At 35.5% G+C, this 103,340-nt stretch overlaps 10 protein-coding genes and 5 long non-coding RNA genes across 21 annotated transcripts; 9 read left to right on the forward strand and 6 right to left on the reverse strand.

Moving 5' to 3' along the window:
- Positions 1-16,939: 16,939 nt before the first annotated feature.
- On the reverse strand, positions 16,940-20,581 carry LOC130992206 (pectin acetylesterase 7-like). 3 transcript variants are annotated; one of them, XM_057916754.1, is made up of 13 exons: positions 20,251-20,581; positions 19,630-19,754; positions 19,363-19,445; positions 19,114-19,243; positions 18,812-18,891; positions 18,609-18,695; positions 18,380-18,504; positions 18,175-18,235; positions 17,983-18,036; positions 17,819-17,896; positions 17,612-17,693; positions 17,379-17,518; positions 16,940-17,112 (listed from the first exon to the last, which is right to left on the reverse strand). In XM_057916754.1, exons 2-13 carry the CDS (start codon positions 19,751-19,753, stop codon positions 17,005-17,007), a joined length of 1,152 nt encoding a protein of 383 aa, XP_057772737.1. In that variant the 5' UTR covers position 19,754; positions 20,251-20,581; the 3' UTR covers positions 16,940-17,004. The 3 variants fall into 3 exon arrangements, with proteins under 3 accessions (XP_057772737.1, XP_057772739.1, XP_057772738.1); XM_057916756.1 differs by lacking the exon at positions 19,363-19,445 and having other exon boundaries at positions 19,630-19,689; positions 20,251-20,486; XM_057916755.1 differs by lacking the exon at positions 19,363-19,445 and having other exon boundaries at positions 20,251-20,486.
- Positions 20,582-27,469: 6,888 nt separating this feature from the next.
- LOC130992207 (pectin acetylesterase 8-like) lies at positions 27,470-49,465 on the forward strand. Of its 4 annotated transcripts, none has more exons than XM_057916759.1 (14): positions 27,475-27,733; positions 27,938-28,071; positions 28,158-28,240; positions 28,367-28,496; positions 28,573-28,646; positions 28,777-28,863; positions 28,995-29,119; positions 29,207-29,267; positions 29,430-29,483; positions 29,568-29,645; positions 43,653-43,737; positions 43,843-43,979; positions 44,091-44,279; positions 49,368-49,465. In XM_057916759.1, exons 2-14 carry the CDS (start codon positions 27,939-27,941, stop codon positions 49,392-49,394), a joined length of 1,263 nt encoding a protein of 420 aa, XP_057772742.1. In that variant the 5' UTR covers positions 27,475-27,733; position 27,938; the 3' UTR covers positions 49,395-49,465. The 4 variants fall into 4 exon arrangements, with proteins under 4 accessions (XP_057772744.1, XP_057772742.1, XP_057772741.1 ...); XM_057916758.1 differs by having other exon boundaries at positions 27,477-27,702; XM_057916761.1 differs by lacking the exons at positions 43,653-43,737; positions 43,843-43,979; positions 44,091-44,279; positions 49,368-49,465 and adding exons at positions 29,817-29,901; positions 30,011-30,147; positions 30,308-30,601 and having other exon boundaries at positions 27,470-27,702.
- A 2,357-nt stretch (positions 49,466-51,822) lies between these two features.
- Positions 51,823-55,023, reverse strand: LOC130992208 (putative late blight resistance protein homolog R1B-17). The gene is made up of 2 exons (XM_057916762.1): positions 52,623-55,023; positions 51,823-52,512 (listed from the first exon to the last, which is right to left on the reverse strand). Exon 1 carries the CDS (start codon positions 54,646-54,648, stop codon positions 52,825-52,827), a length of 1,824 nt encoding a protein of 607 aa, XP_057772745.1. The 5' UTR covers positions 54,649-55,023; the 3' UTR covers positions 51,823-52,512; positions 52,623-52,824.
- A 421-nt stretch (positions 55,024-55,444) lies between these two features.
- LOC130992209 (V-type proton ATPase subunit c''2) lies at positions 55,445-57,662 on the reverse strand. The gene is made up of 4 exons (XM_057916764.1): positions 57,310-57,662; positions 57,112-57,189; positions 55,935-56,105; positions 55,445-55,820 (listed from the first exon to the last, which is right to left on the reverse strand). The coding sequence occupies exons 1-4, from the start codon at positions 57,420-57,422 to the stop codon at positions 55,655-55,657; spliced, it is 528 nt and encodes a 175-aa protein (XP_057772747.1). The 5' UTR covers positions 57,423-57,662; the 3' UTR covers positions 55,445-55,654.
- A 677-nt stretch (positions 57,663-58,339) lies between these two features.
- On the reverse strand, positions 58,340-61,360 carry LOC130992210 (uncharacterized). Its single transcript, XR_009091254.1, has 3 exons — positions 61,126-61,360; positions 59,200-59,278; positions 58,340-58,620 (listed from the first exon to the last, which is right to left on the reverse strand). It is a non-coding gene; the product is annotated as an uncharacterized LOC130992210 (long non-coding RNA).
- On the forward strand, positions 59,941-61,048 carry LOC130992211 (uncharacterized). Its single transcript, XR_009091255.1, has 2 exons — positions 59,941-60,414; positions 60,526-61,048. It is a non-coding gene; the product is annotated as an uncharacterized LOC130992211 (long non-coding RNA).
- A 6,661-nt stretch (positions 61,361-68,021) lies between the features above and the next one.
- LOC130992212 (uncharacterized) lies at positions 68,022-71,042 on the reverse strand. Its single transcript, XR_009091256.1, has 3 exons — positions 70,808-71,042; positions 68,882-68,960; positions 68,022-68,302 (listed from the first exon to the last, which is right to left on the reverse strand). It is a non-coding gene; the product is annotated as an uncharacterized LOC130992212 (long non-coding RNA).
- LOC130992214 (uncharacterized) lies at positions 69,623-70,730 on the forward strand. Its single transcript, XR_009091257.1, has 2 exons — positions 69,623-70,096; positions 70,208-70,730. It is a non-coding gene; the product is annotated as an uncharacterized LOC130992214 (long non-coding RNA).
- A 6,375-nt stretch (positions 71,043-77,417) lies between the features above and the next one.
- On the forward strand, positions 77,418-81,199 carry LOC130992215 (plastidic ATP/ADP-transporter-like). The gene is made up of 5 exons (XM_057916765.1): positions 77,418-78,866; positions 79,486-79,740; positions 79,999-80,142; positions 80,227-80,574; positions 80,712-81,199. The coding sequence occupies exons 1-5, from the start codon at positions 78,096-78,098 to the stop codon at positions 81,006-81,008; spliced, it is 1,815 nt and encodes a 604-aa protein (XP_057772748.1). The 5' UTR covers positions 77,418-78,095; the 3' UTR covers positions 81,009-81,199.
- A 1,341-nt stretch (positions 81,200-82,540) lies between these two features.
- LOC130992216 (root phototropism protein 3-like) lies at positions 82,541-84,708 on the forward strand. The gene is made up of 2 exons (XM_057916766.1): positions 82,541-83,491; positions 84,081-84,708. The coding sequence occupies exons 1-2, from the start codon at positions 82,832-82,834 to the stop codon at positions 84,594-84,596; spliced, it is 1,176 nt and encodes a 391-aa protein (XP_057772749.1). The 5' UTR covers positions 82,541-82,831; the 3' UTR covers positions 84,597-84,708.
- A 3,033-nt stretch (positions 84,709-87,741) lies between these two features.
- On the forward strand, positions 87,742-89,966 carry LOC130992217 (uncharacterized). Of its 2 annotated transcripts, XR_009091259.1 has the most exons (6): positions 87,742-87,987; positions 88,061-88,154; positions 88,246-88,289; positions 88,902-88,970; positions 89,441-89,515; positions 89,607-89,966. It is a non-coding gene; the product is annotated as an uncharacterized LOC130992217 (long non-coding RNA). The 2 variants fall into 2 exon arrangements; XR_009091258.1 differs by lacking the exon at positions 88,246-88,289 and having other exon boundaries at positions 87,748-87,987; positions 89,607-89,965.
- A 1,128-nt stretch (positions 89,967-91,094) lies between these two features.
- LOC130992218 (uncharacterized) lies at positions 91,095-91,774 on the forward strand. The gene is made up of 2 exons (XM_057916768.1): positions 91,095-91,316; positions 91,382-91,774. The coding sequence occupies exons 1-2, from the start codon at positions 91,179-91,181 to the stop codon at positions 91,652-91,654; spliced, it is 411 nt and encodes a 136-aa protein (XP_057772751.1). The 5' UTR covers positions 91,095-91,178; the 3' UTR covers positions 91,655-91,774.
- Positions 91,775-92,183: 409 nt separating this feature from the next.
- LOC130992221 (replication protein A 70 kDa DNA-binding subunit B-like) lies at positions 92,184-93,662 on the forward strand. The gene is made up of 5 exons (XM_057916771.1): positions 92,184-92,285; positions 92,358-92,478; positions 92,567-92,724; positions 92,819-92,939; positions 93,039-93,662. Exons 1-5 carry the CDS (start codon positions 92,230-92,232, stop codon positions 93,468-93,470), a joined length of 888 nt encoding a protein of 295 aa, XP_057772754.1. The 5' UTR covers positions 92,184-92,229; the 3' UTR covers positions 93,471-93,662.
- Positions 93,660-95,601, forward strand: LOC130992219 (molybdate transporter 2). Its single transcript, XM_057916769.1, has 2 exons — positions 93,660-94,212; positions 94,470-95,601. Exons 1-2 carry the CDS (start codon positions 93,763-93,765, stop codon positions 95,406-95,408), a joined length of 1,389 nt encoding a protein of 462 aa, XP_057772752.1. The 5' UTR covers positions 93,660-93,762; the 3' UTR covers positions 95,409-95,601.
- Positions 95,602-97,269: 1,668 nt separating this feature from the next.
- LOC130992220 (probable 2-oxoglutarate-dependent dioxygenase AOP1) lies at positions 97,270-99,360 on the reverse strand. Its single transcript, XM_057916770.1, has 3 exons — positions 98,888-99,360; positions 97,903-98,227; positions 97,270-97,693 (listed from the first exon to the last, which is right to left on the reverse strand). The coding sequence occupies exons 1-3, from the start codon at positions 99,262-99,264 to the stop codon at positions 97,454-97,456; spliced, it is 942 nt and encodes a 313-aa protein (XP_057772753.1). The 5' UTR covers positions 99,265-99,360; the 3' UTR covers positions 97,270-97,453.
- Positions 99,361-103,340: the final 3,980 nt, after the last annotated feature.

Below are 103,340 nucleotides of genomic sequence, written 5' to 3' on the forward strand. Positions count from 1 at the left end.
AAATAAACCATACCGATGTTCTCCATAATATTCCTGTAATGTTGAAGCTCTGACGTGAAGTTTTAATTTCTTAACAGAAGTGTTTACGGCTGATTTAGGTTTTCAGTCGTGACACACGTTTAGAGAGAAAAGATACACTTAAATGTGATCCCAATAATTAAGGAAGAGATATTTAATAAAATAATACAATTACTTATTTACCCTATAATTCATATAACCGAAAATTTGATGCATAAAGTGTGAAGAAAATCCAGCCGTTTATTAATTTAGATCTAATGGCATAGATTAGTTCCTATTCTATAGCCTAAACTTAGTTTTTATTTTAGCCTCTCCCTATATATATATATATATATATATATATATATATATATATATATATAGAGAGAGAGAGAGAGAGAGAGAGAGAGAGAGAAATGTTCAATAGAGAATGTTATATATTGAAATGGAGAATGAATCTGGAATAAGCGAACAAGTCACTAATTTTAATAAACAAATCAATATTTTATATAAACAGTTATTTTTATCTCGGTTCGAATTTTGAAGAACACAATTTTTTATTATATTAAATAGATAGATTTGTTTATAAATTTTATTAATTTATTCAAAAAAATTATTAATTTATTCTCTATTTTATCCATATATATATAGCATTTTGTATAGAACCATGCCATATATTTCGATTACTCGCCAGTCGCCACAAACATGCATGTGTATAAAAATAAAAAATTAAGGTTTGTAAAGAATACAACTACTGTATTTTAAAGACGTCATACTTCGACTATTTCTTTCAACTGATAAAAAAATTAAGAAATATCTCGTTGTTCACATCTTTTTCAACATTTGTAATTTTATTAGTGGAGCATCGCCATGAAGTAAGTACTAGTACAAATCTATAACCTCGAGATTTTAAAACAAAATATATATAATGCCGTCTACAATAATAGGGAAACAATGCGCATTACCCCAATTTAAATATAAAATCAAGCAACATTCTTTGGACAAAGATGAACTAAAGTTTGAAGCATGCCCAATTGCACTTCTCTAGGAATAATTAAATTCCAACTTGCTAGAACCTAACAACTTTGAAAATACTATTTTTGGCATTGCATTAAAAATTCAGATCTTCTGGCTGATTTCACAAGTTTAGCACTTCGTTAATTTTGTTAGTTCAACATTATATTCTTATTTGTTTTTTTTTTCAAAAACTATATTTGCAAAATTAATGACGAACTCTAAATTTATTTGCAATAAAATAGGATTTATAATTTTGATATATGGATAAGTTATTAGATAAATTTTAGATATTAGATATTCACATTTACCATAAAATGGTAAAATAAATAATTAATCCTTGCACTAAAAATTTAGATCTTCTGGCTGATTTCTCAAGTTTAGCACTTCGTTAATTTTGTTAGTTTAACATTATATTCTTATTTGTTTTTAAAAAAACACTATATTTGCAAAATTAATAACGAACTCTAAATTTATTTGCAATTTTACAGGATTTATAATTTTTATATATATTGATAAATTATTAGATAAATATTAGATATTAGATATTCACATTTACCAAAAAATGGTACAAAAATAATTAGTATACCAAATTGGTATAGCTCAAGTGGCAAAATTGAGACACCCAAAGACTCTCATTTGTGAGAGGTCTTGGGTTCAATCCCACCTATAAAGTTGAGGCACCACAAAACTCTTCTTTGCAATAGGTCTCAGATTAAATACTGTTTGTGCGCAGTGTATTATATTTCTCACTTTTATGTGGTGTAGATGTCTCGTCTGCGTGCAGTGTAGTGGCTTGTTTGATGATATAATTAAATACCATCATAGGGTCTTGTATGCTTGCGGTGTAGTGGCTTATTTAATGATATAATTAAATACGATCATAGAGGTCTTGTCTGTTTGCGGTGTCCATCATAATGCAGTAATTGAACTTATCTAAATATCTATATCGATATATAATACTCCTCTCGTCTCATTTCTTTTGGGCACAGTTATTAAGGATAGTATAATTAGTATAGTAAAAGTGTGTAAAAGTGTGAGACCATATTGTTTATAGTGTAAAATCATTATTAAATATAGAAATAAGACAAGATCAATGAGACAATTCAAAAAAGAAAACATGATAAGATCAATGGGACAGAGAGAATGATCCATCATAATGCAGTAATTGAACTTATCTAAATATCTATATCGATATATAATACTCCTTCCGTCTCATTTCTTTTGGGCACAGTTATTAAGGATAGTATAATTAGTATAGTAAAAGTGTGTAAAAGTGTGAGACCATATTGTTTATAGTGTAAAATCATTATTAAATATAGAAATAAGACAAGATCAATGGGACAATTCAAAAAAGAAAACATGATAAGATCAATGGGACAGAGAGAATATAAAAGAGGAGTTTTTTTTACCTATAATTTTTTTTATCTATTCTCTCATTTTTTTCTCTCCTCGTACGCAGAGCTGAATTTACCATTCTACCCTCCATTGTACTCCCTCCGTCCCATTATTGAAGACCTACTTTCCTTATTGGGGTGTCCCAATAATAAAGACTCATTTCCAAATAAGGAAAGAATTAGCCTTTAAAATACACCAATTAATTTAACCTTAATTACACTATAAATAAGAAACAATAAAAAAACCTTTTATGATTCCTACTCTCTCGGCCTCTCCGCCTCTCTCACTCTCTGAAACCCTAGGATTCCTCCTTCCTCATCCTCCATCCGCGCCGCCCTCCTTCAAAAACCCGCGATTCCGCCGTCCTCACTCTGTATCCGCACCGCCCTCCTCCGAAACCCTAATCGGCCTCCGTCCTCAGCCTCCATCCGCGCCGCCCTCCTTCAAAACCCCAATCGGCCTCTCCGCCTCTCTCTGGAACCCTAGATCCGCGTTTATGGCCGATAATAGCAGTTGGTTGGCATATTTGAACTCTGAATTCGTCCCCGATTCGGAGGACGAAGAATTCTTTGCTAATATACCTCCGTTGCCGTCACCGCCGTCTGGTTTTTTCTATGATGGGAGCGGCGGAGTCCAGGGTTCTGAGGAGTCCGCCGGTGGTGCTTTGATGGAGGATTCGAGGGTTCCAAGGAGTCCGATCCGGCGGCCCATCTATCGCCGCCCCTCTACCGCGATGAAGCCGCAAGATTCGGATCTAGACGCTCTCCTATGCATGGAGAGTTGGGATGACGTCGTGCGCGAGCGGGAAGAGGTCGTCAGCGGCGACTGGTGGCTCCGGTGCTCCCCCTTGTTGCGAAGGATGGTCTATACCATGTTTCCGGAATTGAAAGGGTGAGATCTTTCTTTGTTGTTGCGATATTTGTGATCGTATATGCGTTGTTGGTATGAGGGGTGTGACCCTCTGTGTTGTTTCCATGAGTGCGATTGTGGTAGATGGACTGAATGCTGAGATGATGAAGTTGCTGCTCATTTTTTCCCCCTAAAATGCTAAGAATCTATGATTAAAACTATGAAAAAATGAGATTGTGGGCTGTGTCCCCATTTGGTTAATTGATGGTTGCTTCCCTGGTTTCCTCTTGTGACTAATTGTTTGTGATTGCATATGGTGTGTGCCCTAGTTCAAGATTTGTGCGTAATTGTATTGTGTATGTGGGCAGTGTCCCTCTTGTTTGAGTGTTATTGCTGGTATGAGGGCTGTGTCCCTCTTGTTTGTCCTGCCAACTGATCTGCACAAAAAACTGAAAACAACATCTTTAGAAGCATTCATATGCATTAAACTGAAAACATCTTTATAAGCATTCCTTGCACTATAGCTTTACAAAAACTATGCATTCCTATAGCTTTACAAAAACTATGCATTCCTATAGCTTTACAAAAACTATGCATTCACACAAGCTTTACAAAAACTATGCTCCTACTCTTGCATATGTAGCTAAGTGGAGGCAGTCTCAATCATGCTCAATTGATTGAAGGCTGCCTCCATTGCTCCATATGCATCATCATGTAATCCCAATTGCTCCTTCAGTTGGTCTATGCCTTCAACAACTCCTTTTTCAAGTAATCCCAAGTGCGATGTGGATCAGTTTCCTTTGGAGTTAAGTAAAATTTGTGGTTTGCTTTGGTGATGTAGAACCACTTCTCATCAATGTGCACTACATTGTGCATATTCTTGAACTTTAGGACATTGCATATCCTATCATATTCAATTTGTTCAAGAGAGAACCGTAGCCTCAATAACTTGTTGGGAGCCATCAAATCGGGTCGGATAACACTTGAATGAGCTCTGATCAGCCCCTTTGAGATCCATCTGCCCACTGTACTCTTCGAGCAATTAATACCTGTTGCTAGTCTTCGAATGGTTCCCATTTTATGCAATTCTAGACTAGATATGAGTTCTAAATCTATTTGCACTATTTTTCTTCTACATTTGTTGATTTTTTTGCAGCAGTGATAGTCCCATGGTGGAGCTTCCCATCTGTTGAATTTTGAAGAAGAAAGAAGGCCATGGCTTGCCTTTCCTCACTTGTTAAATCCTTCCTTCTACCCATCTTTTGTTTTTTTTTTTTTTGGTATTTGGAGCTTCTAAGATCAGCCTGTTTTTGTGAGAAAAACTGATCTGGAAGAACCGCACCTTTATAATATTGTAATCCCAAATTTTGGTGGGAAATGAAACTAATGAATGAAAATGAAGGTTGGCGCCCATTTTTGGAGTTAACACTTTTATGTTTCTTTTACACTGCTCAGCCGCTTATTTTAATTCCAGTTTAATTGCTCAATGAACTGTAGGTTTAATAAAAAAACAACAAAAATAAATAATCTGGATAAAAAAAAATTAATTAAATTAAATGAATTAAAATGTTCGAATTTGTTGGAAATTAAATTCAAAATTGAAGTAAAGCATTAAATAGAAAGAATCCAAAATTAATCACCTACACTAATAGTGGTGGGCCACAACACTTTAACAACTAATCTACCTCTCCTTAATCTCCGTGCCCAAAAGACCTATGTCTTAAATAATGGGACGGAGGGAGTAATAAGCTATAAATAGTAGGAGAATTTGCCTTGTAACACACATTCGTTCCTATGCAAATACAAATCAATATCAGTTTTACCGGAAAAGTTTCATATGCAAAATTTTTGTCCCCCAAATAACTTCCTATATTTTCTTTTTGGGAAGTCCCCCAAATAACTTCCTAGCCATTTTGGGACATTACTACATCACTAACAATAATTTATTTATTCTTTCTTTTGAATCTTTCATCATTATCATTACTAATTATAACATTTTTTACCACTTTCAATACTAATTATAACATTTTTTCTTCACTACCAACACACTTAACAACTTTTTCATTAAAACTTGTGTCTTCCCCTACTAGAAAGTTATTTGGGAAACGGAGGGAGTACTAGATAGCCGTTAGAACAGTAATACTGTCAGAAGGAAGAAAAATTTGGCGTCTCTTAACGAATAATCGAAAATCAGTTCCAATCAGTAGCAGCTAAAGAGAGACCGGCGTTCCATTCTCAGGTTGACATATCTTCTTTTATCTGTGTTGGTCAGAATTCCCTGTACCAAATACAATTTGAATTTTTAAAAGCCCAAATTATTGTATTAAATTATGACTATTAATTTTGCTACATTCATGGTTTAATGTTATTTTCTCAAAATGATATTTACTTAAATTATTTGCTTTATCAATTATAAATTTAATTATTATTATTATACATATTTAATTACTATACAATACTCATTAAATTTAATATTGTACTAATTAAGTTTATAATATTGTTATTATACAGTATTTTAAATCTAATACTAATATTTAAATTAATATAATTTTTTTGTTGTCAATTAATTTAATTCATAAATAATGACACTTTTACATAATTTAAAATTTTAAAAATAAATAAATATATTGTGGCACAAGACTCGAGAGATCGTACTAGTTAATAATTATTAATCAAACTTTGGGAAAAAAAACTATATACCCTAATTAAAAATTAATCTAAGAAATAAACCAAGTAGACTTTTGTAATATCCAAGTAGCTTTTAACACGAAGCTTAGAAGCCCCGCCGGCGCCGCGCCTTCTGCATCAAGCCTCGCCGCCGCCCAGGCCTAAGCCTCTGCCTCGCCGCAGCCCAGGCCTAAGCCTCTGCCTCGACATCGGCGCATCACCCACCAGCGACAGGGCCCCTCCACGCCCAGGTCCTCCCAGCCGAACTGACCCGCGACGCCATCGCCCAGGATCGGCTGTTCCTCGCCGTCGCCCAAGCGCCAAGCCTTGACTCGCCGTCGCCCAGGCCCGCCGCCGCCGTTCCCCTCACTAAACCCGTCGCCCAGGCGCCGATCTGCCCTCGGAACCGCGCTGCTATCCAAGCCCAGGCGCGATTCGCGGCGCTGTCCGGTGGAGTCATTAGCTGCGCAAGCCACCTCGCCAGATCCGCCCACAGATCCGCCACCCAGAAGTAGTCTGCCTTCGACTCCAGATCGGCGACACCTTGCTCCGGCGAAATCTGCGGTAGCTATCTTCGACTCCAGACCAGCGAGACTATTCACTCCGGCGAGACCACGCCTCCAGGCCACAACGCAGCCCTCAAGTCCGGCGAGAACGCATCCAGCTTGGCCTTCCGACTCTTTTTGAAAGATCAGCGTCCAGATTCGCAAGTCATCCCTTTCTATTCAAAAGCTAAGTTCTACTTTATCTCGGGTGATGTGCAGTTTGATATGGATGCGAACTGAATTTAGTACTTGAGACAGTGAATTTAGTACTTGAGACAGCAAATTACCTTGAAGGTTTTCAAGCAGATGGGTTGTTGTTGGGGTTGAATGTATTGTAGGATAACTGTAATGAATTGAATGTGCCATGGTGAAACGAATGGACAAGACTTGAACTGAAATTAGCAAAGTTTAAGGACAGAGCTTATCTTACAGTTGTTTGGTTAGATTGTTGTATTGTTCGTTGTAGATGATTACTTCATAAAACAGGTGATTTTCTACAATGGAGCCTAGAGAGACCGAGAGAGAGTGGAGAGTGGTGAGAAGAAGAGGGATTGGTCCAAAACATGTCGAGAGAAAACAGGCAAGAAGCTGGAATCGGAGCAGTTTGAATGGGAGGAGAGATTGGAGTTCGAATGAACGCGATGACACTACAACCTTTTTCTTTAACAACATCCCAGAGGATTGCAGCGTTGATTTTCTCAGACGTAAGTTTGAGACGGTTGCGAAGACGGTGGATGTATACTGCCCAAGGAAGAGAGATCTTTGGGGAAGACCGTTCGGCTTTGTTCGATTTGAAAGGGTGGAGAGGTCTGAGACTTTACTGGTGGACCTGAACAAACTTTGGATTGGCAGTTATAAGGTTAGAGTTTATAAGCCTAAATTCCAAAGGGATTATAAACCTAAATTCGAAAGGGTTGATGAGAAGAGACGGAATGAGCAGAATAGCGTCAAAGAAAAGAAGTTGGAACAGATACAGCCATGCAACATGAAGGTGTATAATAGGCACGCAGGTGTCTCCTTTAAGGAAGCTCTTACAGGTGCTAAAGATGATAAAGAACTTGATGATGAAACATTACAGTTCCAGACGACGGAAGAAGACTTGGTTTGGCTTAATGGGGCTTTTACAGGTTACATTAAATCTGAGTTTCTCTGGGAGGAAGTTCGAGAGGAAATAAATAGTGAATGCGCAGGTTGTTTTAAGCTGAACTCCCTCGGTGGCAACATGGTCCTAATCCAAAGCAGCAACGAGCAGACGACCGAGGAAAATCTCAATAAGCTCAACGAATGGAGAGACTTCTGGTTACAGTGGTGGAGGCCTTGGAAATCTGTTGATATCAACTATCAAAGAGTTGTCTGGACTAAATGGACCGGAGTCCCGCTACATGTTTGGAATTCCCGTTTCTTCAGTACGGCAAGCGCGAGGTTCGGGTTGCTTCTGAAAATTGAAGAAAAAACAAGAACGAAAGAGAGGCTGGACGTGGCTTTTATACAGATGTCTACTGGGTTTAACTCCATCGGAAACATACTGAAATGTAAAATCGACGGTGCTTCGTTCCAAATCCGGGTGGAAGAAATGCCCTATAATTTCGTTTCCCCGGAGGAGGAGGTGTGGTCTTTGGACGAAGATGCTGACTCAGAATGTTCTTTACAAGATATCTCACAGTCTCCGGCGAAGGCTTTCATCGTCGAGTCGGAAACAGAGGACGGTGAAGGAAACGATTCGGTTACTCAAAAAAACGTCGTCTCGGAACTCGAGAGGAAGGTTGTGGAAACTAATGGCCCGTTCTCACATTACTCTGACACAGATAAAGGAAGCCAAGTCCAGCGGGTTTCCTCCGAAGGGACTGATAAATCGCCTTCAAATGAGCCAGAGACTAGAGGTAGAGAGATCAATGAAGGGAGTAGAAACGAGAAAGAGAAGGAATTTCAAAATGAACTTGAGGGGGAGGAGTGCGATCCCTCGAGGGTACCAGATTCTCTCACTGCGGGGGTTGTTTCTAAGAAAGGAACGGCGAATAGACGAGGAGGAGTTTCGAGGAAGAAAACTCAGAAATCAAAAGTAACCGAAAATCAGCATCAAGTTTGGGGCAATTTCATTGCTGATATTGAATCAGAGGGTGAGATGGGCAAGAATGGAAGTGGCTCGCAATCTACTGAGGCGGATTGGGAGAATTCGGAGAGAGATGAAGATACAAGAACATGGCTCTTTGCCAAGAAGTTGGGTTTGTCGAGCAATCACCAAGACGCGGTCATGATCGAGCAATTGAAGGAGCAAAGAGCAAAGGCAGGACATCCGAAGGTCGTGGGTGATATTGAAACAGGTTTTTAATGAATATTTTATCTTACAACATTAGAGGCTTGGGGAGTTTCATTAAACAGAGTGATATCGGAGAATTGGTTAGGAAAAATGCTTTAGATTTTTGTTTTATTCAGGAAACCAAAATGGAAATTTTCTGTTCCTCAATGTGTGATAAGTGGTGGGGGAGGAGTAATTTTGATTGGGCTGTGAGGGAGTCAGAAGGCAGATCGGGTGGAATACTATCGGTCTGGAGCAAGGATAAGTTTGTGGCAACTAGTAAATGGAACGTGACGGGGGCTGTTATTGTTAATGGGATTTGGCTACAAGGAGGCTTGCATTGTTGTTTTGTTAATGTGTATGCGCCCATGGGAACCACCGAAAAGGAATCTTTGTGGGATACATTACAGCTCATTGCTCTTCAAAACAAAGACTCTTGCCTGTGTTTTCTTGGCGACTTCAACGCAGTGCGTGATCCGGGAGAAAGGGTGGGGAAAGGTGCTGTCTTTAATCAAGCAGATGCAAGGTCTTTTGACGCTTTTATTCGGCAAAGTAATCTGCTGGAAATCAGAACACAGGGGAGAAAGTTTACGTGGTATCAACCTGGTGGAGGATGTAAGAGCAAACTAGACAGATTTATGGTCAATGAGAAATGGATGCAGGAATGGCCGGACACAGTCGGAAGGGGGCTTCAGAGATCAGTGTCGGATCATTGTCCGATCTTCCTGACTACAAAAACCAAGAACTGGGGACCCAAACCTTTTAGGTTCCTCAATTCTTGGCTCTCCCACCCAGATTTTTGCGCGTTGGTAAGGAAATCTTGGGATGAAGCTAAGATTGAAGGATGGAGCTGCTTTGTGTTCAAAGAGAAATTGAAATTGGTGAAGAGTGCGTTGAAAGAGTGGAATCTGAGGATTTATGGCAACATTGACCACGGATTGACAGATCTTAAGGATGAACTTCAGGAGCTGGACATTTTTGATGACACCTTTGGTCTTGAGGAGAGTGAGACAATCAGGAGAAATGAATTACGAGCAAAGATTTTCCTTAAATCCAAAGAAAAATGTAGTCTTCTCCAACAAAAGGCGAAAGTCAAATGGGTCAAGGAGGGCGATCTGAATACTAGTTTTTATCACAAAGCAATTGTTGGGAGAAGAAAGAAGAATGAAATTGCAGGGCTTGATGTTGGGGGCTGCTGGATCGAGGATCCAAAGACCATTAAGGAGAAAGTCAAAACGTTCTTCGAGAATCACTTCAAGAAGACGCCGCGCGTCCTTCCTATGATACCGGGAGATTTCACTGCTCGGAGAGTTTCTGCAGCGAATAATGCGGAGCTGATCAAAACTTTTTCAGAATCAGAAATTAAAGAGGCCATTTGGAGCTGTGACGGTGACAAGAGCCCGGGACCGGATGGCTTTAACCTCAAGTTCTGGAAAGCGTCATGGGAGATTATCAAGAAAGATTTTTTAAAGGTAATGACTGAATTTCACTCCAATGGCAAAATCCCTCGGGGATGTAACTCTTCATACATCGTTCTCATTCCTAAAAAAGAAGGAGCTTGCTCACTTGAGGAGTTTAGGCCTATTTCACTTATTTGTAGCCTCTATAAAGTCATTGCGAAGGTTTTGGCGAATAGGATGAAACAGGTCATGGATTCAGTTATTTCGGATAATCAGAGTGCCTTCATTGGCGGCCGTTACATCCTTGATGGGGTCGTGGTTCTAAATGAAGCAATCGCGGAGGCTACTAAGAAGAGAAAAGGGAGGATTATCTTCAAGGTGGATTTCGCGAAAGCATATGACTCCGTCGAGTGGGATTTCTTGGATTTAATGCTTGAAAGAATGGATTTTGAACCATTATGGAGGAAATGGATCCGAGGTTGTATCTCTTCGGCGACGACGAATATTTTGGTGAATGGATCTCCATCTGGTGAGGTGTGTTTAGAAAGAGGATTACGGCAGGGAGATCCGCTTTCCCCATTTCTCTTTCTTATTGCAGCGGAGGGGCTCCACTCTTTGATCACGAGAGCTGTTGAGAAGGAGCTGATTAAGCCGGTAAAGGTAGGAAATGATTGCATTTCAATTCCGCACCTCCAATACGCTGATGACACGGTCTTCTTGATGGAGGATGATGAAAGAAATGCAGTGGCAGTTAAAAGGATTCTCAGAGTGTTCCAGCTACTGTCAGGGCTTGCTGTGAATTTCAAAAAATGTTGTCTCTTTGGAGTTGGGGTCGAGGAGGATAAGATAGAGAGGATGGCGGCTGTTTTGGGTTGTGATGTAGGCTCCTTACCTTTCAATTACCTCGGTATTAAAGTGGGTAGCAAGGGCAAAAAGGTTGCTGATTGGAAATACTTGGTTGAGAAGGTGAGAAAGAAAATCGATTCGTGGAAAAATGGGAAGTTCTCTCTCGCGGGCCGAGTTACCTTGGTGAAGGCTGTGCTTCAATCTATACCGATTTACCAGCTCTCTTTTACCTGTTTACCAAAATCAATTGTGAGTTCCCTAAATGCTTTACTTGGTAATTTTCTGTGGGGAGGGGGTTCTAGTAAAAGTGCGATTGCTTGGGTGAAATGGAAGGTGCTTTGTGCTTCAAAAGATGAAGGAGGCTTGGGGCTTAAAAATATTGAGTGGTTTAATCAGGCACTTGTCGTTAAATGGTTGTGGCGGTACCTTACTGGAAGGGACATGCTTTGGGCTAAAATTGTTAGGTCCATTTATGGTGAGGTTGAGTGGGGAGAGACAGGTCTGGAAAACGCGGGGAAAGGTAGATTTAGAGATGGGTGGTGGCCGAAGATCGTTTCTGCGGCGGGAGGGCCGAGCAATTTTTGGTTTGTTCAAAATTTGAAGCCAAAGGTGGGGGATGGGAAGACATTTAAATTCTGGAGTCAGTGGTGGGTTGGACAAAAGCCGTTGAAGTTTACTTTTCCTAGACTTTTTCAGTTGAGTGCTAATAAAGAAGCTGCAATCTGTGAAGTTGGGGAATGGACTGATACTGGATGGTGTTGGGATTTAAGGTGGAGAAGAGAGTTATTTGAGAGAGAGAGGGAAGGAGTTTCGGAGTTGCTTAGCCTTGTTTCTGGTACTAACCTGTGTGCAGGTAACAAGGACGGATGGACATGGAGTGGCGACATCGGGAGAGGCTTTACAACCAAGTCCGCTTATGAAGCTATTAAAGATCAAGCAAAAGAGACTACGGAGGCGGTGGAGGAAACTGATATGAGTACGAAGGTGTGGAAGATCCCTATTCCAAACAAAGTCAAGCTTACCGCATGGAGAATTTTGAAGAACAGAATTCCGACGTGTGACAATCTCTCGAGAAGAAATGTGATGTTGTGTGAAGTCGAGGTGGGATGTAATGCCTGTTTTCATCGGCAGGAATCCACGAATCACTTGTTGATCCACTGTCCAAAGACCTCAAAGGTATGGGAAGCAATCTTTCAATGGCTCGGAGTTAGCATGGTGCAGCCATATGACGTGTCCTCGCACTTTCAGTTCTTTACTAGTTTGAGTGGCCGGAAAAGAAATAAGAAGCTCTTGATGGCTCTTTGGTGTTGTACTACTTGGCTTATTTGGAAAATGCGTAATGAGAGTAGATTTGAGAACAAAATATGGGAGAGTGCAAACTTGTTTGGAGAAATCAAAGCTAGAGTGTGGAGTTGGGGTAGAATTTTTGGTTTTGTTAATGATGGAGTTGGGATTCATAGGTGGATGTCGAATGAGGAATCACCGATGATTTTGTAATCTTCTTGGTACTACTGGTGCCTTTTCGTTCTATAATATTTACTTTCCTTATCAAAAAAAAAAAAGACTTTTGTAATATCCGTTTTATTTGAAGAAAAAATGAATTTGGGAGGTAAAATCTCATAATTAACAATTTAGGTGCATAATTGAAAGGTGGCGCAGCCCGAGAATCGTGACCGTTTCAACATTGAACGTGACTACATGCATCATTGACGTTAACGGAAGACTTGCTGGTGTGGTCCACAAATCTAAGCAATTTCGCTGGTTGGGCCCCACCATCCCCATCACCAATTCCTAATATCTTGCCACGTGTGAATTTGTAATACAATCTTGCTTTCGGCAGATAAAATACTCCCCATGATAATATGATGCCATGCTGTTGCAGCTGGATTTAACGGCATCATAGTATTCCAAATTCGAATTTCATATTTTCCTGTTTTTTCTTTCCTTTTTTTACCCTTTCTTCATCGATGGTGTTAGATGCCGGTCCTCATATTTCGAGAGCCTCAGGTACAACAAAAAAAAGGACCGGTAAAAAATACTCCATCTGTCCCATGAAGCATGACACACTTTTTTCGACACGAGAATTAAGAAATTGATATTTTGTGTGTTAAGTGTGGTAGGTGAAAAAGTGAAAATATGAATAAATGGTAACGTGTCATGCTTCGTGGAACAGACCAAAAAGAAAACTGTGTCGTGCTTCGTGGGACAAAGGGAGTAAGATTTTGAAAAATTTTGTTACTTCAAGATCAAATTTCTTTAATATCTTATTTTAATGGATAATATTTTAAATTATTTAATATTTTTTAAATTGCAATCACTTAGAAACAAGAAAGCAACAAAACACGAAAAATAATAAAGTATGAGATGAAAGAACAAAACATAAGAGGCGGGCACAATACAGTTAAATTCTTTTTTTATAATCAGTTCGAGATCAATATATAATATTTTTTTTATGATTAATAATATATATATTGTAACTAGTGAATTTATTTTTAAAAATTGGGGCCCCACGACTTTGGGGCCTTAGCCTTTGCCCCACTCGTCATATAGAAGGGTCGGCCCTGGTTGTGATTGTGTTTTTTAATTTCATACTTCATGAAAGTTTGCAATCAATATTTTTAACGTGTATTGGGTGAATTCGCGCTAGTATGCAATAATTTGTAAATTATATAAAATGCATATAATCATATTTAGAAAATTAAGTGTAACAAATGCAAATTTATAAGCGTCAGTGAGATTGAATTTAAACATTTGGCTTTAAAAATATTTCATTCGTCTCATTCTTTCGGTAAAAAAATTAAAATATATATAAAAATTAATTTAAAGTAATAGAATTCACATTTTTTTATTAGGAATTAATTATTATACTTTATGAAAATGATACAAGAATAATTGGCTAAAAAAGAAAATGAGACGATGGAGTACTGATTTTACCACGAGGTGCCCGAGGAGGACAATCATGTGTTTTAGTGTGTTAATAAAAAATTGTGGTAAAATATTTTCATATTGCACTACTATTGTACGCTATTAGTAAATATATAGCTAGCTAGATGATATCATCTAGACTAGGGATGGCAACAGGCCGGATCTGGACCGGGTCTGGCCAATACCAGATTCAGATCCGTTTTCATATACTAGATCCAGATCCAGATCCGTGGATCTGAAAATTTTGGATCCAGATCCAGATCCGTCAGATCCGCGGGTCCACGGGTCCAGATCCATGGATCTACTATTTTTAAATTAAATTAAAAAAATTTCACAAAATCAACAACATCTCATTTCCATCATGAAAAATATAACACAAAATACTTTTATCTAATTACTTTTAGTTTTATTCTTTTAAATATAATTTATTTATTATTTTTAATTTAGTTAATATTATTAGTAAACTAAATATAAAATATAAAAAACATATATAAAATAAAACGGATCCACGGGTCGGATCTGGGCCGGATCCGGATCTAAAATTTCAAGATCCAGATCCAGATCCGTTTTCAAAACTGAGATCCAGATCCAGATCCAGATCCGTCGGGTCCAAAAAATTGAGATCCAGATCCGTAAAATCTGGACCGGGTCCAAGATCCACTGCCATCCCTAATCTAGACATTCGACGCATGCGTAAGATATCATGTTCCTTCCATCTCTGAAAATTATGCAAATTTCATTTTTTTTTTGGGGTAAATTTGGTTTAAAACCATAATAAATTTTCAAATTTTGGTTTTTCCCACAAATTTTCATTCTTGTTTCAAAATACATGATAAATCTCATTTTTGGAATTTCCCATAGTGTGCCCTAACATCAGAGTTGACACTGTTTACCACCTCAACGTTTCAAATTTGAACCAAAATGCCCCCACGTTTTAACGGCTGCCCCAAGCGCAGCTCTAACAGGATCAAGCACCGTTAAAACGCAGGAGACAATTAGATTGTCATGTCACATAATTTCTATATAATTACATTATATTTCCACGTCATTTAAATTTTGATTGGAATCTGTCATTGTGGGAAATTCCAAAAAAAAAAAAGATTTATTATGAATTTTGAAACAAAAATGAAAGATTGTGGGAAAAACCAAAATTTGAAAATTTATTATGATTTTATACCAAATTTACCCTTTTTTTGGGTCTTCTTTTAAAGATATGTAATTTTCATTTTTGAATTATATGTTATTATAATTTCTTTATTTTTTATCCTTATTTTTTATACTTATTCACAAAAGAGCCATCGCGATTCACCATTATCTTTTGTTAAAATAGAATAACATTATATAAAGTGGGATTCTTTTTTTCACTCACAATACACTTATCTAATATTTTTTGTAATCTGTATCAATCAAATTGTCGCTTGTTTTTCAGAGACAGATGAAATATATGCTTCTTAGCAGGCATTTTGATGATTCAAAAATACTACTAGTATACATAGTATTTAAATTTAAAAAGTAGTATTTCTTGATATCTAATTATATCACTATTGAATAATATTTTTGTAGTTTTTTTTTTTAATAATTTGTTGTAGTTAATAGTGATATATCGATTATCGTTTGTCCGTTAATTACATATTAAGTGAATTATTGAGAAAATGAAAACGTTAAAGTGATGGGCCCACAACAGATCATGTGTCAAAGCTTTATTGCTGGCGCATTCAAATCACGTTTAGCTTTGAATGTTTATTGGCGCGGCGATTATTTTAGCGACTTTTACAGCACCCCAAAATAGCGTTTTTTGCGGTGGTTGGCTGCAGATTGATTTTGATTCGACACTTAGATAAACGCAAGTTTGCATAAACAAATCCCTTTTATTCACAAACTTTCAAAATAAGTGTGCACTAAAGTTAAAATCAACAATTATTAAAGATAATGTCAACAACAAAGAATCTTATACGAAATTTTGAACGCTATCCTCTTATTAATGGTATTACCGTATTAGTAAAACATAATGTGGCATTATATCGCCGATGAGGCTCAGATTATGTGTCCGTTCGATGAAATTATGTGTCTGTTCGGCCGGACGCATGATCTAGCCACCCACCGATCATATGTACTCTTGATTGATAACTGTCAAATTGTTAACTTTTATGACTGATGATTGTCAAATCAGTCAAATGTGTAAGACTTTCATAGAAAATCAAGCAAACTCATCAAATCAAATGATATTTAAAGAATAGGCATAGAATGCTTATGTTTATAAAAGATGACATTTTTCACATATAACTTAAGGAATAGGGCATTTTAAATTTTCACTCTCTTAATTATGTAATTTTTAATTATGTTTTTAAGTTTTAATTAAGTAATTTTTAATTATGTCTTTAGGTTTTTTTTAATGTAATTTTTAGGATTTTTAACATTAATGAAGTTTAATTTTAGGTAAATTGTGTTAATTAAATGTGTGCAATTAAAATTAAATGAAAAATACAAAAATCAAAACTAAAAAAATCAGGTCAGCTATCATGTCATCCTACTGCAGCCTCCTTGACCCAATGTGGTTCTCCCTTTATCAGATCAGCTATCAGGTCACCCCCACTATGAATGCTCTAAGCGCCTCGTGTTTTAAAGTAAAAAAATACAGTATATATTAAAATGTCAATGTATATATTCTTATCGTCCATATTATATGAGCCCTTAACATGATATCAGGATATGTATTGAAATCAAATTTCTTTTATCCACAAAATATTGAATGGTGATTTCCTTTTCCCTTAGTGGGCTGCGCCGAAATCGAGTTAAACTTGATTAAATGGCTAATTAGACATATTTCAGGGCTCAATCTAACCTTATTTTCTTGTACTTTTAGTCCACTTTGTACGAAATGAATCGTGGGACAAAGGATGCCATCAGAGTTAAAAGAGAGGTTCATATTCATGTCGTGATCGACTCATCTATTTTATTCCCGCGGACCTAATTTAAATTTTAATAAAATACAACAGTATAAATAACTAGAAAATAACAAATATTTAAAACTATTATATTAACTAATTGCATTTAAACAGTTTATCAACTACTGGCAAAATTTATTTGTACAGTTTCTTGGCGAATCATTTTTAGTATCTATTTCTCGAAAAGAACTTCGATCAAAATACCAATCCGCAACCGCTTGTCTCATTGTCTGCAAATTGCATACACCAAATAAGTAAAGCTTACCTCTAAATTAAAGCATATGTTTGCAAATATTTTACAAGGAAAATTATAAATTGTTTGTCTAGAAAACTCCAAAATTTTGATTTAAAATATATAGAAAATATTTAAACACAAAGACTAAAAACCACTAAACAAAACTTTTTTCATAAACACCTATGAAGAGAAAATAACTAATATCAGTATAAAGAAACCAAATTAAGAAATTATATTAGAAAAATAAAAATAAAATCTTACTCTATTTGCAATTGCGAGACATGTCCATTCATCTGATTTGAGGACATGGTCGTGAAGATAGCAAGAATGAACAAACATTCCTCTATTCGAAGAGTTATGGACTCGTTGCTCTAATGTCTTTATGAATGTCGATCGAAAATCTGAAATTACACACACAAAAAAAATACATTTAGTTGTGAATTGATTCAAAAATTGAATTAAGATTATTAGGAAATACTACTGAAATAGTGTACCTCTCATAATTCCTAATTCAGTGGAATTGCATCTCGTTAAGTAAGTAGTGCAATTTGTGATGCCTAATACGAGTGATGTTAGCTGCGGAAAAAAATTAATTATGTAAATATATGTAATTGAAAAGTAAGTATATATATAAAAGTAACTAATTAATTTATTTATACTTCTCATTCTTGGTATATATTTACACAGAAGCTTGACGTTACCTGAAATCGATCAAAAGCTGATTCTAGCATAAAGAGTGGCGTCTGGATATCCTCAACCAAATATTCAGGGAAAAAGCACTAACAAAAAATATGGTTATATTAGCATCTCGAAATAACTGTAACAAAATTAGATAATTTATGATAATAGATGAACAATTCCTCACCAAACTCGAATTCCTCTTTGATGTGCATGCCGGAGACAAAGAATTGGCCAATTTCTGCAAGCCATTTGAAAAAGAAAAAAAAAAACTGTTTAAATTTTTGTTTTCTTTAGAAGAAATATTAAGTATAAATTATTGGCAAAGGAATTTAGAGGGTTTGAAAATGCAAAATAGAGAAGTTTAGAAGATTCATACATGTGTTTTAATCACATTAGCAAAAAAGTTTTCCCTGTTCTCGTATCCATGGTGACCCTCTCTGTCAACAATAAAATGGATCAAATAATACATTTGTTAGTGTATATAAAATTAAAACATATTTAAATATCTTCTGAAAAACATATAGTACTATTAAATATTTTTATGCAATAAAGCTTGTTTTAGATTACTTTATTGATCTTACCCATGCATGAAAAAGCCGGAATCAGAAATACACTTGACTCGAATGGCATCGGAAAACAGTTTTCGAAACTTATCACAATGTAAGATCGTTGCTAGTCCACCAGCTGAGGTCCCCGTTAGTATAGCCTGTGAACAATAAAGTATCATTATATCATAGCTAAGTCAAAGAATTATATACATATATATATTGCATTAATAAAATCGAACTAAATATTCACGAAAAATCATACATTCTGGGCATTTCTCATTCCTTTAGCAAGCATTTCGTCCATCATAACGTTAAAGATTCTTGCACCCCTAAAAGTGAGGTTTATCTTCTGAAATGGTAGCAATTAATCAAATTAAAATATTATCTAGCTAAACATAAAATAAACTAAAAAGTTTGTTAAGATTACCCTCTCTAAAGAGAAAGAATACACGGCTGAAGACTTACCGGATCAATTTGTTCAATATTCGACATAAATGAGGAACCATCACAGTAATAAATGAAAACCTTATGCCAATTGCAGAAATCTAAGGAAAAAAAAAACAAAGTCTAATCAGCATCCACTATTCAATGAAGGTGAATAATCTGATAGATCTCAAGCTAAGGTTCTTCACCCCCCCCCCCCCCCCCAAATTTTAGTTTACCTCAGAGTATTATCTTTCGCCATAAATTTCGAATTTAAAAGTTCTTGGGTAAATATTTCTACATCCGTCACTGCACACACACATGTATATGTATAAAAATGTTACCGGGATTAAATGTGCAATTTGAATCCAATATCCCTGAGAATGTGGTTTGAGAACCCATCAAATGACTACTCCCCAACCTCGAACTTGATCTGTCTCGACACTCGGATATTTGGCTACACCATCCACCACCCTAAAATATATTTAAAAAAACATGAAAAACCATTAATTTCAGTGGAATACAAATGGAAAACATAAACCAAAAACAAAGAAAATAGAGAGCATAACAAATTATTTAGCCGCAGAGTCTACCACCAAATAAACTATCCAACTATGAGATCCGTTTCCAAATCCCTCAACGTAAGAGTAAGCCGGCGCACTTCCATCTAGACAAACTATGCCAAAAACAATATACTTAATTAGTTATTATGTCAATATATAATTACAACAAATTATTATCGATTTTATAACCCTCACATCACTTTTAATATTGTCATTACGACAGCAGTACACATGAGACAAACTTGGATTATGTTGTGCTAATTTGATCTATATTTATCAAATAAAATAAAGATAAACCTGCTCCTTTAGATATGGCACTGTCGAGAAAAGTGATAGTGACGTTGGTATCGCCATGGACTTGAGCAACATTCATCACAACAAGAGCGCAAATCAGTAGACCAGCAATGTAGCATTTCCCCATTCTTTACATAAACAAATTATAGTAATAAATAAAATTAGTTTTCAACAAATTAAAGCGTCGAGTTAAAAATCAATTGCAAAATGATACACTACTATCAATTAAAAATTGAAGTTGGTTTAAGTACATATTGAAAATGTTGATTCGACTAAGGCCGGGACAGAGAATTAATTAGTGCAGAAATTATAATGCACCAATCATCATCGATATGAAACTACCATTAGTAATTAATAGGATGAAGATCTGAACTTAACACAGTAAATCAAATTGTTTAAATGATAAATCATAAGTTAATTAAGCCAATTATTCTCTCCGTCTCTCTCTGGCACATACACATCAAAGTTCCCAAAGACTAGCGAGTAATTGAAGAAATAATCTAGAAAGATTAAACACCAAATTTGGCGATAAACTAAATACTAGATTCATAATTGAAACAATGTGGGGTATGTAGAAATGCTGCTGATATGAATTCAAAAATACTACATAAAACCCAAAGGTACCTGATTCAGTGGCAGAATGGGAGCGAATTAAAATACAGAGAGATTGAAGCAACGAAGAATGGGAGATTAGAGATTACAGAGATTAGAGAGAGACAGTAGCTATGTTGCTATAACATTTCATATCATTCATGGAGTGTGAACGCTAAACTTGCTAGAATTGGGAGAATAAAGAGGAGAATGGCATTTGCGCGCAAAAACGAGCTGATATTTCTTTGTTAGTTATCTTTGGAGATTCCCCTTCAAAAAAAAAATATAGAAAAAGTGAGATAATATCTTTGGTGATTTGATTGATTTAGGTCACGCCACGTCACCGAGCGAACTGTGTTTTTTTTTTTTTTTTTTTTTTGCATTTTTATGATGAGTTGGGAGATAGGGTATTGGGATTCTTACTCTAGCCTGCCATCTTTATAAAGAGGATGATTATTGATTCGTGATCATTTTTTTTTGAGGGAACATTAGTGATCATTAAAATTAAAAACATGGAATACTACCTTTCGCATTTATAAGTAAGATATTTTGGGATGTCATTATAATAATTATAAATTAATTTAATATTAACTACTCATTTAATCTAAAATATGGAAAAAAAAATCATACTATAAATTTATTTTACCTTATAATTCATAGCTCTTAAATAAATTTGTTTTATAGTTTATTTAACTCTATTTTTGTTTTGAATATGTTTGTCTTATTCAATAATTTTTGTGGGAATAATTTGTTGACAGCAGTAGAAAATAGGCTGAAGATTAAATAGGAAGAATTAGTCTAACTGGTTGAAGGGCTTGATCATCAAGTTTACTTTGACATCAAACACTAACCATCACCCACGTTCTCAGCGATATAACCTTACTCTTCAAGCTCAAGACCTCTATAAATAGAGGAGAAAGTCACTGCATCCGGTGCCAATTCACAGAGCCATAATATAAGTATTAAGAACAGGACCATTAAGTTGTATTATTTGATTGTGTTTGTTTGTCAGTGATATATATTAACTTCACTAAATCTAGCTTGTTGCTAACATCTACAATAAAATTAGAAGGAATTTCTTTTTCTTATCGATCGAATCTACTTAATAAGAAGGATCCTTGTTAAATAGGTCATGTAATTCATTGTAAAACGAATTTTGTTAATAAATTCACAACTGCAAAGTATCAATTACAGTATAAAGTTATTTCATTGTGTGCACTTTATTTTTTCATTGCTTTACTGCTTTCCATAAGCAGTTGTTGACTTAGTTGGATTCATTGTTTAAATAATTATTCCAATTGCGAGAGCCACAACTTTCATAGTAAAATTAAATCCCTAATATTGTATATTTGATCAATATTTACCTTTAAGAATAATCTGAAATATATGTATAAACTCTAAATTGTTTCTGCATGAAAGTTTGTATAAAATAATATAGGAGAAGTTCAATGAATTGAAATGCTCTTCTGATATGTTGCTGGACTTTTGGTCACTGACTCACTGTCATCCTCATCTATAATCTGAAGCATCCTAAGTTTCATATCCAACGTCAAAGATTCAAATGCATATAAGTGAGATTCAGATAAACTTTGAAATGAAATAGTAACCATTTTCCTCTTCAGAGTGTATAAGAAGTGAGACTGTGAGATGTTGGAATGTCAACTTTGATCTTTATGTTCTCTCTTTAACCGTCTTGTGAATTATTACTATACCCTCAATAGATTCTCAAGGTTTAAATACAATCTCTCCAAATAGGGATGAAATTGATGAAAAGAAAAAGGGGCCTCGTCGGAATTGGAACCCAAGGAATCCCCAGTTGAGATATACTTTATACTCCCTCCATCTCTCAAACATCTTTCTAAACGAGGGTGACACGAATTTTAATAAAAGTTAATTGTGTATTTGATGAGTGGAGAATGAATCCCACAAAAAGTGAACATTGTAAGGATAATAATTGGTTAAATTGTTGCCACAAAAAAAACATTGTTAAATTGTATCCAAAAGTAGGTTAGGGACAGATTGAAATGGAAGGAGAGGAAGATATTTGAGGGACGGATAAAGTATTATTTTATACGAAAGTTTTTTGAAGACTTCTTCGTAAAGTTGCGTGGTTGGAACTATAATAAAATTTGAAATTTAATTTCATTATAAAAAGAATTAAAAAGAAACTTATTTTTACATATAATCAATTTTATATATTTGGTAAAACAAAAAAATAGATATAATAATTATTATATTTAATTTTTCAATTTAATTAGATTATAAAAGAGCCTTCAGCCAAGAAATTAGAAATGGTATCAGGTTATTGGAAAAATGGGTTTCCTTCTTTGGGTTTGAAAATATTCCCAGGTCCAACTATTAAAAGAAATTGGGCTATGCAACTTCAAATAAAAACAAAATCCGGACTAAGTATCCATTTATAACTTTTATTTTGTTCACTATAACTATAGACTTATATTAAAAATAATATAAACAATTATAAATTTACTATTTTATTCTATAAATATTATTTTTTTGAACGAATTTTTCCGTATAAATAATTAAACAACACAATTCATAATCATTACTACTATCATTTTCTCACCTCCCCATCAATTATCGAAAAACTCAAGTTTCTCTACTGTTTTTAAATTAGTCATATCAGTATATCCTCAACTCAAGAAAGGAATTTTGGGGATGTTGATTTATTTCATATTAGTGAAGTCCAATTTTGACAGCATGCTTCATTTTGATTTTGTTGGTAATTAATTAGGATTTGAGATGACTTCCCATGCATGTTAATTTATCTAATGATTCAATCATGCGATTCCATTCATCAAACTTTATTTAATTATGTATTTTTTGTAATACGACCGAGGAGAGAGGTAGGAGTTTTTCGAGTGTATAAAAGCATAAGTAATCTTGAATCCATTCATCAAACTTCAGTTATTTTTAATTTAATTCTTGAATCCGTTCTTCGAACTCCCACATACAACAATTTAAAAAAAAATAAAAAAATAATCAAAGATGTTATAAATAAAATTTAAAAAAAAACCAAAAACATAGTATAAAAGAATTCAAATGTTGTTGCTTATGGAATCACCTGAGCCTTTTGTTTTATTCTTTTTTTTTAATACCACGTGCTTAGGTCATATTGTTGCTTACGTGGCTTTTCAATGGTCATGTAGGAAAGATAAGCTTGTATCCGATCGTCAAGCCAGTAATATATGAGTCCATTTAAGACGTTAGGTATTCATTATTTAAAAAGCTACGAATTGAGTATTCAAGCAGTTTTGTTGAGTCATTATTCTTATATCATTTTAGATGAAGCTAAAGTTGGGTATATCAATCCTATGAAATTCGTGGATTGATTCGAATAAATCGATATGGTTAGGAATAAAAAAAAATTCACTTCAATAAAATTCCAATTCGAATAGCTTGACAATCCAATAAGATCGATCCGAAGATAATCTAAGAAGCCCCGTAAAATTGACCCTAAAATAATGTGTTCGACTAATTCTATAATTTTATTCGAGTTATTTAATTTTTCCATATTTAATACTCCCTCCATCCCATAACAAGTGTCATAGTTTCCTTTTTGAGTTGTACCATAATAAGTGCCCCAGATTTAAAATAAGAATGTGGGCTTCACCACCTTTTAACTTTTTACATTTAATCATCTTCATTTTAATTCTATTCATCTCACAAAATAAAAATAGACTTCACCATTTTTTTTTTGATACTATTTAATCATACTGGCCTAAATTTCCATGTCGGAACAAACTAGAATACTTATTATGGGACGGAGGCTGTACTGAACATCAAATGTTTAGATGTTTTTTTTTTTTTTTTTGATAATTTCAATTGATTTCAACTAAGAAACCCATACCATGCATTCATCACAAAAGTTAAAAGTTCCCAGAAATGGGGAAGAAGAAAGTAAAGGTGAGAATTCAATTTTCGGCCAAAAACGACGGATCATAATCTTTATTTTATTGGGATGAGATTGAATGATCTCACTTGTGTGAGGAAATCAATTCCACGATTGATTTCTCGAGAATTAGGAAACCGCACAGTGCATGTAGAAATGGGTGAGGAGAGAAAAAGGGAGAAAATGCCATTTCCAGCCAAATTAAAGCTCTTTTTCTTAGGAGAATTAATTGCGTTTGATGTGATTTTGTCTTCAGAAAAAGAAAAGATAGATACTGAAAATTGAACTTGCTAGAAATAGAAATGGGCATGATGGCATTGGCAGAAGTGCCGAGACTTTCTTCTTCTTTTTTTTGCAAGGAGAGAAAGCAGTAGCTTCCAATGGTGGATTTTTGAAGGGATATTTTGGGTATTTTAGAGGTGGTGATTATTGTGATCAGACAATCAGTTACTCTATCGTCTCGGCGGGAAGGGGCGGAAAGATAGATAATCAACCGTTTCTATTTTTGAGTGGACGAAACTGCCCTTCGACATTGAATTTTATATTTTCAAACAAATCATTAAATATTGTTTCGTCGGAATTGAACTCTTTGAAAAATTTAATTTTTCACGAGGAGTATTCAAATTTGAACCGATTCGCAGCTTCAGAAACCATACCGTCGTTCCAACAGAAAAAGCTTCAGGATATTCATAACTTTAAAGCAGCAGTTAAAGCTAAGCATAGAGAAAAAGCTGCATTTTCATAGCAATTTGTGACCATTTGCAAGTGACTTTGTGTTCTGTAACTTGTGTTTAAGGAGAAGAGAGATAGATAATCAACCGTTTATGTTCTTGTTATGTTTTTCTTTTGGGGTTGCTGTGTTCATGCTGAATTTGTGTTCTGATGAGATGTTTAATTAAGGAGATCAGGCAGGGATGGCATTAGGAGCTTTTCTACAAATTCTCGATGCGTTCGGGTTTGGGTCCTAAAAATCGAGCCCCTTTGGTGCGTGATTTTATTGACATTGTGTTGGTTTCTTGCGCTTTATTTCTTCTTCTTTTTGGTTGTAATTGACGAATAGTATTTTTTCTCATCCAAAGCTTTTTCCTAGTAAATTTTCTCTCTTAAAATTTTAACGAGGCTTGACCCTTATAGAAAGTTAATTTCCATTCTCTTGAAGTTTTTTTTTTTTCAATAATAAATTCGTATTTCGCAAGTGACGAGGAGCTAGAGAAAAAAAACATAATCTCGATTATGGCATTGGATATAGAACTTAGTATTGAGGTGAAATCGTGAAGGTACATAAGAATGTCATGAGTCGATTTAATATTATGAGTGGAAACCTATGTATATCATTTGAGGATGCCCTCCTTGAATAAATGAATTATTAGAAAAATAATCGGTTCACAACACAAGTGTCAATAGATATATATAAATAATTATTTTAGCTGTGATGAGATTAACGGTACAATAAAATGCTTAAATTTACAAAATATGATATTTTTTACGTATAATTTAAGAAATACTGCATTTATTCCCAAATAAATTATTATCTTTCCTTTTTGAATTATTCCCTAAATAACTTTTTTTAAATAAAGAAAAAATTCATTTTGAGATATTATTTCACCACTAATAATACCTAATTTATTTTATTTTTACATTTTCACCACCCTCAATACTAACATATTTTCACAACTTTCAATATAATTTTTTTCAATACAATCAACAACTTTGTCTTAAAATCCACGCCCCTCTCTCTTAGGAAGTTATTTGACGGACAAAGGGAGTAGATTGTTTTTTACTATTAACACATATTTTAATGTATTTAAATTAAATAAATTCATGCATGTTTAATTAATTAAATTATTGATATATTGTTTTATGTTTAAATTATCAAAACTACCAATAAATATATATTTTATAAATTGTCATTAATTCTTTAATAATATGATTTATATATATATACTCCCTCCGTCAACCAAGATTATGTCACAATTACTATATCGGGCGTCCGCCAAAATTATGTCATTTTCCTTTTATGGCAATGGTCCCACCATCCTCTTTAATATTTTATCCTTACTAACACTCTTTATTTATAAAAAAAACCACTCAAAATTCAATCTCAACCACTCATCTCATAAAGTGGTGGAACCTTTTCTCCACTACATCAAAATCATCACCAATTTTATTAAATCTCGTGCCCAAGCAAATTGCCATAATCTTGGCGGATGGAGGGAGTATAATTTATCACTGATTATAGTATAATTTATTTCATTCGATACGGTATACTAGTTCGGTATATACCGGATATACCCAAATAACCGGTATATACCAATTCAAATAATACGGTATTCTCTTGTTGACCAATTCAAAGTTCAAACTTCGCTAATGAGAAGACGTAATTGTCTAACTGTACGAAAAAACAATTTTATGGTTAATTTAAATATAATTATATATGCATATTATGACGTGAGTAAGATGTAGATAAGTAATGTGTTTTGGGAAGAAAGTAAAAGTTTCCATCAAATAAGAGAAAAACTACAAATGACACATTTAAAAATAAAAGAATAAAAAATAGTAGTAAAATAATAGCTCAAGTATATTTTTTTTTTCTGAGGAAAGCTCAAGTATATTATATGCATGATAAAATGCTTACAGTGAATATTGTCTGTAAAAGTTAAGAATTCCAAAGTCATATAAATATAGAATATATAAATAGAAGACCTAAATATTACTACTTTTTTATAATTAAATATAATTTAACTTTGTATTACCTTATTATTATTTATAAATAATTGTTTATAGTTATAATACTAGAGTTTTATAATAAAATTCAATGTGGAAGGGCAGTTGGGTCCATTCCAATCCAAATAGTTGATTATTTATCTCTCGTCCCCTTCCCGCCAAGATGATAGAGCGATTGATTACAAAATCACTACCTCTAAAATACCCAAAATATCCCTTCCAAACTCCACCACCACCATCACCACCACCGCCGCCGCCGGAAGTTACTGTGCTTCCTCCCCGTGGAAAAAAATTAAAATAAAATTATCGGCTCTGCTGCTAATGCCATCGTGCCCATTTCTAGCAAGTTCAATTTTCACTATCTCTCTTTCCCTTTTCTGAAGACAAAATCACATCAAACGCAATTAATTCTCCTAAGAAAAAGAGCTCTTGGCTGGAAATGGCATTTTCTCCCTTTTCGTCTCCTCGCCCATTTCCAGCATGCACTGTGCGGTCTGCTGATTCTCGAGAAATCGATTATGAAATTGATTTTCTCACGCAAGTGGAGATCATTTAATCTCATCCGATGAAAATAAAGATTATCCATCGTTTTTGGCCGGAAATTGAATTCTCACCTTTACTTTCTCCTTCCCCATTTCTGGGAAGTTTTAACTTTTGTGATAAATGCACGGTATGGGTTTCTTAGTTGAAATCAACTCATATTAAGCTTGCAAGTTCTGCTTCCTTCCCTCCCTATAAAGAGGGCTCATACTTAGCATTCAACCTCACCATTACTTCCAGTTTCTTTCAAGCTTCCTCACACTCTCCTCTTTTTACCCAATCCTCTGTTTTCTCTTCAAAAGTTACACAAGGTTTTCTTTCTTTCTAATCTCTGAATTCAAAGTATGTCAGTCACTTTGTTTAAATTGTTTGAAGCTATGAAGTTGTTGTTTAGTCTAGAAAAAGTTAACACAACTAAGTCGAATCCCTCTGTATTTGGCTGTTTCAAAAATTTAGTTGTGTTAACTTTTGCTGTTTGTTGTGACTGTTTCCAACACTTTGTCGAATACTAATCATATTTTTTTAATATAATTTGTGTATTTAAAGAATGGCGAAAGGCAGCATCACTATAGATGGTTGGCTGAGTTTATTGATTTGTTCACTTGTGATGAATGCTCAAGTCCATGGCGATACCCTCGCCCCTGTTACTATTCTAGACAGCGCCATCCCTAAAGGAGCAGGTTCAATATTACTTATTTGTTTACAAGTATGTATATATGTATGTGTATATTGACTACATAATTAGCTATTTCCTTTGTTGTTATAGTTTGCCTTGATGGGAGTGCACCAGCGTACTCTTACGCTGAGGGATCTGGAGACGGAGCTGATAGTTGGATCGTGTATCTGCAAGTACACTCTCTTTAACATTACTTGGAAAAAAGTTTAAATTTTCTCTATGCCATCTTCTTGTTCTTAAGCTTACATTTTTCATCTTTTATATTTGATGGATAAAAATATTTTTTCATTTTATTCTAGGGTGGTGGATGGTGTTACAACCTAACCGATTGCTATAGCAGATCACGTACATATTTAGGGAGTAGTCACTTTATTGCTTCTCAAACCAACTTCTCGGCTTTACTGGATTTAAATTGCACATCTAATCCGGGTATATACATGTCCCTTTCAACTGATGTATGATCTTCATTTTATTGGATGACAAATCTGATTTCTTATTCTTATAGATTTCTGCAATTGGCACAAGGTTTATATTACTTACTGTGATGGCTCATCATTTATGTCAGATATATTGGACTCCGTAAGTGTTTGGTCATTTGCTTGTTCTTTTTTTTTTTAGCATTATGCTTAGAGATAGAAAACTTAACCAAATTTTGTAGTATTTGATTTAGGTCGATTACGGTACTCACCTATTAATTTTTGTATTTCAGAAGACAAACCTCTCCTTTCGAGGTGCAAGGATTTTCAATGTTATGATGGAGGAAATGCTTGCTAAAGGAATGAGAAATGCCAAGCAAGTACGTATGGTTTTTGTTGAACTTTTCTGCTTTATTCACTTTATTAATTAGATGTATAGAGTCTAAATATGCAAATATAACATAGAGTTATTTTTACTTCATAGCTGAACTTATAATTTAACTGTTTACAGGCTATACTCACTGGGAGCTCAGCAGGTGGACTAGCTACTATGTTACACTGCGATAAGTTCCGGAAACTCTTCTCCAATGCTACTCGAGTGAAGTGCATTTCCGACTCTGGCTTTTTCCTTCATGGGTAAGATTCAAAAACTCAGTAAAAAAAATTACATAATTTTATATACTATAACAAAAATATAATTCATCTGATATGTTTTATTGACAGAAAGGGTCTGCGTGGAATCCAGTTCAGGGAATATTTTTACGGCTATGTGATAAAAACACATGTATTATTCTGTACTTTTCTGCTTCTTATTTAAATTTCAGATGTATTGTTTCTGATTTTTGGTGCATAAAATCTCATTACATAACTAGGATGTTCATAAGGTTTTATGTTGACATATCATAACTGTAATATTTTTTTTTTCCTTTTTGATGTGGGCTTGAAGGAGTTGGCCAATTCTTTGCCTCTCACGTGCACATCAAAGAGGAATCCCAACTTGGTGAGGAATTGTATTATGTATTATGATAAAATCTCATTGTTAAGTTTTACAGCTAACAATTTATCATGTTGATTTAAATATCAGTGCCTTTTTCCTGAATATTTTGCTGGGGATATTGAGACACCACTCTTTATACTAGAATCAGCTTTCGATCAATTTCAGGTAAGCTCATTCACTTATGTGAAAAAAAAAACAAAATTATATGTAATCGTTGAGCCATATTATTAACTACATCTCAATACAAAGTCTGGAGAAACATTAGTATATGTATAAGCTACATTACAATTGCTATAATTACTGATTATGGCTCAAATGATTTAATTTGTTCTGCAGCTTGGAAGCGTAGTAGGCAGCCACAGCTTTAGTTGCCTTAATAACCTAATGAGCTGCAATTCCACCGAACTAGGACTAATGAGAGGTACTATAATTAATTATTCCAGTTAAAAATCTTCAATTCTGAATTAATCAACTAAGTAACTAACAAAAAAAATATAAATTGTTTTCGTTTTCAATTTGTGTAATTTCAGATTTTCGAAGGACATTGATTGAGACATTAGTGGAACTCAAGAACTCTTCAAATAGAGGAATGTTTGTTCACTCTTGTTATCTTCATCCCCACTTCAACTCACAGGGATGGTGGACTAACATCTCTCTTGCAAATAAAGTAAGTTTTCTTTGTACTTACTTTTTGCCTTTCATATATTTCATCCTTTAATTTTATCTGTAATGATTGAGATTTATCAGACTATTTTCTGTTTTACATTAGGAAAAATTCGGGTATATGTTACATTTTTGCTCACTTATTTGGTATATGTGATTTGCAGACAATTGGAAAAGCCATTGGAGATTGGTACTATGATCGAAGTTCTATCCGAGAAGTAGACACTCAAAATGACTCACCACGAAATTGTACCAATATCCTTAGTCCGAAGTCGTTGCACATGAAATCTCTAGCAACACTGCCTCACAATAGGTTGAAGTTTATTTTCTTTTTATGTTTCCTTGTTGTATAGCCAAATCTGCAGTTTTTTTTAGGGTGATTAAGTTATTATCTTATTCGAAAATAGTGATGAATGGTTTATGTAATTAAATCGATTGTAGCATTTCGATCATCCACGCTTGTAGGAATCTAAGTTCCATATAATTAAACATCTTGTGGAGATATTATTTCTTCAATAGTTTATCCAAGTAAGGCATCCTTAAATGCATATGTACATAGGTTTCAACTCGTGATATTGAATCGACATATGTACATTTTCATATACCGTCATATACATATTGTCTGCATTGTATTGTTTTGTTTTGTCTTCTTCTTCTTTGAATGAATTAAACAATTCTGGTGGCATCAAATATCCATATTATACAGTAAATGCTCCATAGATTAATGGTCTTGGGAGATATTAATATATCGGTAAATTAATAATGTTTTATTTATAGAGTGTTTTTTTAATTTTGGAAATTATAATTTTAGATAAAACTAACAAAAAGAGTGTATGTTGTACTAATAACCAATGTTATTTTATTGGGGTTAATTGCATGAAAATACACAAACTTTAGTCACTTTTCCATTCTGCACACGAGTTTTGAAACTTACATTTTAAATCATGAACTTTGCATTTGTTTCAATTTTTCCTTAAAATTGATTTACCCCCAATTTGCTGATGATGTGGAGCCTATGTGGCAGTCGGAAGTGTGCCATTTAAACTGTCGTTCGACTAAGTAAACGACACCGTTTTTAAAATCAATAAACGACGTTGTTTTGCTCCAATTAACAAAAAATAGGTTTAAATGTGAAATTGTTCTTCATTTTCATCCCCATTTCGCAATTTCTAGGGTTTTCAATAGAGAAGTGACGCTAAGTTGAGGCTTTAGAGATGACAAAGATTAAAAATTAAATTCAAGGTTCCGATATATATAACATTTTCAAGGCTCAAGCACTGCTGGATCGCGCTACTAGCTGCTGCGGCGGATCTCTCATTGCCGTTTACCTTTTTCGACATGCTCTAGCTCAACTTCCTCCCAGTTCGCCGCCTTCTTTTCTACGGATTCCCCTGTTCAACTGATTGCTTCATCAACACAATCATTCCCGACGTCAAACGCTCTCTCTCCCAAGCCCTCAACTACTTCCCTCCTCTTGCCGGAAACTTCTTATATTCTTCGTCTTCCAGCCCTAATTTGCCTGAATTGCACTTCACCAGTGGCGATTCCGTCTTAGTAGTGTTTGCAGAAGCCTGAGGCGATCTCGATTACTTAATCGGAAAAGGACCGCGAGATGCTGATAAGTTCCACCACCTCATCCTGAAACCTCCGCCGGCAATCCACGCAGCCGACGCCAGCTTGATTCCGATATTGTGCAAGTGACGATGATCTCTCTAATGCCCTAAATTGAGGCTTTAATTCGAGATAGTACCCTAAACGATGCCGTCCTACAGCAAAACGCAGTGTTTTGACAACCACTATCAAAACAATGTCGTTTCCGTTGTGCCACGTCGTTTTAATTAATGACATGTTACATACGCGTGACATGTTTAAAGACACGTCAGCTTTCCGACTGTCGGAGTTCAATTTTATGGAAAAACTGGAAGACATGCAAAGTTCATGATTTAAAATGTAAATTTCAAAACTCGTGTACAGAATGAAAAAGTGACTAAAGCTCGTGTATTTTGATGCAATTAACCCTATTTTATTTGATAAAATAAAAAATAGAGATAATATTCATTATATTTAATTTTTTAATTAATAATTTCGTCTATTTGATTCTACAACTATAATAAACTTTTTTTAAAATAGTATTAAAAAAATTAATAAACTCTATAAACTAATAAATTTCTTCTATCTCAACTTGGGTCAAATTCAAAAATCATCATTCACAATGAATAATAAAATAATTCATTCACTTGACATGCCAATATCTATCCTTTTGAAGATTCTAATATTTTTAACAAAATAAATTCATATATGTATTATTCTTGTAACTAATGATGATCAAGCTGAAAATGATTCAAGATCCTTTGAAAGCAATCACAAAAAAGGAAGAATTGACAACAACAATAACTTTTCACATTTTTTTATTACAACTGAAGAACTCAACATAAGAACTTTTAGATGCAACTAAAAAAGGTTAATTAGAGATCAAATCCATCTAAATTTCAATTTCAAGAAAACTCTTACAACAATAAGTTCATATCTTAACAAGTTAGCATAACATTCATAATTGTAATTATTATTCTAAGAATTGCTAATGTATAATATTAAAGGGACTTATATATTTATAAAAGAGTTATATAATAAATTATTATTTTATTCAAATTGATGATTTTTTGAACTACTCCCTCCGTCCCACGAATCTTGACACGTTTTCTTTTTTGGACCGTCCCACGAATCTTGACACGTTTCCTTTTTGGGCAATAATTATTACCTTCTCTCTCCTACTTTATCATCTTTATTATATTTTATCTCCTACTTTATCACTTTTATTACCTTCTCTCTTATACTTTATCAATTTTATACTTTATTAATTACACACTTAAAACACTAATCTACAACTCCTTAATTCTCGTGCCGAACTCAAATGTGTCAAGACTCGCGGGACGGAGGGAGTATTATCCCAAGTCGAGATCAGAAAATTTAATAATTTATAGAATTTATTAATCTATGGAGGAATTATATTAATTAAAGAGGATTTATTGTATATAAAATTTATTAATATGGAGCCATTATGCCTCTTTTTTAATGGAGTAGTTTATCAAGGCATCCTTAAATGATAAATAAATGAGTTTCAAGGGATGCCATTAATTCGAGTTGTAACATTTTTATGTAGCATCCTCTGAATAGTATAAATAAGAAGTAACAACGGCTTCTATTTCCAACAAAACTGATGAAAAGACTAAGATGATGATGAAGATTATGTTGTTTATGATAATTAATGGCACATTAATGTTGAATTCGGGTGCAGATAAATGTTACAGATATATGTCACCGGAGTGTGTGGATGCAACTTTTACAGCTTTGTGCCAAGATATTTGTGCACCAATAGGGTCCACGATTACCGTTAATGGCAAGGTTGATTGCTGCGACCAAGTTCTTCATAGTCTTGTAGGCTCTTGTATTAATGTAGAAATGGTTAATGAAGCTGCAGGTTTCTGCAGATTGGACCCAACTAATGTTTTGTCTAGAAGTAATCATATTCTCGCACATTGTGCAGATGATCTCTATCCATAGTCATCATATTTTGCTACACCGCGCCATCTGCTGCGGATTAAATAATGGAAATGGTTTCCGGATTAAGTAATGGAAATGGATTTTACTAAATAGTGCATGCTTAATTACATAGTACTATAGTGATGAGCTACATTCCTATGCATTCTCTACCTCCGAGTCCCTAAATCCCCTAATTTCAGCCTCCAATCCCTTTGATTTCTGGCGAGCAGCAGCGATCAATAGGCTGCTGCCGCCGCCGATGCTCACCTTCAGATTAAAAAGAAAAAAAAGAAAAAAAAGAAAAAAATGAACGGTGTTAACGTTCATTAAATAACTAAATGAATTTGCAAACTAATCGACATTGTAGGGTGTTAAATGTGGCAAACAATGTCATATGATTATTTAATTTATTTTTGCCCCAAGGGAAACAACCTTGAAACAGAAGAAGTCTTCAAAAGAATTTCGTATAAAATAATACTCCCTCCGTCCATGAAATAAACTCTTATTCGCCCTTAAGACGAATATGTGATTTCCAATAGAAATAATTTGATCCATCAAGAATCGGAGGCCCAAGCAGGGATTGTTAGATCTATTGTAGGACCAAATAAAATTTGTTGCTCTCGCAAATACACAAATGTTGAAGATTATTAACTAGAATAATTAATTATTTAGTACCTCTGCTTAGTCCTAGTTCGGTGGAATTGCAGCTCATCAGGTTAGTAATGCAACTGAGGCTGTGGCCTAATACGCTTCCAAGCTGCATAACAAATTAAAATAATTGGTTAATAGCCCAAAAATATATGAACTTTCACCGAATTTGCATATTGCACATGACCTTCAAAAATAGATTCAGAATACACCACCTTTTAATATAATCGCAAATTGCGGCGTTTAAAAGCGGGCAACTGACGGAAACGGGTAGCGACGCAGCTCAAGTTTGGAAGGCTAAGACCCCCCATAAGGCAGCTGTGACAGCATGGAGAGTATTGCTTAACAGATTGCCTACATGTGACAATTTGCTTAGGAGAAATGTTGCAATTGGGTCCGAAGAGAGATGGTGTAATTCATGTGTGATGCAAGAAGAAACGGCGGAACATATCTTTTTGCATTGCCCCAAAGTTGAGATGGTCTGGGATGAAATTTTTCAATGGCTGGACATTAAAACAGTAAAGCCTAAAGGTATTATTCAACACTTTAAATCCTTTGTCTTTGGTGCTAGAAGGAAGAAAGGGAGAAAACTGCTTCTTGCTCTTTGGGTTGGGATTGTTTGGCTGATTTGGAAATATAGAAACGAGAGCAAGTTTGAGGGTAGGGCGTGGGATGCTAAGAAGCTTGTTTTGGAATTTAAGGGTAGAATCTGGAGTTGGAACAAGATCTACCAATTCGTGGATGTCAATGTTCCCTTATCCTCTTGGTGTTCTTGTGAACATAAACTCTCTTTTCTGTAATACTCTTGGTATCTCTGGTACCTTGGGTTCTCTCTTTTCTTTGTCAATAAAGTTTCTCTTTTACTGATCAAAAAAAAAAATATAATCGCAAATTGCACCCGCATTGACTAACATCTTGATCGGTGGTGACGTGGCTGTCGGATTTTGTTGACGTGGACGATTTTTCGATATAGTAAAACGACGTCGTTTTGTAAAGCTCTTTTAAATTAAAAAAAAAATCAAAAAATGGAAAGCACTCATCGTCACTCATTCTGCAAGAACTCATCGTCGCTCATTCTGCAAGAACCCCTTCTTCTCCAAATCTTTGTTGTCTTCCTCCTGGGCCTGCGAACCACCCAGATCCAGATGAGGCGTCGCTTCTCCAAATCTCGGTGACCGCTACGGAAATTAGGATTTCGAAGGGCGCCAGTCCGGATCTCAAAAATTAGGGCAGGAGAGGGCGGCGGGACGGCGAAAATCGTGGGTGAAGAGGGAGACGGCGGGGTGACGAAAATTGAAGCACGAGGAGAAGTAATTGGTGTGTTGGACGATGCGCCTCTGCAAGGACGATGAAGGAAGAGGGGTTTGCAGGAGGGCGAGGCGGCAGCGACTTTGGGGATCTAGAGCTTTAGGCGGCGGCGGTAGGAATGGAGCAGAAACGTGTGTGTGTATGTCTGTGAGAAACGAGAGAAGAAGGAGATCCTCGATTGTGGGCAGTGGAGATCTGCGATCCAGTGAAACAGAAGGCGTGGTGGGCTGGATTGTGGGCGGCGGCGTCCTTGGACGCCGTTGTAGAAATCGATTGTGGATTCTTGCTGCTGGGGGTTTCTCTGAGGGAGGGTGGGGCGATGGCAGATTCTTGCGGTTGGGGTTTCTCAGAGGGAGGGCGGGGCGATGTCGGAGGCGGTGGGGTGGCGCCGGATTCAGCAAGAAGGGAAAGGAGCTGGGGTTGGTGACGGGGGCTTGGGGGTGGAGAGAGGCCAGACTTTTCAAAAGTTTATTTATTTATTTATTTTTGAGGAAATTCTTAAAATATCAAAATAGAAGACAATTTAATTTCTATTCAAAACGACGTCGTTTTGAATACATGTCTTGCAATCGTGTAAAAAATGCCACACATAATGCCATGTAATTTAAAATAATTTCCACGTCATCACCGGTCAAACATAAGAGTGATCGGAATTTTCGCCGTGTGTAATTTGCGATTAAATTAAAATGTGGTGTATTTTGGGGCTATTTTTGAAGGTCATGTGCAATTTGTAAATCCGGTGAATGTTCGTGTATTTTTTGGCTATTAACCCTAAAATAATTTGATTTAAAATCTCATTGCTAAGTTTTACCGCTAACAATTTATCATGTTGATTTAAATATCAGTGCCTTTTTCCTGAATATTTTGCTGGCGATACCCTTGTCCCTGTTACTATTCTAGACAGCGCTATCCCTAAAGGAGCAGGTTCGATATTATTTATTTAGAAGTATGTATATATGTATGTGTATATTGACTAAATAAGTAGCTACTTCCTTTGTTGTCATAGTTTGCCTTGATGGGAGTGCACCGGCGTACTCTTACGCTGAGGGATCTGGAGACGGAGCTGATAGTTGGATCGTCGTGTATTTGCAAGTAGACTCTCTTTAATTAACATTACTTGGAAAAAAGTTTAAATTTTCTCTATGCTATCTTCTTGTTCTTAAGCTTACATTTTCCATCTTTTATATTTGATGGATGAAAATGTTTTTTCATTTTATTCTAGGGTGGTGGATGGTGTTACAACCTAACCGATTGCTATAACAGATCACGTACATATTTAGGGAGTAGTCATCTTATTGCTTCTCAAACTAACTTCTCAGCGTTACTGGATTTAAATTGCACATCCAATCCGGGTATATACATGTCCCTTTCAACTGATGATATTTGATCTTCATTTTATCGGATGATAATATTAATATGATTTCTTATTCATATAGATTTCTGCAATTGGCACAAGGTTTATATTACTTACTGTGATGGCTCATCATTTATGTCAGATATATTGGACTCAGTAAGTGTTTGGTCATTTGCTAGTTCTTTTTTTTTTTAAGCATTATGTTTAGAGATAGAAAACTTAACCAAATTTTCTAGTATTTGATTTAGATTGATTATGCTACTCACCTATTAATTTTTGTATTTCAGAAGACAAACCTCTCCTTTCGAGGTGCAAGGATTTTCAATGTTATGATGGAGGAAATGCTTGCTAAAGGAATGAGAAATGCCAAGCAAGTATGGTTTTTGTTGAATGTTTCTACTTCATTCACTTTATTAGTGAGATGTGTAGAGTCTAAATATGCAAATATAACATAGAGCTATTTTTACTTCATAGCTGAACTCTTATTGTTTACAGGCTATTCTCACTGGGAGCTCAGCAGGTGGACTAGCTACTATGTTACACTGCGATAAGTTCCGGAAACTCTTCTCCAATGCTACTCGAGTGAAGTGCATTTCCGACTCTGGCTTTTTCCTTCATGGGTAATATTAAAAAACTCAGTAAAAAAAATTACATAATTTTATATACTATAACAAAAATATATATAATTCATCTTATATGTTTTATTGACAGAAAGGGTCTGCGTGGAATCCAGTTCAGGGAATATTTTTACGGCTATGTGATAAAAACACATGTATTATTCTGTACTTTTCTACTTTGTGTGCTTCTTAACATAACTAGGATGTTCATAAGGTTTTAATGTCGACATATCATAACTGTAATTAATATATTTTTTTTTCCTTTTTGATGTGGCTTGAAGGAGCTGGCCAATTCTTTGCCTCTCACGTGCACATCAAAGAGGAATCCCAACTTGGTGAGGAATTGTATATGTATTTTGACAAAATCTCATTGCTAAGTTTTACAGCTAACAATTTGTCATATTGATTTAAATATCAGTGCTTTTTTCCTGAATATTTTGCTGGGGATATTGAGACACCACTCTTCATACTAGAGTCAGCTTTCGATCAATTCCAGGTAAGCTCATTCACTCTTATGTGAAAATATAACATTCAAATGGAACAAGAACCAAAAACAAAATTATATGTAACATATTAACTACTTCTCACTGCAAACGAAATCTGGAGAAACATTAGTATATATGTATATGCTACATTATTTAGTTGCTATAATTACTGATTATGGCTCAAATTATTTTAATTTTTTTCTGCAGCTTGGAAGCGTATTAGGCAGCCACAGTCTCAGTTGCCTTAATAACCTAACGAGCTGCAATTCCACCGAACTAGGATTAATGAGAGGTACTATAATTAATTATCCCAGTTAATAATCTTCAATTCTGAATTAATCAACTAACAAAAAATAAAATGTTTTCGTTTTCAATTTGTGTAATTTCAGATTTTCGAAGGACATTGATTGAGACATTGGTGGAACTCAAGAACTCTTCAAATAGAGGAATGTTTGTTCACTCTTGTTATCTTCATCCTCACTTCGACTCACACGGGTGGTGGACACGCATCTCTCTTGCAAATAAAGTAAGTTTTCTTTGTACTTAAATTACTTTCTCCTTTCATAGTAACAAGTTACACTAAACGTAAGGAATACATATATTTCTTCCTTTAATTTTATCTGTAATGTTTGAGATTTATCAGACTATTTTCTGTTTTACATTAAGAAAAATTCTGGTATATATATAACATTTTTGCAGATCAATTAATATACTTAATTTCTAGCTATTTGCTCACTTATTTGGTATATGCAATTTGCAGACAATCGGAAAAGCCATTGGCGATTGGTACTATGATCGAAGTTCTGTCCGAGAAGTAGACAGTAAAAATGACTCACCACGAAACTGTACCAATTCCCTTGGTCCGAAGTCATTGAACAAGAAATCTCTTGCGACACTGCCTCACAATAGATTGAGTTTTATTTTCTTTTTATTTTTTCTTGTTGTATAGCCACATTTGCAGGTGTTTTTAATTAGGGTGATTTAGTTATTATCTTATTCGGAAAACAGTGATGAATGGTTCATGTAATGAAATGGATTGCAGCATTTCGGTCATATAATTTAAAAATATTGTGGAGATATTATTAATTTCTTTAATAGTTTATGCAAATAAGGCATCCTTAAATCATCAAATGCATATATACATAGGTTTCAACTCATGATATTGAATCGACTCTTCGTACCATTTTGCTTAACAAAAACGTACAAGATTTCAGCACATAGACAACACTAAATAGACAATAATGATCGTAAAAATAAAAATAGGGAGTATATTAATTCTAATCGCTTTTTATGTAAATAAAAAATAGGGAGTATTTTACTCTTAATGAAATTGTAATAGAAAATAAATAAAAGAAAAATAAATTAAATTACAAGAAGATATAAATAAAAAATCTGAAAGAAGTTTTTTTGACATTCATTATTTAGTAAAAATCATTTCCATTATTTAATCTGCAACAAGTGGCGCACTGTAACAAAATTTAATCTGATGATTATAGATAGCTACCATCTGCGCAATATAAGAGAATATTATCACTCCTTAAGTTAACATTAGTTGCGTTCAATCTGCAGAAACTTGCAGCTTCATTAACCATTTCTACATTAATACAAGAGCCTACAAGATTATGAAGAACTTGATCGCAGCAATCAACCTTACCATTATGGGTAATTGTGGGCCCTATTGGTGCAGAAATATCTTGGCACAAAGCTGTAAAAGTTGCATCCACACACTCAGGTGACATATATCTGTAACATTTATCTGCACCCGAATTCAAGATTAATGTTCCATTAATTATCACAAACAACATAATCTTGATTATCATCTTGGATCTAAAACCCATATATGCTTAGTCTTTTCAGCAGTTTTGTTGAAAATAGAAGCCGTTGTTACTACTTACTTATACTATTGAGAGGATGCTACATAAAAATGTTACAACTCAAATTAATGTCATCCCTTGAAACTTATTTCTTTATCATTTAAGGATGTCTTGATAATCTACTCCATTAAATATAGAAATAATAGCTCCATATTAATAACTTTTATAAACAATAAAACCTCTTTAATTAAGACAATTCTCGATAAATTAATAAACTGATCTAAAAAAAGAGATTACACAAATCCCCTAAAATGAGAATAAGAATGAACCTTGTCAAAGTTTAGAATACCTCAATTGATCTTTTCATAGTGATGAAATAGACGAAGACTATTGGTTGTTAGAGCTTCTTCTTCCACCATTTTCTGAAATCTCTCTACTTGTTCCATTTTCTGAAAATGAACTTCAACTTGAAGGTCTTCATTCCCCACACTCTCATTGCCGAAACTGCAGCACTCACACTACACTTGTCCAATTGAATAAGTCTTAAGTGTTGGTATTTCTCCAATATCACAAGGAATCTCACTCAACTTAGGTACTTCTGAGATTTCCAGAATCTCAAGCGCCGCAAATTGGGAGCTCTCTGCACACCAATAAATCAAATCATTACATTCACAAATCCTCAATACTTTGAGGCAAGGGAATTCCTCCTCAACAAGCTCCCACTCGGCTCCTTTCACCGAATGCACTTCTAAAGATCCAAGATGGGCCAATGATTTAATCATCATGGTCAAATCTTCCCAATCAAGATGACAATTCCACAAGCACAATTCCTCAACTGAACTTGGGAATCTGAACCTTCCAACACTGTAATCACACGTGAATTATTGATTTGTTCACTTGTGATGAATGCTCAAGTCCATGGCGATACCCTCGCCCCTGTTACTATTCTAGACAGCGCCATCCCTAAAGGAGCAGGTTCGATATTACTTGTTTGCTTACAAGTATGTATATATGTATGTGTATATTGACTGCATAACTTGCTATTTCCTTTGTGGTTATAGTTTGCCTTGATGGGAGTGCCCCAGCGTACTCTTACGCTGAGGGATCTGGAGACGGAGCTGATAGTTGGATCGTGTATCTGCAAGTACACTCTCTTTAACATTACTTCCAAAAAAATTAAATTATCTCTATGCTATCTTCTTGTTCTTAAGCTTACATTTTCCATCTTTTATATTTGATGGATAAAAATGTTTTTTCATTTTATTCTAGGGTGGTGGATGGTGCTACAACCTAACCGACTGCTATAGCAGATCACGTACATATTTATGGAGCAGTCACCTTATTGCTTCTCAAACCAACTTCTCAGCTTTACTGGATTTAAATTGCACATCTAATCCGGGTATATACATGTCCCTTTCAACGGATATTTGATCTTCATTTTATTGGATGACAAATTTGATTTCTTATTCTGATAGATTTCTGCAATTGGCACAAGGTTTATAGTATTACTTACAGTGATGGCTCATCATTTATGTCAGATATATTGGACTCTGTAAGTGTTTGGTCATTTGCTAGTTCTTATTTTTTTATTTTTTTATTTTTTTTATTTTAGCATTATGTTTAGAGATAGAAAACTTAACCAAATTTTGTAGTATTTGATTTAGGTTGATTATGCTACTCACCTATTAATTTTTGTATTTCAGAAGACAAACCTCTCCTTTCGAGGTGCAAGGATTTTCAATGTTATGATGGAGGAAATGCTTGCTAAAGGAATGATAAATGCCAAGCAATTATGGTTTTTGTTGTATTTTTCTACTTTATTCACTTTATTAGTTAGATGCGTAGAGTCTAAATATGCAAATATAACATAGAGATATTTTTACTTGGTAGCTGAACTCTTATAATTTACTACTATTGTTTACAGGCTATACTCACTGGGAGCTCAGTAGGTGGACTAGCTACTATGTTACACTGCGATAAGTTCGGCCGGAAACTCTTCTCCAGTGCTACTCGAGTGAAGTGCATTTCCGACTCTGGCTTTCCTTCATGGGTAATATTCAAAAACTGAGTATAAAAAATTACATAATTTTATATACTATTACAAAAATATAATTCAGTATTATTTTTTATTGACAGAAAGGGTCTACGTCGAATCCAGTTCAGGAAATATTTTTACGGCTATGTGATAAAAACAAATGTATTATTCTGTACTTTTCTGCTTCTTATTTAAATTTCAGATGTATTGTTTCTGATTTTTGGTGAATAAAATCTCATTACATCACTGGGATGTTCATGAGGTTTAATGTTGACATATCATAACTGTAATATTTTACTTTTGTTTTTTTGATGTGGCTTGAAGGAGTTGGCCAATTCTTTGCCTCTCACGTGCACATCAAAGAGGAATCCCAACTTGATGAGGAATTGTAGTATTATGTATCATGATATATAAAAGAGTAAAATTTTGAAGTAGCCAAAATGAAGCATAAAACACAATTTATGGCCACACATTGAAAAAACACAAATTTTGGCCATTTTTATTGATTTGGACGTTTTTGCCCTTAATGAGGCGGACTGGGTAGGATCAGACACGCGGGTCGCGTGCCGGGTCGGGTGCCATCGGAAATCCAAAATAAAACCAAGTAAAATAGTCATTTTGGCACTTATGGCACTAATAGTGCTAGTGCCATAAGTGCCAACGAAAATTCAAAATAAAACTAAGTAAAATGGTCATTTGGGCACTTATGGCACTAATAGTGCCATAAGTGCCATACGTGCAGCACAAATACAGAAACAACAACATCATTTAAACCCTAAATGGAACATCTAAACCCTAGGGGGAAGTGTGCACTTATGGCACTTATGGCACTAATAGTGCCATACGTGCAGCACAGATCAGATCAGATCTGTCGATGACTGAAATCGAAGGAGGCGGAGATCAGATCTGCCGATGGAGGAGGCGGCGCAACGATCAGATCAGATCCACCGCCGCCGCCTCATCAGATCAGATCTGCCGCCGTCGCCGCCTCATCATCTGTCACCTGACCAATCCCCCCTCCACGCGTTTCAGAGGATCGTATCTCCTCCACCGCCGCCGCCTCATCCTTTACTCCGACGAATTCTGCCGCTGACTTCTGCTCGGCGCCGCTGCGATCAGATCTGCTCCGGTGACTTCTACTCGGCGCCGCTGCCGCGTAGCCGCTGGAGAAAGAGAGAGGGAGATGAGAAGGAGAGAGGAGATAGCGCAGCCGCTGGAGAGAGAGAGAGGGAGATGAGAAAGAGAGAGGAAAGAGAGAGAAGGGTAGAATAGTCATGACATACAAAAAATGGCTAAAATTTATGTTTTTTCAAATGGTGGACAAAATTTGATGTTGTATGTTGAATAGGGCCATTCGGCCCTATTGTTTCTATATAAAATCTCATTGCTAAGTTCTTACAGCTAATGATTTATCATATTGATTTAAATATCAGTGCCTTTTTCCTGAATATTTTGCTGGGGATATTGAGACACTACTCTTTATACTAGAATCAGATTTCGATCAATTTCAGGTAAGCTCATTCACTCTTATGTGAAAATATAACATTCAAATGGAACAAGAACAAAAACAAAATTATATGTAACATATTATTAACTACTTCTCAATACAAACAAAATCTGGAGAAACATTAGTATATATGTATATTCTACATTATTTAATTGCTATAATTACTGATTACGGCTCAAATTATTTTAACTTGTTCTGCAGGTTGGAAGCGTATTAGGCAGCCACAGCCACAATTGCACTAGTAACCTAATGAGCTGCAATTCCACCGAACTAGGACTAATGAGAGGTACTACATAATTAACTATTCCAGTTAAAAATCTTCAATTCTGAATTAATCAACTAAGTAACTAACAAAAAAAATTGTTTTCGTTTTCAATTTGTGTAATTTCAGATTTTCGAAGGACATTAATTGAGACATTAGTGGAACTCAAGAACTCTTCAAATAGAGGAATGTTTGTTCACTCTTGTTATCTTCATCCCCACTTCGACTCACACGGGTGGTGGGCAAGCATCTCTCTTGCAAATAAAGTAAGTTTTCTTTGTACTTACATTCTGCCTTTCATAGTGACAAGTTACACTAAATTAAAGTTAAGGAATACATGCATTTGCTCACTTATTTGGTATATGTGCAATTTGCAGACAATCGAAAAAGCCATTGGAGATTGGTACTATGATCGAAGCTCTGTCCGAGAAGTAGACACTCAAAATGACTCACCACGAAACTGTACCAATTCCCTTAGTCCCAAGTCGTTGAACAAGAAATCTCTAGCAACACTGCCTCACAATAGATTCAGTTTTATTTTCTTTTTCTTTTTTCTTCTTGTATATGTTGGGAAATATACACAAATAATTCCGCCCATTATCAAATCGAAAGCAATATCAAAGATATAAATTATCTAAGACGGGAAAAAAAATGACACCGATATTTAACGTGGTTCGGCCAAACTGCCTACGTCCACGGACCCACCCCAATATATTAGAGAATCTCACAAAAGGAGGAGTACAACAATACCACACTGTATTTTGTATTTGCCTACGCAGAGGCTATCTCTCAACTCACTTTTATCACTCGTGTATAACTTCCACACTGAAGTTTTCTCTCACAAGTTTTTCTCTCTATCTCTCTATCTCTCTAGCTATCTGCTTTGATAGTTGTGTTTGGTGTTGTGTTTTGGCAAGTGCTGCGGAGGGGATTATTTATAGTGAAGGAATTGGAGGTGGTAGGTGAGATGTGGTTGGTGAGAGGTGGTTGGTGACAGCCATAAAAGAAAGCTGCCACCTTTGACTAACAATCTCCCACTTGAAGACTGATTTCAATCTGTCTTCACACCTCGATCAACGCAGCAGCCTTTCTGTCTTTGTCATTCTAGCAAACCAATTGAAGCTGAGCACAACTTCAATTTAACAATGGTTACTGCCTTTGTAAGCATGTCGGCTGGATTTTGAGCTCCTTGGATCTTTTCAAGTATTAACACCTCATCCTCCAACAGAGATCTGATGAAATGATAACGAAGTCCAATATGCTTCGTTCTAGAATGAAATGCTGAATTCTTTGCCAGATGTATCGCACTCTGACTATCGCTGTACAAGACATTCTTCGTCTGATCAAAACCCAATTCTGCCAACAACCCTTGTAACCAGATCATTTCTTTGCTAGCCTCGGTGATTGCCACGTATTCTGCTTCTGTAGTGGATAAAGCAACAATCTTTTGTATCTGCGAGATCCAACTAACAGCAGTCGTGCCAACAGTAAAGACATAACCGGTAGTGCTTCTCCTGCGATCTACCTCACCGGCAAAATCTGCATCTACAAAACCTTGTAGTGCTACATCACCTCGTCGAAAACACAAGCATTTATCAGTAGATCCACGTAGATATCTCAATATCCACTTTACTGCTTCCCAATGCTGCTTTCCTGGATTTGCCATAAATCTGCTCACAACTCCCACTGCATGAGCGATATCTGGTCTAGTACAGACCATGGCATACATCAGACTTCCAATGGCTGAGGCGTAAGGAATTTTAGCCATGAAGTCTCTTTCCTCCTTAGTCTTTGGAGAGTGCTCTTTGGATAGGCGAAAATGGTTAGCTAATGCTGAGCTAACCGGTTTAGCACTACTCATGTTGAATCTTTGCAAGATTCGATTGACGTAGTTGGCCTGAGACAACTGCAAAACACCTTTTTGCTTGTCTCTATAAATTCTCATCCCGAGAATTTGCTTTGCTTCTCCTAAGTCCTTCATCTCGAACTCCGCTGAAAGCTGCCTTTTCAACTTCTTGATTTCGTTCAAGTCTGAGCCGGCTACTAACATGTCATCAACATAAAGTAGCAAGATGATATAGCTGGACTCGAACCTCTTGAAGTAACAACAATGGTCAGCATTGCACTTCATGTAGCCATTTTTCTGCATGAATCCATCAAACTTCTTGTACCATTGCTTCGGAGCTTGCTTCAAGCCATACAGGCTCTTTTTCAACTTGCACACCAGCTTCTCCTTTCCTTTGACAGAGAATCCATCTGGTTGTTGCATGTATATTTCCTCCTCTAAGTCACCATTGAGGAAAGCAGTTTTCACATCTAACTGCTCTAGATGCAAGTCCTCCGTTGCGACAATACTCAGGACCGACCGGATTGTTGTCAACTTTACAACCGGAGCAAAGATATCTGTGTAGTCAATTCCTTCTTCCTGTTGGAAACCTTTGACTACCAATCTTGCCTTAAATCGCTTTGAACCATCATGCTCTTCTTTGATTCTGTACACCCATTTGTTGTGTAGAGCTTTCTTTCCTTTGGGCAACTCAACTAGTTCCCACGTCATATTAGAGATAAGAGATTTTATCTCTTCTTTCATTGCAAGCTCCCACTTGACAGAATCTCCGACTTGACATGCTTCTTCATAGAATTCAGGTTCACCAGCATCAGTCAGTAACATCTGATTCATGTACTTCCTGTTTGGAACATGAGGTCGAGATGACCTCCTGGGTATTGGAGTTGGAGCTGGAACTGGAGACTGTGGTGGATCAGCCTCAGAGTTGGGCTCTTCTGTCTGCAAACTTTCATCTGTTTGCTTCGATGTACTGCACTCTTCAGTATCATCTGGATCAACGTATGTTGGATCGTCACTTGTTGTGTCGGTGGACTGCACTGCATTCTTGTCCTTGTACATCACATTTTCATTGAATATGACATTCCTGCTTCGAATGACCTTCCTGTTTTTGTCATCCCAAAAACGGTACCCGAACTCATCTCCACCATATCCAATGAAAGTACATTTTAGTGATTTGGAGTCGAGCTTACTCCTGGCATTATCACTAATGTGTACATACGCGACACAACCAAATACTTTCAAGTGAGAAAGTTTAATTTCTTTGCCGCTCCAAACTTCCTCAGGTATTCTGTACTCCAATGGTACAGATGGCCCATGGTTAACGAGATATGCCGCTGTGTTGACAGCTTCTGCCCAAAATTGTGTTGGCAGTCCTGCATGTATCCTCATGCTCCTAGCTCTTTCTGTCAACGTCCGGTTCATGCGTTCTGCAACTCCATTTTGTTGTGGTGTTCCTGGCAACGTCCTTTCTAACTTGATGCCATCCTGGTAACAAAATTTCTTGAACGCCATATCTCCGTATTCTCCACCATTATCGGATCTCAACTTCTTTATCCGTAAGCCAGTTTCATTCTCCACCATGGCCTTCCACTTCTTGAACGCCTCGAACACCTCTGACTTGTGTCTCAAGAAGTAAACCCACACCTTTCTCGAGTGGTCATCGATGAAAGTCACAAAGTAAGACTTTCCGCCATTGGATGAAACTGCTGCTGGGCCCCAAACATCTGTGTGGACTAACTCAAGCTTTACTTGCTTCGGAGTTCTACCACTGGTATTGAAACTCACCCTCTTCTGCTTCCCGTAGATACAACTTTCGCAAAAGTCTATATCAACAGACTGAAGCTCTGGTAGTTTCCCTTTCGAATGCATATACTTGAGCCCTTTTCTGGCTCATGTGCCCAAGTCTTTGGTGCCACAATTTGCATTCTTCTTGCTATCAGCAACTGCAATTGTCACACACGCATTCATCGTTGTGTATAGGCTTCCAGTATCCTTGCCACGTGCAAGAATCATTGCGCCCTTAGTGATTTTCCAATAATCACCTGAGAAGTGTGTATCACATCCTTCTCTTGACAATTGCTTGACGGAGATCAAGTTCTTCCTCAACTCTGGAATGTGTCTCACGTCCTTCAATTTCCATACAGATCCATTGAGTTTGATCTGTACTTCTCCTATGCCCACCATGCTGCATGGGTGATCATCTCCGAGATATACTTCTCCGAAATTTCCCGACATGTAATTTATGAAGGAATTTCGATTCGAGGTGGCATGGAAAGATGCTCCAGAATCCAGCACCCACGACTCCATCGGACTGGTCACGCTCAGGACCAACGCCTCGCCTACATCTTCTGTTGTGGCTGCGTTCGCTGTCTTTTTGTGATCCTTTTTCTTCGGTGGCGCTTTACACTGATTCTTAAAGTGCCCGAACTCTTCACAGTTCCAGCACTGGATTGAACCCTTATCCGTCCTGGATTGGCTCTTTCCTCTGGACTTTGACCTTCCCCTGTTCTGCCTTCCTTTCGATCTTCCTCGATATTCCGTGTTCAGTGCAGTCCCTGACCCTGAAGTAGATGGAGATTCTTTCCTGCGAATCTCCTCGCTGATCATCAGATCTCTTACTTCGTCAAAGCGCAACTTTGCCTTTGCCGATGAAGCGCTAACTGCTGTCACTGTTCTGGCCCAACTTTCTGGCAAAGAAGATAGCAATATTAGGGCACGAACTTCATCATCAAACTCGATCTCCACCGAGCTCAGCTGTGTGGTGATCATATTGAACTCGTTCAAATGATTCTGCACTGGTGTGCTCTCGGACATTTTTAGATTGAACAATCGTCTCATCAAATGTACTTTGTTTGCAGTTGATGGTTTCTGGTACATCTCCGCCAGAATCGCCAACATCTCCTTTGTTGACTTTGCTCCAGTCGTGTGGTAGGCAACGTTCCTGGACAGCGATAAACGTATTGCACTCATCGCCTTTCTGTCCAGCAGCTCCCACTCGTCCGGATCCATCTTATCTGGTTTTTCTTTGAGGGGCTGATGTAGATCTTTTCCATAAAGATAATCCTCGATCTGCATCTTCCAGAAACCGAAATCCGTACCATCGAACTTCTCAATCGTAATCTTTCCGTCGCCCATCGTAACTGCTCCCAATTGATAAACAAGATAATTTTCTCAAAGTAATTCTTTTCTGATGTGGAGGTTCAGTAATTACTGCAACCACAGAGCATACTAAGAATTACAAAAGAACAATCACTGTTCACAACGAAATCACTATTCATGATGAATAGTAACAGCACAAGAAAATTATCAGACCGCCACAAACGTGGCTCTGATACCAGTTGTTGGGAAATATACACAAATAATTCCGCCCATTATCAAATCGAAAGCAATATCAAAGATATAAATTATCTAAGACGGGAAAAAAATGACACCGATATTTAACGTGGTTCGGCCAAACTGCCTACGTCCACGGACCCACCCCAATATATTAGAGAATCTCACAAAAGGAGGAGTACAACAATACCACACTGTATTTTGTATCTGCCTACGCAGAGGCTATCTCTCAACTCACTTTTATCACTCGTGTATAACTTCCACACTGAAGTTTTCTCTCACAAGTTTTTCTCTCTATCTCTCTATCTCTCTAGCTATCTGCTTTGATAGTTGTGTTTGGTGTTGTGTTTTGGCAAGTGCTGCGGAGGAGATTATTTATAGTGAAGGAATTGGAGGTGGTAGGTGAGATGTGGTTGGTGAGAGGTGGTTGGTGACAGCCATAAAAGAAAGCTGCCACCTTTGACTAACAGTATAGCCGCATGTGCAGGTGTTTTTAGGGTAAGTTATTATCTTATTCGGAAAACTGTGATGAATGGTTTATGTGTAATGAAATGGATTGCAGCTTTTCGATCATATGATTTAAACATATTGTGGAGATATTATTTCTTTAATAGTTTATGCAAGTAAGGCATCCTTAAATGCATACGTACATAGGTTTCAACTCATCATATCGAATCGACTCTTCATACCTTCATATACATATATATTATGAGCATTGTATTGTTTTGTTCTTCTTTGAATGAATTAAACAACATTTTATTGTGCTTGAAATTTTGTGTTTCCGAAAGAATGAACGAGGGTATTTCTGGAAGTGTGAAGTCAGTATTCAGAATATCTCATAAGTAACCATTTTGATAAACAAAAAGTTAATAATGACCGTAAAAATAAAAATACAGAGTATAGTAATTCTAGTCACTTTTTTTGTAAATAAATAAGTAAAAGAAAAAATAATTTAATATACAAGAAGATATAAATAAAAAATCTGAAAGAAGTGTTTTTTGACATCCATTATTTAGTAAAAATCATTTCCATTATTTAATCTGCAACAAGTGGCGCACTGTAACAAAATTTAATCTGATGATTATAGATAGCTACCATCTGCGCAAAATAAGAGAATATTATCACTCCTTAAGTTAACATTAGTTGCGTTCAATTTGCAGAAACCTGCAGCTTCATTAACCATTTCTACATTAATACAAGAGCCTACAAGATTATGAAGAACTTGATCGCAGCAATCAAGGCTAATCGTTGGCGCTATTGGTGCACAAATATCTTGGCACAAAGCTGTAAAAGTTGCATCCACACACTCTGGTGCCATATATCTGTAACATTTATCTGCACCCAAATTCAATATTAATGTTCCATTAATTATCACAAACAACATAATCTTGATCATCATCTTGGATCTAAAACCCATATATGCTTTAGTGTTTTCAGCAGTTTTGTTGAAAATAGAAGCCGTTATTTATACTATTGAGAGGATGCTACATAAAAATGTTACAACTCTAAATTAATGTCATCCCTTGAAACGGAGTATTTATTTATCATTTAAGGATGTCTTGATAAACTACTCCATTGAAAAAAGAAATAATGGCTCCATATTAATAAATTTTATATACAATAAATCCTCTTTAAGTAATAATAATTCTCGGTAAATTAATAAACTCTATAAACTGGTAATAAATTTTTCTCATTATGATCTGGGCCAGTTAAAAAAATCATCAATTTTAATAAAATATATGTATAGGTCCATCTAATATTATGCATTAACACTTATTAAAATACTACTCCCTCCGTCCCGCGAGTCTTGACACGTTTGGGTTCGGCATGGAAATTAAAGAGTTGCAGATTAGTGTTTTAAGTGTGTAATTAATACTACATCCGTCCGCCAAAATTATGTAAAATTGCTTGGGCACGGGATTTAATAAAATTGGTGATGATTTTGATGTAGTGGAGAAAGGGTCCCACCACTTTATGAGATGTGTGGTTGAGATTGAATTTTGAGTGGGTTTTTTGTAAATAAAGAGTGTTAGTAAGGATAAAATATTAAAGAGGATGGTGGGACCATTGCCATAAAAGGAAAGTGACATAATCTTGGCGGACGCCAAATATAGTACTCCCTCCGTCCACTAATTCAAGGCCTTCTTTCCTTTTTGGGACGTCCACCAACTCAAGGCCTATCCATTTTTAGTAAGTTTTTATTTATATTTAATTGGTGGGTCCCAAAACAATACACTTTTTCTCCACTCAACTAATAAACAATACATTAATTGTGAGTCCCTTTCTCCACTCAACTTAATAAAAATACACTTTTTCTTAAAACTCGTGTTTTGCTCCTTAGGTCATGAATTAGTGGACGGAGAGAGTAATTTTTACATAATCTTGGCGGACGGAGGGAGTAAAGTATAAAATTGATAAAGTAGGAGAGAGAATATAATAAAGGTGATAACGTAGGAGAGAGAAGGTAATGAGCTGCAATTCTACCGAACTAGGACTAATGAGAGGTACTATATAATTAATTATTCCAGTTAATAATCTTCAATTATGAATTAATCAACTAACTAACAAAAAAAATTGTTTTCGTTTTCAACTTGTGTAATTTCAGATTTTCGAAGGATTGATAGATATATGTATTTAATTAATTAAACATGCATGAATTTATTTAATTTAAAGACATTAAAATATGTGTTAATAGTAAAAAACAACCTACTCCCTTTGTCCGCCAAATAACTTCCTAGGAGAAAGGGGCATGGATTTTAAGAAAAAGTTGTTGATTGTATCGGAAGTATTGAAAAAAGTTATAGTAATTTAGTATTGAAAGTTGTGAAAATATGTTATACTAGTATTGAGGTTGATGAAAATGTAAAAGTAAAAATAAATTATAACTAGAAATTAAATATTAATCATCTGCAAAAATGTTATGCTTGAACTTTTCTACGCTCAAACAAAGTTGTACGTACATTCAAATTTAATGTTTCGAAATTATACACATTCTACATAAGTCGAACAATACAATTAAAATTCGCAAAGCCAAGGAAAAACAAAGAGTACACAAATCCCCTAAAATGAGAATAAGAATGAACCTTGTCAAAGTTTAGAAATTGATTTTTTCATAGCAATGAAATAGACGAAGACTATTGGTTGTTAGACCCTCTTCTCTCACCATCTTTTGAAATCTCTCTACTTGTTCCATTTTATTAAAATTAACTTCAACTTGAAGGTCCTCATTCCCAAAACTCTCTTGCTCCACCACTATTCTCATTGCCGAAACTGCAGCACTCACACTACACCTGTCCAATTCAATAAGTCTAAGTGTTGGTATTTCTCCAATATCACAAGGAATCTCACTCAAATTAGGTGCTTCTGAGATTTTCAGAATCTCAAGCGCCGCAAATTGAGAGCTATCTGCACACCAATAAATCAAATCATTACATTCACAAATCCTCAATACTTTGAGGCAAGGGAATTCCTCCTCAACAAGCTCCCACTCGGCTCCTTTCACCGAACGCACTTCTAAAGATCCAAGATGGGCCAAGGATTTAATCATCATTGTCAAATCTTCCCAATCAAGATGACAATTCCACAAGCACAATTCCTCAACTGAACTTGGGAATGTGAACCTTCCAACAATGTAATCACACGTGAGTGAAACTAGTTTATTGAAACGGCTAAGATTGTGAAGGCAGTAATATGAGCTTGCCTTGCGACAACCATACTCTAAAGACAATACCTTGATGTTGGGCATTCTCTTGCAAACCTCTTCTGTCAATCTCAAATTCCGCACACCTAAAAGTGTTTGTAGGTTTCGCAAAACAATGCGGTTTGATCTCCCAGGGGGAACAGGGTTAGCAAGAGCGATTCCTCCTACTAGCTCGAGATGCCTGAGCTGTGTCATCTCCCAGATCTCATATGGTGCAAAAACACACACACCATCAAGGTGAATAATCAGTGTTTGTATATTCCACAGCAGGGATATCGATGAAGGAATCGGGTAGGTCCGGTAGGACGGGGGGGGGATAACAACAGGTAACATAGAAATCAAGATAGCGTAAGTTAACTTGCTGAAAATGAGCAGCAGGGAAAAATCTTCCACCCCCCAAGAATATATGAGTGGCATAAGCTGATACTCTCAATAATCTCGAGAAAAGGCACGACCTATCAAATTTAATCTCCCGCCCTAGTAGTCGGGAACAGATAAGAGAACGGAGGAGTGATGGCAGAGCACCAAAACCATCAGAGTTAAGTTTCTTCCCCTGCGGAATCACAATGCGAAGCTCCCTGCCTATGCTTGTGACTTGTGTGTTGTCTTGAAGCACATATAGAAATTTCTCTTTCTTGGCGACCTTCAAGCACAACTCTCTCACAATATCATGAATAACACAAATTTGAGCTTTTCCATTCCACCTCCTACGAATTACTAAAATGAGATTCCTGTCAATCAGATCATTCAAATAATTCTCTGCTATCTCCTCCAAACTTATGGATTTATTTGGTTTTAGAAATCCCTCAGCAACCCACAATTTGAGGAGTTTAGAGGCATCAATCTGTTCATCTTCCTGGAAAATACCCATATACAATAAGCATGGCTTTAGATATGCAGGGAGATGCTCATAACTCAAACTTATTATGTTCAAGCATTGCTCATCTTCTGCCACACTCGAAATCGGGTTCATATAATTGGCAACCTTCTCCCAATACTCAATCGCCCTAGACGATCTTCTAAGATGGCTCCCAATTACAACTATTGATAGTGGAAGTCCTCTGCATCTTTTCACTATCTTCTTTGCAATTCCCACTAATTCAAGAGGACAATTTTCTTCACCGAATGCCTTTCCACAAAACAGTTCCCAACTGTTATCATCATCTAAAAAGTTCATCACGAAAGGGTAAGAGCTAAGATGAGCTGCCAAGTTTGATAGCCGAGTTGTTACAATAACACAACTCCCATTGCCATTATCAGGCAAAAACATGTGTATCTCATCCCAAGCTTCCACACTCCACATATCATCTAACACAATTAAATATCTTCTACCCCACAACATTTTATGCAACTCTTCTCCTAATCTACAAACATCTCCATTGGATTTTCTTTTTTCAGAAAGTAGCTGTGTAAGAATATTGTCTACACTATATTCCTGAGATATTGTAGCCCAAAGACGAATATCAAAGTGTTGCTTAATGAGTAAATGGTCATAAACATTTTTGGCAAGAGTGGTCTTACCCATTCCACCCATGCCCACGACTGGGATGACTCTGTGACCAGAAAGTTCACCGGTGAGCATTTCCATAAGTCGAACAACGGCAGCATCAAATCCCACCATAACACTCTTGACAGATTCTGATGAAGTAGGTGCTGAATATGTGGGCTGCTCCGCTTTCACTCCACTTTTCGCTTTAAACTGAATAGCCTCTCTCTTGACGAAGTCCATGTCGTCAATTGCTTTCTGTAGATCGGGCAAGAAATAAGATGTTGCTTTTCCACCAAGAGTGGATCCAGCGTGAAGTTGATCGACTACATGGGACTCGATCACATCGTGAGCCGCATGAGCCGAAGATGCGATTCGGCTCTCCAAACTGTCAGCAGATTCTCTGGTGCAGCCATGAGAATCGTAGGTTTCCATAAAATCGATCAAGAAATGGAGAGTTTGGGAAAGGGAAGTGATCTGTTTGTTGTCAAAGGAAAAGGAATGGGTGGGATGATTGGGAATGAGCTCCAAATCATTCATAAGGGAAACTAGAGCTGCGTAAGCTGCCATGGATCTCTCTGATAATCTTCAATTTGAAGTTTCAAAGGTTAACGAAAATAGGAAGAGCAGTGCCACTGGTTCTTTATTCAGTGGAGGAAGTTAAAGAGCGAAGACTGGAATCTGCAAAAGTAGCTTCAATTGTTGAAATTTACTTGGTACCATAATACCATTACCCGAGTGGGATTCTCTCTGTCCCTCGCTTTTTATGATTTCATTTTTCTCTTTCTCTTTTTCTTTTTCTTTTTCTTTTTCTTTTTTTCTTCCTAAACAAATTTTAGATCATTTACAGCCGTGAGCCAAGCTTCTGGGCTCGCAGGTGGACTCCATCCGTCCGAGCCACCAGCTCTACAGCACCTATCCTCATTTCACAACTAAAGATTTTTCTCTTTTTTTTTTTTCTTTCCCCGACGCTTCTCTCTCTCTCTCCCCTCGCGCACTTACTGCACAGTGGCGCTGCTCGCACCAACCGGGCTCAACAGTGGCAAGGGGCTCTTGCGAGCCGGGTGCACGCCGGTGAGCCCAGCTGTGGATGCTCTTATTCTTATACTAGTATCACGAGATATAAATACATACAATCCCTAACAACCAATCCGGGGAGAGTATAATAGATATTTTTATGTGATGCAATATATAGATATTAAAGTTCATAATAAATCAAACGTACGAATACATCCATCCTATATATCCAAGAAAAACATAAAGGAAACAAAACTCTTAAAAACGGTGGGAAAAAAAAAAGTTGTCAAAGCTCACGAGAACTTAATCTTACGATGCAGACACAGTACAAACAAGGTGACCATGGAAATATCAAATGGACAGTTTTTTCTTATTAAATGGGAGTAATTACAGACAGAAACCACAAGTTGACATTGTGATGCTCCAAATATTCGCCAAGGTTGCGTGCCAGAAAAAAAGAATTTCAAAAAATATATATATTTTCATAAACTACACAATGAAGAAAACTGGAAAACGTTACAAACACCAAGGATAAATAAAGGACGGTATTGACGAGAAGTCACTTAGTTGGCCATGTAGCTTGAGCCGACATTATAATGCCTACAATGACACCGAACAATCCCAGTGCACTGCCAAATATCTCAATGACGAGGATCTTAACAAAAAGTGTCGAGTTTTGGGCATCGGATAGGGCACAGCTGCTTCCTATGATACCAACGCATAGCCTCCATGAAAGTAAGAGGGCCACAAGGGGGGAGAATGTGAGATGAAATTGCTCCAAAAAATTAGTTTAACTGATTTGATTGTTTAAAAGGAGAGCGTTAGAAGTTAGAACTTACCCGCAGACAAGGTTAGCAAAGCCCACGATAATTCCAGATGCAAATATGGCGTAGCCAGCTCTCATGGATTCAGGGTCATAAATCTTTGAAGTAGGCACACTATCAAGCTTTGTTTGTAGAATGATAGCAACGATGACTCCATATATAGCAACAGCCTCACAAAAAATGACACTGAAAGGAAAATGTTGAGAAAAGGTCAAGCTATGTCATCCTTAATGCTAACAAAGAGACGCAAACAATTATGTGTTCATCTCCTCAAGGGCAATGTCAATGCACACAAAGAATAGATAATCTTCACAGGCAACGATAAATATATAGAGCAACAACTATGAGATTACTTAAACAGCTATGCACATAAAACCTTGATTATGCAGTATGAAAGAAGTGTTTGTTAACCAGCAACAAGAGCAGGTAAATCTCTCACTTGTAAACTAGTCCTAATCTTATATGGTGCTTTTTTCCAGCATTATTTTACTGTCCTTTACTGTAGAACACCAAACATTATCTAATGAACAGCGAGAAAAGAATAACAGCATCATAACGATTGAGAGACAACACATTCAATGTTCACAACTCTCCCACCTCATGTTCTTAACATGCATGATTCAAACACCTTCATGATAATGCGGCAAAAGAAGTCATAATTCTGGTTGTTGCCAGCTTTGATTTTCAAGATAATTCATGATTCTTCTGAAGATTGGATCTTCACTAAGAAATTACTATTAACTCTCACTAAGAATTTATCAACAGCTAGAGAAGCTCACTTCAATTACAGATTGAGCTATAAGAAAGAAAGAAATTATAAAAGACTAATTCCCCTCTAAATTTCCCAGCTGTCAACATTAATCGTGTGAAACTCAAATAATACTCCTAATCTAGTTCACTTGTTAGTAGTTTAAAAGTTTTAATGATCAATCTTCAGAATCTTCAGGCAATCGCTACAATAAAGCAGGCACTTGTGACTTGTGAGTTGTGACTTCTTACAAGGTCGCAGCTATGTAGCACACAACTTAATTACAACAATCATGCTCAATTTCAAGCTAAATTCATCATATCGCGACAAATATCGTGCAAGTATGAAATAGTTTTAACGGATCAGCTAGCGATTTAAATTCCATCAAAAGTAAGACATCGGTAGAACAAAGAGTTGAATCCAACTCGACCGCTACTTGCATACCTGATTAGGTTTTTGGAGGTAATGCGAGGAGCTTTGATGGCAGCACCAATCAAACTACTCCCCGTTATATAAATTCCCCTATATTAACAAAGAAAATCACCAATTTAAGCCGGAAATTGCACCAAAACGAAGTAAATAAACAGTACTCATACATCGCAGAGATAGATAAGAACAAAAAATCGGCAATTAAATAGATACCAGGCGGCACCGAGGACGGAGACACCGATCGAGATGGCGATTCCGATGGCGGAGAAGGTGTAGGGAGAGATCCGAAGCAGCGCCTGCGCCCACGAGCTCGATGACGTCACCATCGTGCTGTCCCTGCTCAATATTCTCGTTGAAAAGATTGGAAGATTTTCGAAGATCGAAGAAGAAAAAGAACAAAACTAGGAGGAATTATATTTTGGGCTGTTGGGCTTTGTTTGATTGGACCCAGATTTCTAAGGCCGATTATAAACGGGCACAGGCTAAGCCTGACGGTTGTGGGCACACGCAATATGCCTCTGACTCCTGTAGGCTGTAGTGCAAAAGTGTTTTAATTCGATATGAAGGCGAACAGATATGCTTTTTCGTGTTAATCGATAACACTTGGGGTTTATTTACTCAAACAACAACAACAAAAAAAAGTTTTTTTTTTTCCTGGATGAATCCATGGCTTATTACTGAGTATTTACACACACATGACACATGAGGAGAAAATTTATAATTTCTATTACCTCCGTTCCACGAATCTTGATACGTATTTCTTTTTGGGTCGTCCCACAAATCTTGACACATTTCCAAATAAGGTAATAATTATTACCTTCTCTCTCATACTTTATCACTTTTATATTTTATTAACTATATACTTAAAACACTAATCTACAACTCCTTAATTCTCGTGCCGAAATCAAACGTGTCAAGATTCATGAGACGAATGGAGTATTTGCAAGTGTATTATTTCTAGTAAGTATTGAAACAATTCATGATGATGATCTATATTGTTTGCAACCACAATATACATAGAAACAAGAAACTTCCTTACGCTGAATCAAAAATCAATGAAGTCCGTATTAAGGGGCGGCAAATCACGGATAACATTATGATAAGTTTTGAGTGTCAACATTGGCTTCGGGCTTGGAGGAAAGGAAAACGGGGGTTTTCTGCTGTCACAGCCCACTATCCCAATGACGGGTTAACAGGGGTTATGACTTGGGGTGAACAATAAGAAATGGAAATGGATAATTACTTAACATTAAAGTATATGGAAATGTCACTCATAGATAAAATGCTAGGATCATATATGATTATTTGGATACTTATAAAACATACACATAAATGAGAACTGATTAAGGTGGGTTACCCAATAACACGTGTCACAATTTCATAACATAAAGTTATCCTAATCAAAGTGTTTTGCAGCGGAAAACGTGTGAGATATACATATGAAGATGTATACTCAAGGTTACATTTCTTGAAATGTCAAAGGAACACCCGCTCAACATCAATCCATTCCATCAACTGCTCAACCTGCACATTTAGAAATACATGCAGGGCTGAGTATAAAAATACTCAGTGGCATAGCCGAAAATACAACATGCATACATATATAAATTGAACTGCCATAACAGTAACACACAGGGGTTTTCTTAAATGACCTGCGCTTACTAAAATATTTCTTTCATTTTCATAAAGTCGATCGACCGATCATTTTCCTTCATATGATCCATATCTGTTCCTTTCTGTCACGCGCCGGGAAGGAGGCCTCCTTACCACGGACGCCAAGACCGGTCGCAAGCGACTCGCGGTCTCCATGAGTGTACACGTTAACCCTAGCTAGCGACCTTTGTCTAGCATAGGATCCCAATTGGATTTCCTTTAAAGTTGGCGAACCAACACAGATAGGATACATATAAAAACATAAACATTTTTGGCAGTCAATCATTTCATTTCATAAACATTTCATTTTCATTTCATAAGAGTCATTTATCATTTGGGCATAATAATAAACTGAAATTAACAGTTAAAATCATCTCATGCATATATTCGTATAAGAGGCCTACGACACGCAGGGGATCTCTATATACGTATAGTAAAAGTAATGCCCACCTGGATAGGCAAAGCCTGAAGATCATAATCACATAACCTGTCTTGGGAAAACAGTGCTAATCCCCTTGGTCCACAAAGCCTACAAGAAATTCTATTCTTAATAGGTCTCCTTGAATCTAATCTTAAGTCATGGTGTAGTGCTTAACATTCTATGATTCACTTAGCCGGGTTTTTAATGAATAAATAATTAAAAACATTTCTCTTGAGTTAAGAACACCAACAATATTCTTACTCATCTTTCTTTAATAATTGGAATTATAAATAAAATCAATTAAATCATAAATACTTTTTATTTCATGATGCAAATGAAATGTCATGTCATGCTTAGCATATGATAAGTAATTACTTAAAATATGCACTTAATAATAATTTAATATTATTATAAAAATTATCCTTTAAATAAATTAATCAAACTAATAATAGTTCAATTAATTAAAAAATAAGAAAGCCCAATTTAATTAATTGAAGGCAATCCAAAGTCTTTAAAAATAATTAATCAAACTAATTAATAGTCTAATTAAATAAAATAGGGAAGCCATTTATATAGATGAAATAGAGCTCATGCTTAAATAAATAATAGTCCATATAAATTTAAAAGATGAGGCCCAACTCAATAAAATAGGAATGACCCAAACTGAATAAAATGAATCGGGCCCAGCTAAATAAAATTAAAAAAAATCGGCCCAAGCTTTTTAAAAAAAAAAATCGCAGCCCAAAACTATTTAAAAATAGGCCCAAAACTCGGCCCAAGTCCCTCAAGCCCAAACCTCTAAGCCCAACCCAAGCCCAACAACCCCAAACTAAGCCCTAGCCCAACACTCCCATTTATCCTCCCCCTCTCTTAATCACACACACACACATCTGAAACACACGCACACACTCACACATTGGCGCACGCACACACCAGAGATTGGTGCGGTGCCGCCCTCTTCTCCGGCGAAGAGTTATCGCCGGCCACCCATCTCACTCGACCTAACCAAATCGTGCCGCCACGATTCCTCTCTGGAACCCCGGCGAGTCAGCAGCGAGAAGCTACTGCCGGTCCGCCCCTCTCCCTCGAATCTCCGGCCTCTCTCTCTCTCCAGCCGTGGCCGGGCAGCAGCGGCCGCGCCCTCCTTTTCCGGATCCGGCGCCACCACTGCCCTGCCTCTCTTTCTCCTTTGGCCGACAGCAGCAGCCGTGGTGCTTCTGCCGCCGCGTCGCCACCGGAAATAGGTAAGTTTCTCCCCCTTTTCTCTCTGTCCTCCCCTTTCTCTCTCTTTTTTTTTTTTTTATTTGAAAACTGAAATCCTAAACTCTCTCCTCTCCTCTCTTGTTTTCTGGCAGAACAGGGACTGAGCGCCGCCTGCCGCCGCGCCGTTGCCGGCCGTGAGCAGCCGCCTCCTGTTCCTACCCGACACCTACAATGACCAGCCGCCCCCATCAAACTCCCAGCGACAAACGACGAGGTTGCTGCCGACAGCAACAACCAGCCGCACCGCCGTGGAAGCTCGCCGGGGAGCAGCGACAGCCGCTGACGACACTCGGTTCTCCCTCCTCAGATCGACGGCAGCAAGGCCGCCGGCCGTCACCCCTCTTCGGTCTCCAGCGAGCAAAACAGACGGCCACCACCGCCGTCCGCCGACTCCTTCTCCACTCTTCACCGTGGCTAGGCAGCAACGGCAGAGCCGCAGCGCCTAGCCTCCCTCTCGACTCCATTTTTCAAAAATACATCAAAATTGGCATGCTTCATATATGTATCTATATGCACATAAATTGTATGTCTGAACACTTGGTGATTTTAAGAAATTGTTGTTCTTTATGAATGTGTATACATATGCACCGAAATGATGAGATGAAAGTATGTGAAGGTTTGATGTGTTACAATTGCAGTGTCATAACTGAATGAGCAAGTATAAAATAGATAGAGAGATTCAAAGATGAAACCTCTGGTTTGAGTTGCTGAAATCTGAGTTTTGTGGCAATTTGATCCATTCGCAATATGGCTGAGCTCTGTACTTGGATTTCTTTGGGTTTGTTGAGGGAGAAATGAGATTGATCGAAAATGCTAAGTGAGGGAAAAGATAGATCCTTTATTGAAGTGAAATGACTTTGTAGAGAAAGGTATGGTGATGAATGAGGTGTATGGTATGATTGCAGAGAATGATATGATTGAAAGGTATGGTGGTGAATGAGGTGTCTCAACAAAAGTTATAAAGTTGTGGCATATGGTGGCTGATGGAGTAGGTGGGTGTATGAGTAGATAGGAGTAATAAAATAAAATAAAATAAAAATCTTCCGGGTTGTACTATGAAAACTGTAATAATCGTTCAGTGTTTGCTTAAATAAATAGCTCGTGTGGATGTTAAATGCTTAATATTCAATTTAAATAAATATGAAATGCACAAGAATTTAAATGACTAACATTTACAAAGAGGATTTTGCAAATCGTTTGTTGGAATTAAAATAAATTCATTTTCTTTATATCCGGCGTGAATCATCTTACTTCTAAATTTTGAAAATAAATTCTAAATTTAACTCAGGGAAACGGGGTATTACATTCCTCCCTCCTTATAAAAATTCCGTCCTCGGAATTGCATATCTGGTATTCTATCTTGTGATACTAGTCATTCGTTTCATTCATCTCTTTTGTGACCTTTTCCATCCTGTGATGGTTCCACTACATGACGAGAACAATATCATTGCCTCGTAAAACTTGAATCTTGCGATCAAGTATCTGGACTGATTTCTCTTCACAACTTAGGTCCTGGCTAGGACTACTTTATCTTGCTTAATCAAACTCTTTGGATTAAACACATACTTTCTTAACTGAGAGACATGAAACACATTGTGCACGTCTCCAATACTAGGTGGCAATGCCAACCTATAGGCTACAGGGCCTATCTTATCTAAGATCTCAAAAAGTCCTATATAACGGGGTCGTAACTTGCCCCTCTTTCTGAAACGTATAACTCCATTTGAGGGAGAAACTTTGAGGAAAACTCGATCCCCAATATTGAATTCTAACTCCGATCGGCGTTTATCGGCGTAAGACTTTTGTCTATCTTGAGCTTCTTTGATTCTTTGTTTGATGTGGTCGACTTTCTCAATCATCTGTTGGACCAGTTCAGGACCTAACAACATTCTTTCACCCACTTCATCTTGGTAAAGTGGTGAACTACCTTAATTGTTTCCTTTGTCCTAAGTCACCTTCTCAGATTTGACTAGGAAATTCTAACATCAAACTTTTCTCATTATCTTGGTAACTTTCACTTAAAGATTAATGGTACTCCTTCTGTCATGTAAACTCATTTTCTCATTTACAAATGATTATTTAATGTGGTTTTCTAAGTTTCCATTGTGGTGGCGTTCCAACTTTATTCTTGTTGTAGCTTCTGGCACTTTAGCCAAAGCATTCACTCTCTTAGCTAGAGCCTACTAGCCTTGGGTTTGGGTTATACCTTAAGTTTAGTTCTAGTGCTTTCCTTCCATTTCCTTTTTCTTTACCTCCATCTTGAGGTGGTGTACATATCTTGTTTGTGCGTGAACTTTTTACTTCTCCATTTGTTGTAGTGACTCGGTAGTGAGAGTCTCGTTCATTGCTTGTTCCTTCATAATATCTCCCTAGTTTATTAGGAAATTGAAAATCTCATGCCGCGATTCATTTACGAACTCCTTTACGCATTTCTCATTATTCATTTATAAATGACTTAAATAAGCATTTTAAACTCCATTAAAAAGGAATTGATTTAAAACATTTTAATCCTTTTAAAATCCATACTCATAAAGCCTTAACTCATGCTCTATCTCATATTCTATCTCTTTACTCATCTCTATATAACTCTCCACTCATCTCAAATCCTTAAGTTCAAGGATAAGTTTCAAGAAGATCATGGTACTAAGTCTCGATTTATCTCTCATATAAGGCTCGTCCAATCTCATTCAACACATAGACAACACAATCACATAAAGCATATAAGAAAACACAATCAAACATTATCAAAACATGCTCTGTTTTTACACTGACTCAACTTCAAAATCTATCCTGTTCTTACTTCGACACCTCCTGGACTCGAGACTCATACCAAAAGAAAGGTCTTCGAGTCTATTTTCATATAAAAAAAATAGAGTCAAAACTCCAAGTATTGTAGGAGATATGACTGTTTTACTACAGTTTACCATATTCGGCAGTTTTGAGCAATCGAAAACTTGGATTTTTGAAAAATAGTAAATGTTGTCAAACTGAGCTCAAATTTTGTGGATATCTAGCTAACACAATAAGGTTAATACCTTAAAATTTTGGAAAGCTAGATCACACAGGAAACTACTGAAATGAATGACTCTTTCCCCTGCTCTCTGAAACTCTCGGTAGTAATATGCAGTTTCGGTTTTGTATTTTATAAAATAGTAAATGAAGTCCAAATGACTTGAACTTTTACCGATGTTCTCAAGACTCATGTAGAGACTTGGTATAAAATTTTCAAAGCTTTTTGACATTTAAAAACTGTCGATCACAGTAGGTCAGTAGGCCTACGAAATTCACCAAAATCTCATCTCAAACTTTTAAAATACTCAACTCAACATTCCTTCAAGGAAACTCATCAAAGCTCATTTTAAACACATATAACACTCACAAACATTCAGGCACATTATAATGCTCATCATACTCAAATCTTAACTCTCTTCTTACATCATAACCTCAAATCTCTAGTAAAACGTTTCAATGAACGCATCATTAAAATTCTCTTTTCATTTTCATGCACAAAATTACTCAATTATTCAAACATGATCTCATTCATCATATAAATCATTATACACATATAGATTCCCTTTTATCATGTACTAAACTCTAATGAAACTTCATGTATCATCATAAAACTCTTAATAAAACATGACAAACTTTCACATAATGGTCATAAAGCAATTAAACCTCATTTTATCAATCATCGACTTCTCAAAATATGAAAACTCAAAAATTCATATAAACTAAACTAAGTCAAAAATTTTCTTAGCCAACAAAAGACTTACTCAAACATAATTATACACTAATATCATGCTCAAATACATATATCTTAAGCCAAAATCACTTTAATAACACATAGGCAAAAGTCCTAATTTTTATTAAACTAAGCTCTTTTGAAAATATCACTAATCATGTATAACCTATTGATCAAATCATAGATCTAACATCCTAGGTTACCAATTAGCACAATTGAACATCATAAAACAAGATCACATATAGATACACATGTATGTCATCTTCTTCCTCAAACTAACACTTTTCATTTTTCACCTCTCAACCTCAAACTTCAATCTCATCCATCATTAATCATCTAGATCATCTCATAAACTCAAATCCATCATCAATACATCAATTGATTCATAGGATCTCAACATCCCAATTTTAGGTAAACTAACCTAATAGAAAAATCTATATCTCATGGCTAATCATCAAGATATTCATATATATTAACTCAATAATCATCAATCATCATATAAATCATCGACTCACAATTTCCCAATTTTTTTGTAAACTAAACTCAATCGACTTTCACATCTCAAAGCATATACTTTCACAACACACATCAATCATCAACAAACACCACATAGATCTCATTTTTTTCCCCCAAATCAAGGAAAGAAAAAGAAAATTTTTGAAGGGTAAAGACCCATTTTTTTGAAAATTTTAAGAACAAGGGAGAGGTGATTTTCTTTCTTCATACAACATCATTCAAGCAAGATTTATGGAATACATGACCACTTACCCAAATTTCTCACCAAAACTCACATTTTCTCACTCTAGCTTGGAAGCCTTTCTTCAATGATTCTCTTGAATATAAGTAGCTAGGATGTGTTTATGGAAGATTTTAGAGTGGATTGAGGTGTTTTGTAAAATTTTTGGAAGCTTCGAAGGTCTCTTCAATGGAGGAAAATGGAGGAAAGTGAGAGAAAGAGGGAGAGAGGTGTTGGTCGAAAATGATGAGTGAGTAGTGAGAGAGGATTTTGCAAGATTGTAAATGATCTTGTGATCTTTAAAGAGGATTTTGTAATCTTAAGGAAATATTGGCAATTAATGCCTTGATCTCTCTCTCTCTAATCTCTACACTATCTCTCTAATCTCTACACTCTCTTCAATAATCTCTACACTTGGCAAATTGTGGTATTTAGTCACATGGTAGGGAAATTAAAGTAATAGTGTGAGAAGGGTGATCAAAAATAAATCATAAAAACTATGGAAATGTACTAATTAATAAAATACCAATACATAATTATTCATGTGACCACATAAAATAATTATAGCACTAATATTAGTGCACTCACTCAATTATAATATTCCTCTCATAGAAAAAATAATTTTAAAACAAAATATATGCTTGGAAATATTTTCATTAACCGGCATTCTTTGATTTCTCGGTAAAAATAAACTGCACTTGCTTTGAAAACTTAATTAAAATTCCAAGTGCTAAAATCATCAAATAAAAATCATAATAACTTGCTCACAATGACATACGTAACAAAACTTCACATAATCAATCAGTCACGTAATTTCACATAATATCACGTCAAAGCAGTCGACAAACACAGACAAACTAGACGTCTCTCCGACCGGCTTTTTTTTTTTTTTTTTATCAAGGTTTTTCACTCTTTCTTTCTCGACTCTATTTCCAACTCATTATTCCTATTTTCTTAATAGGACAGTCAATCTCTCTGACATCTCAGTACTCTCAATAGTGTTAAGACACTATCTCACAACATAGGGAAAAGTACGGGGTGTTACATGTACTATCAAATTTAGATAAAATTCATGACTTCATGCATAATTTAAAATTCATGTGGCTCATATAAATACACTTAACTCACCAATTATAACTTATGCACCACATTTATAAAAATTTCCTTTAACTAAGCACATTAAAACACATATATAACGATTAAATCACATCAGATAAATCAAACCAGTTTTTATTATAAATGGATGCCGAATCCTAATTATTAATAATTAAGCCCTTAATCAGGGATTAAAAGTCGGGGTATGACATACTATCCACTTTAAAAGAAGTTTCGTCACGAAATTTGTACCACAGAAAATAATTCTGGGTACTTCTCATTCATGCTAGAATCGAGTTCTCACATCGCCTTTTCTTGATCATAGTGCTTCCAAAGAACTATTACTAAGGGTATCGACTTATTCCTTAGTACTTTAACTTTCCGATCTAGAATAGATTCGGGTCTCTCCTCATATCAATTGGATTCCTAATTCCAATTTATATACACGAGATTTACTTGAGAATAAGTTCCCTCGTCCTTTTTCGGCGGTTCATTTTGCTCCTACCTCATTCCTAGGGCTCATCTACGGGGTATTCTTTTTTCCAAAGACTAAAATAGTCATCAACCCATTTCTTGTTACCTATCACATGAATAACACTTTCCTATGAATTTATCTTAAAACTATCATAGACCAATTAACTTAAGTCCTCGTACTCGAACACTATATTACGGTCTTAGCTTGGACTCTGAATTTCTATCATAATGAGTGGTCGATATCATTTATAGGACAAAAACTAATCTCAACCAATCACAATGAGACACAATTATATGAAGTCATAGTTTGGGTAGTATACTACATCGGTAGACTAACATTTCTTGGTCATATCAAACAAGGGGATCTATTATGACAACTCACGAGTTGCAAGACTCAAACTCGACACAACATCAAAACAAGGTGTTGTTGAAATTGTTCAAGAGAATCAAAAGAATGACCAGAGGGTATGAAATGATTAACTACTAGGTCGAACAAAATGACCTCGAGTATGAACCCATCTGGCTTTTCAACCGAAAGTTGAAACACATGGGTTTTCAACCCAAAAGACGTCTACTGAGATTTGGATCATGTGGACTGGCCAGGTCCAACATCATCACCTCCCAGTCACACGGGAAACATCGTCCCGAACTTGGAGAGCCATGAACATACTATACATAACAAAGCATAAGTTCATCATGACAACTAAACTTATCTTAAGGTTCCTTATCCTATTGATCTCAAACCCCAAACCTCTCTTAAGACATATACACACAGACATACGTACACAGGCAAAACACACTATTCTTAAAATCTATCGTGTAGCAAAAGTCGATTCGATGTTCCGTCGCACTTGAACATTTGAACGTAGAGACTATGGTTCAACCTTTGATGCAACGTTTACCTTGAATTTGTCTCGTATTTTCATTCTGTGCTTTTCCTTTACCTCGTACATATCTTTTCATTCCTCTTTGTAGTTCAAAAGAACCATCATTTTCTTAAGGGAGCTGAGACGTTCTAAGTTCTCTTTCATTCTTCTAAATCATTACCTTAAGAATCTAGATTGTAGAGATATCCTACTAATCTAGTAGTCTATGTTCTTTTGAAATTGTGATCATGCATCTTATAGCAATCTATGTTCTCTGGGGAAACATATGTCACTTTTCTATCATTCATCTGATCATAACATCATAGACTGCGAAAGTATGCCATGAAAGGCAAAACATTCAACATTTCATCATAACATGCTCTTCACATAAACATATTCATGAAGCATTTTAGAACATTAACATCTTTAAAACGTTGAAACTGCAGTTACCTTCTTTCCTTGATTGAGCACGATGCAATGGAGTGTTGAGCGGTGCCATATGAACCCATGTAAGTATAAAGAATCAAACTAGACTCGACTCTTTAGAATAAGGTTTCTAGGGTCAGAGCGAACGAACCGCTCTGATACCACTCTGTCACAGCCCACTATCCCAATGACGGGTTAACAGGGGTTATGACTTGGGGTGAACAATAAGAAATGGAAATGGATAATTACTTAACATTAAAGTATATGGAAATGTCACTCATAGATAAAATGCTAGGATCATATATGATTATTTGGATACTTATAAAACATACACATAAATGAGAACTGATTAAGGTGGGTTACCCAATAACACGTGTCACAATTTCATAACATAAAGTTATCCTAATCAAAGTGTTTTGCAGCGGAAAACGTGTGAGATATACATATGAAGATGTATACTCAAGGTTACATTTCTTGAAATGTCAAAGGAACACCCGCTCAACATCAATCCATTCCATCAACTGCTCAACCTGCACATTTAGAAATACATGCAGGGCTGAGTATAAAAATACTCAGTGGCATAGCCGAAAATACAACATGCATACATATATAAATTGAACTGCCATAACAGTAACACACAGGGGTTTTCTTAAATGACCTGCGCTTACTAAAATATTTCTTTCATTTTCATAAAGTCGATCGACCGATCATTTTCCTTCATATGATCCATATCTGTTCCTTTCTGTCACGCGCCGGGAAGGAGGCCTCCTTACCACGGACGCCAAGACCGGTCGCAAGCGACTCGCGGTCTCCATGAGTGTACACGTTAACCCTAGCTAGCGACCTTTGTCTAGCATAGGATCCCAATTGGATTTCCTTTAAAGTTGGCGAACCAACACAGATAGGATACATATAAAAACATAAACATTTTTGGCAGTCAATCATTTCATTTCATAAACATTTCATTTTCATTTCATAAGAGTCATTTATCATTTGGGCATAATAATAAACTGAAATTAACAGTTAAAATCATCTCATGCATATATTCGTATAAGAGGCCTACGACACGCAGGGGATCTCTATATACGTATAGTAAAAGTAATGCCCACCTGGATAGGCAAAGCCTGAAGATCATAATCACATAACCTGTCTTGGGAAAACAGTGCTAATCCCCTTGGTCCACAAAGCCTACAAGAAATTCTATTCTTAATAGGTCTCCTTGAATCTAATCTTAAGTCATGGTGTAGTGCTTAACATTCTATGATTCACTTAGCCGGGTTTTTAATGAATAAATAATTAAAAACATTTCTCTTGAGTTAAGAACACCAACAATATTCTTACTCATCTTTCTTTAATAATTGGAATTATAAATAAAATCAATTAAATCATAAATACTTTTTATTTCATGATGCAAATGAAATGTCATGTCATGCTTAGCATATGATAAGTAATTACTTAAAATATGCACTTAATAATAATTTAATATTATTATAAAAATTATCCTTTAAATAAATTAATCAAACTAATAATAGTTCAATTAATTAAAAAATAAGAAAGCCCAATTTAATTAATTGAAGGCAATCCAAAGTCTTTAAAAATAATTAATCAAACTAATTAATAGTCTAATTAAATAAAATAGGGAAGCCATTTATATAGATGAAATAGAGCTCATGCTTAAATAAATAATAGTCCATATAAATTTAAAAGATGAGGCCCAACTCAATAAAATAGGAATGACCCAAACTGAATAAAATGAATCGGGCCCAGCTAAATAAAATTAAAAAAAATCGGCCCAAGCTTTTTAAAAAAAAAAATCGCAGCCCAAAACTATTTAAAAATAGGCCCAAAACTCGGCCCAAGTCCCTCAAGCCCAAACCTCTAAGCCCAACCCAAGCCCAACAACCCCAAACTAAGCCCTAGCCCAACACTCCCATTTATCCTCCCCCTCTCTTAATCACACACACACACATCTGAAACACACGCACACACTCACACATTGGCGCACGCACACACCAGAGATTGGTGCGGTGCCGCCCTCTTCTCCGGCGAAGAGTTATCGCCGGCCACCCATCTCACTCGACCTAACCAAATCGTGCCGCCACGATTCCTCTCTGGAACCCCGGCGAGTCAGCAGCGAGAAGCTACTGCCGGTCCGCCCCTCTCCCTCGAATCTCCGGCCTCTCTCTCTCTCCAGCCGTGGCCGGGCAGCAGCGGCCGCGCCCTCCTTTTCCGGATCCGGCGCCACCACTGCCCTGCCTCTCTTTCTCCTTTGGCCGACAGCAGCAGCCGTGGTGCTTCTGCCGCCGCGTCGCCACCGGAAATAGGTAAGTTTCTCCCCCTTTTCTCTCTGTCCTCCCCTTTCTCTCTCTTTTTTTTTTTTTTATTTGAAAACTGAAATCCTAAACTCTCTCCTCTCCTCTCTTGTTTTCTGGCAGAACAGGGACTGAGCGCCGCCTGCCGCCGCGCCGTTGCCGGCCGTGAGCAGCCGCCTCCTGTTCCTACCCGACACCTACAATGACCAGCCGCCCCCATCAAACTCCCAGCGACAAACGACGAGGTTGCTGCCGACAGCAACAACCAGCCGCACCGCCGTGGAAGCTCGCCGGGGAGCAGCGACAGCCGCTGACGACACTCGGTTCTCCCTCCTCAGATCGACGGCAGCAAGGCCGCCGGCCGTCACCCCTCTTCGGTCTCCAGCGAGCAAAACAGACGGCCACCACCGCCGTCCGCCGACTCCTTCTCCACTCTTCACCGTGGCTAGGCAGCAACGGCAGAGCCGCAGCGCCTAGCCTCCCTCTCGACTCCATTTTTCAAAAATACATCAAAATTGGCATGCTTCATATATGTATCTATATGCACATAAATTGTATGTCTGAACACTTGGTGATTTTAAGAAATTGTTGTTCTTTATGAATGTGTATACATATGCACCGAAATGATGAGATGAAAGTATGTGAAGGTTTGATGTGTTACAATTGCAGTGTCATAACTGAATGAGCAAGTATAAAATAGATAGAGAGATTCAAAGATGAAACCTCTGGTTTGAGTTGCTGAAATCTGAGTTTTGTGGCAATTTGATCCATTCGCAATATGGCTGAGCTCTGTACTTGGATTTCTTTGGGTTTGTTGAGGGAGAAATGAGATTGATCGAAAATGCTAAGTGAGGGAAAAGATAGATCCTTTATTGAAGTGAAATGACTTTGTAGAGAAAGGTATGGTGATGAATGAGGTGTATGGTATGATTGCAGAGAATGATATGATTGAAAGGTATGGTGGTGAATGAGGTGTCTCAACAAAAGTTATAAAGTTGTGGCATATGGTGGCTGATGGAGTAGGTGGGTGTATGAGTAGATAGGAGTAATAAAATAAAATAAAATAAAAATCTTCCGGGTTGTACTATGAAAACTGTAATAATCGTTCAGTGTTTGCTTAAATAAATAGCTCGTGTGGATGTTAAATGCTTAATATTCAATTTAAATAAATATGAAATGCACAAGAATTTAAATGACTAACATTTACAAAGAGGATTTTGCAAATCGTTTGTTGGAATTAAAATAAATTCATTTTCTTTATATCCGGCGTGAATCATCTTACTTCTAAATTTTGAAAATAAATTCTAAATTTAACTCAGGGAAACGGGGTATTACATCTGCTCTTAAGCTTGATATGAGTAAAGCGTACGACCGGGTGGAATGGGACTATCTTGAAGCGGTCATGGTGACGCTTGGTTTTCCGGCGGGGTTGTGCAACCTTATTATGAGATGCGTGAGATCAGTATCGTTTTCCTTATTGTTGAACAGACGGGTGTATGGAACGATTAAACAGTCGCGTGGTTTACGGCAAGGGGATCCCTTGTCACCGTTTCTGTTTGTAATATGCGCTCAAGGATTCTCATCTTTATTTTGTGATTATGAGCGACAAGGTCGTATTATGCGGGTGCCTATCATTCCACGGCAATTAAGTATATCCCATTTATTCTTTGCGGATGATAGCTTGATATTCTTTAGTGCTAATGGGGAATAGGCGAGAGCTATTAAAGATATTATCAACAGTTATCAAAGAGCTTCTGGTCAGTTGATTAATTTTGAGAAGTCTTCAATTACTTTTAGCCCGAATACAACCAGGGCGATGGAAGAGGAGGTGAAACAGGTTTTGGGAGTCCAGGGAGGTGATGGTCTCCAACGATACTTGGGTTTGCCAGCGTTTTCCTTGCGGCAGAAACAGCTTCAGTTTGGATATCTCGTTGAGAAGGTTCAGAAAAAGCTTCTTAGTTGGAATCAGCGGGAATTCTCAGGGGATGGCAAGGAAGTGATGTTAAAAGCGGTGATCCAAGCTATTCCAACTTACGCCATGCAGTGTTTTCGACTCCCGGATTCAATATGTAACGATATTAATCGTTTATCTGCTGGCTTCTGGTGGGTGATATGGAAGAAAAACGACGCTTGCATTGGAAGAAGTGGGAGGATGTCTGCATTCCTAAAGAGTGGGGAGGAATGGGCTTTCGAAATTTGCAGCATTTTAATCAAGCACTAATGGCTAAACAAGCTTGGCGTCTTATAACCAAGCCTTTATCTCTTGTTGCCAGAGTTTTCAAAGCTCGATATTATCGTCATTGTGATTTTCTGGAAGCATCTTCAACGACTAATGCCTCGTACATATGGCGCTCTCTTCTTTGGGGTAAACAACTGGTGGAACGTAGAATAGGGTGGCGGATTGGGGGGGTTCGCAGGTGAGAGTTTTTTTTTCTGATCCTTGGGTTCTGGATATGCCGCTAAGGAGGGTGACTGGACGTGAGCCGACTGTTCATGGACGGCTTCTGGTAGAGCAGCTTATTAGCGAGGATAGAACGTGGAATGAGGAGATGCTTCGCAACCTGCTATGGCCGCATGAGGTTGAGACGGTCTTGAAAACCCCTATTGGGGAGTTTGATAGAAATGATCGAGTAAGCTGGGCTTGGGATCAGAGGGGAGTGTTCACGGTTAAAACAGCTTATCTTCTAAGCTTGGGATATTACGACCAATCGCCGAATCAAAGCTCGAGTGACAGGAAGAGTTGGTCGAAATTGGTTTGGAATATTTCTCTTCCACCCAAAGTAAAAGTGTTCTTGTGGCGAGCTTTTAAGAATCTTATTTCTACTGGTGTAAATTTGAAACACCATAAGGTACCGGTGGAAGGAGTGTGTGTGCAGTGCCATAGCCGGTGGGACACTACAGAGCACGGGCTCATCTATTGTCCTATGGTACGAGAGGCATGGAGGAAGTCGGTTTTTTAGGAGTGGATGAAGCGAGCAGAAGGCATGCCTTTGTTTGATATTGCAGAGGTAATACGCATGAACTTTAATATTGATGAATATGCTGTTTGGTGTATGGTTCTCCACAGAATTTGGAGCTTTGTATGTGAGGTGAGGCACGAGAAGACCGAAGAGATGATGGTGCCTAAGGTTGATGACTGTCAGGCGGCGCTCGAGGTTTATTGGGCAGCAAAACCCACCTTTAGGGTCGAGAATATTATGGGGCTAAGGCTGGGTAAGCGGCGGTGGTATCCACCTCGAGTGGGGAGGTTTCGCTGCGACGTGGATGCCCTTTTTGATTCCCAACGGAGGTGTTATGGTGTGGGCGTGGTGGTCCGAGATCATTTGGGACATGCTAAGCTTGCGGCTGCCAAGCTGACTCGGGTGAGCTCTAATCCTCTGCTGATGGAGATTATGACGATAATAGCGGGTATTACGTGGTGTATGGAGCATGAAATTTTTCCTATTGAAATGTACACGGATTCTATGATGGCCGCTCGTGTGATGGCTTGCCTGGAAGATGAGGGACTTTTCCTGCCGGACGATATTATGGATATCATCTCTATTGCTCGTTCATCTATGCTTACTAGTGTTAATCATATGTATAGAGAGGCGAATATTGTAGCTCATAGTCTCGCACATTTTGCGCGTTCTTGTCAGCAACCAGTTTGTTGGACTGCTGATTTTCCTCGATGGCTTTGCGATTTGCTGTCTGCGGAGAATTCTTAATATATGGGCACTTCTTAGTTTTTTTTTAAAAAAATCAATGAAGTCCGTTGAGCTTGGTATGATCTATAGTAGTCATAAAAATAAGCTTTAACGTAACATATAAAAAAAATTAACATAAAAAATATACTCATTCCGTCTATATATGATAAAATTTCATACTACTACTTTTTCTTTTTAAGATGTTCAATAAAAAATTATATTCTATTTTTTTATTATACTCCACCACTTATAATACTCATCTATCATTACTTCTCACATTTTCATCACTTTTAGAACATTCAACAATTTCATTTTAAAATTCGTGTCACTTTTTACTAGAAAATTTTATCATACACGAAGAGGTATTGTTTTTTCGAATATAAAAATCATGACTTATAGTTTTGTTGAAATAATATATAAATTAAAAGTTTGAATCACTTTAAAAATATAAAAAAATATTATTAATATACTTTCTCCCGTCTTAATATAAATGTCTCACTTTTTATAATAGGATGTTTCATTACAAATATTTATTTTTTTTGTTAATATATTTTTCTATATATTTAATATTTAAATAATTTTTATCAAATTTTTATATATTTTTTAATTTTTGTGTATAAAATTAATGAGACATTTGTAATGGAAACAATGGAACGTCCAAAGTTTTTAGTGCAAAATGGTTTCCGCGCTGGCCTTCTTTCTTCAGTTTCGAGAAGAGTCAATTTTCTAACTTTTGTGCCACGAGGCTCACCGTGGTTCGTGGGGTCCATCATCAACTCGTGGCCGTCGCTGGTTCACTCTTAATTAAATACGTGTATTTATTTTCTCAATTGAAAATGTTATGTATTGGAATATAAATAACGCACTCTGAAAATATGCGCATTTCCTAAAATTCTGCACCCTACTGCCGCCCCCCCAACTTGTGGGAGGATGAATCCTTGTTAATAAGGGACAAGGTCTCATTTCATTTGTAGGCGTAACATGTTATGAAATATGAATATTACTGTTGTAATCGAGTGAAATCAAATTGATGTAAAATAAATAATAATTGTCCAATTTAAAAAAGATGTGCATGATTATTAATAGCACCTGTTTTAGTATATTAGTGAATATGTTATTAGTGAAAGAAGATATTCATTTTTATTAATATAAAAAATAGTTCGGAGAAATAAAATGCACTCTTATAAAACATATCAAAATGACAAAATTGTATATTTTTATGAGATAAATGAAGTAGCAAATTCAAGTTCAAGCTATAAGACCTAAAACACAAATCAACCGAGTTTAATTTTTCTAGTGAGCGTGATTGGATAATCTATATAATATATAAAAGATGAGTTTTCTCCATCCATTTTTTTCTTCTATTTTTTATCTCTCTTCTCCCATCAATTTTTTAACTATTTTTTCTCTTCTTTTTTATAATTTTAATTCTTTTCTAAACATGGTCAAATTTAATTTATAAAAAAAATATTCAATGTGCAGATGAAGTTCGTCAGAAGATCTTTAATATGATATAAAAATTATCAAAAATGAATTTAAAATGAATAGGTTACTAAAATTTTAAAATATTTTATTTTCTTTTTATTTGTTAAAATTTTACAACTTTTTATTTATGTTTGTGAATGAAAATATTTATTTATTTAATTATTATTATTATTATTATTATTATTATTATTATTATTATTATTATTATTATTATGTGAAATGCTCTATAATAATAATGTGCAATATTAATTTTCATTATCAAATAATTTAATAACTATAATTATCATTACACTTTATACATAATTAAAAATTATATTTTTTAATTTGGAATTTTATTGAGTAATTAGTATTTTATTTTTAAACCATATTTTGCATTTATTATATTTTATTTCTGTTTAATATATATATATATATATATATATATATATATATATATATATATATTTAAACATATCATTTAATTTCGATTTCGTCGTGCATCGCACGGATGGTCGTACTAGTAATAATTTATAATCTAGTATAACTATATAAGCATTAAAATAATGATACATAATTTGAAATTTCACAATTAAATATTTGGATATAAAATGATATTTTCTTTTGTTTAAAGATAATTGGATTTGAGTTAAATTTTATCTATATTTTTTTAATTATGAAATTAAAACTAAGCAAACAATTTTTTTTTGTTACCGCTGAAATAATTTGATAAACTTTTCAAGTCATCAGGTTCGATAATAATCAATAATTTCACTCTTTAAAGTAAATAAATTTACGAGGAATTAGCCTTTATTATGACTTTTAATTTGCAAACTATGGTTATCTAAAAAAATAATGACTTTTAATTAGAGTGGGACCGATGAAGTAGTAGACCACTCTTGTGTGCGTAGTGGTTCCACCTGTGTGCGGATAGTTTTATCATTTTTGTGTAGTATAGAGGTCCGCCTACGTGCAGATAGTTTTCCCATCTTTGTGTGGTGTAGAGGTCTCGCCTACGTGCAGATAGTTTTCCCATCTTTGTGTGGTGTAGAGGTCTCGCCTATGTGCGGATAGTTTTTCCATCTTTGTGTGGTGTAGAGGTTCCGTTTTTATGCGGATAAATTTTTTATTTTGGTGTGATTTAGAGATCCCGCATATGTGCAATTTTTTTTTTCTTTTTACTTGTATGCAGATTGCTTATTTGATTATATATTAGATACTTTTTATAATTTTAAAAATAAAAATAAAAAAAATAGTTGGCCCACGTTTTACAATTGAAAGATATGTTTGAAATGAAAAAGTTGATAGTAGTGGGTCCGAAATATCAGTCAGACACGATTGTTTATCGTGTTCAATTCTACCACGTTTTAGAATTGCAATTTGTGAGAATTTTCATATTTTCTTTTTGTACATTTCGAGTTGTCATAATGTATTTTCTGATGATATTTTTAATTCAATTAAAATCTATAATATTGAAAACAAGGCAAAATTTGATTTTATAATATGTCTAAACTCGACCATACTTTAACATAACGTAATAAAAACTCCATGCATCTCGCTAAGAATATGACCGGCATTTAGTCATTTACCCACCAAACAAATATGAATAAATCAATATTTCACAATCTTAAAACTAATAAGCAATCTCGTGCATAAAAAGACGAATTCCAACCTTAGACTTAGAGACATGTTAAATTAGTATTTCTTGGCACTAACCTTCTAAAAATTAAAATCAAAGTTATCAACTCTATTATTACTCACACCTAGCCCCTATAAAATTGAAAATGACTAGATAGATACAAATAATATCATATCCTGGACCAAATTATTGTAAATAATATTTCTTCTAACCCTACGTGTGTATAGATTTGTGACGTTATTAAATAAATTTATGATCCAAATTTCGAATTTGGTAAGTGGTGATTTTTTTATTTAATTTTTCACAACGAATTAATAATATTTTACATGAAATTCATAATAAACTCATTTTATTTTATATGATAGGTGTGGTTTGTAATAATTCCCTATAATCTATATGAATAATGATAAAATGTACATCATATAAAAATTAGGGTATGAGATCCTCCAAAACTCACAAGATCTAACCATCAATTTGAAGAATTAGACGAAAATTTAGCACACTAATAAAAATCGTTAAATACGAGTCAAAGAACGAGCAAAGGAGCACGGATGATCTTACCAGATATAGCAAGAAAAATCCAAGAAATTAGAACTATAAACAAGAAAGGGTACACGCACAAAATTTGCTACAATCCAACAACCAAATTTGACGGAAAATATCACTAGGCATAGATCAATGTTGCTTGGTCAATATAAAGCATCATTCTTGGCTGTATCTGCGCTTTCTTCACATGATTCTCTTGCACTTTTAGTTGGATCCTATTAAAGATCCCACTCCCTTATGATTGCTACACTCAACGCCTCCCATCTCTCTCTCTAGATTCTCTCTGCTTTGAGATGCTTATTTTTATTGCAATAATCTAGTGCAAGAATTGGGATTAGGATCCCTTGACATGCTGTGCTCCAAGAATTGTTTATAATTGCTGCAAAAACCCTGACACCAAAAGATTTGCTCTTCTTCAGCATCAAGGAAAAAAAGTATCGATTCTTTTTTTTTTTTTTTTCTTTTAAAATTTCTCTCAATTTGTTTAAATACAAATTCAAGAATCCCATTTCTTTCTGGTATAGCATACATCACTGAGCAAAATCATCATCCACCTTATCTTCATCGTCTCACCTCTCTGAACTTTCCTTCTCTGCTCCGTTCATAAAAATTGAATCTTTCCAATTTTTCTTTGCCTAAACCTTGTGTGCAAATCAGTGGGGGGAAAGGGATTGCAGAAATGCAAGCTGTTTTACAATCAAAAGGGCTTCTTTCCTTGCCCTCAAACCACAAAACCAGAGCTTTCATCTCTCAACCCTCATGTGATTTGAGGTACAGATTCAATCCCATAAATTCTTTGTCCAAATCAATAACACTTAACAAAAGCTCTCTTTCTCCAAATGGGTTCTCAAAAATTCCGTCCAAACCTCAGCTGGTTCTCCAAAACAATAGAAATTACCATGTCTGTCGAGCTGAGGCAGCTGCATCATCAGCTGATGGGCAGCCACTCTTCGGAGAGAGAGAATCACCCAAATTCATGGGCCTTGAATTGGTGACTCTCAAGAAAATCATACCTCTTGGGATGATGTTCTTCTGTATCCTGTTCAATTACACGATTTTGAGGGACACCAAGGATGTTTTAGTGGTGACAGCAAAAGGGTCGAGTGCTGAAATCATACCTTTCTTGAAAACGTGGGTGAATTTGCCAATGGCTGTGGGCTTCATGCTTCTGTACACGAAATTGGCCAATGTGTTGTCGAAGCAGGCTCTGTTTTACACTGTTATCTTTCCGTTTATCGCCTTTTTTGGGGCATTTGGATTTGTTTTCTACCCCATGAGCAGCTATATCCACCCCACAGCTCTTGCTGACAATCTTTTGAACATTCTTGGTCCGAGGTTTCTTGGCCCTCTTGCTATTTTGAGGATATGGAGTTTCTGTTTGTTCTATGTCATGGCTGAGCTTTGGGGTAGTGTGGTTGTATCAGTTCTGTTTTGGGGATTTGCTAATCAGGTAATGGTGTTGGTTTATTACTATATAGATTACTGTTGGAAAATCTGTGTTTGTATTAGGTTTCCATGAGTATGTAATTCTGAGGTACTGCTTATATCCTTAAGACATGTGTAGCTGTTAAAGATTCTGTTTTTTAGTATCTTCCATGAGTAGTAGAAGATTTTTCCTTTGATATGAAACAATTAGATAGATTAGCAAATGTTTCATTGATTGGTATGTTTCGCATTCGTGTTTGATGGTGGTCTCTGCTCTGAGCTAGTGTTGTCTATGGTGGAGATAAAGTTTGCTGACTGAAAATTTAAGTATATATTATTCGTAGGTATATTAATCTCCGGCAGTCTAGCTATTGTTGACACGGTCTATATTCGAATAGAATAAAGTTGATCTCAAGTGATGTTTGCTCGTTCTTTAACTAAATCGGGTTTTAGAGTGTCCTTTTGCATTTTTCATTTTATTGCAATATAGTTTTGGTGCATTGCTGCTGCTTATCTCACCAGGTATTTCCTGATATTTGTCTAGTTGCACATTGCTCGTAAAATCTATGTTTTGGTTACAAATGCATGCTTGATTTTGTGTCTACCTCAGCTTTTCATGAGGTTTATAATGTATTGTGTTGCAGATTACCACTGTCGATGAAGCCAAGAAATTCTATCCCCTGTTTGGGCTCGGAGCAAATGTGGCGCTCATCTTCTCTGGTCGAACTGTGAAATACTTCTCTAAACTGAGAGAAAACCTCGGTCCTGGTGTTGATGGTTGGGCCGTCTCCCTAAAGGGAATGATGAGTATCGTGGTGCTGATGGGACTAGTGATTTGTTTCCTCTATTGGTGGGTGAATCATAATGTTCCTCTTCCCGCCCGTAGCCAGAAGAAGAAGGTAACTAGTTTCAAGAAATAGTCGCTTCATTAACTCACTTTCATAGTTTTAGCATCGTGATATGAGACTTTCTGTTAACTGCACTATGTATGGAATGCATGATCATGATTTTAGCTAACATTTCTCTCTACTTTGGATCAAGAAATTTGGTCACGGAACACTTAGCGTTGTAATATCTTTCTAGGGATATATTGTAGCATCCTCGAGTTTTTGAGCTGGTTCGTGTTGCTTGCTAACAGTGTTGTTCTTTTCTTCCAGGATAAACCACAAATGGGGACGATGGAGAGCTTGAAGTTCTTGGTATCTTCAAGATACATAAGAGATCTTGCCACTTTAGTGGTGGCATATGGTATTAGTATTAACCTCGTTGAGGTTACATGGAAATCGAAGTTAAAAGCTCAGGTTAAATAAAGCTATGCATTCATTCGTTTATATCATTTCCAATCGTTGATTTACACATCTGATTAACCTTGTGAAATCGCGCAGTTCCCAACGCCAAACGAGTACTCATCTTTTATGGGAGATTTCTCAACTGCTACCGGAATTGCAACTTTCACAATGATGCTCTTGAGCCAATGGATCTTCAACAAATATGGTTGGGGAGCTGCAGCGAAGATCACACCAACCGTCTTGCTCCTAACTGGGGTCGGCTTCTTCTCCTTGATTCTCTTTGGGCACCCTCTTGCCCCGACTCTTGCCAAATTTGGCATGACCCCACTTTTAGCAGCTGTCTATGTCGGAGCTATGCAAAACATATTTAGCAAGAGCGCCAAGTACAGCTTGTTCGATCCATGCAAGGAAATGGCATACATTCCTTTGGATGAGGATACAAAGGTTTGTTCCTAGCTTTCATACACACTGCTTTACATGTCTGAATGGTGTGAGTTAAGGCATTTGTGTTAAGGAGTTGACAGATGGCATCGCCTTATAGGCTGTTTCCAGTTGGTAACTCATTCGTTTTCTGGTCTTAGGTTAAAGGGAAAGCAGCCATTGATGTAGTCTGCAATCCTTTGGGAAAATCTGGGGGTGCCTTAATTCAGCAGTTCATGATCTTAACCTTCGGATCCCTAGCAAACTCGACTCCCTATCTAGGCGGCATTCTCCTTGTGATCGTGCTCGCCTGGCTAGGCGCCGCCAGATCTCTAGACGGCCAGTTCTCTGCTTTGAGGCGAGAGGAAGAGCTCGAGAAGGAGATGGAAAGAACAGGTTCCAAGATCCCTCTTTCGAGCGGCTCGACCAGAGGCGACTCGTCTCCTAAGAAACTATGATTTCCTGCAATAGATTGACAGACAAAGATGGCGGAAGACTAATAAGGTTGGCTGTTAGTTTTAGAAACTCTCGATCTGTTACTTGATCTAAGCCATCGATCGATATGTGTACTTTGATCTTGGCTCTTGAAATTGTGACATGAATCTGCTGGGGCTGGAAAGAAATTAAATTAGATGGAGTTATTTTATTAGTTACTATTTTATTTGATTTCGTTCCTAGTTTTATCTATTTAACTATTTAAGAGTCAAGTCTTGTATTGGACTGACTCTAGACCTTTAGGGCTGGTTAGTATTGGAGAGATTACTCATTAATATTCTTTAGATTTAATGGCTATTTTATTCCTTTGTCATGATTAAGTAGAAATGGTGGAACTTGTAAACTGAAAGGTTGTAACTCTTGATTTCCTCTACTACAGTCTAAATCAATCTATTTGGAATGTTATAATTCTTGATTTCGTGCAACACATTCTAAATCAAATTATTCGTTATGAAAGGATCCTAGCTACCTCCATTGGTTTAGATTTTGACACAAAGCGTCGACATCCAAAACCCATATCGAGTGGTTGTGATTGATTTATTTTTTTTTCGTAAATTCAATAGAAATGGATGTAGTTTTAATGCTTTAAGAAAAATGCAAATGTAGCAATCTAAACAATTTTACACTAAAAATTCTTGCAATAAATATTATGTAACCATCAATGCTAGCTAGCACCGTTTTGGCTCCGTTCTTAGCTGCCAAATTGTACCTGGGAGATTTTCTTAGATTCACAATAACTGTAATGAAAGCTACCATTTTTTTTTAATACAATTTGTCTAAGATGATCGAATCCGTTTATAGTTAACGTAGACTAAATTACTCGTCTCTGAAGCATTCTTTTTATGATCATATGGTGGAGTTTTAATGTGTGTAGTCTAAATTAAGCTTTCACAAGAGGTGCAAGATTTGCAGAACTCTCATGTAACTAATTAGTTGTGATATTTAAATTATTTATGCCTCAATTGTTGTTGTTGTTGTTAATGTTAGATTATCACAAGTTTAATATATATAGTATGGACGCATACAGCTTCATCCACCACTTCTGACAATGAAAAGTGAATGCAAATATTCCATCCAATGACAGACTATGGCTTATTCTATTTATCCATGGACAAAATTCATTGAGACACCACAACAAATGAAATAGAAGTTGAAAGTGATCTCTCTCTCTCTCTCACACCCTCTTTTTTTTTACCATCTTCTTATCATCGTTTTCTGTCCACACAAATTTGGCGCAACGAGAAAGGCTCTGGCCAAAACTATGTCCTATCATATGAGGCAGAGTCTGACCTTGCTTAGCTTACACCATTTCCAACGCAAATTGCAGTTGCAAATCTTCACTTATCATAATAAATGCATTTGATATAATATTCGAGCAGTAAAAATTGCAATTTGAAGGCAATGATGAAGAAGAAGGTAGGAAGAAAAGACATGAACTACTAGTCTACTACAACTATATATATGTGCATATGACATGAACTACTTGTATAAATATGATAAACAAATGTTATATATATACTCAACTTATTTAACTCTCAGTAAATCCATCCAATTAATCCCAAATGTTGAACCTCGTGAAGGGAATTTTGCTTGCAAGCTTTCATTTTCACGATTGATCAAGACAAAATTGCTTGCAAGATTGGCATCCACCAAACGTGGCAGGGCTAGCTAGAATTAATTTTCCAACATAATTTGTCTTTTTTGTCACAGTTTTTATCCCCCTAAATTCCACTATTTATCCATCATATTTCCACTCAAACACAAAACAAAAATCTTGAAAACAAAAATGCAGAACAACTGCATTCTCGACATGGATGATTTCATCAAGACTCTCTCAGAAATCAAGGACAAGAAAATAAGGCCCGACCTCATCGGCTCAATCATCACTGGTTACGCCTCCAAGTGGCTCCCCGAGCTGGCCGCGGACGTCTCCGACCGGCCGGCGGCCAGCTCGGGGAACCCGTCCGAGAGCGTGAGCGTCTCATGGAGCAAGAAAAGATTCATCATCGAATCTCTAGTGGGAATCCTTCCCCACGAGAAGGATTCCGTCCCCACCGACTTCCTGCTGAGGATTCTACGCGCCGCTAACGTGGTCCGGGCGGAGCCCGCCTGCGTGTTCGAGCTCGAGAGGCGCGTCTCGTGGCAGCTGGACCAGGCCTCGCTCAAGGAACTCATGATACCATCCTTCAGCCACACTAGCACCACGCTGCTCGACGTCGAGCTCGTGCTCCGCCTAGTGAGGAATTTCGTGAGTGTGGAGGAGGCCGGCGGTAGAGGCGGCGCCGCTGCTGCGAAGGTGGCGAAGCTCGTGGATTCGTACCTCGCGGAGGCGGCCCTCGACTCGTATCTGGCGCTGCCTGAATTCGTGGCGCTGGCCAGCGCTGTTCCGGGCCATGCGCGCCTCATAGATGATGGGCTGTATCGCGCTATTGATACTTACCTTAAGGTAAAGTTTTATTACTATGGTATGATTTTTGTGATTAGGAAGAGTTGCATCATCATTGGACCAATGTGATGCGACGCCTCCTGGTCCCTCCCTAGGATAATGAAATTAGTACATAGTTTTGTTTGTGTTTATTTAAGTCCCATCCCATCAACTAAAATATCTTTTTAGGGAGATGTGTTGGTGAGGCATAGAATGATTAGACACTATCTTATTATCTCAACACTGAAATAGCGTAGAATTTTAGTTTTATCTTGAATGAATACTTATACAATTTTGATATGCATATTTTGACGACGGTGCACATTTATTCGAATATAAAGGTTATAAGACTTTAGCTTTAATCTAACAACATGCAAACACTTGCGCATTTGCAAGGGGGACATTGAGCAAGAATCTTTGTGGATCGGAAAAGGTGTCGGCAAGTAGAAAACAGGCATATTTTATCCTGACAAAATTGAGCCATATTTTTCTGAAATGTATTGGCCTTTTCTCGTGTCTCTGAGTCGGACAGAATTTAGAGTCTCAATTAATTAATTGTTGAGAGATATCATAAGATAAGAAGAAGAAGATTGTATGGGATGATGTGCAGGCACATCCGGGGCTGTCGAAGAAGGAAAGAAAGACGGTGTGCAGTTTGATCGACTGCAGCAAACTATCGCAAGAGGCGTGTTTACACGCGGCCCAAAACGACAGGCTCCCGGTTCGGGCCGTGATCCAGGTGCTCCTCTCGGAGCAGTCCAGGCTGGTGAACAAGCACATTGACTGGAGCGGGACCCTGAGCGGGCCGAGAAGCCCGGGGCCCGAGCTGTCGGCCCGCTGCTTCTCGAAGCGGGACACGGGGATGGAGATGAAGATGCTCAAGGAAGAGGTGCTGAGGCTGCAGAGCCGATGCATGGCCATGGAGAAGCAGATCCAGAAGCTGTCGGAGAAGAAGACACCCTCCTTTCTCAGCTGGAAGAAGCTCCGGATTTCGGCCTTCAAGGCCAACAGAATTGCAGAGATGGAGGAAGACAGTGAGGCTGGATTCGGCCCCAAAAGCCCCTCCCTCTTTAAGCCTAAGCTTCTGCGAGGTAGAACTCCCAACAGGAGGAAATCCATGTCGTGAAACCACCCAGTTTTGCCTCTCGTTTCTTTAATACGTTTCATTATTGTATAAATAAACAATGCTGCTCATGCCTAGCTCCTTATCTAATAATCTCACCAATTAATGTTTTTCATGTTTATGCCGTTTTTATTATTTATTTAATTTTATGATTTACCAGTTCCAAGATCTACCAATATCTAAAACGACAACCTCACTAAGAATATATGTGAAATAAATCAACGTGTTTTAATGTTTTCACTTTTCATGATATTTGAACTAGATTTATAATGCGCACGACCTCTTTCCTAATAATTACTACTCCATATAAGTGATAATATTTTATTTTAAAGTTTAAAAATCGGTGTTGTCACTTGTAGTTATATAAAGAGTAAATTTATTTGATCCTCACCAGTTTCTTTGGACTACACAACGTTGAGAGTGGACTATGTTACTTATGTGCATTGTAATTTGGGCCTGCTCTTAATCTTGGGCTGAGGTTATTTTAAACTGAAGCGATTTTCTAGTGCAATGTAGTACTTTTTTTTGTATAGTTTTTCAATTATATCTTTTTTTCAGCAGAATTTTTTTAAATTATATCAAAATGTTCAGACCTCTAAAATGAATTTAGCTATAAACGAAACTGATCTACATTAACTTTAAGAGTTATTCTTTTGGTTTAAGAGAATTTTTATAGTATAAAAGCATCAAATGTATAGAGTTAAATTTATTTTTAAGTAAATTGACATAACATGCTTCCTCACGAATTAACGAGCATGTTATTGGTACGTTGATTCTAGTAGTCCAATAAAATTATTACCAAACTGTTTTCTACATTTTGATTCTGATCGATTAATCAATGCAAAGTACTCAAATTGATTTAATGCATAGTTACGTGCATGCGAATGTGTACGCAAGTCCATTTTTGTTATATATTCTATTGGTAATTAATATATTGTATGAGATAAACTTATATGATATTTGTTTTAATTAAATTATAATTCATAAACTATAATTTGGGAGGACTATATCTCAACTAGAACTCCTAATTGACAATTAACTATAATTAATTACTAATTGTGGGGACCTCATATACCGTGCAGACAGCCATACAATGTTTTTGCATAAATATTCGATAGAATTAAAAAATCTTACTAAAATATTAATTAAGTAATAATTAATATATTTACTAATAATTGTAATTGTCCGCACGGTATGGAATGCTATTCAAGAGATTTTGCACTCACAACTTAAACTTCAATTTCACCAATATATTTCATATTGATTCCTTACAATTTAATTATCTCCTCACGATTTAGAAACTCCCACATAAAAACTAAGTTTACACAAACAATACTAAAAATATAATAGCTATAAATTTTTCTAGTCTCTTACTTCCTCTGTCCACGATATCGTTTCCACATTATAGACGACACGAATTTTAAGAAAATAATGAATAGTAATGGGTATTCTTATGAGTGGAGTTTGAGTCTCACTATTGTTGTGAGTGAAGTTTAATTTGTAGATCCTACTGCTATAAATGAAAGTGAAAATAATATTGTAAACGAATCAAAATGACAAAAGTGAAAACGATATCGTGGTAGGATGAAATATAATATAAATATAGGCACATTAAGTGTTTATTTGGTTCAAATAGAAGAATGAAAATGAGATTAAATTAAATAAAGAGGGGGGGGGGGAGTATTTGGTTAAATAATGGAAATTAATCACTATAATAAATTTCCTTTCTTTTGTTTCTATTTTATTTTGATGTGTAATAAATTAAGTGATTGAGTTACCCTCATATAAGAATAATAATTAACTTATTATTCAAATTAAATAATAAAGAAATAAATTCAATTAATCGAATCGGTTCAAAAATGCCTAACCAAATATAGGTTTGGTATAGCATCTCAATTATCTAATGACAACCTTGAAGAGCCAAGTTTATGTCATTTTTCACCGCCCCTTCACGCAACTAGAGAGCCTTTTATTTTATTATTCCCTGCGGTCTTTGTCCTAAATTTGTAAATCATTATCGTGATGGTGCCAAGATTTGATACATTAAGATTAAGATGGCCTTATATTAGAAAATATAAAGAATGTTAGTGTTTTTCTTTCATTTATAAATTATTTTATATAAAGCAGTACATATAAATTATCAATTTTGGGATTTCAAAAAAAAATTATACTACTATATATCCATTTTGGGACTCATCTTTAAATTTGTTTTTATTTTATTAGAATTATAAAATGTATTTAAATATAACAAAATAAGCAATTCACACATAGGCGAAACCTCTATACCATACAAAAATAGGAAAATGTACCCATGCGGACGAAACCAAATTAGCTAGGTATCTTTAAATTCCTATTTTTCACTCAAATTAGGTCTCACCCAAATTCAAATTTACTCGATTATTTATGTTTTATAAGGATATTCAATCTTTTTCTAATACCATGCAAAGAAAAATATTTATTCGGACTAGAATTTTCAAATTGGTATTCAAGTCTTATAATAATAATAATAATAATAATAATAGTAATAATAATAATAATAACCTTTCAATAATAATAATAATAATAATAATAATAATAATAATAATAATAATAATAATAATCATAATCATAATAATAATAATAATCCGGCGCTAAGGACACAAAATAATGATACTAAATCATTGTGTTGTGGTACCTATATATACATATATATTTTTGAGGTAGCATATGTATATTTTTAATTGGTAGCTTTTGAAGAAAGTATCAAAATTATATTGAAAATATTATTAAAGCGATAAAATTTCACAATCATCTACTAAAAAAAATCAGCAAGATAATATAATCCTCAAGATATTTTCCTTCAATTAATTAATTGAAAAAACAAAATCTATACTAATAGAAAAAGAGCGAATGACAATTTAAGGGACAACTTGTGGATTGCCTATTTTACCCCTAAAAAATAAATTTGTTAGTATTGATTAATAATTATCAACATCACGATTTTTCAATTAATTTTGACTCCTTTCTTTTTTGCCTTTTTTAAAGAGAATGACATTGAGTGAATTAAGGGATATAATATAATTATCTTATCACCCTCACGATTTTTCAATCCATTGACTTCATAATTATCTTAATTAAGGGATATAATATAATTATCTATGGAAGAAGTTATATATATCAAAATCTTTATCTTATGTACTAACTAAACTAAACTCTAAATATAAATAAAAATTAATTAAAGTTCTAATTCTTCTCCAACTCAATCAATTATCTCCTCGCAACTAACCTCAAAGCCATCCTTCCGCACCATCGCATACAACCTCGCCGCCGCTGTGAGCCTCCGGTCCGCCGCGCTTCACCGTTGCTCTTAGTCTTTTTTCCGGTCGCCGCCTCCCCTCTTCGAAGGCCGGTTGAGGTTAGTTTTGATTCTCGCTTCGTCTGTTAATAAGCTTGCTATCTGAATACTTTTCTGGTTATAATATGTCCAGGTCACCCGACAAGTTAAACACTTCGAAGAGAACCATTCCGTTCGATTTCTCGCTTAATTAGTCGGGCAGAGAAGCTTGAAGGTGATCTATCAAGGTAAGGATATCCATGTTTTGGTCATGGAAGGATATATTGACATTATTATGGATTAAAGAAGCAATATTTTGTTTGCCAATTTGCTCCGCAGGTCGCCGCCGTCGACTGGAATTTCATAATTTCCTCCGCACATGGGTACGCCTATGATATTATATTCAAATTTCAGGAGATTATATTTTGTTTTCAGTATGAATATGCTACAAAATAGTTTGCGATTTTATGGTATTTGATGGTTTGTATTTCTCATTGCTCAATATCTAAGATTATCAATCCCAATAATAAACTAAGATATAGATTCAGACTCTCTCAAAATTATATCTCCATAACTTCTCTCAAGAACATAAACTTTGCAGCATGAATTTTAAACATTTATTTGTTTCCAAATTGGATGTCCTATCACCTTGTAAGTAAAAAATATGCATGAGATGTTTTACGGGTCGATATCTAAATATAAATCGATAGTAAATTATATATTTATAAATTTACTAGCAGCTAGAACATAGTACGTATTATTGAATGTGGCTTAATTGTGTAATTTATCAAAATAAAATTAGTAAGGCATACTTATATTTTAATTTATTTTTTGAGAGAAAAAAAGGCATAATTTAATTCAAAATTTTGTGCTCCAATTATATTCGGGAAAACATAAAAAGTTGAGATTATAATTATTATTAACATTCCTTTTTGTTGTTATTTGTTTATTATTATTTATTATTTTTGTGTTACAGAATAAATATTTTTTTGCAGGATTTTAAAATTTATATACACTAACTATGAACATGGAAGTTACATTGCGCAAAACAAGCTCATCTTCAGGTATTTTGTATAGCATGAGCGCACAAGCTTTTAAGTATATATATATATATATATATATATAGGAATTGGTTCAATTGAGATTTATATATATTTTGAGATTTTGAGATAAATGAACATATAAGTACATTTTGATGAACTTGTCAATTAATTTTTATGAACGCGCGTTGGTCTGGGGTTCAATCCCTACAAGTGGCGTGTTTTTTAAATAAATTAAATAGATTCATATGTTCATCAGTTATATTGGTTATGTTCAAAGAATTTATTGATATGTTCATTTATCTCAAAATCTCAAAATATTTAAAATCTCAATATAAGCTAACCCTATATATATATATATATATATATATATATATATATATATATATATATATATATATTAATTGTCTATGTTATAATCACCACATATCACACAACATGAGCACAAATCAAATTATTTTTTTAATTAATATATTTATATTTATATATTGCAGCTAATGAGGTATATAGACAAAGAAAAAATCTACAAAGACAAAAGAAACGTAAACGAAATGCAAGTGATTTGAATTGTAAGTATTACATTCTTTTAAGATAAAAATACGTTTAATACATTATGATAAATTATTAATGTTTTTTTAATTATATTGTTTATCTATTTAGGTTCATTGCTACATGAATTGAAAAATGTGCCTGATTGCATTCGTTGTGGTGCAAGAAGATTTGAATATGAACCTCCTACTTTTTGTTGTGATAATGGAAAAGTTAAACTTGCATTTTCTGAAGTTCCTCCGAAGTTGGATGAATTGTTTACAGCCCAGTCAGAAGAAGCTATTAATTTCAGAAGGAATATTCGTGCTTATAATAGTATATTCTCATTTACTTCGTTTGGTGTAAAATTGGACAAAGAATTGGCATCTGCAAGATGGGGAGTTTATTCTTTTCGAGCACAAGGCATGGTTTATCATGATCTTCCTGGATTGATCCCACAATATACGTCTCCAACATTTTTTCAGCTATACTTTTATGATACACAAAGTGAGTTTGAGAACAGAATAAACATAATGCAAAATCAAGTTTTGTCAGAAGTAGTTGTACAGATGCTCATGAAAATTTTAGAGATCAACCCGTATGCAAAATTCTTTCGAAGATTGAAAGATTATCCTTCAATGGACAATGTTCAGCTTCATATTTCTAAAGATGTCAACTTAGATCAACGAGTATATAATTCTCCACATGCAGATCAAGTTGCAGCTATATGGGTTGAGGGAAATAATGAAAATATTCCATTGGAGCGGGATATTGTAGTTCGTGCTCATTCCGGCGACAGACATAGAATAAAGCATTATTATGGATGTTATGATCCTTTGCAATATCCACTTCTTTTTCCAATGGGCGAAACAGGTTGGCATTAAAACATTAGAAAGATTGATCCAGCATCTTTGGTTCGTAACACAAATTATGTTTCTACTTCTACTTCATTAGCAAGAACCATAACTGCAGGCGATATTATCTCCAATGAAGAACAAGGTATCTCTATTAACTTTTTATAAATTGATTGATGATTAAATTAGTTAAGTATCATATTTTATATTTTTATAATGTTTATAATTGATTTTACTAATTTGATAAATTGTAGTATTAAACTTTTGGATAATTTTATTCTTCTAAAGTTATATTATTCCAATTATGAGATTATAATTTAAAATACGTACATTCATTCAATAACACGTGTAAAAGTTTTCGTCTTGGAATTTTTTTATTTTTAGCCATCCAAACTACGAAGGGATTCAACCCATTGCTTCCATTGATCACTAATTAACACCAATTAATGAGTTAAGCCTCATAGAGTAAATATAATATAGTAAGCGGGTTTAGAAAAAGTTGAAGTTGTCGAAACCCTAAGTTAATTATTAGTTTTTAAGTTCATATATAGAACACTAAAATAAATAAATACGTAAATACACTGATAAAATAAAATACAGATTAAAAGTGAATAAATAATTGGTGATAGATAGTTAGGCTTTGATAAAATACAATGATATAATTGTTTTGCTGCCATATCAATATGTTTATATTTATTTGATTAGAGTTATACTTATAATTATTATTAACATTCCTTTTTGTTGTTGTTTGTTTATTATTATTTATTATTGTCGCGTTATATTACGTTAAATGAGATGTTATATATACATAATTTTATTATTTTTATTGTAGGATATATAATATTCAACAATGACGACAATCGAAACTCTGCAAGTAAATGAAAGATCATTTACAATTGCATTGAAGGCTTTGAGAATAGGCCACGAAATAAATTGTGGACCTAATTTAAGCACAAAAATCTGGAAATTGATAATGGTTGACAAAGAGGTAAGTCACAAATTTAATTATAACTTTAATTTTTACAATTTATATATTTATCACTCAATTTGCAGGGTGTCCAAATTGGAGTGACAATGTTCAATAATGAAATAAGCAAATTTGGAAAAAAGTTTGAATCCAACAAAACGTATTTAATCTCTAATGGAGAGGTTAGAAACGTTAATACTATGTATCCAAGCATCCATAGAGAAAAAGAGATCATACTCAATAGATACTCTGATATAAAGGAAGCATTCGACGAGATAGAGTATAAAATACCATATAATTTTGTGGAGTTCAACGATGTGGAACAAAAGCTTGACAAGGAAGAAGAGTTTGGTAAGTGAAATTAGTTTAAAATATTCCTTCAAATAAAACATACATTAAACTCTAAATATATAATTATATAAATAAAAACAAAAAAATTGTCACAGATATTTCTGGAATGTTAGTACAAGTACAAAAAAGTCAACAGATTCATATCAAAGGAGTGAACAAGGCTGTGAGAAACATAACTCTCATGAACAAAAAGTAAGTTCTTTATTTATTATTTGCATCCATCTTTCAATTTCCAATGCATATATATATATATATAGGCATATGTTATTTTTATTTAATGTTTCATGCATATACTATAATTTGTTCATAACCTTAGAAAAATAACTATATTTGAATTTACTCAATATTTCTCGTAGATCTGAACTTGTAGAGATATCTTTATGGGGCGAAAAATGAAGGACATGACCTTGAACAAATAACTGGAGGCAAGCCAACTGTTGCAATTTCCTATGTCGTCGCAAAAAGGAAATTTGGTAACAAACATATTATATATATTTTCTTAAAATAATACTTCATTTTTTTATTTGTAAACTACTTATATATATATATATATTATTTAGGTGGTATACTCTTGCAAAATACAATGAGATCCGTCTTGCAAATTACACCAACATGGAAAGAGATCCAGCCGATCCAATCGTACGTATCAAAAAATAAATAAATTATATAGTTTTAAAAAAATTCAAACATATCATTTAATATTATATGCAGGTGTTCTGATGTTGATGATGATGCATTAGCAATTGCTAAATTAGCAATGGCACAAAAAATAAAACAAGCAAAGGAAGTCACTCTTAAAGATCTCAGAGACAATCAACATTTATTATCAGAGGTACGATATTTAAATAATTAATGATGCATTTCAAAAGTACATAATCGATTATTTCTATAATATTATTATTTTTTTTATCATATATTAGGGTGTTTCGTATTGTTTTACGGGAATTATCGACAAAGTTGAAAATAAAGCAACAATATGGTATGATTCTTGTAAAAATTGCAACACATCTTTCTCCAAAATTGATGAGAGTGCAATATGCAAAAAATGCAATGAAGAAGTTCTTGAGACGTCGCCCAGGTACATATCAAATTTAAAATTACTACCAATTCATAATTAGTTAATGACACAATAACAAAAATATACTAATTTTTATCATTTTATATAATTCTAGATACAGAATCACAATAAATGTTATACAAGGCGACTGCAATGCACGTATTACATTATTCGGTCAAGTGGCAGAGGTATATGTAGGATGCTCTGTGGATGAATATCTTTCTTCAATCAAAGAGGTAAATTATGATTTCTTACTTAATCACTTACTATAATTTAAATTGTTAATATTACAAAATTCGATATTACATAATTATAACAATTATATATTTTCACAGGGTGAAACAGAATCCACATACTATAGACGACTAAGCACACAAGTGTACACAGAAATGCGCTTCATGACGATGCTCAAGTCTATAAAATTTGATCAACGAGGAAATCTCAATATCGTAGCAAATGCAATCGAAAAAATGGAACAAATGGAAAGCATCGATGTTGGAGATATTGAAGAAGAGCCGACTGAAGTGGAGGAAAAGAAACATTCACCCGAGAAATCAAAAAAGAAAATTCCGTCTAGAAAGAAAAAAACTACGATGGAGTTGCAGGCCACAGAATCGCAAAAGAAAAAAAGAAGGATAACCAAGAAAAAGTTTGATGACTACATTGACATTACAAGTGACGACGATCTGCCGCTGAACAGCATTTTGCAAACCAAAAATAACAAGAAGAGATCCCCAATCGTCAAAATCAAACAAGAAAAGATTTAAAATTCGTCTTACTCCTTACTTAGATAATTTAGGATGTTTTTCATAGATTTTTTTGCATTTTTATTTAGAAATATGAATATTACTTTATTACTTTTAAATTTAATCATTAATAGTTGCATTGGTTCCTTTTTTTATTTACATAGTAAAATTCAAACGTGTTCAACGTGCATCGCACGTTCTTCCTGCTAGTACAATAAAACAATCGTATAAAATTTGAGAAACTTCAACAGCTGCTATTCAGTTAGCGGCTCAGTGAACACTCTCTCTCACACACAACACGCAGTTACCAGACATGGCCGACGAGTCGCCGGAGGCCACATCCACCACCGTCCTCCTCAATCGCCACCTCGACGGGATGCGCCGCCGCGTCACTACCTCCCTCCGCCTCAAGACCTCCCTCTTCTCCGAGCTGAGCGGCGCCGTCGGTGACCTCGGCACCTACATCCCCATCGTTCTCGCGCTGACGCTTGTTGTGAATCTCGATCTTTCCACCACCCTCATCTTCACCGCCTTCTACAACATCGCCACCGGCGTCCTCTTCGGCACCCCAATGCCCGTCCAGCCTATGAAATCCATCGCTGCCGTCGCTGTCACGGAGTCCGCCCATTTGACCGTAGCGCAGATCGCCGCCGCCGGCATCTGCACCGCCTCCGTCCTTCTCTTCCTCGGCGTCACCGGCCTCATGTCAGTCCTCTACCGCTACCTCCCCCTCCCCGTGGTTCGTGGGGTCCAGCTCTCTCAGGTAATTCTTTGCCCTAATTTATTATGTGGAATGAATATGATTCGAATTCACGACCTCTCATCTTTTAATCAGAAAAAAATAGTAGTTCGTATCTGGTAATGCTAGAATTATGATTTGTTATAACTAGTTCTATTGGAGCATGAACCAAAACCCTATATCTGTTTTATATATACGGTCAAGAAGTTCGACAAAATGTCTCAATGAGTTTTATTTCGAGGGAAAAGTTGGCTGAAAGACAATCTCTAACTTGTTTTCAGGGGCTTCAATTTGCATTTTCAGCAATCAATTACATTCGTTACAATCAAAATTTCAGCAAAACAACCTCTACCTCGACCTCGGATCCACGCCCCTGGCTCGGCCTAGACGGGCTAGTGCTCGCGCTGGCTTGCCTCCTCTTCCTAACTCTCACAACTGGCGACGGCAGTGGCAACGCAAGTGCAGTCGACCAAGTGTCAATCAGTCGAAGGAGAGTTCAAAAAAGGCTCCGCATTCTGTCAGCAATCCCATCAGCATTGATCCTTTTCTTGGTTGGAGTAGTACTCTGTTTCATCCGTGACCCTTCAATCTTTCAAGATTTGAAGCTCGGCCCTTCTAAGTTCCATGTGTTGAAGCTCACCTGGGACGACTTCAAAGTCGGGTTCATCCGAGGTGCAGTGCCTCAGATCCCCCTCTCGGTGCTCAACTCCGTGGTTGCAGTTTGTAAGCTCTCGGGTGATCTGTTTCCTGGCACAGAGCTGTCTGCGACCAAGGTCTCGATCAGCGTGGGTGTGATGAACTTGGTAGGGTGCTGGTTCGGGGCAATGCCCGTCTGCCACGGGGCAGGGGGCTTAGCCGGGCAGTACAGGTTTGGCGGGAGGAGTGGCCTATCCGTCGTGTTTCTTGGAGTGGGGAAGCTTGTGATCGCGCTGCTTCTGGGGAACTCCTTCGTGCGGATTCTGAACACGTTCCCCGTTGGGATTCTTGGGGTGCTGCTGCTGTTTGCTGGGATCGAGCTAGCGATGGCGTCGAGGGATATGAACTCCAAGGAAGAGTCGTTTGTGATGTTGGTGTGTGCTGCTGTGTCCTTGACAGGGTCGAGTGCTGCGTTGGGGTTTGTGTGTGGGATTGTGTTGTATTTACTGTTGAAGTTTCGGGAGATGGAATGGGGATGGAAGGAGGATTCGAGTGTCGGAGACGAACCCTTGTTATCTCCGTAGAATATTTAAGTTAATTAGTAATTTGAAGAGAGGCCCTCATTTGCTACTTCATTGCATGAATATTGTTTGTACATATACGTTGAGAAACAATCACATACTCACCGTGAGCATGCATAATGTGTCCACCATGATGTGGCAATTGTAATTATAGTAAGAGAATTTTAATTAGAGTAGTATTAATTATTTTTTCTAATTAAAATTATCACATCAATGATGGACACGTTATGCTTGTCCACGGTAGGTAGGTGATCAGTTCTGATACGCTGAATAGTAGATGAACAAAAATAGCACTCCCTCCCATTTATAATGCAAGTATTTTTTTTTAACTTATAGGAGTATTAAAATTGCCGTTAACTCTCATCATTTGTACTCCCTCGGTTCCACCATAAGTGAAATATTTCTTTCAGGCACAGAATTTAAGCGGTTCCACCACAAGTGAGATAGTATTTCTTTTGGGCACAGAATTTAAAAAATTATTAATTCTAATATTGTGCTAAAGTGAATATCTAAATAATTAATGATTTTGAATTAAATTTAAGCTTAAAATATAGATTAATTAATGAGATTTTCATTTTAAATTCGAAGTAATTAAATATAATTTTTTTTCTACATTTTTAAAGAAAAAGGCTGTAGCCCTCTTATGCGGGCAAAATCCGCCCCAAACTACCTTGCTCCAGCTAGGGCTGACAAATCGTGCGGGTCAGATCGTTATCAGGTCGACTTGATATCAATCCGACCTGATAAGGCCAAACCCAAACACGACATGTTAAGGGAATGCCCGAACCGGACACGATTTACCTAAATCCGAACCCGATAACAAAACAATTTAAAGCGTGTTGACACGATATGATAGCGACACGATCTAATTACAACCTGATAACAACACGAATTTGGAGCTGATCTGATAACAACCTGATTTGATTTGTCCAAGTTCATTTACATCAATAATAATTAAAAAAAAAATACAAGTAAATATTTAATAAAGGCTAAACTAAAGTGTAGAAAGAAATCATGAATAAAAAATTAAAAATAAATATTTAATAAAAATTTAATTCTATCGGGTTACTCGAACCCGACACAAAATTATCAGGTCCTTATCAGGTCGACCCGATAAGGACCCGAACCTTATCGTGCGTGTCACTAACCCATTAATTTCGTGCGATTTCGTATCGTGCTTTTGTGTTGTGTCGAAAATTGTCAGCCCTAGCTCCAGCCATCTTTCTCCTTCTCCTTTGAAATCCCTAGTCTTTCTTTCTCTTTCTCTTTTTCTTCGGCAGGCAATCACCGCATACAATAGCTCCTTCGCCTGCCGCCTTCTCGGCCGCGACTTGTAGCTGAGGACGCCGACGTCGCCAGATTTACCTTCTCCACCCTTGCCTTTAGGTTAATTAAATAAAAATGAGGGGTGCACTTAATTTTACTAATTAAGCTTTTAATTTTCCGAACTTTTTCTGAAAAGGGAAATGACTCATTTTTATTGGGACGGCCCAAAAATGAGTACGATTTCCTTTGGGTGGGACGGGGATAGTATTTCTTTTGAATATTTTCCACCAAAAAATGATCGTGTCACTAAGGATAAATTATTATTAATTAAAGTTGATTTTTAGTATATATAATCTTTTTATGTGTCCAAAAGTCCAAAATAACTTATATTAAGAATAAGTATTGTATTATAATTGATAATTAAACTAAATTTTAGTATAAAACATTATTCTTTTCAATTAAAATCCAATTGGGAACAGCTAGCCGACTCTTTCGCTTAACTTTAAACCAACCATCATAAGCCATCACTATTCACAAAAATGGCTCAACCTACACAATCAAACTCTCATATATATTAATCAGAAAAAATATTAATCAATGACAACAAATAAGAACATATATATATCGTACACATTATTTTCATACGAATGATAAATCACAACACTCCCCTCAGACAAACACACTCGTTTACAAAGCTTAGCATGATATCAGCAAACACACAACAAATATAGAAAACATAAATTTGCAGAGGGAGATGAGTAGAGTCGTAAAGAAGCAAATATTTAAATCCCACAATATGATTGGATAGCATGGTCAATGGTGGAGCCCCCATCCTTGCAATATTGTATGAAATCTATGTTGTCGAAGGGTTTAAACTTCAATGGATTTTGGTCATCAACCAGCTCTTGTGGCACTTGCACCATGCCACCAACGAACCCGAACACTCCCAAACAATATCTTTCCTTAAATCCCCTTGTAATAACCCTATGTGTCGGACTATGTATTCTCCCATTGCTCCATGCCTGAAAATTATACTCGTGGGTGCTTAGAATTGATTTTCGAATAGTGCATGTCTTTTTATGCATACTTTTTAATTCTTGTACATATTATAATAATCCCACTCACCGTTAACAAAATAAGATTAAATTTCACCATTATCAATCCTATACTCGTGTTTGAGGGTTAAACCCTAAACCCTATACTTGTAATAGTAAAAAGAAGAAGATTTTACCGTGAGTGCTTCGCCTGCTAAGACAATAAATTTGGAAGGCGACTGCTGAAAATCCATCCACTCGCCATCGCGGTTTTGGAGCTGCAAACCCTCGATTTCGTTGGAGCAAAGCACGCTCACGAAACCCTTATCTTTGTGAGCTCGAAGGCCCGTGCTCGACTCGGACGAGTTGGGCGAGTTGTATTTAATGAGTCGTATCATATAAAACGACGACTCACTTAACCAATCGTTGTATTTTTCCAAGCCGTAGCTGCTCGTCACCATTTTCATGATCGTCTCGTTCACTTGCACCACTAATGTTTTACTGTGTGAACATATAGTTTCGCTTCCAAAACAATTGGAACAAGAAAACAAATTATCACAAGACCATATTCATATATATTTCCACAAAAATAAAGAAAAATGACTCGTTTATTTCGAATGCTCAACAAATAATTAAACGTTAGTATGATTTATGTTCATAGATATCAACCCTCAATATATATCGATGAAGAAAAAAAATGTTTATATATAAGCGATAATTAATAGTACTAATAGATTTAACTCAGATAATAAAAAAGAAATAGCTAGAGAAAATTATTTTTCTAATCGATATTTGATTAAGTTTGATTTAGTAAACAAATACTCAAGCTAATAAGACGTTCGAGATAAACCTCCACAATATGGTTATACAATCAAGTAGACCAAAGGCCCAAGCAAACGAACTTGGTCGACAAATTATGTTTTAGTTTTGACCATATATAGATATTAAGTAAACGCGCAACTAAACAAATTAATTGACCTTTTGTTCTTATCTCATGAGCTCTTCAAATAAAATGTATTTATGATTGTTTCAAAAACGGAGCGATTCTTTGAGGTGATGATCAGTGAACACTAATGTTCTAGATTAGGTTTATGTTTATGCATGATTGAATATAGAAACAAACGAATTTTATTAAATCACATACACATTCGAGAGAGAGTAGTGTTATAAGTAATTAATTACCAGAATTTATCATTCCCGTGAGGCCACATGAGGGTGGTGAAGTTTTTGACACCTTCAAAATCTCCTTCATCTTCGATGCCAAAATACTCTAAATGAGGCATCCTTGGATACCTCCCACCATATCCAAATCCTCCAAGTTGAGAAGTGTATTTCTTTTTAGTCTCATCGGGAAGATCAAACACCTCAGCCAACACACTAAACAAGCTCTCATGTGGGTGCTCTGGTCGTGTCTTTTCATTCGACACGACCAGACACCCGTAAGTTTCCAAGGCACGTCGGACTGAATCCGACGTTAATTTCCACGAGCTCGACCCAGGAGTCAAGCTCGCTTCGTTGAATTTAAAGATGGGGATCTTAGGTTCTGCATAGGAACCCATATTTCTACCTAGTTACTAATTATGAGTAGGGGAGTGCGGTATTTATAACCAAAAAAGTCATTAAGGTTTTGATTATTGTTATTAAGATTTAAGAGGTTTTTCTTAGCACTTGAACAAAAGACATTTCACAAAAAAAAAAAAAAACAAACAAACAAAAACAAATTTGACAAAGAAAAGGAGTCGAGGCTTTTCTGAAACGTCATGACGTCATGGATCACACTGGTCCATATAAATTAATATGAAAAAATATATAGGACCACTATAATGTTTTAGTTGAGCAATATATATTAGATAGCTTAACTCTTCTTTTCAACGTCAAATTGAAAGCATACTAATTATTACTATACTACAAAGTTAATCACGTATCAATTTAAAATATATATAAATATATATATATATATATATATATATATATATATATATATATCGTATCTTAAATTATGGCTACGCTAATCCAAAAAAAAAGAATACTATTGCCTATTGGTGTTTTAATTACCAGAAGCAGTCGTATGACTCGTATCCCTATGAAGGTTGTGAGTCTTGTGACAGGGATTTTCCAATTTAAGCATCGTAAAAGTATTAATGTATTTACTCCCTCCGTCCACGAAAGAACTTCCTATTTTTCTATTTCGGGACGTCCACGAAAGAATTTCCTACTTTTTCCTATTTTGGGACAATACCCCACCACTTAAAAAATACTCCCCTTTTAAGACAATTCTCACCACTCAAATAACATTAATTAAAACAACACAATAAATTATTAATACTTTTTCACAATTCCCAATACACTTTACAACTTTTTCTCCACTCACAATACACTATACAACATTTTATTAAAACCCGTGCCACTCCCTCCTAGGAAGTTCTTTCATGGACGGAGGGAGTATTTATGAATATTGGTAGGGATGACGTGTGAAAAAGAATTATTTCGATAAATATCTTTTACGAGCGTAAATTTATATTTTATTAACTTTATAGTAATATTTATAATTTTAATATATTTTTTGAACCAATTATTTGATAATGTTTGACGATTATAATATCATAAAACTTATAAAATAAAATAAAAAGTCATCTAAATTTAATATAAAAATTTAATTTTAATTAATTAAGCATCACCTAATTATATCGTCATTAGAAAAAAAATACAACAAAAAAGAAAAGAAGTTTGATATGATCATGTTTATTTTTTAGGTTACATCTTTACATAATTAGTTTTAATTACAAGGAGTCTAACAAAATTAAACTTCTAATAAAACAATAAATCATTTCTATTGTAAATTGTAATTCTAAATTATTAAATTTACATAATAAAAAATAGCAACTTATGCGGATGAAGAGTTTCAATGGATGCTACTACTTAAATAATTATTAAAAGGGTAAATATCACTTTAAACCCCAAACTATTTTCTCACTATCAATTATATCCTGAACTATTGAAAATAATTTTTTAAACCTTGAACTATCAAATTTGTATCAATTGTACCTTTTATCCATTTTTCATCCTTTGAATTTTTAATGAGTAATGCATATTATATAATGTAGGTCAAAAAAAGAATGATTCTAAATACATTGTGGCATCCGGTGAGCCACATCAAATTTTTGAAGCTAAAAAAAGGAATGAATGGTGCAATTGATACAAAATTGATAGTTTAAGGTTTAAAAAATTATTTTTGATAGTTTAGGATATAATTGATAGTGCGAATATAGTTTGGGGATTAAAGTGATATTTACCCTTAATATAAGGGAATAAAAATATACAACATAAATTATAATAGTACACAATTGACCTTGTTAAGTATACGAGGGATATAATAATTAAATTAAATTTTATAAAATAAAATTCTTTTATAATTGGTATAGATCGTATGATAAACGGTTTTAAAAATTGATATAGTTAATCCGTCGCTTGCATTACTGATGAGGACTAAAAAAAGGAATGAATGGTGCAATTGATACAAAATTGATAGTTTAAGGTTTAAAAAATTATTTTTGATAGTTTAGGATATAATTGATAGTGCGAATATAGTTTGGGGATTAAAGTGATATTTACCCTTAATATAAGGGAATAAAAATATACAACATAAATTATAATAGTACACAATTGACCTTGTTAAGTATACGAGGGATATAATAATTAAATTAAATTTTATAAAATAAAATTCTTTTATAATTGGTATAGATCGTATGATAAACGGTTTTAAAAATTGATATAGTTAATCCGTCGCTTGCATTACTGATGAGGACTGAAAAAAGGAATGAATGGTGCAATTGATACAAAATTGATAGTTTAAGGTTTAAAAAATTATTTTTGATAGTTTAGGATATAATTGATAGTGCGAATATAGTTTGGGGATTAAAGTGATATTTACCCTTAATATAAGGGAATAAAAATATACAACATAAATTATAATAGTACACAATTGACCTTGTTAAGTATACGAGGGATATAATAATTAAATTAAATTTTATAAAATAAAATTCTTTTATAATTGGTATAGATCGTATGATAAACGGTTTTAAAAATTGATATAGTTAATCCGTCGCTTGCATTACTGATGAGGACTAAAAAAAGGAATGAATGGTGCAATTGATACAAAATTGATAGTTTAAGGTTTAAAAAATTATTTTTGATAGTTTAGGATATAATTGATAGTGCGAATATAGTTTGGGGATTAAAGTGATATTTACCCTTAATATAAGGGAATAAAAATATACAACATAAATTATAATAGTACACAATTGACCTTGTTAAGTATACGAGGGATATAATAATTAAATTAAATTTTATAAAATAAAATTCTTTTATAATTGGTATAGATCGTATGATAAACGGTTTTAAAAATTGATATAGTTAATCCGTCGCTTGCATTACTGATGAGGACTGAAAAAAGGAATGAATGGTGCAATTGATACAAAATTGATAGTTTAAGGTTTAAAAAATTATTTTTGATAGTTTAGGATATAATTGATAGTGCGAATATAGTTTGGGGATTAAAGTGATATTTACCCTTAATATAAGGGAATAAAAATATACAACATAAATTATAATAGTACACAATTGACCTTGTTAAGTATACGAGGGATATAATAATTAAATTAAATTTTATAAAATAAAATTCTTTTATAATTGGTATAGATCGTATGATAAACGGTTTTAAAAATTGATATAGTTAATCCGTCGCTTGCATTACTGATGAGGACTAAAAAAAGGAATGAATGGTGCAATTGATACAAAATTGATAGTTTAAGGTTTAAAAAATTATTTTTGATAGTTTAGGATATAATTGATAGTGCGAATATAGTTTGGGGATTAAAGTGATATTTACCCTTAATATAAGGGAATAAAAATATACAACATAAATTATAATAGTACACAATTGACCTTGTTAAGTATACGAGGGATATAATAATTAAATTAAATTTTATAAAATAAAATTCTTTTATAATTGGTATAGATCGTATGATAAACGGTTTTAAAAATTGATATAGTTAATCCGTCGCTTGCATTACTGATGAGGACTGAAAAAAGGAATGAATGGTGCAATTGATACAAAATTGATAGTTTAAGGTTTAAAAAATTATTTTTGATAGTTTAGGATATAATTGATAGTGCGAATATAGTTTGGGGATTAAAGTGATATTTACCCTTAATATAAGGGAATAAAAATATACAACATAAATTATAATAGTACACAATTGACCTTGTTAAGTATACGAGGGATATAATAATTAAATTAAATTTTATAAAATAAAATTCTTTTATAATTGGTATAGATCGTATGATAAACGGTTTTAAAAATTGATATAGTTAATCCGTCGCTTGCATTACTGATGAGGACTAAAAAAAGGAATGAATGGTGCAATTGATACAAAATTGATAGTTTAAGGTTTAAAAAATTATTTTTGATAGTTTAGGATATAATTGATAGTGCGAATATAGTTTGGGGATTAAAGTGATATTTACCCTTAATATAAGGGAATAAAAATATACAACATAAATTATAATAGTACACAATTGACCTTGTTAAGTATACGAGGGATATAATAATTAAATTAAATTTTATAAAATAAAA

Source organism: Salvia miltiorrhiza, chromosome 7 (genome assembly GCF_028751815.1).
Source record: "Salvia miltiorrhiza cultivar Shanhuang (shh) chromosome 7, IMPLAD_Smil_shh, whole genome shotgun sequence".
Lineage (NCBI taxonomy): Eukaryota > Viridiplantae > Streptophyta > Magnoliopsida > Lamiales > Lamiaceae > Salvia > Salvia miltiorrhiza.

Bases quoted from the DNA above. Each gene is read 5' to 3' on its own strand.
- LOC130992219 (XM_057916769.1), top strand. From the start codon at position 93,763: ATGGCCGACGAGTCGCCGGAGGCCACATCCACCACCGTCCTCCTCAAT. The intron at 94,213-94,469 runs GTAATTCTTTGC...ACTTGTTTTCAG, and splicing joins GTGGGGTCCAGCTCTCTCAG to GGGCTTCAATTTGCATTTTC.
- LOC130992221 (XM_057916771.1), top strand. From the start codon at position 92,230: ATGAGATCCGTCTTGCAAATTACACCAACATGGAAAGAGATCCAGCCG. The intron at 92,286-92,357 runs GTACGTATCAAA...TATTATATGCAG, and splicing joins GAGATCCAGCCGATCCAATC to GTGTTCTGATGTTGATGATG. The intron at 92,479-92,566 runs GTACGATATTTA...ATCATATATTAG, and splicing joins ATCAACATTTATTATCAGAG to GGTGTTTCGTATTGTTTTAC.
- LOC130992215 (XM_057916765.1), top strand. From the start codon at position 78,096: ATGCAAGCTGTTTTACAATCAAAAGGGCTTCTTTCCTTGCCCTCAAAC. The intron at 79,741-79,998 runs GTAACTAGTTTC...CTTTTCTTCCAG, and splicing joins CCCGTAGCCAGAAGAAGAAG to GATAAACCACAAATGGGGAC. The intron at 80,143-80,226 runs GTTAAATAAAGC...GAAATCGCGCAG, and splicing joins AATCGAAGTTAAAAGCTCAG to TTCCCAACGCCAAACGAGTA.
- LOC130992218 (XM_057916768.1), top strand. From the start codon at position 91,179: ATGACGACAATCGAAACTCTGCAAGTAAATGAAAGATCATTTACAATT. The intron at 91,317-91,381 runs GTAAGTCACAAA...CTCAATTTGCAG, and splicing joins TGATAATGGTTGACAAAGAG to GGTGTCCAAATTGGAGTGAC.
- LOC130992209 (XM_057916764.1), bottom strand. From the start codon at position 57,422: ATGGTGACGTCATCGAGCTCGTGGGCGCAGGCGCTGCTTCGGATCTCT. The intron at 57,190-57,309 runs GTATCTATTTAA...TTGTTAATATAG, and splicing joins TCCGTCCTCGGTGCCGCCTG to GGGAATTTATATAACGGGGA. The intron at 56,106-57,111 runs GTATGCAAGTAG...TTTTCCTTTCAG, and splicing joins ACCTCCAAAAACCTAATCAG to TGTCATTTTTTGTGAGGCTG.
- LOC130992216 (XM_057916766.1), top strand. From the start codon at position 82,832: ATGCAGAACAACTGCATTCTCGACATGGATGATTTCATCAAGACTCTC. The intron at 83,492-84,080 runs GTAAAGTTTTAT...GATGATGTGCAG, and splicing joins CTATTGATACTTACCTTAAG to GCACATCCGGGGCTGTCGAA.
- LOC130992208 (XM_057916762.1), bottom strand. From the start codon at position 54,648: ATGGCAGCTTACGCAGCTCTAGTTTCCCTTATGAATGATTTGGAGCTC.
- LOC130992207 (XM_057916759.1), top strand. From the start codon at position 27,939: ATGGCGAAAGGCAGCATCACTATAGATGGTTGGCTGAGTTTATTGATT. The intron at 28,497-28,572 runs GTATATACATGT...TTATTCTTATAG, and splicing joins AAATTGCACATCTAATCCGG to ATTTCTGCAATTGGCACAAG. The intron at 29,646-43,652 runs GTAAGCTCATTC...CTTGTTCTGCAG, and splicing joins CAGCTTTCGATCAATTTCAG to GTTGGAAGCGTATTAGGCAG.
- LOC130992206 (XM_057916754.1), bottom strand. From the start codon at position 19,753: ATGGGGAAATGCTACATTGCTGGTCTACTGATTTGCGCTCTTGTTGTG. The intron at 18,505-18,608 runs GTATGATTTTTC...TATTGTTCACAG, and splicing joins GAATGAGAAATGCCCAGAAT to GCTATACTAACGGGGACCTC. The intron at 18,236-18,379 runs GTAAGATCAATA...TATTGTTGACAG, and splicing joins TCCGGCTTTTTCATGCATGG to AGAGGGTCACCATGGATACG.
- LOC130992220 (XM_057916770.1), bottom strand. From the start codon at position 99,264: ATGGGTTCCTATGCAGAACCTAAGATCCCCATCTTTAAATTCAACGAA. The intron at 98,228-98,887 runs GTAATTAATTAC...TTGTTTTGGAAG, and splicing joins CACGGGAATGATAAATTCTG to CGAAACTATATGTTCACACA. The intron at 97,694-97,902 runs GTAAAATCTTCT...TATAATTTTCAG, and splicing joins TAGCAGGCGAAGCACTCACG to GCATGGAGCAATGGGAGAAT.